The following is a 112,500-nucleotide window of genomic DNA, read 5'->3' on the forward strand; positions in this document are numbered from 1 at the left end:
CATTCCTCTCCTCCCCCATTCCCCTCCTCCCCCATTCCTCTCCTCCCCAATTCCCCTCATTCCCCCTCCCCATTCCCCTCTCCTCCCTCATTCCCCCCTCTCCCTCATTCCTCTCCTCCTCCTCCCTCATTCCCCCTCCTCCCTCATTCTCCCCCTCCTCCTCCCTCATTCCTCTCTTCCTCATTCCTCTCCCCCTCCTCCCTCATTCCTCTCCCTCATTCCCCACCCCTCATTCCCCTCCTCCCCATTCCCCATCCTCCTCATTCCTCTCCCCCTCCTCCCTCATCCCCCCCTCCTCATTCTCCTCCTCCCTCATTCACCTTCTCCACATCCCCCCCATTCCCCTCCTCCCTCATTCCCCTCCCCCCTCATTCACCTCCTCCCCATCCCCCCCTCCTCCCTCATTCCTCTCCCCCCCATCCTCTCCGCCCTCATATTCCCCTCCCTCCTTCCACTCCCCCCCTCCCTCCTTTCCCCCTCCCCCCTCCCTCCTTTCCCCCTCCCTCGCTGCTCCGCTTCTCCCCTCGCTCCTCCACCCTCTCCTCCCCCTACCCCCTCACCCCATGCTCCTCCCCTCCCTCACGACGGTGACTGACAGGTCCGCACTGCGATGCAGCAGAGGCGCCACAGGTAACATTTGGGGCACCCTGGCTTTTTCCATACCGGCGTTACCTCAGGAAAAGCACGGCTTGTGTGGAACAGCTCCACGGTAATCACGGTTTCATTCCCATCTATTGTGACGGCTTTACAAGGAGCTATACATTCATATCCTACGTGTGTTTTCTAAAATCAGTCCGTTCTGTAGTAGTAGATAAATTAAGTGTTATTTTGAATGAGTTTTAATACACGGAGCATCCTTTGATTTCTATAACAGGTTTTATCCCACCTCCCCAGCAGTGCAAGCTCTTTGTAACACTTTCCTGTTTGTGATAAGTTGTTGCCAACGTTCTCAGCAGAAGACCGTGTCGGAGCTGCAAACTGTAACAATAGGCAATGTCACCATAGTAATTTAAGGATACATTGTAGCTGCTGAGTGAACTCAGGGAACCAGAATCTTTGCTGATGGATCACGGGATAGCAAAATCCATCGGCATCTTAGGTAATTAGTTTTCATTGAAAAAAAAAAGGTAATCAAAGGCTGTTTATATTAAAACAAAATAATTATTTGTTTAAAGTGCCGCGCGTAATGCTGCTTTAAGTCCTTGTGCAATGTGCTGTAAAGGCACTTCCCTGTGCTGGAGAATATTTTAGTCCCCTTCACTTGAATGAAGCCAATCTCTTCTCCAACACTGGGAATGGGCAGTGCCAGCCTCTACAGCTGGTTCTGACTTTGATATTCGAATCCTCCACAGTAGCTGTCTTTTAGACCCTTGCTCAGTACAGAATGGGATTATGGGTAAAAAAAAAGGCCTCTAGCACCATAATATAGGTATTTCAGTATTGCTGATTAACCTTAGAAACTGCTGTATGGACAGTTCGCTTATCTAATTATAAAACGGTCTCATTTTGCTAGTTGCATTTCTGTTGTGCGTTCCCATTAGACGCCAGGCAGGGCATATGCCCTTGGAAAGAGAATAAACATTTGCTCCTGTTAAGTTGTTTAATTTTTATTTAGCTCCGCTTGCAAAACACGTACCAATTTGTGTAGCGAATAACAGTTTAGGTGCCGGAACGCCAAGTATACGTGTACAAAGAAAGTGTAACAACTTTTGAGTACACAAAACCTCCTTCCCCTCTGAATCCTCAGCACCTATAACAAAACCATGCACGATTACCACATTTAATGCTTTTTTTTCCATTTTTATTTTAAAATAAGTTTGTACAGGCCAGTTACATATCCATATTGTTACACGTCTCTATAAAATAGATTCATACGGGTCATGTGTAAACCAGGAAAACTAGAGAAGAGAAAGAAAAAGAACGGGGGGGGGGGGGAAGTATGGTACAAGGAGGGGAAGTGATGCATATTCAGCTCCAAAGTGCAGAGTTCTGGACTGTCCGGGAGTTTCCAAGAGGATAACTCCACATGGATCAGGTTAATATGGGTTCATTCAACATTACAGGCCGAGACTCGTGTGCGAAGGGAGAAAACACATCCCCCGTAATCAATCAGGGTTACAAAGCGTTAGTCATTCATGCTAACACGTGTGGAAAATACTTCCAGGCACTTGGGTAGGCACAGCAGTATTGCTTTATGGTAACATGTGACTCCATTGCCCAATGAGGTGACACCGACTCATAACGCACACATCACTAGGGATGTAGATAGCAGATAAACGCAGGAGGGTAGTACCCAGTTTAGATGTTAAACATAAATAGTAGTGTGAGCTTAATTTAAAAAAATACTGACAATGTAAATCAAAAGCAGGCGGGTCTGGAATCCGTGTAGCTGCCGATTAATTCATTAACATCAAACAGTTGGCGGGAAATGAAGAGACGCAAAACAAAAAAAAAAATCACATGTGTGAGTCGAGTAATTCGTAGGCCCGATGGCTCCGTGTGCCCACTACACGCGACGCTCGTCATGAGCGAGGACAAAAACATCCATGGAAAGCACTTTGATAAATCAATGTTGAGAACCACTTTCTAAAAGGTCTCTTAACTTCAATGTAAGGCCTTATTAAAACAATACGGGCGTCGACTTCGATTGGGTATTTTTTTGGCCAAAACAACCGCTTCGGGCGTATACAGAATTACCCCCTTAGTGTCAGAACAGACCGTCCAGGGAAATCAATAAATAGCCCTAATTCGTTACTGAATTTGACATTTGATGCTAAAAAAAAAAGTTTTTCTTCACTTTAATGGCAATTAACCCAAGATCAAGCTCAAATACCCCTTATCGAACCTTAGTGAATCCCCTCTTAGATTGACTTTTTTTGTGGCCAATGTGAGAGTCCTTCATAAAGGAGTTTGCTAGTGTGGACTTTCCAAACCCTACCGGTCTGTTCTTCATGTGAACGGTCACATCACACTGCCATCTCATCTCCGAAGAACGTCAACTAAAAAGGTATCACAAAGGGTAATAAACCTATACTTCTCCGGAATCCACCATTTGAATAGAGCTTTGACCTAGATGTAAAACAAATATCCGATACCAGATCTCTGTACATCATATTGTATTTATACCTTTAGGTGTATCCATCACGGTGTACAGCTGTAGCAAGACTTACTGGCCTCGGTGCGGCTGCCAAGACCGGTCAGGCGACCCGCAGCACCGAAAGATGAACTCTACGGGGAGTTCCATTCACAAGCATGTAACCCCCTCTAGCTCCATCGCAGTAGACACCGTTCCGGGCGCCAAAGACTTTTGAAGGTGTGTTCGGGGTGCCGAGGACAGTAAGACTTACTACATCTGTAGTTCGGAGAGATACGGCAGAAAATAGGTTATTTCTCAAAATATATAGGTACTTTGGATGGTACGGTATTTATAAGAAACTTGTCCGGCAGAATCACAGTCGGCTCATTCATATTCAAATGTGAAATCCCTCATATTTATTATTGTAATCATTCCATTCCATTTTTTGCCTTCCTACAGGTTTGGCAGTGACACTGGTATCTCAAAACGGGAATAGATGTCGGAGATTGAGACTTCTTGGGTTTTGCTTTGAATCTTTGAACTCTTGCGGGACTGGGGGAAAAAAATGGTAAGATAGATGTATAAAAAGGACAAAAAAAAAAACATATTGTGAATTTTACTATGTGAAGAAAAAAACAAATAACAAAAAAAAGAGTTTGCCAGATCCTTAATTCACCAATAAAAAAAAAATAAAGCAGTCCTGAAAAAGGCAGATATCCGGACATCGGGGAGTGCGTTCCAAGCACTCGGAAAAAAACTAGACCCATACATATGAATGAATGGCAGATAAGGGATACATGGTCCACTTAGTCTGCTGAATCGCAGAGGCAGACAGGAAGCTGTGTGTCACGTTCGGAGCTGTAAATATCCGGGCCTGTTTCCAAGCCGTGTACGACGTGTGAACAGGAGATAGTAGAAAACAATTTCCTTTCCTACCAGTGACTTTTGGTTATAAATAAAAAGTTCAGTGAGAGCAAAGGAAGGCTTCTTTTAGGTCATGCTCAGCTGTGTCATACCCCACTATGGTCCCAACATGCTCTGTAACCTTCTTCGTCTTGCGCCGTAAAATTGAAAGACGTCTTCACGGCATAACCAATGTGTGTCTCCTAAGGACACTTGTATTTTGTTTCTAACAGTGCTGGAGAGAGTACCAATTCACCGATAAAGATGCAGTCCCCTCCAGGATCAAGTGAAACCAATAGCAGACATGTAAGGTGTGAAATCTCGGTGACGGGAGACGGCTCCAGTGACATTCTATAACGTTGTCAGGCGTCCGCATTTCCGTTAGCTCCTCCCTTTTGAGTGACAATTGTGCGTTGAGCAGGACACGCCCACCTTTCCCACTGGCAACGCACCCTTCGCTCACCTTCCGACAGGGAGGTGCATGTATAATTTTGATGCCGTCATCAAGAAACTGAACTGAATGGGCGAAAGGAGAGGGCTACCGGTCCCAGGCCAGGGATGACTTGGCATGTAGGTTATTGATGGGTAGAAACCTTCGTCAATAGTCTCGAAGCGGGAAGCCACAGGAGGAATTGTATATCCTTAGAGAAACACATTCAACCAGCAAAAGGGAGCTGGTTGAAAGCCAGCAGGATGATGCTTTGGCAAACTCATGTTCAATACAGAGACGCCAGCATCTCTCGCTCTCAAGAAAGTCATGGCAGACATAAGCTAGGTCACCTGGTAAGATATCCCCCCCTCATACAATTGTCCACTTGCTCGGAAACTTCTCAATTTCCCAAGACATTCCACCAGTCTTTTTTTATTTTTATTTTATTTTAATTTTTTACTTAAAAAAAACTTCCCTTTTTAGATAAGTCTGTGGATTTAATTATTTGCCCAGAGTTCTGTCCACACTGGGAGGTGATGGATGTTGTTACACGACAGAGCTGGCCTCAGTTGTGCTGTTGAGGTTCTTCACCACGTCGGCCCTTTCCATGTTGACCAGGGCGGCACACAGGACCTCCAGAGTAGCGCTGTCCTTGGAGGACCAGTCAGAGAAGAGGGTGTGCACCGGGTCCTCCCCTCTCCCAAATGTGTCAATGGTGTCCTCCTCATAACCCAATAGGCTGGCCAGGCGCTGCCAATCCTTCCCACGGCTGGAATCCGCCAAGAGACGCTCCACTTCGTCCTGCTTGTGAGGTGGAAGGTTGATGTAAAGTTTTGGTTCTGTCTTCAGTGCTGTGGGGTGAGGGAAAAGGGGAAGAGGTCAGATTTACCCAGATGTCATGGATTGAAGCAGCTTTGACAGTGCAGCTTCTCCTGCTCGTGTTATCACTACAGCGTGCTGACTGGTTTTTCAAAACCGTGTGTTTTAATCCTATAAATGAGCCCGAAACAATTCAAATGGCTACTAAACTCCTTCTCACTGGGCTTCTAAGAGCTTTGGTCAGGAGAAGACAATTGCTCTGATAATACAACTTGTAGGCTACATGGAAAACAGTTCTGTTCTTATTGGTGATCTACAGCAAGTGTGAAGGCCACATCAGAGGTTGCCATGTAAACACTCTACTGCAGGTCTCAGGGCCTTGGCAAATACAAATGAAAAAAAAACAATACAAAAAGGAACATCTTTTTATAATCTGCTTTAAAAGGCATCACATGGATCTCACTCCAGATTATTTGTGTTGGGAAGCGCACCTCAAAGCCTCTTAAACCACACACTACAAACTGGAGCGTGCTGTCGAGATGGAAGATGAGAGGTTTCCTCCAGTGCAATAAGGGCGTGGAACGGATTTATGATCCAGATAACAGGACAGACACCGAGATATCCTAAATATGGGGAGGGAAGTCGGGGACCAAGAATAGTTCTGTTGCTTTACAGGAATACGGGTAAACTGGTCCTTACTTACGGTCTGCGTCCCAGAAACAGCAACGATGCTCCACGGCCCAGTCACTAAGATTACCTACCTACCGAGGTGTTTGCTAGTTTATTGTTCTAGTCTTCCGACCCCATTGTACTGCGCAGCGGAATATGTTGGCGCATTATTAATAAACGATGATAATAATGGACCCACAAATTACATATTGATGGGAAGTGACTCATTGACGTTCTATCAAACAGCTGATGCTAAAAATCAGCGAGCCTCGACTCACAGCCAATCGGCGAGAGTTGGCATGTCAGCGATGGTATACAGCAGGGGTGGGCAACTCCAGTCGTCAAGGGCCACCAACAGGTCAGCTTTTAAGAATATCCCTGCTTCAGCACAGGTGGCTCATTCTTTGACTGAGCCACTGATTGACCCCTGGAGTTGGCCACTCCTGGCATAGAGTGATGGAGTACTCACCTTTGCTCAGTTGGTGCTGCTCCTGTAGGCTGTGCGTGTCCAGGAAAACCCCGCTGTCACTGTGCAGCTTCTCTCCCTCTGCAGAGGTGGCCAGCTCACCAGCTCTGGCTTTGGCCAAAGCCTTCTTCTGCTTGCAGGTGCTCCAACTAAAGAGACACAAAGGGAAGCTCGTTAAAAAAAAAAAGGTGCAATCCCACATAGCCAGACAAAAAGCAGTTTAAATGGATTCCTTCAACTAATGTAACCAAGGCCTCTGATTGGGAAAGTGTTTGCCAACTAAATGTTTTATTTACCCTCACCCCACCCTGTTCTTATCAGGGAACCGATAAGGGAAGGCGGAGAGAGGTGGTGCTCTGCCTGTGCAAACTCTTGTTGAACACACAGATCCATCAGGGAAAAAGACAGCAGGCAGAGGAAATTCAAAACCCTTTCCGAGTCTCAGCTCCCCATATTTACAGAAGGTCCATGCTGAAATGTGACACCCTGTGAGGGCATGTCATTACCCAGAATCCCTTGCTGCAGTGGAAGCATTGTATGCTGGGAGATAATGGGGTGAGGGCAGGGTTGCAGACCTGTCAGAGACACGTGAATCTGCTCACACGTGAGGATTTTTTATTTGCTGCGCACATTTACTTCCGGACTTTACAAAAAATGATACGTATTAGATTTTGATGTGACCCCCCTTAACCCTTAGACTGCTGGGTGGGCCGCAGGGCAAGTGTGCAGGTCACGTGATCGCTCGGTCACCGACGATGGAATTTGCTTTATTCATAAAGTGTGTTACCAGGAAGTAATACAGCGAGAGTGCCACGAAACGTCATCTGCTTTTGAGCGCAGGCGTAAAAATTGTTCATTTTTTCATTTTCTTTCACCAATAAAAAAAAAGAGAAACGGGCTGGGGGGTTCTCACAATGCGATTGTAATGAAAAAAAGGGAAAGTCAGGGAAATTTCAAAGTAAAAAACAAATAAACGAACGAAAGGGGTGCTTTGGCCTGAATAAGTTGACCTGCGATTGTAAAAATACTTAAACATTTTAAAGTGATCAATGTTTGCTGGTAAACCCCAAAAGAAGTCGTTCACTGGGACTGCGCCTTTAATCCCTCCAGTGCAGGAGCGGCCAACTCCAGTCCACAAGGGCCACCAACAGGATATCCCTGCTTCAGCACAGGTGGCTCAATCAACGACTGCCCCACCTGCGCTGAAGCAGGCACAACCTGACCTGTTGGTGGCCCTTAAGGACTGGAGTTGGCCGCCCCCTGTCCCAGCGCTTCTGGCAGCGAAGGGTTAAGAGAAACGTTGTTCCCGCCATAGAACAGCAAATCTAATTGTCTCCGGAGGAGCTATTGAGAGTCTAATCCTATTGAGGGTCTGGAATCAGCTGTAACAGTTACTCAGCGGGACCCATCTCCAGGCCCAGCGCTGGAATGTCCGCCCAGCTGTGAGGGATGGGAGCAATAAGCAGCGACAACGTGAGAGTCTGCCCTCCGCAGACAGCTTCTCACACATCTCTTTTAGGGAACTCACAAGTGCCCCCGAAATGCTGGGAGCGAAGGTGGTTCCATGCACAATATGCCGGCGGGTTTGGCGGCATCAGGGGGTGTTGCTCTGGTGGAGATTTCTGGTCAATTTCATATGCACATTTCCCAGCAAATTTGCACGTCTCCCCCTGTTGAGGGATTTCGAGATATTGGGACTGGGGTGCTAACCTGGCTTGTGGCCCCCCAGGAACCTTCGGCCTTGATAATTGGGAATGGTTATATACTCTGGGCTGGTTGAGGTTGCCTTTTTAACCCCTTCTCTACCGGGAGTTGCCTGTCACACCCTGCCTTATGGCATTTGCCTGTGGTCTTCAAATTGAGCGAGACTGTCCCAACGCCAGCTGGCTGGCACATCAAAATGTCCTAAATATCTGCTGTTGAAAGCGCTTTGTAATGAGCCGCGGTGGAGCGAGAGTGCAGAGTATGGCTTGGTGTAGGGATGCAATACAACGCATTACTGCCAGCAAAAGCGGCTCCACTTGTACATACAACATATTTGCCCTGCCCGACTCTTCTGTAAGGTGATACTCGGCTATACACCCTGTACCAAGTTATACCCCAACAATGTCCCCTGGTCATCTCCCTATGAAGAGGTTACAGACCGGTGGTGTCTGTAGGTCATAGGTCACCTCCAGCCAGATGATGCCTTGCATCTGGTCACCACAAGTGTCCCTCCCGTATTTCCTTGTTTGAAACGTGGGGACGGCAATGGCACCAATATATAGTCACAGAGAGTACAGGAGGAGTATACCCGCCATATAGAACAGTATATAAGCATGTCAAAGTGTGGGTGTATCTTTGTACGCGTGGGTATGCATGTGTATTTCAGGTCATGTAGGTCGTGATTCCTTTTAGTGGACCAACATTAAAGATACTAAATAAAATGAGTGTACAGAGCTTTCAAAGCCTTACAGGTCTCTTCTTCAATTGTACTCAAATGTGCAAATCGGTGTGTTATGGTATACATCAGTCTATCAGTGACTTGGGTTGTGTATCGGTGTGTTAATGTGTGTGTAGATCAATGGGTGTTAGGGAATTTGTGTAGCGGTGCTTGTGTTGGGGTTCAGCAGCTATAAATGGCAGAGGGCCCCAATAAACCCTAAGTAGCCAGAGTGACTGAGCCACCTGTGCTGAAGCAGGGATATACCCAATACCTGGCCTCTTGGTGGCCCTTGAGTACTGGAGGTGGCCACCCCTGCTCTAGTGTCAGTCCCTGTGCCGTTCGCACCGCGAAGGCTTAACCCCTTCCCAACGCAGGAAACGTACCACTTGAAAGCCACGTATGCAATGAGCCCGACCACCACGGCGGCCAGGATGGAGCAGTACACGGGGATGATGTTCTTGCTGTTGTCCTCCTGGGGGATGAAGTGGGGAGAGCCGGGGGCCGTGCTGTTCTCGTCCTTGCGAGTATCTCCGTCTATACGCTTCAGGATTGGAACGTCTTTATCTGCGGGGGGAGGGAGGGGGGGGGGAGGCGGTGGTTGGGGGGGGGGGGGGGAGGGAGGAGAGAAGGCAGAAGAAAATGATGGGACCATTCATGGAACAAACCTCTACTCCAGGGGCAGCCAACTCCAGTCCTCAAGGGCCACCAGGTTCTAAGGATATCCCTGCGTCAGCACAGGTGGCTCAACCTGTGCTGAAGCAGGGATATTACCAATACCTGACCTGTTGGTGGCCCTTGAGGACCAGAGTTGGCCGCCCCATGTTCTACAAAGAACAAGGCGACCGTGGCTCGTGCGGCCCCATTCCCTTTGCCTTGAACCCTTTCAAGACTTGTATACGCAGCCAGGCACACCCCTTTTCTTAACCCTTTCTCTCCCACAGGGGGATTGGTAAAAAAAAAATATTTAAAATTTGCACCTCTGGCAGTGAAGGGGTTAATAGGTTATCGCTTCCTGTCTCATTCCGAGGGGGGGGGGGGGGAAGGGCTTCAGGAGGGCGACCTCTGCCGCCTTCTTACTGCAGGTCGCCCCCTCCAGTAAATACTTTAATCTTTCTCGCTCCAATACACAGTGACCAAGTTCCACTGACCACGCGCGTCCCAGGACAAGGACGCTGCTCCTGCTGGCTCGCTCGGACGGGCGGGGGGGGGGGGCATATCATACCAGTTGCATGATACACGCTATCTTACTGTATCTGCTTATCTCCCTCGTGCGCAGCTTAGACTGTCAGCTCATGGGGGCAGACTCCCCTCCCGCACTCTCCCCACCCCTGTTTCCATTCACATCTACAGCAAATAAGACACTTCCACTTGTGAGCGCGACCCTGCCCTGCCCCATTATCTCTTAGCACACAATGCTCCCCTTGCAGCCAAGGATTCTGGGAAATGACATGCAAATGAGCAGTGTCACCTTTTGCTTCTTGTCCATTTTAACATGGGCCCCCCTATATGCTTACACCTCCCGTATTACACAGCGTTTCAGCGCAGCCGGGGTTAAAGAAGTGCAGAGCCAGCAAACCTATTCACATACAGCTTTTAACATCGACTAACTCCTGTATTGCATTCAGTCAACGTGTACCTTATTTTGCACAGCACCGAGTACATGTCCAGCGCTATTTTATATAGAAATAGAAAGAACTCCCCCCCAAAAAAATAAAAGGAGACCACCATCCCTGGGACTCATCTCGAAATTCAGCAGGAGGGGACGACACAGTTAAAAGAAGGACCCCTCTCTTCCCGCCTGCCCGGTCACCTCTCCAGCTGTTCCCCCTCCCCCCCCCCCCTGGAAACCTGTCAGCGCTATGCAGTCTGCAGGCCAGATGCTGCAGGAATCCTCCACTCCTGTCTTTGAAGTGTCTCCATGCAGGGGGTCAGGGGAAGGGGGGTCAGGGGAAGGGGTCAGATCAAAAAAAACCTAAAATACGTTATAATCTTCCACATCTCTCCTCTTCAAGCTGAAAAATCATTTTACAGCCCGATTCAGACGCCCCCGAGGCTCCCGCTTCCTACCTAACAAGGAACTCTGAGCCGGGGACTAAGAACCCCCCAACCAAAAGAATTTAAAGGTGCAGTGTCTAAACGATTGGCAGTGGCATATGTAGCCCTGTCAGGTCAACTTAATGGGTTAAAAGGAGATGGTTTGACGCTTAAAAAAAACAAAAACAAAGTATACACATCATTTGGGGGAATTTCTGGTGTTTCTGCGGAACGAAGCGCTTTGGAAGGTTTTTCAAATCGTTATCTAATCTCTTTTGTGTTTGTGAGCCTTAAGGGGTTATTCGTTAATAATAATAATAATAATAGCATGTTTTTGTATAGCGCTGCTAGTTATACGATCAATCAGCCGATAGTGCCGATCAGGGCGCTACGGCCCGAGCGCGCCTACTTATAGGAGATAAAAGGGAGACTCCGTGCAATAGCGCTCCGACCCGCACTAGTGTGACATTTTCTTTATTTATAAAATGTGTTACCAGGAAGTAACACAATGAGAGTTACCTCTCGTTTTCACGTATATGTCCTGGGCACAGAGTTAGGCCTCGGACATGGTCAAAAAGACCGTGCTGAGGCGCGCTGAGGGGAAACATTATCCCTATCAGCGCGGCTTTAGACGGCGCTTCCGCACGCGTTGCGGAAATGCAGGAGACAGGCAAGTTTAAATTTTGCCGCTCATGCAAGCGCAGGGCCGGTCACGTGACTGCCAGAAGCCAATGGCAGTCCGTGACGTCGGCGCGCTAGCCCCGCCTCCCGAAAGCCTCCCACCCGGCACACAAGCGCGCTCGCTGACGCTCATGCAGAGACAAGAAAAATCTCCTGCTTGAGCAGGAGGGCATGAGCCTCAGTGCTGCCCAGCGCCGCTCCCTGCACCATGTCCCAGGCCTTAGTATGTCAGCGCTGCCCAGCGCCGCTCCCTGCACCGTGTCCCAGGCCTTAGTATGTCAGCGCTGCCCAGCGCCGCTCCCTGCACCATGTCCCAGGCCTTAGCATGTCAGCGCTGCCCAGCACCGCTCCCTGCACCGTGTCCCAGGCCTTAGTATGTCAGCGCTGCCCAGCGCCGCTCCCTGCACCATGTCCCAGGCCTTAGCATGTCAGCGCTGCCCAGCACCGCTCCCTGCACCGTGTCCCAGGCCTTAGCATGTCAGTGCTGCCCAGCGCCGCTCCCTGCACCATGTCCCAGGCCTTAGCATGTCAGTGCTGCCCAGCGCCGCTCCCTGCACCATGTCCCAGGCCTTAGTATGTCAGCGCTGCCCAGCGCCGCTCCCTGCACCATGTCCCAGGCCTTAGCATGTCAGCGCTGCCCAGCGCCGCTCCCTGCACCATGTCCCAGGCCTTAGCATGTCAGCGCTGCCCAGCGCCGATCCCTGCACCGTGTCCCAGGCCTTAGTATGTCAGCGCTGCCCAGCGCCGCTCCCTGCACCGTGTCCCAGGCCTTAGTATGTCAGCGCTGCCCAGCACCGCTCCCTGCACCATGTCCCAGGCCTTAGCATGTCAGCGCTGCCCAGCGCCGCTCCCTGCACCATGTCCCAGGCCTTAGTATGTCAGCGCTGCCCAGCACCGCTCCCTGCACCATGTCCCAGGCCTTAGCATGTCAGCGCTGCCCAGCGCCGCTCCCTGCACCGTGTCCCAGGCCTTAGTATGTCAGCGCTGCCCAGCGCCGCTCCCTGCACCGTGTCCCAGGCCTTAGTATGTCAGCGCTGCCCAGCGCCGCTCCCTGCACCATGTCCCAGGCCTTAGTATGTCAGCGCTGCCCAGCACCGCTCCCTGCACCATGTCCCAGGCCTTAGCATGTCAGCGCTGCCCAGCGCCGCTCCCTGCACCGTGTCCCAGGCCTTAGTATGTCAGCGCTGCCCAGCGCCGCTCCCTGCACCGTGTCCCAGGCCTTAGTATGTCAGCGCTGCCCAGCGCCGCTCCCTGCACCATGTCCCAGGCCTTAGTATGTCAGCGCTGCCCAGCGCCGCTCCCTGCACCATGTCCCAGGCCTTAGTATGTCAGCGCTGCCCAGCGCCGCTCCCTGCACCGTGTCCCAGGCCTTAGTATGTCAGCGCTGCCCAGCGCCGCTCCCTGCACCATGTCCCAGGCCTTATGATGACAGATACATGGTTACAAATACATAGTAGTTACATTAAGTGAGCAGGGTATACATTATATACAAGAGATTGCACGGACAGTTAGGGATAATATATGTGTATGGCCTGTATTATGTTATGCATAATATATGGCTTTCACAGTTGCAGACCAGATTAAAATGCGACACAGACGTCACGACACGGACACTGTGGCCCGTCAGGCACTCAAGGGTTAAAAGCGATTTAAAAATTGACCTGCATTTTCGGGATTATTTAATGGAGCCGCCAATATACCAATGTCATTGGATTTCTTAAGCGATCTCCTGGGGGGGCGGGTGCGGGGAGGTAACGGTGATAGACAGGACACACTGCATTAGAAACGGCAGATATCAATATGTGAGGCGCAGTCACGCTATTAAACGCGTCGGCCCTTATTTTGTAAGGTGTGATAAGACGCAGACGCCGTGCGATTGCATGAAAAGCCTCACTAAAGTCAATGCGATAGCCCGTTATCTGCGCCGGTCACACCTCGCGGAATAAGGACCACCGAGGGGGTCACGTTGTGGCTTCCTCCCTTCCAGATGGACTTCCCGAAACATTCAGCTTGCCACATGGTCATCTTGAAAGTCAGAGGACCTGCTTTGCCGTGCCGCCCACTCCCACGTTATGTCATTCAAGCACTCAGCTCCCCATGACTTGGGGGGCAACGTCACATTGGGGGGTACTCTGGTGGCCTGAAGACGTTGCGCCCGTGTCACGGCCTTCAGCTTCCATCCATAGAACATGGGGGGGAGGGGGTTGGGGCCTGGATGGTTACACTAGAGGTCACAGAGCCGGGACGATCGTGGTGCTGTGGGAACATTCCAGAACACAAAAAGGTTCCTAAGAAATCCGAATGCGATGGTGTAATGCTACTGGGACTAGGTGCTGTCAAACAGATGCCTCGTGTTACATGGTGTGCCGGGTCCTTATCAATCAGGGCTGTGTATTAGCCATGGTGTGTATGGGGCTTTGTACTGAGCACATATGTGAACCATCCCCACCACCCTCGCAAGGACCCCCTGGCTAGCCCCGCGACATAAATCTCAGCGTTCCCGGAGCTACATCTTGTGACCCCCGGGGGTCACGTTTCTTAAGCCACTTTTGCTGCCGAAATCTCAAGTGGACGCATTCTCTATTATTTCTAATTGGGTTTAACCCCCGGCGGTTCAAGAAAGAACCTGCAACGCCACCGATGCACTGCGGAGATATTTTTATTTTTTTTTTGCAACGGTGGCGGTTTTTAACCCGGCCGAGGAGGCTCGCAACGTATCTGGCAGCAAAAGGGTTAAAAAAAAACAAACAAAAAAAAAACCTTTTTGCTTTAAAAAAATTAAATCAACAAAACAGAGTATGTGTGTGTGTGTGTGTATATATACATACACATATATATATATATATATATACACACACATATACATACACACACACAGTTTTCGTGATTGATATTTTTTTTTTTAAAGCAATAAGGTGTGTTATTATATATATTAATCATTGATGAGGCTTCATCCAGCGGTGGATAGACAAGGGCTGAAGTTGATGATGAAATAATTATATATTTATTTTTATCCTAAACACACACACACACACACACACACACACACACACACACACACACACACACACACACACACGCGCGCAAGAAAGACAGGCAACTCCCTTATGCAAAGAAACGGAACATTCTTCCCACGTTACTGTCCCCCACAGGACCGAATATAATACCAACCCCAGGAGTTACTAACCTGCGATACGGGTCATCGCTGGGCTATCCCACATAAACTGCCATGGACCTGAATGGCCGCAAAAGTGGGATCGCCAGGCGATAACTCGTATCGGGGGCTAGTGAATCTCTCCCCAAGGCTTGCTGACCATCGGCTAAAATGGGGCTGTACCTTTAAATGAAATGTATGAAATCAACACAATAAAAACCAGTGAAAACCATAAAAGAGAGAGAGGGGGGATTAAGAAATCAGCCAGACAGAGAGAGAGGCTCAGCCAAGCCAGCCCCCGGAGAGAAGATATTCCAAGGGCAGCGTCTGCAAAAGCGGCTTTACCAAACCATTCAGCCCACAGAACTCCGATGCTGCCAAATTACTGCAGTTCAAAGCAGGTCCAGAATATCCGAGCTAGTCCAGAACCCTGGGAGATCCTCCCCCTGCTGATCTATTGAGGAGCTCACTGCTCTCTCGACGATGGCTCCCACACCCCTCCCAACTGGAAGATTAGTCAACAGACAACAGCCGGACTCCCCATTCTCTCTGGCTTGGGACGGCACCGCGTCTTTGCTGGCTATGCATCCCCTTCCAAGCTGAGATCACAGGAGTGGGCAGAAGAAGACAATGTAGTCTTCAAGGGTTTTCTGGCTCCCACCCGTCCTCTCTGGTAATACACTCGTCTTCGCGAGGTTTTATTAAGAGAGAGGGGAACACAACAAACACACACATACACACTCGCCAACACGCAGAGACGCGGATTATCGGCGCTGGGGTGTCGGGACAATGGGGGGATTAAGGGCGACATGAGGAGCTTCTGTCCAGGCAGACAAAAAGGCAACTGTTTCTCTAGACCCCACGTCATAACGGGGACGGAGAGGGGAAGAGGGAGATATGAAGAGTAAGCGAGAGGAGAGAAGAGAGAGAGATGAAGGTGTCGGAGAAGCAGATTAAGTTTGTAGCTAAAATCGAAGTAAAGAAGAATCTTTGTGAGTTTCCGCAGCTTTTTCTGTTCCAAACAACTTGACATTTGCTGGAAAATGACTTCCTACGCATGCGTGCAGCCACCTCTGGCCTGGAACACCCCCCCCCCCCCCATAGCACATTAATGGTGTTTACCATTGGCGTAGCGGTCTTCCAAATGTAAAATAAAACCCTGGACAAATCCAAATATTATAAAATAATAAGGATATACCCACAATTACAGGCGGGTAAATCCGAGAAAAACCCAGGGATATAGACCCATATCTACTTAGCGGGGCTATGCCAGACGGCCCCTTCCCATAACGTGGTCTTATGGCATAGCAAAACTTAGTAAATATGTCCCAAAGGAAGAGGAGCAGGGCCCCGTGTAGTTAAGACGACTGTGATAATTTCTGCAAAGATTTGGCATAGAAGCGGCAGAATATTTGCGGGATTAGTGTGGGGGAGGCCTTACTGTAGTTGGGAAATGGAGAAGGACGATTGTTTTTTTTTTTTCGTGGAGGTGTTTACACTGTACCCTAATGTTTAACACCCTTATCTGTTCTCCTATCGTGTTCCCTTCCCTAACTGCATACGGAGGATAACCTTATCACGGAGGCGGAGCAAACAGGACAGAACAACTAGCGACTCCACTGGAAATGCCTGGCCTGGCTCATTATACAAGGCCCAAAGCCTGCAGTAGATTGGGGGGGGGGGGGGGGGTTGTGTGGTACGTAGGAGTGGGGGGTATTGGGGTCAGGTTATCAAGGGGGTGTAGGCAGTATAGTATTGGGAGGTATTGTGTGGTCTTTTAACCCCTCATAGCGTGGGAACCCCTCCTTTGTTCTGAAGCCCATCAGGTATCAACGGGTCTTTGCACGCGGACTGTGTGCGCTATTTAGGAAAAGTTGCCCCAGTGACTATTGTGAATCTGCTGCATTACCGCCAAAAAGCCGCGTGCACGCGATTTCATGAACGCATTTATCGTGCATATAAATTTATAGCGAATACGGCATTACAAATCGGGAAAAACTATCCTGCGTTAGTTTATGTTTTTTTCTCCTAACGCAGCAGATTATAATTGCAGATTTAGTTTAGTGAATCCGGGCCTCAGTAACATTAGTAGACCTCAAATAATCTTTTCTGATAAGAGGAAGATATCATATTTGTTTTTTTTTTTTCTGATTAGACCCTTTGTAGTCTGCATGAGCCACAGCTCAGTGCTGCCAGGTGGAGTGGGAAAAGTGTGAATAAAACACCATGTGAACACTCTACTGCAGGTTTGGGGCCTTTTTAAATAAGTGTCAAATAAAATAAAAACCGTCTGGGAAAAAAATATATAAGTTTGATTAATCTTTCTCAAGAAGGAAAGGGATTTCTGCACGTTTTTTAACAATGTTAAAATATACCACTTTTGATTACTATATACAGAGTTTAGTTTTTTAGTGAGTTTTTACGACTGTTTTCTACTTTTCAGTTGGGCCTCAATTTTTGGGAGGCACCGTCATGAGATTTTGCGCCTCTTATTTTTCTAGTGATTATTATATTTGAGAGCACCAACAACCCTCTTTTAAGAAGTAACATTCTGAGTACTCATTTGCATAGCATTACCCAGAAACCCTGGCTGCAGTGGAAGCACTGTATGCTTTGCATGTAATTGCCCAGAATCCCTAGCTGCAGGGGAAGCACTGTATGATTTGCATGTAAATACCCAGAATCCCTAGCTGCAGTGGAAGCACTGTATGCTTTGCATGCCAATACCCAGAATCCTTAGCTGCAGTGGAAGCAGTGTATGCTTTGTATGCCAATACCCAGAATCCTTAGCTGCAGTGGAAGCACTGTATGCTTTGCATGCCAATACCCAGAATCCCTAGCTGCAGTGGAAGCACTGTATGCTTTGCATGCCAATACCCAGAATCCCTAGCTGCAGTGGAAGCACTGTATGCTAAGTGATAAATGGGGAAAGACACGGCTGCAGACCTGTCTCAGACATGTGGTATTTTTATTTGCTAGTACAGTAAATCTTTAACAAAATAAAATGAAATAAACAAAGATGCAGGAGAAGGGCCCCTGTAACATGCAGGAGAAGGGCCCCTGTAACATGCAGGAGAAGGGCCCCTGTAACATGAAGGAGAAGGGCCCCTGTAACATGCAGGAGAAGGCCCCCTGTAACATGCAGGAGAAGGGCCCCTGTAACATGCAGGAGAAGGGCCCCTGTAACATGCAGGAGAAGGCCCCCTGTAACATGCAGGAGAAGGGCCCCTGTAACATGCAGGAGAAGGGCCCCTGTAACATGCAGGAGAAGGGCCCCTGTAACATGCAGGAGAAGGGCCCCTGTAACATGCAGGAGAAGGCCCCCTGTAACATGCAGGAGACGGGCCCCTGTAACATGCAGGAGACGGGCCCCTGTAACATGCAGGAGACGGGCCCCTGTAACATGCAGGAGAAGGGCCCCTGTAACATGCAGGAGACGGGCCCCTGTAACATGCAGGAGAAGGGCCCCTGTAACATGCAGGAGAAGGGCCCCTGTAACATGCAGGAGAAGGGCCCCTGTAACATGCAGGAGACGGGCCCCTGTAACATGCAGGAGAAGGGCCCCTGTAACATGCAGGAGAAGGGCCCCTGTAACATGCAGGAGAAGGGCCCCTGTAACATGAAGGAGAAGGGCCCCTGTAACATGCAGGAGAAGGCCCCCTGTAACATGCAGGAGAAGGGCCCCTGTAACATGCAGGAGAAGGGCCCCTGTAACATGCAGGAGAAGGCCCCCTGTAACATGCAGGAGAAGGGCCCCTGTAACATGCAGGAGAAGGGCCCCTGTAACATGCAGGAGAAGGGCCCCTGTAACATGCAGGAGAAGGGCCCCTGTAACATGCAGGAGAAGGGCCCCTGTAACATGCAGGAGAAGGGCCCCTGTAACATGCAGGAGAAGGGCCCCTGTAACATGCAGGAGAAGGGCCCCTGTAACATGCAGGAGACGGGCCCCTGTAACATGCAGGAGACGGGCCCCTGTAACATGCAGGAGAAGGGCCCCTGTAACATGCAGGAGAAGGGCCCCTGTAACATGCAGGAGACGGGCCCCTGTAACATGCAGGAGAAGGGCCCCTGTAACATGCAGGAGAAGGGCCCCTGTAACATGCAGGAGACGGGCCCCTGTAACATGCAGGAGAAGGGCCCCTGTAACATGCAGCCACTCCCGGTGTGATAATGTGAGTGGCACTTACCCATGCAGAGGATGTCGTGCTGTGGCACGCACTCTCTGATCTGCACCTCGCTCTCCTGGCACTCCGTCCTGCAGGGCAAGCAGGCCGCCTCGCTGCTCTTCACCTCCGAGAAGAAGCCATCCGGGCACAGCTGGCACTCCGTGTTGTCTGTCCGGCCGCAGCGCGTCTTCACCCCGCTCCCTTTGGAGCACACCTGGCACGGGAGGCAGGCGCTGCTGCCGTTCTCCAGGCGCAGGAAGTACCCCCGAGGGCACCAGCAGACCGCGTCCTGCTTGGTGCCGCACGACGATTGCATGGTCTGCAGGGGGCCCTGGCAGCCGGAGCAGGGCTGGCAGCTTTCGCTGGCGCTGCTGACTGCCGAGAATGTCGAGTCTGCAGGAACGGGTTAAGAAGAGCAATGGATACAATATCATAACGGAAACAAGGAACAGTGCAGATATAGAGACACGCCGAACACGGGGTGGGGGCGGGGGGCGGGGGGGTGGATCTCAACTCCAGTCCTCAAGAACCCCCAACAAGTCAGGTTCCAAGGATATTCTTGCCTCAGCACAGGTGGCTCAATCAGAGGCTCAGTCAATGACTGAAATAGAGCTGCCAGGTATCCAGTATTGAACTGGACTGTCCTGTATTGGGACACTGTCCAGTAAAAAATTTGAGTTAATACTGGACATGTGTGTATTCCGGTATTACCTCTCTGGGCGTGTGTGTGTATACCGGTATTACCTCTCTGGGCGTGTATGTGTATACCGGTATTACCTCTCTGGGCGTGTATGTGTATACCAGTATTACCTCTCTGGGTGTGTATGTGTATACCGGTATTACCTCTCTGGGTGTGTATGTGTATACCGGTATTACCTCTCTGGGCGTGTATGTGTATACCGGTATTACCTCTCTGGGCGTATATGTGTATATCGGTATTACCTCTCTGGGCGTGTGTACAGTATGTGTATACCGGTATTACCTCTCTGGGCGTATATGTGTATATCGGTATTACCTCTCTGGGCGTGTGTATGTGTATACCGGTATTACCTCTCTGGGCGTGTGTGTGTATACTGGTATTACCCCTCTGGGCGTGTATGTGTATACCAGTATTACCTCTCTGGGTGTGTATGTGTATACCGGTATTACCTCTCTGGGCGTGTGTGTGTATACTGGTATTACCCCTCTGGGCGTGTATGTGTATACTGGAATTATCTCTCTGGGCGTGTGTGTGTATAGCGGTATTACCTCTCTGGGCGTGTATGTGTATACCGGTATTACCTCTCTGGGCGTGTATGTGTATACCGGTATTACCTCTCTGGGCGTGTATGTGTATACCAGTATTACCTCTCTGGGCGTGTATGTGTATACCGGTATTACCTCTCTGGGCGTGTATGTGTATACCGGTATTATCTCTCTGGGCGTGTATGTGTATACCTGTATTACCGCTCTGGGCGTGTATGTGTATACCGGTATTACCTCTCTGGACGTGTGTGTGTATACCGGTATTACCTCTCTGGGCGTGTGTGTGTGTATACCGGTATTATCTCTCTGGACGTGTATGTGTATACCGGTATTACCTCTCTGGGAGTGTATGTGTATACCGGTATTACCTCTCTGGGCGTGTATGTGAATATCGGTATTACCTCTCTGGGCGTGTATGTGTATACCGGTATTACCTCTCTGGACGTTTGTGTGTATACCGGTATTACCTCTCAGGGCGTGTGTGTGTATACCGGTATTACCTCTCTGGGCGTGTATGTGTATACCGGTATTACCTCTCAGGGCGTGTGTGTGTATATCGGTATTACCTCTCTGGGCGTGTGTGTGTATACCGGAATTACTTCTCTGGGTGTGTGTGTGTGTGTGTATACGGGTATTACCTCTCTGGGCGTGTGTGTATACCGGTATTACCTCTCTGGGCGTGTATGTGTATAACGGTATTACCTCTCTGGGTGTGTATGTGTACAGTATGCCGGTATTACCTCTCTGGGCGTATATGTGTATATCGGTATTACCTCTCTGGGCGTGTGTATGTGTATACCGGTATTACCTCTCTGGGCGTGTATGTGTATACCGGTATTACCTCTCTGGGCGTGTATGTGTATACCGGTATTACCTCTCTGGGCGTGTATGTGTATACCGGTATTACCTCTCTGGGCGTGTATGTGTATACCAGTATTACCTCTCTGGGCGTGTATGTGTATACCGGTATTACCTCTCTGGGTGTGTATGTGTATACCGGTATTACCTCTCTGGGCGTGTATGTGTATACCGGTATTACCTCTCTGGGCGTGTATGTGTATACCGGTATTACCTCTCTGGGCGTGTATGTGTATACCGGTATTACCTCTCTGGGCGTGTATGTGTATACCAGTATTACCTCTCTGGGCGTGTATGTGTATACCGGTATTACCTCTCTGGGCGTGTGTATGTGTATACCGGTATTACCTCTCTGGGCGTGTGTGTGTATACCGGTATTATCTCTCTGGGCGTGTATGTGTATACCGGTATTACCTCTCTGGGCGTGTATGTGTATAGCAGTATTACCTCTCTGGGCGTGTATGTGTATACCGGTATTACCTCTCTGGGCGTGTATGTGTATAGCAGTATTACCTCTCTGGGCGTGTATGTGTATACCGGTATTACCTCTCTGGGCGTGTATGTGTATAGCAGTATTACCTCTCTGGGCGTGTATGTGTATACCGGTATTACCTCTCTGGACATAGTGACCTGACCGGCTTGGGGGGCCGCTGGATTTCCCTGAGCAGGGAGAGAGCAGGCCTGCTGCTAGGGGGCTGGGCAGCTTCCTCCATCCATGAGTGGCTGTGTGAGTCAAGCGCATCATACCTTTCACCATTGTGTCCAGTATTTTTGGAGAAACCACTTGGCAACCTTAGTGCTGAAGCCCAGACTGATTGAACCACCTGTGCTGAAGCGGAGATATCATTAAAACCTGGCCTTTTTGGGGGTCTTGAGGACTGGAGTTGAGAACCCCTGGCCTAACCCCCTCCATGCCAGGGTATAATGACTTTGTCCTCAGGCATATCAGAGAGGTACTGACTGGGTTTGAAGCCGATTCGGAACGGTCCCGCTCACATGTCTGGTGGAAATGATACATCTCACGGTGAAACCCTGCAGGGTACGTCTCAATAATTAGGATAACAGGCAGGAGTGGGCGGCCTAGCGGGAGCAACTGTCTCTGAAGTTCAAATCTCAGCGTCTGCGTCACGCGCGGCCTGGAACATGTCCCAACTCAAACGCAAGTATTAGAAAAAATTAGATTGGGACGGGGGGGGGGGGGGGGAACTTCTGTGAGATCGGACGGGGGGACCACTTCTGTGGCGGGACGGAGGGGGGACCACTTCTGTGGCGGGACGGAGGGGGGACCACTTCTGTGGCGGGACGGAGGGGGGACCACTTCTGTGGCGGGACGGAGGGGGGACCACTTCTGTGGCGGGACGGAGGGGGGACCACTTCTGTGGCGGGATGGAGGGGGGACCACTTCTGTGGCGGGACGGAGGGAGGACCACTTCTGTGGCGGGACGGAGGGGGGACCACTTCTGTGGCGGGACGGAGGGGGGACCACTTCTGTGGCGGGACGGAGGGGGGACCACTTCTGTGGCGGGACGGAGGGAGGACCACTTCTGTGGCGGGACGGAGGGGGGACCACTTCTGTGGCGGGACGGAGGGGGGACCACTTCTGTGGCGGGACGGAGGGGGGACCACTTCTGTGGCGGGATGGAGGGGGGACCACTTCTGTGGCGGGACGGAGGGAGGACCACTTCGGTGGCGGGACGGAGGGAGGACCACTTCTGAGGCGGGACGGAGGGGGGACCACTTCTGTGGCGGGACGGAGGGGGGACCACTTCTGTGGCGGGATGGAGGGGGGACCACTTCTGTGGCGGGACGGAGGGAGGACCACTTCTGTGGCGGGACGGAGGGGGGACCACTTCTGTGGCGGGACGGAGGGGGGACCACTTCTGTGGCGGGACGGAGGGGGGACCACTTCTGTGGCGGGACGGAGGGGGGACCACTTCTGTGGCGGGACGGAGGGGGGACCACTTCTGTGGCGGGACGGAGGGGGGACCACTTCTGTGGTGGGACGGAGAGGGGACAACCACTGTGGTGGGACGGAGGAGGGACAACCACTGTGGTGGGACTTATTTGGGGCGGGGACTTATTTGGGGCGGGGACTTATTTGGGGCGGGGAATCTGTCCCTTTCCAACTTTCATTAATAGCCAGTTAACAGCCAATAATCAATACTGCTGCATTCCTTGTCTGGCTTAGGCCCTTATTCTGTGTTTAGTGAAGTTTCTCCGGCTTCCCCGAGCTGGAGAAGATTTTAGTCCCATTCATTACAATGGAGCTGTTCTCTTCTCTATCAGATAGGTAGCAGTTTCACAGCATATTGATTATTGGCTTAGAGGAGAGAATGGCTACGGCTCTGGCCGCGCTTATAGTGCGCGCGACGGAGACAGGTGACGTCACCCGCAAAAGTTATAATTTAACTTTCGACGACGTCGCTGGCGACCTGGCCATTGATTGGTTCAGATTGGTCACATGTCATTTTACCGGCTTCCAAATTTTTGGTCGCTGCCGTCACGCCGCGCTTACTATAAGCGCTTACGACGGCGGCAATGCTTTTGTTTTCAGGCGACGTCGCGTCGCCGCCGCACTCTAAGCGCAGCCTTACCCGGCCAAAGAACTCACAATCCCATATTCCTGACGCGCATTGGAATTGTCACTTGCGCAAGGTCACGCGAAAAGTCACGCGAAAAAGCCGCCACGGAGATTTAAACCGGGGCTCTCCCACTCCAAAGGCAGGTATTCGCGTCAGACTGCTCCTTCGCCTTAATGCTCCATTCCCCGCACACCCGCTCCGCTCCTGCCGGTCACTTACTCTCTGTGCAGGGCTCGCACGTGGTGTCCGAGACGTCGCAGGGAACAGCCACCCCGAAGCCTGGGGGGCACGGGGAGCAGCAGTCGCCGGCGCTAGTGAAGAGGCCGCTCGCACAGCGGTCATCTGCCGACACCTACACAACGAGAAGATCAATGTGTGAGCCTGTGTAGAGGGGACACGCACTATGCCAGTCGCGGCCAACTCCAGTCCGCAAGGGCCACCAACAGGTCAGGTTTTCAGGATACCCCTGCTTCAGCACAGGTGGCTCAGTCACAGACTGCACCCCCTGTGCTGAAGCAGGGATATCCTGGAAACCTGCAGTGATTCTAATGTCCTAGACTGAGCCCCCTGTGCTGATATCCTGAAAACCGGACCTGTTGGTGGCCCTTGAGGGGTGGAGTTGACCCCCACCCCCTGTCTTAATCCATAGGAAGCAAAAAGTCACAAAGAGAAAAAAAACCCAGTGGGCTTGAGAAAATGTGCCGCAAATTGCTGCATAGCATCACCGACCCACTCCCGAGCTGAAGCGGCTGAACGCGTTCCTTTTAATCACACTGCCAATACATGTTGCTAAGTGAACCTTTGATATATAAACCAAGGAGCTGGGAACTGCAGACATGGCACTGAAATTGCATCCTACTCCAGCTCTATTAGCTCTCGCTAACGTCTCTGTTCTCCTTTGATGCCGACAAAAGATTCAGACAGACACACACACACACACACACACACACACCTCAGATAAACCCCGCGCTGCCTCTGCGAATACATTAAAACCGTCTGTGAAGTCGTTACCCTGCTTCCATATCACAGGGCCGCCCATTGGCATGACAATGGCGGGTGAGAATTGCAAAGCGGAGCTGCAGTTTGATCTCTCCATTGAAGCCCAGGGGGGGGTTTTCGGGGAGGGGGGAGAGTTGATTGCCCTGTGAGGGTGACGCTTATCTCCGCAGCCTTGTATACATATGCACATGTTCACACTACTCAATGGACACACAACTGACATATCAAGGGGGTCTTTTCTGATATCCCTCCCAGGGGGGGGGGACAGGGAGGAAACGTCTGAGCCAGACACAGCCAGGCCTTCACAGATAAAGTGAAAAAGCAGATACCATTTCCTGTCGCCATTTTTAAAGGCCTCAGACTATTTGCCCTGGTAACTTGCTTTTTTATCTCTTCTAAAAATGGCCAGGTCTTTAGAATTGCCAATTCTTCACCAAGATGTTGCGTTTGCCATAAAGTAAAACAGAAAATGATGGGGGGGGGGGTGAAGACATTTGCATGTCTCCTCAGACAGGCCTGCAACCCGGCTTTTCTCCATTATCTCCCAGCATGCAGTGCTTCCACTGCAGCAAGGAATTCTGGGAAATGGCATGCAAATAGAAACACAAAGTAAAAGCACTCGGCATGTAACAGCTTCCCTGCCTTTTCAATCAGTTGGTTCAGAATGTAACCCGTTAGCTGCCGGAGGGGGGGCAAAGGATCCAGATGTGTTTAATGGGTTTTTATTTTAGACCCCCAAACTTCTCTCTAGAACAAAACGGTGACAAATTGAAGAGTATTCAGTGGGTGCTGTAGTACACTACGCTAGTTAAGGCAGCCGTGCGCAAACTCTCCGCGCCTGTGCCCCCCCCTTAACTGCTCCCTCCTCGGTCGCGCCCCCACCTCGCATCTAACGATGCATCAAATGATGCTGCGGGGTCATGTAACGTCACGTGACCCGTGGCGTCATGTCTCCATGGCAACGGGCTTCATTTGACGCCCCCGTTGTCACAGAGACACATGACCAGAGCCTGGTAATTAAGTTTACAGAGGCCCCCTGAAAAGTCTCGCGTCCCCCAGTTTGCGCACCGCTGAGTTAATTGATCATACCGAAATAAGGCCGTATTGCCGTGGTTGGCAATATTAGGACTTTGCTAGAACATGCTCACGTCAGCCATATTTAAAGGGGCCGTGCAAAAAATATATATATAAATTTTGGACACCCATGTTTTTCTAAAATATAAAACTGCTAATTTATAAGATTACTGCTTCCCAATGAAATCTGTGGGCAAAAGAAAAAAGTTAAGGAATACAAATTGAAGGAAAAAAGAGATGGGTTTTAAAAATGGCGCCCGGTCGTGCACGCACACTATACACGGCTAATCTGGTGCACGTGATGAGTACGCAGCAGCGTGCAGTCATTAAGGAACAGAGAGCTCTGCAGCCAGGGTTCCTGTGCGGCTTCAGGTGGCTGGGAGCCAGTCTATCATGTGTGGGTTACATGCCATGTATTTAATTGGGGCCAGCGCAGGCTCGTACACAAACACACGCGCAGCCCGGGGCTCGGGTCACACAGGGCTCTCTTGTTCCAGGGACTCTGGCTGCAGATGCTAGAAGGCATTCCCACTCCCTCCGACTTCACGCACACCGGCAGCGGAGTCAGCGCACACCGGCAGCGGAGACAGCGCACACCGGCAGCGGAGACAGCGCACACCGGCAGCGGAGACAGCGCACACCGCCAGCGGAGACAGCGCACAGCGGCGGCAGCGCACAGCGGCGGCAGCGCACAGCGGCAGCGGAGGCAGCACACACCGGCAGCGGAGACAGCGCACACCGGCAGCGGAGACAGCGCACACCGGCAGCGGAGACAGCGCACACCGGCAGCGGAGACAGCGCACACCGGCAGCGGAGACAGCGCACACCGGCAGCGGAGACAGCGCACACCGGCAGCGGAGACAGCGCACACCGGCAGCGGAGACAGCGCACACCGGCAGCGGAGACAGCGCACAGCGGCGGCAGCGCACAGCGGCGGCAGCGCACAGCGGCAGCGGAGGCAGCGCACACCGGCAGCGGAGACAGCGCACACCGGCAGCGGAGACAGCGCACACCGGCAGCGGAGACAGCGCACACCGGCAGCGGAGACAGCGCACACCGGCAGCGGAGACAGCGCACACCGGCAGCGGAGACAGCGCACACCGGTAGCGGAGACAGCGCACACCGGCAGCGGAGACAGCGCACACCGGCAGCGGAGACAGCGCACAGCGGCAGCGGAGACAGCGCACAGCTGCAGTGGAGACAGCGCACAGCGGCAGCGGAGACAGCGCACAGCGGCAGCGGAGACAGCGCACAGCGGCAGCGGAGGCAGCGCACAGCGGCTGCGGAGGCAGCGCACAGCGGCTGCGGAGGCAGCGCACACCAGCAGCGGAGACAGCGCACACCGGCAGCGGAGACAGCGCACACCGGCAGCGGAGACAGCGCACACCGGCAGCGGAGACAGCGCACACCGGCAGCGGAGACAGCGCACACCGGCAGCGGAGACAGCGCACACCGGCTGCGGAGGCAGCGCACACCGTCAGCGGAGACAGCGCACACCGGCAGCGGAGACAGCGCACACCGGCAGCAGAAGCAGAGCACACCGGCAGCAGAAGCAGAGCACACCGGTAGCGGAGACAGCGCACACTGGCAGCGGAGGCAGCGCACACCGTCAGCAGAGACAGCGCACACCGTCAGCAGAGACAGCGCACACCGGCAGAAGCAGCGCACACCGGCAGCGGAGACAGCGCACAACGGCAGCGGAGACAGCGCACACCGGCAGCGGAGACAGCACACACCGGCAGCGGAGACAGCGCACACCGGCAGCGGAGACAGCGCACAGCGGCAGCGGAGACAGCGCACACCGGCAGCAGAGACCGCGCACACCGGCAGAAGCAGCGCACACCGGCAGCGGAGACAGCGCACACCGGCAGCGGAGACAGCGCACACCGGCAGAAGCAGCGCACACCGGCAGCGGAGACAGCGCACACCGGCAGCGGAGACAGCGCACACCGGCAGCGGAGACAGCGCACACCGGCAGCGGAGACAGCGCACACCGGCAGCGGAGACATCGCACACCGGCAGAAGCAGCGCACACCGGCAGCGGAGACAGCGCACACCGGCAGCAGAAGCAGCGCACACCGGCAGCGGAGACAGCGCACACCGGCAGCGGAGACAGCGCACACCGGCAGCGGAGACAGCGCACACCGGCAGCAGAAGCAGCGCACACCGGCAGCGGAGACAGCGCACACCGGCAGCGGAGACAGCGCACACCGGCAGCAGAAGCAGCGCACACCGGCAGCGGAGACAGCGCACACCGGCAGCGGAGACAGCGCACACCGGCAGCGGAGACAGCGCACACCGGCAGCGGAGACAGCGCACACCGGCAGCGGAGACAGCGCACACCGGCAGCGGAGACAGCGCACAGCGGCAGCGGAGACAGCGCACACCGGCAGCGGATAGGTTTAGGGTCACATCCTGTACTGAGTTACATTATGGTGCTCTCCTACTTTATAAATAAACACACACCTGAACACAGTATATCTATACACAGATGTGTGAATGTAATATATACACACTAACACACGTATATCATACGTGTGTGCATCTTTGAATACACACACACACACACACATTATTATTGAAACAAGAATGCGCAAATTAATTTATTTGTAGTGTATAGGGAATGTGCATTACTGGCCCTTTGGCATTGGAAGGGTTAAAAGTTTACCCTCACCCCAAAAATTATTTGTTGGAATCTCCCTGTTATATTTGATATATACCTATTGTTTGCAGCTTGTGTATAATATTTACATGCGAGATATATGCATACAGTACACACATAATACAAGAGATTGGATTCCTATATCACAAGTGGCACACACTGAATTATTGACTTATGGAAATTACATGCAAATGAAAGGACGACGCCGCAACATAAAAATGCACATTTTTGTACTAGAGAATGTGGCGAGGATGTCGACGCGTTCCGCGGTCGTTCTGCTCTTTCATTGGTAACAGAAGAACACAGGAAATGCGCAGGCAGGGCTCCAGGATTTCTTCCCGTGACACAGCTGCGAGGTGGCAAAGGCCGCGTCCATAGTTAAAGCGACGGCGCCCCGCAACGTTGCGCGAGCCGAAATTAAAATGCACAAAGCCAATGAGCACGGCCATACAGCGCGCGTGCCTGCACAGACCGATACTTCGCCAGACAAATTTGCTTGAATTTGCCGCGTGACGGCCCCGGGTCACACGCGCGGTTCAGCCAATGAGGGCAAACCGCTCACGTGAAGTCACAGGCACGCCCCCCCCCCCTCCGCCCCCCAGTCCTACAGGCCACGGATCGCTTCTAGTACAGGCGCGCGTGACGTCGTGCGCTCCGTCGCGGCGCCTGTACTGCATAACCGCCTGAAGGAGGCCCGGGCCAAAAGTTACGTTCCCATTCCTCAACAAACACCATGCAGCCAAGATAAACACAGCGACGCGCAGGAGGTTATAATGCATCCAGGAGAGAGAGACAGAGGAGAGGCTCTGGGAGCTGGATGTGAGGCGCGGGGCTGTGTGTGCACAATACCGGCGCTGAGCACAGACTAGAATGCCTATCTGTTAGGGACCGCAATACACAAGACCCTATTGTATATTAACAGCGGCTTTCAAACCTGCTGTTTTCCCCCCCGGGGGCGCTCAAAGGCGCAGTCCCACTTGGCGACACATTTCCCGCGCTGCGATCATTTGCAGGCACCATTTCTTTAACCCTGGCACTGCCGGCGCACAACGGGGAGGGGGAAGGAGGGAGGGAAAGGGGCATTGCTCGGGAAACGCCGGGTCTTAACCAAACGCCGGGTCTGCCAAAGAGGTACCAACAAGGCAGTGCACGGCACTGGCAGCCAAGGGGTTAACAATGATATGCAGACGGTGCTTATAACAGAAAGGTATCACCGGCTGCAAATACATTATTTCTGCGCACGCACACGCGAGACAATTTTTTTTTTAATGATTTAACAATTTACAAACACGTGTGTAATAGCTTTGCACACGCAGATACCGACGCCCGGATTCACCCAGCTCCAACACGAGCCATCGGATGCTCGATCCGCCGTTAACTGCCCGTGACGCATAGTGACACTTGGATTGTAAGCTCTTCGGGGCAGGGCCTCCCTTTCCCTAATGTTACTTGTATGGATGTCTGTATTTATACGGCACCCCACAGTGTACTCGGTGCTTCCCAAAGACAATACAGAACAGGGCATTTATAATACAGCAAGCGCAGCAAAGTCAGACAGTGGGAAAGGAGATCCCGAGGCTCCGCCGCCTCAGTCAGCGCACCCGCACTGCATGCAGGCGGAGCATGGAGAGGCAACTGACCTGCGGTCCATAGGGAGCTGGGGGGTGGGGGGTGGTTTGAGCTGAGGGCTGCAGCGGGGGTCTCCCGGGCTGCAAGAGGGTGCAGCGAGCCCCCACACATACCCTCTGCTGCTCGCTCACCGTGCTGCTCCCTCCCACCCCCCGGTCCGTCCGTCCCCCCACAATACACACACACACAGCCTGCGAAACGGGCACCGGAGGGGGGTGGGGGGAATGCTTCCATGCTGTACAGATGATAGGCAGATCAGACCTCCCTCCCGTAGCTCCAGGCAGCTCCCCTCCTCATTGGCTGACTGCCGCACCACGTGACGCGTCAGCGCGGCAAACCACCAGGAGCTTGCAGCTCCGGCGGGCCGACGCGTCACAGCACGCAGTCAGCCCTGTCTCGGAGGAGGCGGCGGGGACAAGCACACTTGGAGTAAGGGGCTGGTGGCCCGCGCTCACGCAGCCGCGCGCGCCGCCGACCGCCGCGGGGCCTCAGCCTAACACGCTATGTGATTAAGCGCTTATTCCTATTAGGTCACGTGTGTTACCGCTGTATAGCGCTGTGTACATCGACGGCTTATTATGATTATATGGCGCCATATAAATATATACATACATAAGTAAACTGGATCAAGCCCTTAGACCCTAATATCGGACGCAAGTAAATACCCCCCGAAAAGACAACCTTTGAAAAGCCCAGTGCTTACATGTTACAGGGTACCATTTCCACACTGGCTCTCTATATGGGTCAGCCAGTGGCTCACACCCAATATAGGATCCCCCCGGATCCCCCTACGGAAAAATGACAAACGATGCAATTCAACGCACTGCCGCGAGTCTGGTTTCCACACGCACCGACCGCCCCCAGCCGTGAATGGGTTAAAGCTACGAAACTTTACTAAAAATGCATCTCCACCCCACTGCCGGATCTTGTTTTAATTAAGCAGCAGTCCCCCCCCCCCCCCCGCCCCCACCCCACCTCTCCCCATTCTTCTTTTTATAGTATGATCAAATTACAGAGAAGCAGGTCCATATTTGGAGAGGACACAGCTGTCTGCCTCTCCTAGCCGGGCCCTGTCTCTTTAAAAAAAAAAAAAACAACCACCCTTTGCTGAGCTGGAACAAAAGAACAGCAGTGGCCCCGGTCAGACATCAGGACACCCCAAAGCAGGGCGTGGGCAACTCCAGTCCACCAACAGGTCAGGTTCTCAGGATATCCCTGCTTCAGCACAGGTGGCTCAATCCGTGGCTCAGTTGCAGGCAGAGCCACCTGTGCTGAAATGGAGACTGATTGAGCCACCTGTGCTGAAGCAGGGATATCCTGAAAACCTGACCTGTTGGTGGCCCTTGAGGAATGAAGTTGCTCACCCTTGCCCTAATGGCACGGGGGAACCGGGAAGAGAAAAAGGGCCGGGGGGGGGGGGGGGGTGGGGGAAGGGGGGAGAATTGGTGTGGAGCAAATATATATATATATACACACACACACACACACACACACACACACACACACACACACGAGAAGCCGGACCAACCACCTTGGCCCCTTGAGTGATGGGGTCAGAGGTTATAGGGTTGGGAGCTCCTGGTCGTGCTTAGAATAGGATTATTTCAAAGCTCCTTAAATACACTTGTTCAAGGGGACCTAATCCGGACGTATTTCTCGTACTGTTCCCCCCCCCCCCCCAAACCGCACACTCCAGCCGGTGGCGGCCGAACCCCTCGCTGAGAAACCCGCGCACACTATTCCTCGGGCATTCACTGCCCACTTCCTAGATTGCAAGCTCCTCGGGGCAGTGATCTCCTGCCTACTCTCCCAGTTTGTCTTAAAGGAGCAATTCATCATTTTATTTTTTTTAAATTATTACTACAGTACTATATTTTAACATAGGATTGAAGCGAGGGGTGGGGGGGGGCTCCGGGGCTGAACCCCATTCTTATCAGCCTCGGGAACCCCCTGCGTCCCGAGATACTGACCTCTGAAGTGGGCGCCGGTATCTCATCAAGGGTTACAGCACCCGCGTCACGCGGGCCAACAGGAAGTCGCACAAAACGTCGCCATTACGTGAACCCCAGCTAGCTAAGCGGCTACCGGCAACACCCTATGGGAGGTGTATCTCTGGAAGCAGGGGGTCCCCAGAGCCAAAATTAATGGGGTTCAGCTCCGGACACCCCCTGCTTCACACGTATGTTATAAAAAAAAAAAAGGATCGCCAGCTTGGATTTCCTCTTTAACATATATGTGCTATTTTGTCATACAATGTTATTGACCCCCTTACACATTGTACTGCGCTATGGCATATGTTAGCCCCGTACAAATAACAATAGATTCCGCCCGAGACTTGCAGAACTATTCTGAAACCAAGATGCACTGGGGTTTGGTGCAAAAGCTCCGGTTATTCTATATCCAACAGAGAAGATTTGAAGCCCCATTTAACTGAACGGAGCGGGACTTTTCCCCCCCAGCGCTGGGAAGCGGTTCCACGGCCATTTTGTTTCCCCAGCATATTAATGGAGGAACTTCGACTGCCCAGTTTGGGTTTCTGCTACATATAATATATACAACACACACACACACAATAAAGTCACAATGTTCAGGGTTGTTGTTATTATAAAGAAACCAACTGCGTGTGGAAATACTTTGTAACCCGGCCCTCCGGCAGAGACGGGCGCTACGTTATAAAACGGCAGACAAGACAATTACATGGTGATGCTACTTCTATACACGTTGCTACGTGGGCTAATCCCTTTTCTCACACCAATAAGGATTTATTTTTAGGTTTCGCTCATGTATGATTCAACGCGTTTCACTGACGCAGCCCTGAATATGTGGTTTTCCAATTAAATAAAAAAACTCTGGCCCCTATTTAATTTGTGCTAAAACCGCGTTCCCCTCGTCAAGTAGGTTTAAAGCCCTATTCAAACAAATGGGCCCTAAACCCGAGTGCCCCAAGTGGTAGTCACTATGTCATGTAGCACTGGCACCCCCGCGGACTACGTCATGCCCAAAGAAAGTTTTTTTTTTAGGTTAGATCGCGCCCGGCGGTCCCATGGAGCAGAACAGGGGGACTCCCCGGTTACCGAGATAATTGCCACGTCAGTTGCCAATGTCCCTCATGGTGAATCCAATATGGCCGCCGCCATCTGAACAGTAGGAAGAACCAACCGACGACGTGGCAACTTCCCTTAGGCCCATGCATCCTGCACACTAGCTTCAGTCATCACAAATGAGATTATAAGATCTCGGCGCCTATAGCGCCTGCTTTACACCACATTGTATAATGTTCACTACTACGGTTCACTAGTAGGACTGTAAGGGGAGGGGGAGGGGGGGAATTATTAGGAGTTGGAAGAGAACGGCAGAAATGTTCTTACAGGGAGTAGGCGGTGGTGGTTATTACATTGTTATGTAAAATCCCTTTTTAACCCCTATGAATTTTGGGCGCTAGATACAGTTGCGTAGTTTTGCGTGAAGTCCACGAAAAACCGGCAAAATCATTCATTTTATTTATATTTTTTGCCCCAAATTGCCAAAATACAAAAATAACACATAGGCAAAAAAAAAAAAAAGAAAAGAAAAAGATTAAACTACATTTTAAAATAAGTTAAAGAAATGTTAGTGAGCCGGAACGCACCGGAACGCCGAGACATTTATAGCGACTCTTTATATGCGGCGACACTAAAGGGCAGTGGGTTAGCCTGTTTTGTGACGGGCTGCTAGACTAAACTATGCTGAATTAGAAATTCTCCCATTACCCCCTCTCCCTACACAACCCCCCCCCCCCCATCCCCCGCCCCCGGCAGAAGCGGGGCCAAGTTGCACTTAATTACGTCTCCATATAGCACGTTGCAATTAATGTAATGGCAAAAAGCCCAGGGTAGGGTCTCAACACGTACAGAGAACCACACATCACTCTCTCAGGCGCTCAGGGGTTAAATTACGCTGGGGCGATTAGCAGCGAGGTTGTCAGCTCTTCAGGGTATTGTGTGTGTGTGTATGTACGTTGTGTGTATGTGTGTATATGTGTCTGTACACGTATATGCATATGTACGTGTGTATAGGCATACGTATGTGTGTATGTATATGTTTATGCGTATGCATCTGTAGGTATGTGTGTATTTATGCGTATGCATCTGTAGGTATGTGTGTATATGTATATGTGTAGGAGTGTATGTATATTTGCAGACGGTAGCGAGAGTGTTCCCCTTCCCCTATTCCCTTTCCCTCTTATATCCTCCTATATACATACACACACACACGCACACACGCACACATATACAGGCATACCCCGCATTAACGTACGCAATGGGACCGGAGCATGTATGTAAAGCGAAAATGTACTTAAAGTGAAGCACTACCTTTTCCCCACTTATCGATGCATGTACTGTACTGCAATCGTCATATACGTGCAGAACTGATGTAAATAACGCATCTGTAACAGGCTCTATAGTCTCCCCGCTTGCGCACAGCTTCGGTACAGGTAGGGAGCCGGTATTGCTGTTCAGGACGTGCTGACAGGCGCATGCGTGAACTGCCGTTTTCCTATTGGGCGATATGTACTTACTCGCGAGTGTACTTAAAGTGAGTGTACTTAAACCGGGGTATGCCTGTATATGTAGATATATGTTTACGCGTATGTATATGTGTAGGTATATGTTTACGTGCCTGTATGTGTTATATATATGTGTGTGTGTGTGTGTGTGTATATACGGTATATATTTATGCGTATGCCTGTGTGTGTGTTCCTGTATCAGGTTAGAAATAATCCCCTGGATAATATGCTTGCCTGCATATTAAGGCTGCGTCCCCGCTAGCGCTGAGCGGGTGGCGCTTGCCACGGTTACTTACATATATAGATATATGTAAGTCCCCGCTCACGCGGTGTGCGCGCGCGTGGGCACACACGCTCACCGGCGCTCATGTAAACAAAAACAATCTAACTTTCCAGCGCTCAATGCCCCCCCGCGCGCGTGCGTGTAAATGACAGGACACCCGGCGCTCATGCTTGGAGTGCTCAGCGCCAGCGGGGACTCAGCCTAACGCACGGTGGCCATTATATAAACAAGCATAATGATAACAGGCAGCGCGCCGGGCGCCCGGGAGGGGGTGGGACACGGAGCAGCGCGCCGGGCGCCCGGGAGGGGGTGGGATACGGAGCAGCGCGGCGGGCGCCGAGCGCCGGGAGGGGGTGGGACACGGAGCAGCGCGGCGGGCGCCGAGCGCCGGGAGGGGGTGGGACACCGAGCAGCGCACCGGGCGCCCGGGAGGGGGTGGGACACGGAGCGCCGCGCCGGGCGCCCGGGAGGGGGTGGGATACGGAGCAGCGCGCCGGGAGGGGGTGGGACACGGAGCAGCGCGCCGAGCGCCGGGAGGGGGTGGGACACGGAGCAGCGCACCGGGCGCCCGGGAGGGGGGTGGGATACGGAGCAGCGCGGCGGGCGCCCGGGAGGGGGTGGGATACGGAGCAGCGCACCGGGCGCCCGGGAGGGGGTGGGACACGGAGCAGCGCGCCGGGCGCCCGGGAGGGGGTGGGACACGGAGCAGCGCACCGGGCGCCCGGGAGGGGGGTGGGATACGGAGCAGCGCGGCGGGCGCCCGGGAGGGGGTGGGATACGGAGCAGCGCACTGGGCGCCCGGGAGGGGGTGGGACACGGAGCAGCGCGCCGGGCGCCCGGGAGCGGGTGGGATACGGAGCAGCGCGGCAGGCGCCCGGGAGGGGGTGGGACACGGAGCAGCGCGCCGGGAGGGGGTGGGACACGGAGCAGCGCGCCGGGCGCCCGGGAGGGGATGGGATACGGAGCAGCGCGGCGGGCGCCCGGGAGGGGGTGGGATACGGAGCAGCGCGCCGGGCGCCCGGGAGGGGGTGGGACACGGAGCAGCGCACCGGGCGCCCGGGAGGGGGTGGGACACGGAGCAGCGCGCCGGGCGCCCGGGAGGGGGTGGGACACGGAGCAGCGCGCCGGGAGGGGGTGGGACACGGAGCAGCGCGCCGGGCGCCCGGGAGGGGGTGGGACACGGAGCAGCGCACCGGGAGGGGGTGGAGACGGAGCAGCGCGCCGGGAGGGGGTGGGATACGGAGCAGCGCGCCGGGAGGGGGTGGGATACGGAGCAGCGCGCCGGGAGGGGGTGGGATACGGAGCAGCGCGCCGGGAGGGGGTGGGATACGGAGCAGCGCGCCGGGAGGGGGTGGGAGACGGAGCAGCGCGCCGGGAGGGGGTGGGATACGGAGCAGCGCGCCGGGAGGGGGTGGGACACGGAGCAGCGCGCCGGGCGCCCGGGAGGGGGTGGGACACGGAGCGCCGCGCCGGGCGCCCGGGAGGGGGTGGGACACGGAGCAGCGCGCCGGGCGCCCGGGAGGGGGTGGGACACGGAGCAGCGCGCCGGGCGCCCGGGAGGGGGTGGGACACGGAGCAGCGCGCCGGGCGCCCGGGAGGGGGTGGGACACTGTGCGGCAGAGATTGGAAGTCTGGTTGGGTTTCATTGTTTGCATTGGCTCATTAATATGAAACCTGAGCAATGCATTAGCAACTCATAAGATAACACCCCCCCCCCCCCCCCTACACAGCAGATGTGAAGTGTCTGCACTCCAGATTCCTACTAAGTGCAGTCAGGGAGATCGGAGGGGGGGTCAGGGAGATCGGAGGGGGGGGGTCAGGGAGATCGGAGAGGGGGGGGGTCAGGGAGATCGGAGGGGGGGGGTCAGGGAGATCGGAGGGGGGGGGGGGTCAGGGAGATCGGAGGGGGGGGTCAGGGAGATCGGAGGGGGGGGTCAGGGAGATCGGAGGGGGGGGTCAGGGAGATCGGAGGGGGGGGGGGGGTCAGGGAGATCGGAGGGGGGGGGTCAGGGAGATCAGAGGGGGGGGGTCAGGGAGATCAGAGGGGGGGGGTCAGGGAGATCAGAGGGGGGAGGGGGGGGGTCAGGGAGATCAGAGAGGGGGGAGAGGGGGGGGTCAGGGAGATCAGAGGGGGGGGGGTCAGGGAGATCAGAGGGGGGGGGGTCAGGGAGATCAGAGGGGGGGGGTCAGGGAGATCAGAGGGGGGGGTCAGGGAGATCAGAGGGGGGGGGTCAGGGAGATCAGAGGGGGGAGGGGGGGGGGTCAGGGAGATCAGAGAGGGGGGAGAGGGGGGGGTCAGGGAGATCAGAGGGGGGGGGTCAGGGAGATCAGAGGGGGGGGGTCAGGGAGATCAGAGGGGGGGGGTCAGGGAGATCAGAGGGGGGGGGGTTAGGGAGATCAGAGGGGGGGGGTCAGGGAGATCAGAGGGGGGGGGGTCAGGGAGATCAGAGGGGGGGGGGTCAGGGAGATCAGAGGGGGGGGGTCAGGGAGATCAGAGGGGGGGGGGTCAGTGAGATCAGAGGGGGGGGGTGAAGAGGTTCACTCTTACAGATGTGCCAAGGATAATTTCTAGTGAAATATCATCCCAGAAATACTCAGCCTTCTTTCTGTGTTCTGCAGATATCTCAATCTGACCTATTCTGAAACTGGGCTCCATGCGACCCCTGTAATGCAGATTACCAACTTGTTTCCCCCTGGTAGGTGGGGTAGGGGGTTTACACAGCCAAGTCCTGCTGTTTATTCTCACTTCCTCACCTCCACCAGGCAGCACAGAGCTGTTTTCGCATGCAGGCAACCAGGCATTTATCTCACTTAAAAACACTTATCCCTGCTTTGTGCATAGACCCCACTGACTCTGATAACAGGGACACGGCGTGGGAAGCAGGGGAGCCTGGTTCAATTCCCGGTGTCAGCTCCTTGTGAGCTTGGGAGAGTCACTTTATCTCCCTGTGCCTCAGGCACCAAAACATAAATTGTAAGCTCCACGGGGCAGGGACGGTGTCTGTAACGTTCCTATGTGCTGCGTACCGCGCGCTATACTGTCATTGTGACGCGCTTTGAGTCCCATTGGGAGAAAAAGGCTATATGAAATAGTTATTATAGGAATGATTATATTATTGATTAGACCGGGATGGAATGCGTTTAATCTTATGTAAAAAGATGGCCGCTCCCATCTATATCGGCACCTACTCTGCCTACCTTATGTCGGCCACGAGTGTCCCTCTGTAGGATCAGTGTGGGCTCCTGGTTCTGCTCACTGTCCCATCTGTCTGTCATTCTACCAACATACCACTTAGAGTGTGAGCTCTGCAGTGCAGGGGTTTCCCATACCGGGTCATTTCACAGTGTATCTAGGACACAGGGGCACCCCCACCCCATCGCCCGTGTGCATTTTGTTCTGTGTAAAATACTTTCAGTGCCACATTTATTTGTACGCATGGTGCAGGTTTTGACACCAACATATTATCTCTACACAGACACACAATCTATAGGAAAGCACACAGACTATAGGAAAGGATACACGCACACGCACACAGACTATAAGAAAGGACACACAGACTATAGGAAAGCACACAGACTATAGGAAAGGACACACAGACTATAGGAAAGCACACACACACACACACACACACACACACACACACACTATAGGAAAGCACACACAGCCCCACGCACACAGAGACCCACAGACTATAGGAAAAGACACACAGACACACAAGCTATAGGAAAGGACACACAGACACAAGCACACAGACTATAGGAAAGCACACACACACACACACACACACACACACACACACACACACAGACAGACTATAGGAAAGCACACACAGCCCCACGCACACAGAGACCCACAGACTATAGGAAAGGACACACAGACACACAGGCTATAGGAAAGGACACACAGACACTAAATCTATAGGAAAAGACACAAACAGCCTATAGGAAAGGACACACAACATCTATAGGAAAGCACACACAGGCACACAGGTCTGGAATAACTGTACACAGCATGGAAGCTGGGAACTATAAATATATTTAAGTTTTTTGGGGAGGGGAGGATGGAATTGCTGCTTTTAAAGAAAAACACTTTGCAATAACCCTTCTTCCGGGACAATATGGCTACTACACTACACAGGCCGGCTGTGAAAAGCTCAACTGATGAACCAAGCGGCCCATTGACTGAACCTTTATAGGAACGGGGCGTGACATTGGGTTTGTGGATAGCCTGGTGAGAATCACACTTTAAATACCCAGTGAGAGACACACCGCTTTCTGTGATCTCCTGATAGCAATAGCAGAACAAAGCAGAACAAAGCCTGTTGTGTGTACAGAGAGCCTTCAATCACTCAATATATACAGTATACACACCCTCTTCCCTCAGCTCTGCTGCTAGATAAACCAAAGGACATGTGTGTGGCCCTCCCAACATGTTAACCCCTTAGCTGCTGGGTCTGCCAGGCATTGCCCAAACTACCATTATCTTGTCTGTATTTGCATAGGTCATTGCTCAGTTATCCTGTATGTTCCCGGCTTGTACAAATACGTAAACATGGCCAGACGGGATTTTGTCATGGCCGCTTCGCCACCTTGATCACTGCGACGCTGGAATCCCTAACGTAATCGTTACGGGGGGGGTGAGGGGGGAGGGGGAGCAGGGCCGCGCCTTTAGCAGCCAGCGGGTAATAGTGCAAAATAAAAACAACATGGCACGTACAAGCGTCCAAATTTTTTTTTTACATTTTTTTTTTAAAAAATTGGCGTTTGCGTAAGGGAAAAAAAAAAAGGAAAATATGAGTAAAATGAAGATAAAGCCTGCAGACCCCATGCAAAGTACTAATGAAGTTCGCGGGGAATAGGAGGAGTGTAGGTTTTATATGGGCTGACCGCTTAATTACAGAGCCTGGCTGCAAAAAGAAGAATGAAAGTTAATAGACTCAGAATATGGGTTTCACCGGATGAATGAAATGAGTTTTCCTCTGTGTGAAAGACCCCCACCTTCTCCTGTCTGTCTATGCATCTCTGATGGATACGCAGGCACAAGTACAGAACTGATCCTGTTACAGGGGGCGGGCAACTCCATTTCTCAAGGGCCACCAACAGGTCAGGTTTTCGAGATATCCCTGCTTCAGCACAGGTGATTCAGTCGAAGACTGCCCATCTTTACTGAAGTGGGCCCTTTACCTAGACGAAATAAATATAATATATATATATAATATATATATATGCAAATACAACTGTATGCTCATCTGCATGTCTTAGGCAGGTCTGCAACCCCACCTTTCACCATTATCACCCAGCATACAGCACTTCCACTGCAGCAAGGGATTCTGGGAAATGACATGCAAATGAGCACTCAGTGCCATATATATATATATATATATATATATATATATATATATATATATATATATATATATATATATATATATATATATATATATATATACATATATATATATATATATACATATATATATATACATATATATATATATATATATATATATATATATATATATATACACACACACACACACACACACACACACACACACACACACACACACACACACACACACACACACACACACACACACCAACGTAATTGGTGTCCCTAGAAAATGGCAAGCACTTATTTGTTTAACTTTTTTTTTTAAAAATGAATAATAATATATATATATATATTTTTTTTTAAAGTTAAACAAATAAGTGATTGCCATTTTCTAGGGACACCAATTACGTTGATATGTGGAACCGCACCTTCAAAATCACGGAGCTCCTCACTTACTCCTGTGTGTGGGTATTCGATGCCACAATATCAGGGTGCTGTCGCAATGCTTGTGTCAGTCACCCCGTGGCAGTCATTAGGCGCGTGCCATGCCGATTAAGGCGCCGCTGCACCAGAGAAGTAGGGTGACCAGATTTTCCAAAAGTAGAAACCGGCACACATTTAAAAATTATTTATAAACATAAATATTATAACGGTGTTTGTCTGAGTGTCCCCATTTATGCTGTATTCTTGATTTATTTCAGGTTTCCTAATATAAACACAAACTCGAGTAAATATGAGTAAAAAAAATGTTTATATTCGTAAAATCATTTAAATGAGAGTTTACCAATATATTTAAAATGTTTACTCTTTGATATGACCGATCGCATAAAAACACGCAGGGTGAATTTCGACAGTTTTAAAGAGTTTTAAACGAGTCCAAACAGGAAAAGCTAAAAAAAAAAAAACCCGGGACGTTTGAACAATTTGGAGAAAATAAAAATCGGGACGCCGGGACGTTTCCTGGTAATCCGGCACGGTCCCGGCTAAACCCAGAGACGTATGCCACCTTACGTAGAAGGCAGATCTGCCAATGCACACGGCACCCAGGCACCCATCCTTGCCTCTCCCTGCCCCAGGGATAGGCAGAGATGGCCGGGTCCCCGTTCTGGTCGTCCCTTCCATGTGGTAAGAAGGAGCGGCTCAGAGAGTAACGACACTGACTGGCACTGAGAGTGAGAAGCAGGGGAGCCTGGTTCAATTCCCGGTGTCGGCTCCTTGTGTCCTTGGGCGAGTCACTTTATCTCCCTGTGCCTCAGGCACCAAAAACATAGATTGTAAGCTCCACGGGGCAGGGACTTGTGCCTGCAAAATGTCTCTGTAAAGCGCTGCGTAAAACTAGCAGCGCTATACAAGAACATGCTATTATTATTAACAAAAAGACGAAGTAGGTAGTGACACCTTTTAGTGTTATTTTACCACATGTCCCAGTGATAAGCAGCACCCTCCTTTTCTACATCGGTTTGCCCCCCTTTCCTTCCCTACCCCCCTTTCCCCCCCCATCTCCGATGTTCAGTGACAAGCAGAAGAACCTATTATATAGTTTAAAATATAATTTTACTTAGAAGCACCGAGTGCCCATTTGCAGGTCACTACCCAGAATCCCCGGCGGCAGTGGAAACCCGGCTTTAGTATATGCGGGTCAATACGTGTACGCAGCCACAGTTTACCTCGCTTTGCGTGCCCTGAAAGAGTTAAAGCCCCCCATATCACTACTCTCTTTATTTGTACAAATTGGCCATCGATTTTCTCCCCCCCCCCCCCGCCCCAGGCCGCAAACTTTGCTGTCAAATGCTATGTTCGCTTTTTTGGAGAAATATGAATGTATTGTGAATTTTTCGGGGGGCCCCTCAAAATGTCTTCCTTGGTTCTCCCGTTAGCCGTAAGAAACGGATTTGCCCGGGATTTGCAGCAAGTACGGCGTGCCCGGTGATACCTGCCCTTCTGCAACTTGTAACACGGGAGGGAGGAGGGCGTCTGTGACACCCTTTTAAATCGGACCAACAAGTAGCTTTCCAACCTCTCAGCGTCCTTCATCAGGTTAACTGACCCCTGGGAGGTTAGAAAGCTTGTAACAGATCCTTGTTGGTCTGATTAAAAAAGGTGTCAGACCCCCAACTTCCTCTCCCTCCTTTGTTACTACATGGAAGAAAGGACCAACCCGGCTCCCCCACCCTTCTTCGGCTTCTACCGGTAGCCTCGATATCTCTCTCACGGTGAAACAAGCGTTAGAAATGTTAGTGAACGAGGCTGGGGTTTGATGGAGAAGAAGCGACTCAGTAAAGACGCAGATTGACAACAATGACTGAGTTAGAATCAGGGGGAACCTGGTTCAATTCCCGGTGTCGGCTCCTTGGGACCTCGGGCAAGTCACTTTACCTCCCTGTGCCGCAGGCACCACAAACACATAGATTGTAAGCTCGGCGGGGCAGGGGCTGTAACAATCCTATGTGCGACGTGCCGCGCGCTGGGCTGTCATTGTGACGCGCTTCGTGTCCCGTTAGGAGAATAGCGATATATGAAATAAAGTTAATAAGTTTAACCACTTCCCTGCCAGGAAGGCTAGCAATACTCTGCAGGGTACAGGCAGTCCTCGGTTATCCGACACAATGCGTTACTCAAAATGGCGTTGTAAAGCGAAACGCGTTTTCCCACAGGAACACTGTTTAAATGAGAGGTTCCGTTCCTGAAGGCATTTTTAACACTAAAATCACCAACTATTTTATGCAGGCAATAAGATACGCAGCACACACATAAATTATATAGTGTATATACTGTATTATATATATATAATATAACATAATATATTACTACTGTGAAGCGCTATGTACATTAATGGCGATATATAAATAAAGACATACAATACAATACAGTATAATATTATATATACACGCTCTTACGACGCTTTGCAATGTTGTTTATGTGAATGAGTATATATATATATATATATATATATATATATATATATATATATATATATATATATATATATATATATATATATATATATATATATATATATATACACACATACACAACGTTGCAAAGCGTCGTAAGAGCGTTGGATAAGCCCTTTTGGCGTTGTAAAAATGAATATAGGTATGCATTGCATAGCGTTGGATAAGCCATTCGTTGTAAAGCGAGGACTGCCTGTACTCTGCAATATACACTCGTGGGCCCTTCAGGGAAGGAAGATTGAGCTCAAAATTCATGTTCAAAAGTCAAATTCCTCAGAACTATAACAACAGATTCCACAGAATGATACAAACGGCTTTGGTTTATGGGATCCCACCCTGGGTGGGAATGTGGTCACGTGCCCAGTGATTTGGGACGATTTGGGGGCATCCGATACCAAATTCACAGGGGTGGCCACATTCTCAAAAGCCCCCCGTAAAGATTCTGTCTTAGCATCAACGGTTTCCCTGCGCCTGAAACCGGCTAAGAGGATCCGAGTCACAGACGCCATCGGGATGAAAATACAAGAACTAAAACCTGGGGGGATTGTAAGAGTTGCCAGGCGTCCCTGTGCGGTGAACCAGCAGCCTTCAAATTCAGCCGGGAAAATGGAATAAAAGCACCTTTGCTGCGCACCATCATCCTATACCCCTCATACATAAACCCTGGCCCCATGCAGACGCACTTACAGAACGCCCTCCTACTGTCTCCGTACGTCCTTCCTACCTACCAATTAGATTGTAAGCTCTTCAGTGCAGGGACTCTTTTTCCAAAATGTTACTTTTATGTCTGAAGCCCTTATTCCCTTTATGTGTTATTTGTATTATTTGTTATTTATAGGATTGTCCCGTGTATTGCTGCTGTGAAGCGCTATATACATTAATGGCGCTATATAAATAAAGACACATACATACACACATACACCATATTCACTGGGAGATGGCAAGCGTTTGCATGGTGCAGCACTCTTTAGTGAACATGGGCCAAAGTGTGATGATACAAAAAGGTGTAGCGCGTAGAAATGTACAAACTTTCACTACAAACATGAAATTACACCGCGGCAGAGCGTGAAGTCGGCGTGCATCGCAATTTCGTTAAATATGCCAATTTACACAATTCTCTCAAAATCGCTAGATTGGCTTACTGCGGACAGTCTACGCCGGGAACGCACGTTGCGTTCGCTGTCTGGGAGGGGGGGGGGGTGTATCCCACCGACATCTCGCCAAACCTAATAGTCATTGCCGAATATTATCAGCCCAATGAATTTTAACAAAACGCTTTCCCAGGGAAACTTAAGTGAGGGGGCAGGGGGCTGGACGCGAGCGATTTTGCCACTTTTGGATACTTTCACACATCTCCAGCACGGTGTACCGGCATGTTTTATATACCCGCATATACCGGCATGTTTTATATACCCGCATATACCGGCATGTTTTATATACCCGCATATACCGGCATGTTTTATATACCCGCATATACCGGCATGTTTTATATACCCGCATATACCGGCATGTTTTATATACCCGCATATACCGGCATGTTTTATATACCCGCATATACCGGCATGTTTTATATACCCGCATATACCGGCATGTTTTATATACCCGCATATACCGGCATGTTTTATATACCCGCATATACCGGCATGTTTTATATACCTGCATATACCGGCATGTTTTATATACCCGCATATACCGGCATGTTTTATATACCTGCATATACCGGCATGTTTTATATACCCGCATATACCGGCATGTTTTATATACCGGCATGTTTAATATACCTGCATATACCGGCATGTTTTATATACCCGCATATACCAGCATGTTTTATATACCTGCATATACCGGCATGTTTTATATACCCGCATATACCGGCATGTTTTATATACCTGCATATACCGGCATGTTTTATATACCTGCATATACCGGCATGTTTAATATACCTGCATATACCGGCATGTTTTATATACCCGCATATACCAGCATGTTTTATATACCTGCATATACCGGCATGTTTAATATACCTGCATATACCGGCATGTTTTATATACCTGCATATACCGGCATGTTTTATATACCGGCATGTTTAATATACCTGCATATACCGGCATGTTTTATATACCCGCATATACCAGCATGTTTTATATACCTGCATATACCGGCATGTTTTATATACCCGCATATACCGGCATGTTTTATATACCTGCATATACCGGCATGTTTTATATACCTGCATATACCGGCATGTTTAATATACCTGCATATACTGGCATGTTTTATATACCCGCATATACCAGCATGTTTTATATACCCGCATATACCGGCATGTTTTATATACCCGCATATACCGGCATGTTTTATATACCTGCATATACCGGCATGTTTTATATACCCGCATATACCGCCATGTTTAATATACCTGCAATATCGCCACATTTACGCAAATACAGTTTTGCTGCCTTTTCACAAATACAGAAATTGATTGCACACCGGCTTTTTTCTCTTTCATGCAGAAATACGGCAGAAAATCAAATGAAGTCAGGACCACGACCCCCGACGGATAACAGAATTTGCGGCACGCGGCATCACGACAGCCGACGTCCCGCTGCGGCGCGGTACAATGTCGTGACTTGTTCATCGCTGAAGATCTGTTGCGATATTTTTTTTGCCACTCTCTACCCGAAAGCCCCAACTACAAAACAGCCCCGGTGATAAATGTGGCAAAAAAAAAAAAAACTCGCCCTTCATCTCCCGGAATAAATCGCGTCACGCACAAATTCACGCCGGTTTAAGGTCTTCCCGTCTAACACGGGGGAGGAGGGGGGATGCCGGTTGGCCGCGATCGGTTGCCGGGCCGTATTTGCCCATGTCACCGACAACCGCCGCACATCTGGATTCTCTGAGTTAACCCCTTCGCTCCCGGCGGAGGCCCCCGCCACGTGCTCCCCTCTGGCAGGGAAGGGGTTAAGGAGGCATGCGTAGAAGAAATGTGTTTTTTAGAAGCGAGGTTGCCCGGTAATTGTGCCCTTTCCGCTGACGAAGCAAAGGAACGCCGGGCGGACTCTCCTGACGCGCTCCAGCCTGTTTTTTTTCTTCTTTTATATATATATATATATATATATATATATATATATATATATATATATACACACACTATCAGACGTCGACCGTTTAAATAAAACCGCCTGCAAGCGCACACACGCCATCACGTTAGCTGCTGGGTTTCGGAAGCGCTGCCTTTTGTCTGCCGAGCTGCCCTGGAAGTTACAGGTTCCCTTGTAAAAAAAAATTTTTAAAAAGGGGTGGCCTGTGACGGAAGCCATTTTGTCTCCCCCGTGGGCAGAGGGGAGACTCGCTGTGCCTGTGGTAACAATCTAGGCACACGTCTTACACGGGACGAACATACCTGAGCATTAGAAGTTAAACCACCGGCTATCTTCCCATGTCAAATATTTCCAATCTATGTCAGCTCAGAGCAGCCTTGGGCCAGTCATTTAGATTGCAAGCTCTGCGGCCAAAGATTTATTCTGCCTGCAAATCCACATGGCGTAAGTTACGGTCAATCGTAACGGGTCTCGTTTCCCAGCTCCTTGTGCAGCGCCGCGGCGTACCATGGCGCACACATCTCTTGTCCGCAGAGCATGCACTCTATCTGGCTTTTAAACGCAGCGAGAGAGAAAAAAAATGGTGACACAGGAGCCTGACACTGAAATTTCCAACCAGGTCCACCGACATCAAAGGCTTTTTCACCACTGCTCCCTATACAGCTCCCAGGAAAGCCGGGGTTAACCCCTTCACTGCCGGGGTTAACCCCTTCAGTTACAGTGTACGCGAAAAGGGGTTACAATACACTCCAAGAATGTGTGCACTCATGTGTACAACAGAATCATTGTAATGATTGGGACAATGAATAATTATAATAATAATAATAAATATATTGTACGTTTAGTTTCAAATACATATGGATTATGTCATAATATATTATTTGTAAATATATTATACAATGATAATAATAATAATGTACATTTAGTTTAAAATATATGGATGATAATGTCATACTGATATATTATTTGTAAATATATTATACAATGATAATAATAATAATAATGTACATTTAGTTTAAAATATATGGATGATAATGTCATACTGATACATTATTTGTAAATATATTATACAAATAATGATAATAATAATAATAATAATAATAATAATAATAATAATATTAAGAAAGTAAATACATAATAGGCCAGAATAAATAGCAAGCCCCTAGAAATGAATCCCACCTTGGATAGTAGCAGCAGGGACAGCGTTAGCAGGGTCTCCCTCAGGTCCATAGCTGCAGAAGGGACTTCTCTCCTGGTCAGAGCTGGCCCAGGGCAGATGCAGGGAGCTGGGGGGCGCAGGTCTGGGCCCCTAACTCCTGATGATCAAATAAATGCAACTAAAAAAAAAAAAAAAAAAAACTACCTCCAGAAGTGAACTTTTTTGGGGGGGGGGATTGTTCTGCAACCAAAACTGCAGGGAATAAAAGCAGCAGGAAAAGTCCCCCCAACATGAGCCACCCAGATGCCAAAGAGAAGGTGACTTGCAGCAGAGAACAGATCCAAACGGGGTTGATGTGTGAAGCCCCGTCCCAGGTTATTTGGGGACACTGAGGGGTCCCAGGCTTGCAGGGCAGACTCCTTGTTTCAGCTCCTCAGTTGTGATGTGTGCTGCAGCCACAGAGAGAGGCTTCCTCCTCCTCCTCCTCCTCCTCCTCCCTGCAACCTCAGGATAACTTGCCTGGTATTATACACCCCTCCTCCTGAGCCTTTACACTCCTCACATCCACACATGAAAGAGGCTGGAGGAGAGAGAGGGGGGAGGGGAGACTGGGAGAGGGAGGGGAGACTGGGAGAGGGAGGGGAGGGAGGGGAGAGGGAGGGGAGGGAGGGGAGGGGAGGGAGGGGAGGGGAGGGAGGGGAGGGAGGGGGGGGAGGGAGGGGAGGGGGGGGAGGGGAGGGGGGGGAGGGGAGGGAGGGGAGGGGGGGGAGGGGAGGGAGGGAGGGGAGGAGAGGGAGGGGAGGGAGGAGAGGGAGGGGAGACTGGGAGACTGGGAGAGGGAGGGAGGGGAGACTGGGAGAGGGGGGAGAGGGGGGAGAGGGAGGGGGGAGAGGGGGAGAGGGAGGGGGGAGAGGGAGGGGAGACTGGGGGAGGGAGGGGAGACTGGGAGAGGGAGGGGAGACTGGGAGAGGGAGGGGAGGGAGGGGAGACTGGGAGAGGGAGGGGAGACTGGGAGAGGGAGGGGAGGGGAGACTGGGAGAGGGAGGGGAGACTGGGGGAGGGAGGGGAGACTGGGAGAGGGAGGGGAGACTGGGAGAGGGAGGGGAGACTGAGGGGAAACTGGGAAAGGGAGGGGAGACTGGGAGAGGGAGGGGAGGGAGGGGAGACTGGGAGAGAGGGGAGGGAGGGGAGACTGGGAGAGGGAGGGGAGGGAGGGGAGACTGGGAGAGGGAGGGGAGGGAGGGGAGACTGGGAGAGGGAGGGGAGACTGGGGGAGGGAGGGGAGACTGGGAGAGGGAGGGGAGACTGGGAGAGGGAGGGGAGGGAGGGGAGACTGAGGGGAGACTGGGAGAGGGAGGGGAGGGGAGGGAGGGGAGACTGAGGGGAAACTGGGAGAGGGAGGGGAGGGAGGGGAGACTGGGAGAGAGGGGAGGGAGGGGAGACTGGGAGAGGGAGGGGAGGGAGGGGAGACTGGGACAGGGAGGAGAGGGAGGGGAGACTGGGAGAGGGAGGGGAGACTGGGAGAGGGAGGGGAGGGAGGGGAGACTGGGAGAGGGAGGGGAGGGGAGACTGGGAGAGGGAGGGGAGGGAGGGGAGACTGGGAGAGGGAGGGGAGACTGGGAGAGAGAGGGGGGAGAGGGAGGGGAGACTGGGAGAGGGGGAGAGGGAGGGGAGACTGGGAGAGGGAGGGGAGACTGGGTGAGGGGGGAGACGGAGAGAGGGGGGAGGGGAGACTGGGAGAGGGGGAGAGCGAGGGGAGACTTGGAGGGGGGGAGAGAGGGGAGAAGGAGGAGAGACTGAGAGAGGGAGGAGGGACTGAGAGAGGGGGAGAGGGAGGGGGAGGGGAGACAGTGGGAGGGGACTGAGAGAGAGGGAGAGGGAGGGGAGCCTGAGAGAGTGGGAGAGGGAGGGAAGAATGAGAGGTAGGAGAGAGAGGGGGAGAGGGAGACTGAGAGAGGGGAGGGGAGACTGGGAAAGGGAGAGGGAGGGGAGACAGAGAGGGAGGGGAGACTGGGAGAGGGGGAGAGCGAGGGGAGACTTGGAGGCGGGGAGAGAGGGGAGAAGGAGGAGAGACTGAGAGAGGGAGGAGGGACTGAGAGAGGGGGAGAGGGAGGGGGAGGGGAGACAGTGGGAGGGGACTGAGAGAGAGGGAGAGGGAGGGGAGCCTGAGAGAGTGGGAGAGGGAGGGAAGAATGAGAGGTAGGAGAGAGAGGGGGAGAGGGAGACTGAGAGAGGGGAGGGGAGACTGGGAAAGGGAGAGGGAGGGGAGACAGAGAGGGAGGGGAGACAGAGAGAGGGAGAGGTAGGTGAGACAGAGAGGGGGAGAGGGAGGGCAGACAGAGAGGGGGAGAGGGAGGGCAGACAGAGAGGGGGAGAGGGAGGGGAAGGGGTGACAGAGAGGGAGGGGAGACTGAGAAGGAGGGGCGACTGAGGGGAGACAGAGAGGGGGATGGAGGGGAGACTGAGGGGGGAGAGGGAGGGGAGAGGGAGGGCTGACAGAGAGGGGGAGAGGGAGGGCAGACTGAGAGAGGGAGGAGAGACTGAGAGAGGGGGAGAGGGAGGGGGAGGGGACTGAGAGAGAGGGAGGAGAGCCTGAGAGAGGGGGAGAGGGAGGGAAGAATGAGAGGTAGGAGAGAGAGAGGGGGAGAGGGAGACTGGGGAGGTGAGAGAGAGGGGAGACTGAGAGGGGGAGAGGGAGGGGAGACAGAGAGGGAGGGGAGACAGAGAGGGAGGGGAGACAGAGAGGGAGGGGAGACAGGGAGGGGAGACAGAGAGGGGGAGAGACAGAGAGGGGGAGAGGGAGGGCAGACAGAGAGGGGGAGAGGGAGGGCAGACAGAGAGGGGGAGAGGGAGGGCAGACAGAGAGGGGGAGAGGGAGGGGAAGGGGTGACAGAGAGGGAGGGGAGACTGGGGAGGGGAGACTGAGAAGGAGGGGCGACTGAGAGAGGGGGATGGAGGGGAGACTGAGGGGGGAGAGGGAGGGGAGACTGAGAGGAGGAAGACAGAGAAGGGGAGAGGGAGGAGAGACAGAGAGGGGGAGAGGGAGGGCAGACAGAGAGGGGGAGAGGGAGGGGAAGGGGTGACAGAGAGGGGGGAGAGGGAGGGGAGACAGAGAGGAGGGAGGGGAGACTTAGAGAGGGGGAGAGGAGACAGAGAGGGGAGGGGAGACTGGGAAAGGGAGGGGAAACTGGGAAAGGGAGGGTAGACTGGGAAAGGGAGGGGAGACTGAGGGAGACTGAGAGCGGAGACTGAGAGAGAGGGAGGGGAGAGTGATGGAGGGGGAGAGAGAGGAGAGACTGAGAGAGGGGGAGAGAGAGGGGGAGATGGAGGGGAGACAGAGGGGGGAGAAGTAGGGGAGACGAGACAAGGACAGGTAGGGGAGACTGAGAGGGAGGGGAGACTGAGAGTGGGGAGGCAGAGAGGGGGATGGAGGGGAGACAGATGGGGAGAGAGGGGAGACTGAGGGGGTGAGGGAGGGGAGACAGAGAGGGGAGAAGGAGGAGAGACTGAGAGAGGGAGGAGAGAGGGGGAGAGGGAGGGAAGAATGAGAGAGGGGGAGAGGGAGGGGGATGGGAGACAGAGGGAGGGGACTGAGAGAGAGGGAGAGGGAGGAGAGCCTGAGAGAGGGGGAGAGGGAGGGATGAATGAGAGGTAGGAGAGAGAGGGGGAGAGGGAGACTGAGAAAGGGGAGGGGAGACTGGGGAGGGGAGAGGGAGGGGAGACTGAGAGGGGGAGAGGGACGGGAGACTGAGAGAGGGGGAGAGACTGAGAGGGGGAGAGGGAGGGGAGACAGAGAGGGAGGGGAGACAGAGAGGGGGAGAGGGAGGAGAGACAGAGAGGGGGAGAGGGAGGAGAGACAGAGAGGGGGAGAGGGAGGGCAGACAGAGAGGGGGAGAGGGAGGGGAAGGGGTGACAGAGAGGGGGGAGAGGGAGCGGAGACTGGGGAGGGGAGACTGAGAAGGAGGGGCGACTGAGGGGAGACTGAGAGAGGGGGATGGAGGGGAGACTGAGGGGGGAGAGGGAGGGGAGACTGAGAGGAGGAAGAAGAGAAGGGGAGAGGGAGGAGAGACAGAGAGGGGGAGAGGGAGGGCAGACATAGAGGGGGAGAGGGAGGGCAGACAGAGGGGGAGAGGGAGGGGAATGGGTGACAGAGAGGGGGGAGAGGGAGGGGAGACAGAGAGGAGGGAGGGGAGACTTAGAGAGGGGGAGAGGAGACATAGAGGGGGAGGGGAGACAGAGAGGAGAGGGGAGACTGGGAAAGGGAGGGGAGACTGAGGGAGACTGAGAGCGGAGACTGAGAGAGAGGGAGGGGAGAGTGATGGAGGGGGAGAGAGAGGGAGATAGAGGAGAGACTGAGAGAGGGGGAGAGGGAGGGGAGACAGAGGGGGGAGAAGGAGGGGCGACTGAGAGAGGGGAGACGAGACAAGGACAGGTAGGGGAGACTGAGAGAGGGGAGGCAGAGAGGGGGATGGAGGGGAGACAGAGATGGGGAGAGAGAGGGGAGACTGAGGGGGTGAGGGAGGGAAGACAGAGAGGGGAGAAGGAGGAGAGACTGAGAGAGGGAGGAGAGGCTGAGAGAGGGTAGAGAGGGAGGGGAGACTGAGAGAGGGGGAGAGGGAGGGGGAGGGGAGACAGAGGGAGGGGACTGAGAGAGAGGGAGAGCCTGAGAGAGGGGGAGAGGGAGGGAAGAATGAGAGGTAGGAGAGAGAGGGGGAGAGGGAGACAGAGAGGGGAGGGGAGACTGGGGAGGGGAGAGGGAGGGGAGACTGAGAGGGGGAGAGGGACGGGAGACTGAGAGAGGGGTGAGAGAGGGGGAGAGACTGAGAGGGGGAGAGGGAGGGGAGACAGAGAGGGAGGGGGGACAGAGAGAGGGAGGGGGGACAGAGAGGGGGAGAGGGAGGAGAGGGGGAGAGGGAGGAGAGACAGAGAGGGGGAGAGGGAGGCCAGACAAAGAGGGTGAGAGGGAGGGGAAGGGGGTGACAGAGAGGGGGGAGAGGGAGCGGAGACTGGGGAGGGGAGATTGAGAAGGAGGGACGACTGAGGGGAGACTGAGAGAGGGGGATGGAGGGGAGACTGAGGGGGGAGAGGGAGGGGAGACTGAGAGGAGGAAGACAGAGAAGGGGAGAGGGAGGAGAGACAGAGAGGGGGAGAGGGAGGGCAGACATAGAGGGGGAGAGGGAGGGCAGACAGAGGGGGAGAGGGAGGGGAATGGGTTACAGAGAGGGGGGAGAGGGAGGGGAGACAGAGAGGAGGGAGGGGAGACTTAGTGAGGGGGAGAGGAGACAGAGAGGGGGAGGGGAGACAGAGAGGAGAGGGGAGACTGGGAAAGGGAGGGGAGACTGAGGGAGACTGAGAGCGGAGACTGAGAGAGGGAGGGGAGAGTGATGGAGGGGGAGAGAGAGGGAGATAGAGGAGAGACTGAGAGAGGGGGAGAGAGAGGGGAGACAGAGGGGGGAGAAGGAGGGGCGACTGAGAGAGGGGAGACGAGACAAGGACAGGTAGGGGAGACTGAGAGAGGGGAGGCAGAGAGGGGGGTGGAGGGGAGACAGAGATGGGGAGAGAGAGGGGAGACTGAGGGGGTGAGGGAGGGGAGACAGAGAGGGGAGAAGGAGGAGAGACTGAGAGAGGGAGGAGAAGCTGAGAGAGGGTAGAGAGGGAGGGGAGACTGAGAGAGGGGTGAGAGAGAGGGGGAGAGGGAGGGGAGACAGAGAGGGGGAGAGGGAAGGGGGGCTGAGAGAGGGGGAGAGGGAGGGTGGAGAGAAGATAGAGGGGGGAAGGAGGGGAAACTGAGAGGGTTGGGAGACTGGGTAGAGAGGGGGAGAGGGAGGGGAGACAGATAGGGGGAAGACAGAGGGAGGGGAGACTGAGAGGTGGGAGAGGAAGGGGAGACTTAGAGGGGGGACTGAGAGGGAGGGGGAGAGACTGAGAGAGGGGGGAGAGGGAGGGAAGAATGAGAGGTAGGAGAGAGGGGATAGGGAGGAGAGACAGAGATGGGGGAGACAGAGAGGGAGGGGAGACAGAGAGGGGGAGGGGTGATAGAGAGGGGGAGATGAGACTGAGAGAGGGGGAGCGGAGACTGAGAGGGGAGACTGGGAAAGGGAGGGGAGACTTAGAGAGGTGAGAGGGAGGGGTGAGAGAGGGGGAGAGACTGAGAGGGGGAGAGGGAGGGGAGACTAAGAGGGGGAGATGGAGGGGAGATAGAGAGGGGGAGAGGGAGGGGAAAGAGCGAGGGATACTGAGAGAGCGAGGAGAGGGGGGGAGAGGGAAGGGGGACTGAGAGAGTGAGGCGAGGGAGGGGTGACAGAGGGTGGAGAGAAGACAGAGAGGTGGAAGGAGGGGAAACTGAGAGGGAAAGGAGACTGAGAGAGGGGGGATACTGAGACAGGGGGAGGGGAAGAGGGAAGGGAGACTGAGAGAGTGGGAGAGGGAGGGGAGACTGACAGAGGGGGAGAGGGAGACAGAGAGAGGGAGGTGAGACTAAGAGAAGGGAGACAGAGAGGAGGAGTGGAGAGGGGGGAGGAGGGGAGACTGAGAGAGGGAGGGGGGAGACGGAGAGGGAGGAGAGACTAAGAGGGGAAGGAGAGGGGAGACAAAGAGAGGGGAGAAGGAGAAGAGACAGAGAGGGTAGACTGAGAGAGGGGGAGTGGAGAGGGACGGGAGACTGAATGAGGGGGAGAGAGAGGGGAGATTGAGAGATGAGAGGAAGGGGAGACCCCTCGTGTGCAGGAAGCCCCCCTCTCCCCCCCCCCAGGACACTCGTAGCTGTGTGCAGCGAGCCCGTGTAACCCCTTGTGTGCTCGGTGACACCTTAGAAAAACAAAAAGTAGACAATAAACTCAAAGGGCTTCACCAAAGGTCCATTCCTGCACTACTCTAAAGCAAGACTCCTCCACCGTTGATGCGGCCCTCGGACTCCTCCACCGTTGGCGAGACCCTCGGACTCCTCCACCGTTGGCATTACCCTTGGACTCCTCCACCATTAGCGTGACCCTCGGACTCCTCACCGTTGGCGTGACACTCGGATTCCTCCTCCATTGGCGTGAGCCTTGGACTCCTCCACCGTTGATGTGGCCCTTGGACTCCTCCACCGTTTATGTGGCCCTCAGACTCCACCACCATTGCGTTACCCTTGGACTCCTCCACCATTGCGTTACCCTTGGACTCCTCACCGTTGGCGTGACGTTTGAACTCTTCCACCGTTGGCGTGACACTCGGACTCCTCCACCGTTGGTGTGGCCCTCGGATTCCTCCACGTTGGCGTGACACTCGGACTCCTCCACCGTTGGTGTGGCCCTCGGACTCCTCCACCATTGCGTTACCCTTGGACTCCTCCACCATTGCGTTACCCTTGGACTCCTCACCGTTGGCGTGACGCTTGGACTCTTCCACCGTTGGTGTGGCTCTCAGATTCCTCCATCGTTGGCGTGACACTCGGACTCCTCACTGTTGGCGTGACGCTTGGACTCCTCCACCGTTGGTGTGGCCCTTGGATTCCTCCACCGTTGGCGTGACACTCGGACTCCTCCACCGTTGGTGTGGCCCTCCGACTGCCTGCGTATGCTATTTTCATTGCAGTGTCTCAGACAGCTTAGTACCATTGTTCACACTAAAATTTAAGCTAAAGCAGTACACATGTATACAGGTGATATGCTTGCAAATTCTTAAAATATTAGCATTTTTAAGTCTTTAACTCTTTCCAAAATCCCTCCTGTGACCCTTCCACTCCTAATTGTTGTTGGACCTGGGCCCTTAGGTCAAAAGTATACAACACATGTCTCAACTCTCCCTCACTGAGCCACGATACGTATTATGACCATACGCCCTGGTTTTGCCGTGACTGTCTCGGATTCTCATGAATCCTCCCGGCGTCCTGATCATTTTCTCAAAATCGTTCAAATGTCGCGTTTTTTAGTTTTATCCTTTTTGACTCGAAACGCTTAAACCCGTAAAAAAAAATACACCCTGCGTGCTTTATGTGATCTATCATCTCAAAGACTAAACATTTAACATATATTGGAAACTCTCGTCACTGGTAGCTATATGTAATACAGCAATACAGGGGTTAACAACTCCAGTCCTCAAGCCCTCCCCCTCCCCCCAACAGGTCAGATTTTCAGGATATCCCTGCTTCAGCACAGGTGGCTCAATCAGTCCCTGCTTCAGTACAGGTGGCTCAATCAGAGGCTCAGCATTTGACTGAGGATCTGATTGAGCCACCTGTGCTGAAGCTGGGATATCCTGAAAACCTGTCCTTTTGGGGGGGAGGGTGCTTGAGGACTGGAGTTGAGCACCCCTGTCCTAAGCTGTCAGTGCCCCAGAGCTGTGGCGTGCCGGGCTTAAGAACACATTGAGTGCCCAGGCCACAGGGACATGTACTGTCGCTGGTACAGGGTGTTTCTATAAATCAGTCTCGCTGGGTTTTTGTCTCTCGGAATCCATTGAAATCTCACGGATAGGAGTCATCACTTTGTCACTGAAATCCCATTCTGTTTGCCCGTCAACCCCAAGTGTCACTGATTTCAGCACATGGAGGGGGACATCCCTGCGGGTAGGGTGCTCTCAGGGGGGTGGGCTGGAAGGATGAGGTGCGAGGGTTAAGGTGCTGCAACTGCCTGATCCTGGATTTCAACATGGAAATGCCGGGCTTTCTTCTGCTCTCTTCCAGCAAAGTGGCCCGTTTGACTTGTGAGCGTGCAACGTGTGAGTTGACGGACACTGAGCCGGACGCCCGACGCAGCCCTTCTTTCCCTGTGATAGCGCCAGGTATGAGTGTGTTCTCAAAGCGCAGATCTCTCCCTCTCCCCACACACAGGGGTCCCGGAGCTGGCGTCGGCTGTGCAAGTTTGTGGGTCTCCGTTTCCCACTGGGGATACTTGCTCTCCAAGTAATCTATGGAAGGGGGGCTTAACTGCAGTCCTCAAGACCCCCCAACCGGTCAGGTTTTACGGATATCGCTGCTTCAGCACAAGTGGCCCAGTCTTTGACTGAGCCACTGATTGAGCTCCCAAAAGAGGGGGGTCAGTGGTCCAGTAAAGTCCCCTATGTAACAGCACTCAATAACACTGGTCTATAGTATATTGTATAGTAACTTAGTATGTCGTATAGTGACTGGGAAAAACGGACGGCGCTCAGGTCGCCCATTGGGGAAAAAATGACGATGAATTGATACGATGTATATATTAAAAACAACTTTTATTGAATATATAATATTATTAAAAACTCCCCGCAGCACAATGAGATTCAGAAATATGAACCTCTACTCAATCTTTAGAGCAACTGACCCTGGTAAAAATTATTTGAGGGCAGGGCAGGGAGGCCCAACAAAAATGGAAGCTGCGCCTATGAGGAGCGAGGAAGCTGCTTTTATTCTATTATATACGCATTCAAAGTTTTTTTTAATATATACATCATATCAATTCATCGTCATTTTTTCACCAATGGTCGATCTGAGCTCGGTCCGTTTTCCCAGTCACTATACGACGTACTAAGTTACTATACAATATACTATAGACCAGTGTTATTGAGTGCTGTTACATAGGGGACTTTACTGGACCACTGACCCCCGTTTTAGTGCTTGCCAGTGTTTTCTTGTTCGCTTTACTTTTACCCTTATTGCACCTAATTATTTAGATTAATTAGGGAGTGCTGGTGCCACAGTTGTTACAAAAAGCTGGTACAAAAAAAATCCAATAAACAGTATATTGTGACAAACGTCCTCCTAGGATTTGTATAGAAATGCGTGTGTGTGTGTGTGTGTGTGTGTGTGTGTGTGTGTGTGTGTGTGTGTGTGTGTGTGTGTGTGTGTGTGTGTGTGTGTGTGTGTGTGTGTGTGTGTGTGTGTGTGTGTGTGTGTGTGTGTGTGTGTGTGTGTGTGTGTGTGTGTGTGTGTGTGTAATTGTAATAATAAAAACCTTTTTTTTTTCTTGAATACAGCGCGTTTTATATGCATAACACTTTGTTATAATTGGTCTGAAAAAAAATGCCGTTTATTTCATTTCTTGAAATGACCATCGCTTATTTAAGGCTCCTTATACTTCCTCATCTTAATGAAAATAATGATTAATAACAAACATATAAAGCCAATGCCTGGTAGCCTCCCTTGGAAGGGACAGGGTTAAAGCGGACAGACGTAATCGAGCTATGACACGCCTCGTAATTAAATCTCCTACTGGTTTCTGTGTCTGCCTTCGATTTGCATGTTTTATACATTTTTATGGGTGGCTTGCTTGACCCTCCAGCACTTGCGGGGTTAAAGGGTGCAGTAAAACCATTCTCTTCCCTGTGGAGACGCAAAGTGCCCTGTGCCATGACCAACTTCCTATTGCGGGGCGCATTTGTAAGGGGCGGCAGAGGATGTGGGCCTATTCTTATGGACTTTTTTTTAGTACCTGCAGCTCCCCGGGTGGAGGAGGAGGAAGCATATTCAGGATGCATCGTTTAGAAGACTCTGTGAGAGAGGTGATCTTTGCTTTGAGGGTCCTCAGACACTTTCATGTCGGGGCTGGCTCATGCCCTGTTATTATACACACACAACGACCTGCAGTCCCACTTGGGAGCAGGTATTAAAAGAACTTGGCCATGTAACACCCTCTCGATCGTTAAAAAAACCAGCAGATCCGTCACTTAAGAAGCAGATAATAGCTTTGCAAGTTTAGGCTCAACTGTGAAAAGCATAATATGGCAGAATATACCAGGCATACAGTGAAAACGTAGAAAATACAGTCGCTACTATAGTGATCCTCTATTGTTAATGTAAATACTTAGTTACCCAAGTTAACACCTCTGTGATAAAATATATTGTATAACAACAACCTCTGATTGTTGAATTGGCGTCTGCAGCTGTTAAGTGCGTAGAGACTCGGCACCCCTACATAGCAGTGAAACAGAAAAAAAGCAGCGCAAACGCTATAGTGAAGTACTGTCAAAAAATATATATTATAAAAAAGAAATAATATCTGCGTACATCAAGTTAGAATAAAACAGGCATGTCGTGCACTCGGGCATATGTTACCAGGCACCGCTTCAGGGATTGAAGAAGCCACTGAAGAAGTGGCTGCGGCTACGAAACGCGTAGGATTAACGCTACACGAGTGACTCCTGAACTATCTCCGGGTACCTTCAGTCACTGCTACTACCTCTCTACGGAAGCCCAGTGCTATCGCGAGCGACGTCACTACTAGCGGACGGCTGTTCTCACTTGGCGGCGGGACGTGAAGCCGCGCGGAGGAATTGAACTGCAGGCCGGACTGCGACTCATGCAAGTTCTCCCCCCGACCTCACGGACCGGCTGGACGGAGGTTTTCCACACGCTGGAGGGAGGTCCTCCGATGCAAGCACAGGGCTAGCTATCCGAATCCAGACCCCCACCCTGAATGCCCAGCTGTAATAGTACATCCGAGGGGCCGTATGCAGGAGTGTTCCATTTCTCTACGGCGCGCGGTGCCTGGTAACATATGCCCGAGTGCACGACCTGCCTGTTTTATTCTAACTTGATGTACGCAGATATTATTACTTTTTTATAATATACATTTTTTTGAAAGCACTTCACTATTGCGTTTACGCTGTTTTTTTTTCTGTTTCACTACCTGGCATACAGTGTTTATTTGTGACAGGAGAGAATTCCCACGTCCAATGTTGCAGCCAATTCTTTCGTTTATAAAGTGATGTTTTTATATCCAGAAGGAGTCAATCAGTCACACAGTGAGCTCGGCACAGTGAGAGTCCAGTTCGCATCCCCGTGTCAGCTGCTTGTGACCTTGGACAAGTCAGATGACCTCCCCGTTCCTCCGGGGGAAACATTTTTGACTGTAAGCTCTCCAGGCCAGTGACTCCTTGTGCCTGAAAAATGTTTTATGCAGTGCTACGAATATTGCCAGTGTTATGTATGTTGGGGGGGGGGGTGTACTGTATGTTAATAATGAACCAAAACAGAAAAAAAAAGGTCCCAGACTGATTGCACTCAAGCTCCAAAGTATGAATTGGTGAATAAGTTTAAAATACATGTTATTAGTTAAGGAATAAATAAAATAATGGCTCCTAATTTGCGACCATACGGGTTAATAAACCAACAACAGTGCAATAAAAACCTGCTGCAATGTAAGTGTATTATTTCATATTTCCCTTCCGTCCTATAATTATAGGTTAGTGTAGATAGATAGGTGGCTGGTATATACGATAGTGTGACCACCTATACGATAAGTCGTGTATCCGCACTAATTATCATTGCATCCAAACAGCAACAGTGAGTTGCCTTGAGAGAGCGCGAGTTTTCGCGTGAAACGTGCGTCGGCATGTTAGTACCTCAGTAACTCGAATTTAGCGAGCGGCACCACACCTAGAGCAGTCTGGGACCTTTGTCTTCTGTTTTGGATCTAATTCTCTTTGCCCCGGCCATGCACTGCTCCCCACATAATCGTGCACCTGTACAACAGCTGAGCGAGGGTACTCCCCGTCCCCTCTCCCTGGCCTACATATGTTAATAATGAATTCAAACAGAAATCAGCACAATAAGAGCATTTGATGAAAATAAAAAAAAATTAGGGCGTTTTGTCCCAAAAAGGAAGTTATCGGGGCCAACTTCATTAGATGGATGTTTTTTTAACCCCTGCACTGCCGGAATGTCACAGGCACGGATCGCATGGCCGTCACACCTCCCCCCCCCCAAAATCTGGAACACAAACAAGTCCTCCTGTTCCCTTCCGATCGCATTCACAGCTCCCCGAAACTTGCGGACAGGATCTCACGCAGAAATGAGCAAAACAATCATCCTGTTGATCCACGAGTGCGCCAGCCTTATCATGCCCAGTGAGTGCCCTTGGAACACCGTGGGTGCCATCCACCCTGGTCTGGGCCTACTTGCCGATCCGTGCCTTGAATCTGAATATCTGCCGTGCAGACACAGTGGGGTGATGCGCCAACGTACACACAGTTCAAAAAAGAAGTGCGCTTGGGACATTTTATGCTTGTGTTTGCATCCATGTTAAAAATGGACAAGAAGCAAAAAGTGACGCCCGGCGAGTGCTCATATGCATTGTCATTACCCAGAATCCCTGGCTGCAGTGGAAGCATGGCATGAGAAAAGATAATGGCGTGTGTGTGTGTGTGTGTATCTTCACAGTTGCAATCACTGCACCACACTGAAACCCGGCTCCGCACACCCCTCTGCGGAAGATTTTTTTAGTGCTGCAGTGCTTCATTTAACAGACAAATCCACATTTATTCTTCGCTGGCAGAAAATCGCGTTTCATTGTATTTTTAGAAAAAATGTACAGAATATTTCTGCTAGAATAACAGTTTTATTAAAGTCAATCTTCTTGCCAGAAAAGGTCTGAAGGAGCAGCTCAGCGTCAGCACTGTGTGGCCTTGGGATAAGCCACTTCACCTCCCTGTGCCTCAGGCATCACACATAGATTGTAAGCTCTATGGGGCAGGGACTGTGTCTGTCACTATCCTAGAGCTTTGAGTCCCATTGGGAGAAAAGCACTATCTGAAATAAAGCTATTATTATTTATTTATTATGGAACTGTGTTTAACCATAAAAACACGATACTGTAATGTTGCTCTGTAAATAAAGTAGTATTTTATACCCGCTAGTACCATTGCACTGCCAAGTACCACTGCCTATCTATTAGTACTTCAAATCAATGAAAGGTACTACTTTGTGCAGTATTATATTAGGCAGGGGTGGCCAACACCAGTCCTCATGGGCCACAAACAGGCCAGGCATTAGGGAAATCCCAGTCAATGATTGAGCCACCTGTGCTGAAGCAGGGATATCCTTAAAACCTGAGCTGTTGGTGGCCCTTGAGGACTAGAGTTGGCCCGCCCTGATAGAAGGCTTCCTTATCAGTCTGGCAGTCCCGGCAGATCACACAGTGACCCAGCCACACAGACGGGACCTTGACTAGCTGTGTATTGTTCTAAGTGTGTATTGCAGTGTGTATGGAAATGAAGCCCAAGCACTGAGCACCTGCACTGCTGATACTCTCCCATTGTCATTCATGCAGCCAGTATTCACTCTGCATCCTTCTCCTGCTCTTTTGCTTCAAATTTTGCTCTGTTCTTCATTTAGATTATTTTAACCCTTTCTGAGGACTCCAGGAAATTCCTCCAGGAGCCTACTTTTAACCTGTTCTCTGCCAGAGGGGCATGCAATACGTGGATTAAGTTTTTTTTTTTTTTTTTTTTTTTTTTTTTACTATTTCGCCTACAACAAACACCATATTTACATGCCCACAGTTCCCCATGAGTTTATCAATGGTACACTCATTAAAATTCCTCCGAAAGGGAAATTAAATATCTACATACTGGTAAAATGTGACAAGTGCATTCAGAATTAGTATTGCATTAAAGCAGATAAAAAATACCCCGTGTGAGCACATTCACGTCTCAGACAGGTCTGCAACCCCCGCCTTTCCCCATTGTCTCCTAGCATGCACAGTGCTTCCACTGCAGCCAGGGATTCTGGGTAATGACATGCAAATGAGCACACAGTTAACTTTAAAGTAATCCCATCCAAAATCAAGTTTTTTTTTTTTGGTGTACCTTTATATTAACTGGGGGTTCCCCCATAGCAGAATGCGGCACTCAAAGCTTCGAGAACCCCCAACTTGCCAAGATATGATTTTTTAAAAACTTTTGCCAGTACTTGCGAGAAAAAACAAAGATGGCTGCCGGGCCAGCCGGCGGGTCAGAATCTGCAGTGTCATCTCACATTGCGGTCGCAGCTTTCTACCGAGAGAGGGGGTGGATCCCAGTTACCGTATTGTTTCTCCGGGACAAGACTGAATGTAAGGGAGATCTGAAACAAAACCGTGTTGCCCTCTGGTTTGGAGTCCCCGCCGGTCGGCTCTGGGGAACCTCTTGCTTTATATAAAGTCAAATATATTTCTTTATAAAATATCTTGCCGGGAAACCATACATGGAGAATTACCTCTCGTTTTCATGTATGTCCCGGATGCAAAATAATAAGTATATATCATCTTCAGCCCTCGTCTCCCCCACTGCTGGACGAAGCCTACCCAAGGATGTCCCAGGTCCTGCGGTTGCAGCCTCTCTTCTCCACGTTGTTCCAAGACATTTTTTGATTTTATCCTCCCATCTGACTTTTGGTTGTTGGCTTGGAATCCAATTGAGTACCATCTTTGTCCAACGGTGGTCATTGTTTCTTGTGATATGTCTGGTCCACCGCCATTTTTATTTCTTCACATAATATATATATATCATCATACAAGTGGAATCCATATTATATATATATATATATATATATATATATATATATATATATATATATCTGTTTAAAAGCTGTGTTTAAAACAGCATGCAGTGGCTTGAGGATTGGCTTGTGTAATACGAGCTTGAGACAAAAGGTGGCACTGAGTGCTCATTTGCATGTCATTTCCCAGAATCCCTTGCTGCAGTGGAAGCGCTGTATGCTGGGTGACAATGGGGAAAGACAGGGTTGCAGACCTGTCTAAGACATGCAAATGAGCATACAGTAATATTTACAGTTGCTATATATATATATATATATATATATATATATATATATATATATATATATATATATATATAATGGATTCCACTTGTATGATGATCTGGAGACAGGTCGCAATACTGCAGCAACAGGGAGCCAGTGTGAGCATGTGCTCCAGTGTGTACAGAGGCGGGCGCTGTTTGGGATGCCAAGATGTCATTTCACCTGCACAATGCCAGGAGTCCAGTGACCGTCTGCTTTATTTTATTTATTTATTTATAACGTGTTTTACCAGGAAGTTACCATTGAGAGTTACCAACAGTTATGACAGATACATGGTTACAAATACATAGTTACATTAAGTGAACAGGTTATACATTATATATAAAGACATTGCATGCACAGTTAGAGATAATATATATTATAGGCGTATGTAACAGTTACAGACCAGATTAAAATGTGAGACAGCTTTAGTTTTCAAAGAACTTAGACTGGTGGCGGCTATGAGAGTCTCCGGTAGATTGTTCCAGTTGTGAGATGCGCGGTGAGAGGAGGAGCTTAAATGCAACGCCAAATACTTCAACACCAATGCAATAAAAGCAGTATATGTTCTCCCGTTAGCGACCGTACTCACCTTCACAAAAATACTGCTATAGATATAAAAGTCAGGTCGGGATCGCGGAGCGCTGAGTGGAGAATAGCAGTCAGTGTACGAGTACAGGCAGTCCTCGGTTATCCAGCGGGAATCGTTCTGGGAGTAGCGGTGGGTATAGAAACCGTTGTAAAGTGAGTCCCATGTTAATCAGTGGTGGTGAGCGTTGGATAACACATTCAGGCGTCGGATAACGCATTTCGGCGTTGAAAAATGGCCCGTAGGGTTGCATTGTAAAGCGTTGGATATGACATTCGTGGTAAAGTGAAACGTTGGATAACGAGGACTACCTGTACTCCTATTGGACCTGTAAAAGTGTAGATTTGTTGTAGGTTGTAATACATTTTAAAGAGCCAACATGAGATTTTGACATGGATAAAATGATAGTATGGAGCTTTCCAAACGTCACAGTCGTTCTTCTCACAGAGTGTCACTGGGTTGGAGCTGGTGTCCCTGATGTTTGGGAGCAGGCGTCTCATAGACTTCAGTGGAGTCTAACTGATAAAAAATAAAGTACGTTTCCATTATAATGCCATATTTTGGTCGGGAGGTTGACATCTCTAGATCAAGTGTATTGTCTCTTTGCACATACACGTCTAAACACGTCAGGAGGGGAGAACCAGGACAAGGGTGCAATGTATCTTAAAAATAAATATATATATATATTCACACACACACACACACACACACACACACACACACACACACACACACACACACACACACACACACACACACACACACACACACAAACACACACAAACACACACACACACTCACACACACACTCTCACACACACACTCTCACACACACACTCTCACACACACTCTCACACACACACACACTCTCACACACACACACACACACTCTCACACACACACACACTCTCACACACACACACACTCTCACACACACACACTCTCACACACACACACACTCACTCTCACACACACTCTCACACACACTCTCACACACACTCATTCACTCTCACCCACTCACTCACTCTCACTCACTCTCACTCACTCACACTCTCACTCACTCTCTCTCTCACTCACTCTCACTCACTCTCACTCAGTCTCACACTCTCACTCACTCTCTCTCACTCACTCTCACTCACTCACTCTCACTCACTCTCACTCACTCACTCTCACTCTCAATCACTCTCTCCTGCGGTAGAGTCAGGATAAGTGTCCCGGGCCCAGCCGATGCTAGAAGTTCAGCCCTCCCACATGTTGACCCGACCTCCCGTGTCGGGCTGCTGGGGCCACAATCTGGACCCCAGCTCTCCTCAACTACGGGACCCTCTCTAGCCATCACTTCCTCCAGGTGCTTCCCGCCGGCTGATGTCGGACGTCAGGCCCAACTTCCCCACCCGGCCGTGGAGCCCCTGCTCCCTCCACGGCGCCCTTCCTGCCTGAAGGTCTCCCTCCGGGAGAGAGGGATGAGTGAGAGGGCGTGGGAGAAATACAGGGGGGTGGGAGAGGGAGTGGGTGAAGAAATATAGGGGGGGGAGAGAGGGAGTGAGGAGAAATACAGGGGGTGAGAGGGAGTGGGTGAAGAAATATAGGGGAGAGGGAGTGAGGAGAAATACAGGGGGTGAGAGGGAGTGGGTGAAGAAATATAGGGGGGGGGAGAGAGGGAGTGAGGAGAAATACAGGGGGGTGGGAGAGGGAGTGGAGAAATACAGGGGGGTGAGAGGGAGTGGAGAAATACAGGGGGGGTGGGAGAGGGTGTGAGGGGAGAAATATAGAGGGGGTGAGGGAGTGGAGAAATACAGGGGGGAGAGAGAGAAAGGGAGTGGGGTGAGAAACACGGGGGGAGAGTGAGTGGGGAGAGATACAGGGTGAGACTTAGTGGGACAAATACAGGGTAGGAGTGGGGAGAAAAATACAGGGGAGTGGGGGGAGAAATACAGGGGAGTGGGGGGAGAAAAACGGGGGAGTGGAGGGGGAAATACAGGGGAGTGGGGGGAGAAATACAGGGGGGAGTGGAGGGATAAATACAGGGGAGAGAAATACAGGGAGGAGTGGGGGGAGAAATACAGGGGAGTGGGGGGAGAAATACAGGGGGGAGAAATAAAGGGGGGAGTGGGGAGAGAAATACAGGGGCGTGGAGGGAGAAATACAGGGGGGAGAAATACAGGGGGGAGTGGGGGGACAAATACAGGGGGGAGTGGGGGTTCAAATACAGGGGGGAGTGGGGGGACAAATACAGGGGGGAGTGGGGGGACAAATACAGGGGACAGAGAGACGAAGTGGGGGAGAAGTACAGGGGGGAGTGGGTTGGAGAAGTACAGGGGGGGGTGAGTGAAAGAGAGTGGTGGGTGGAGAAATAAATGGAGGGGGGGAGAGAAAGAGATGGGGTAAAGTGAGAGAGAAAGAGATGGGGGAGAGTAACAAAGAAATTGAGCCTAGTGAGAAAGAGGAGAGTGAGAAAAAGAAAGGGGTGAGTGTGACAGAGGGGGCAGAGTGAGAGAGGGTCTGACATAGGGGAGTGAGAAAGAGAGGGGGGAGTGAGAGGAGGGGGGAGAGAGGAGGGGGGGAGAGAGGGGGAGCGGGGGGAGTGAGTGAGGGGGGGACTCACAGGGCCGCTAACAGGGGGGCCAGATGGAGTTTCTACTCCTGGGCCCCTGTAAATCTGTCGGTGGCCCTGTATATATAGATATAGGTCCCTCAAAAAAGTTAGTCACAATGAACCCGAGTAAAGCCTAAAAATGCTTACAATGCTTATTTGTTTGATTGAGCGGCTGACAGTTGTGCAGAATGTCCCTCCCCAGGCTCTCCTTCTCTGTCCCTGTATATCTTATCTCCTATTCCCTTATGGCACATAGACAAAGCACATGGCAGGAGGAACGGTCTGGTAGTAATGTAGGCTTGAAGTGGGAGGAGAGCCTGCTCCGATTATCACTCATCATTTTATCCCCATGTGTTTTAGGACTATAAGCCCTGGGAGGCCACACGCGTGTACCTGCAAAATGCACACTATTTCTGTGTACAAGCTGCAGTGCTACAACAGCGAAAAGCCCTCCCAAGGAAACATCCAGATTTCAAATAGCCAGCAAGCGAAAGTGGCACAGCCAGTGTGCTCATTGGCACGTCATCATTACCCAGAACCCTTTTCTGCTGCGTAACCATCGCATGACATGAAAATGGGAGTCAATGAAGCAGGTCCGGGGGACCTGTGAAAAAAAAAATTGCAGATGTATTCACGGGTTTGTAAACGTTTAGAACAGGTTGTCCCTGTCCGCTCCCTGAAAACCCTGCCCCCTTGTTATCACAGCCCCTTGTATTTGTGCTTGGCAATGTATCAATGTAAGATGTACCAATGTACATGTATAAACACAGAGCCGATCCGAGCTTCAAAAACACACAGATCCATTTCACCCGTGGATGAGAAATGATGGTTAATAAAGACCACCCAGGAACCCTACTTTTCTGGGCAAACCCGTAAGATTGCTATATTTGTTTAAAGCAGCAAAAACCATGTGAAATCTTATATGTTTGTTTTTTTCCTGTTCTGTAGTATTAGATAATAGTGGCTGTTTTTTTAATTTATTTTTGAATTCAACTTTTAATGCCATTTTTAATGAGTTTTAAAGCATTCTTTGATTTCTACAGCAGGCTTTAGCCCACCTCCCCGGGCGTGTAGGATCTTTGCAACACTTTCCCGTTTGCGATCATTTGTTGCCAATGTTCCCAGCAATGGGAACATTGGCTGCAAACTGTAACAATAGATAATGTTACCTTAGTGATATAAGGATACATTGTAGCTGCTGAGTTACACTGACTGAAGCAGCCATTATGTTAGGCACACAATCAGGATTTTAACAGATTTATAACAGGAGCACCATAACGACTGCCAGCTTAGGTAACAATGTAGAATTGTACATTGCCACATGCTTTACACATAAAGAGGAAAAAAATACAATTGCAGCTTTAAAGCTGCAGTTCAAGCAATATCCTACATGTCTGTATTTTAAATTAAATCAGTTCTGTACTATGAGAAAATACTAAATGTAAAACATTTTTTAATGTATTCTAATGTAAGAAGCATTTTTTGTTTCTATAGCAACCATTTACAAAGTCACATCCCTTTCCTCATCTGAAACAGGCTCTGGCACACCCCTTTTTGAGCCCATGCCATCTCTCTAGCAGTGCACCAGTTGTATCTAGTGACTGCCTGGTCACATGATCTTCCCCACCGACCTTTGCATCTTTGGTCCTCTTCTGCTGCACTGAGGTGCAGATTGTATTGATGCACAAACTAAAGGAGGAAACAATGTAAATGGCATCTTTAAGGTCTGTCATGTTAAAATGAGTTATGCCCTTGGGATCTGCAGATCCAATTCCCTTGGTTACCTGTGTTCCCCACCTCCCTTCTCATCTTCTATATCCCCATTGAAAATATTGAAAACAATAAAAATGATAAGTTAAAAAAACAAAACAGAATTATATAAATAAAAGGTCCAGTTCCACTTGTTCTGAAATATCTCCCCCGCGATGTAGCTCCATGAGTTTGAAGAGAAAATGTCCCCAGAAGAGAAAGTAGAGCAGGGGTGGGCAACTCCAGTCATCAAGACCTTCCAACAGGACAGGTTTTAAGGATATCCCAGCTTCAGCATAGGTGGCTCAATCAGTGTCTTTGACGGAGCCACTGATTGAGCCACCTGTGCTGAAGCAGGGATATCCTGAAAACCTGCCCTGTTTGTAGCTCTTGAGGACTGGAGTTGAGCGATTCAGTTCTGGAAGACCTGACAATTTAGATAAAGTATGCATATATATATAAAAAAAAATTACATTAAAAAACCAAGCTACTTTGAAATAAATGGCCTCTTTTTTCGGTCGTCCCTGCTCTCAGCGAGCGCCGCTGGGAAGCCGACGCGTTTCTATGCTCTAGATTGGAAGGGAGACTCGCCGAGCGTCTCTCTTCACTGCGACGAGTTGACGTTCGCCAACTAATGCCGTCCGTTCCCATGAAACTGATCCGGGAAACGGGCGTCCTGGGCTGTTTTTATGTACACTAGAGAAGGTTCAGCTGCCCAAACACAGCCGGGACACACCCTGTGTGTGAAATGCACAACAGACGTAACTCTGTGCTCAGGAGGACCCCGTCCGTGTCACACAAGCGAAGGTCAGGGAACCCACAGCGGGATTTAGCCTTTGGAGAGTTTTCCCAAAGGCTTTTCACTGGTTCAGCAGCGCTCAGACATCCATGAGATAAACTCCTGTTATTCAAGCAGCAATACACTTGTGCCCTTTGAACCCTGTGTACAGATTAAAGAGGACAGCAGCCGTATTGGTGCTACACTTCAATTGAACAAAATAAAAAAAAAAGAAGTAAACAAAAAGGACGTTTGATACAGTTTGTGACTCAGCAAATAGGTTGGACACACACAAACAGGCACACACACAAACAGGCACAGGCACACACACAAACAGGCACACACACAAACAGGCACACACACAAACAGGCACACACACAAACAGGCACACACACAAACAGGCACACACACAAACAGGCACACACACAAACAGGCACACACACAAACACAAACAGGCACACACACAAACAGGCACACACACAAACAGGCACACACACAAACAGGCACACACACAAACAGGCACACACACAAACAGGCACACACAAAACAGGCACACACAAAACAGGCACACACACAAAGAGGCACACATACAAACAGGCACACACACAAACACAAACAGGCACACACACAAACAGGCACACACACAAACAGGCACACACACAAACAGGCACACACACAAACAGGCACACACACAAACAGGCACACACACAAAGAGGCACACATACAAAGAGGCACACACACAAACAGTTCAACGAATATGTCAACGCTGCAAACATTGAAATAGATGGAATAGAACTGGGCATTGAAGGCCGTGTCTACCTTGGGCGGCAAAGAACAATGGAATGGAACCTTTTTTAATTAAATGAATGGACGGGTTCATGGAGACGGGATAAGGCGCATGTGGAAGAAACAAGATTATATTTGAAGGTACCCTTCCACTTCGCCTGAAGAGGAAGGTTTTTGACCCGTGTATTCTGCCTGTGTTTACGTACGGATGAGAAACTTGGACCCTATATGCGAAGATAATTCAGAAGCTTCAGACAGTGCAAAGAAGTATGGAGTGATGCATGCTGGGTATTACCCGAAGAGACAGGAAAAATTAATGGGTTCGAAACCAAATAAAAGTCTGTGACATCATCCCACGGATGAAGAAATTAAAATGGTGGTGGTCCGTACATATCGCAAGAAGAAATGACCATCGCTGGACAAAGATGGTGGTAAGGAAAATAACTTTATTTCAAACTGTATAGCGCTTTTCTCCCAATGGGACTCACAGCGCGTCACAATTACAGTATAGTGCGCAGTTACGCAGCACACAGGAATGTTACAGACACTGTCCCTGCCCAGATGAGATTACAATCTATGTTTTTGGTGCCTGAGGCACAGGGAGAAAAAGTGACTTGCTCAAGGTCATAAGGAGCTGACCCAAATGTCATTGTTTACAAGAGTCAGCGTCTGTACTCACTGAGCCGCTCATTCTCCCTCAACTGAAACCCAAGGGAAATTAATAGACCAAGACGACCCAAAGTAAGAAAAAAAGAGACTGTAACTGCAGTACCTGGGAGATCCTTGGTGAGGCTTCATCCAGCAGTGGGGAGACACGGGCTTTAGGTTATGGTGGGTGAAAAGGTGACAGAAAACCCTCCACCTGCCATAGCATATAGCAAATAAAAATATTACTTGAGCACATTCACGTGTCTTAGACAGGTCTGTAACCCTGCCTTTCACCATTATCACCCAGCATACAGTGCTCCCACTGCAGCAAGGGATTGTGTGTCTGTGTCTGTGTGTGTGTGTCACCTCTATCCCCCACTGAGGGAGATCTGATGGTAAATAGAGTGTTAGGCCTCGGACAGCGCTGACCCGCGCTGCTGCTCGGCACGGAGCCCCTGCAGCCGCAATAAGAGCGGCTTTAACAGGGGCTCGCGCACGCGTCCGCACACTTGGGGAAGCGTGTGTCTCACCGAGTCTTCAGATTTGGCACTCGCCGGAGCGCAGGGCCGGTCACGTGAGCGGTTCGCCCAAAGAGGGCGAACCAGCTCCGTGACATCACTTGCCCGCCCCCAGACCCGCCCCCGACACGCCCTCGGACGGCACGCTGTGTAAGGCCAGGGAAAGCACCGCTTTCCCTGAGCTTCAGCGCGCCTCCGCACTCGGCAAACCACTATGTCCCAGGCCTTAGTGTACGGTGGTGCATACCTGTTGGATTTCAGGAGGTCTGAGTCTCCGCAGATGGTAGGGGGAGTCAGACAACAGGACAGGCTTTCAGCTCTGTAACTCGGGAAGCAGGGGGTCTCTGAGCCAGAAATCAATGCGGTTCAGCTCAGGGGACTCCCTGCTCCCGCACACTATTATTAAAATTTACATTAATGCAGCTTCATTACCATAGCGGCTATCCGCTACGGTAATGAATTATTGTTTATTGTTATGTGTGTTTTGACAGTAGTGTAGATGTGTAGGGGGTCTCCAGAGCTGAACCGCATTGGTTTCAGCCTCGGGGACCCCCTACGTCAGGAGATACAGGCCCCGTTATGGGGTGCCGGTATCCCCTGCAGAATTTAAATGTCCCGGTCACGTGACGCGGAAGCTTTAAAAGTGCAGGGGATACCGGCACCCCATAACGGGGCCTGTATCTCCTGAAGTAGGGGGTCTCCGAGGCTGAAACCAATGCGGTTCAGCTCCGGAGACCCCCTGCTCATCTACACTATTATTAAAATGCATATTCTTAATGCACGATCGCCTGTAACAGCCGTGCATGGAGATGCAGCATCTCCATGCAAATGTTACAGGAGGCTTTTTTTTTTCTATTAGTTATCGTACTTGAACTTTAAGTACGATAACAGAAGGGGGGGGGGGGAAGGGGAAAGCACGCACGATCTGGCAGATTTGAGCACGGATGATCCCGGATGCGCTCTACTCCTTAGTGAATCGCGCCTCCGGCTTCACTTTTTAGCGGACGTGAATTTTTTTTGCAGGCCAGCGCAAAAGCTCACTGCTTAGTGCATAGCCCCCATTGAGTTAAATGTACCACATTACTGGAAGACTCAGCCAGAGACAGGTTTACATGAGGGACTCAGTTTGGGTGATTTTACAAACTGTTATATAGTTGTTTTCAGTTCCAGGTCAACCCGTAGGTTTAGCAGTTTGCATGAAGAGTATAACAATGAGATCGGAGACGGTAACACTGGCAGTCTGCACACAGTTACTAATAACAGCAACTTTATTTCATATGGAGGTTTTCACCCACTGGGACACACAGCGCGTCACAATCACAGTATCGCGCGTGGTACGCAGCACATAGGATTGTTACACACACAGTCACTGCCCCGCGGAGCTTACAATCTATGTGGTGCCTGAGGCACATGGAGATAAAGTGACTCGCCCAAGGAGCTGACACCGGGAATTGACAGTCAGTTTTGACAGTCAATTTTGGTTTTTTTCTTCTGTATTTCTCCTCATCCCAATTTTACTTAATTTTTCCTATAACGGTTATTTAAAAAAAAAGTGGGGTAAAAACAGCGGGGTTGCTGCTTTAATGCTGTTTACATTGCAAGACAATACATACAGCGATGCCACCCTCTATCGCAAAGGGCTGTGTTTTTCAACAGGGATTCTTAGGAATCTTTGGGTTCCTCGGGCATCCCTAAAGGGAGGGTTTGGGGTTCCTTACAATGCATCTGATCTCAGACGCACTATTAGAGAGGGTTGGGGTTCCTTACACTGCATCTGATCTCAGACACGCTATTAGAGAGGGTTGGGGTTCCTTACAATGCATCCGATCTCAGACACGCTATTAGAGAGGGTTGGGGTTCCTTACAATGCATCTGATCTCAGACACGCTATTAGAGAGGGTTGGTGTTCCTTACAATGCGTCTGAGATCAGATGCGCTATTAGAGAGGGTTGGGGTTCCTTACAATGCATCTGATCTCAGACGCGCTATTAGAGAGGGTTGGGGTTCTTTACAATGCATCTGATCTCAGATGCGCTATTAGAGAGGGCTAGGGTTCCTTACAATGTATCTGATCTCAGACGCGCTATTAGAGAGGGTTGGGGTTCCTTACAATGCATCTGATCTCAGATGCGCTATTAGAGAGGGTTGGGGTTCCTTACAATTAATCTGATCTCAGACACGCTATTAGAGAGGGTTGGGGTTCCTTACAATGCATCTGATCTCAGACACGCTATTAGAGAGGGTTGGGGTTCCTTACAATGCATCTGATCTTAGACACGCTATTAGAGAGGGTTGGTGTTCCTTACAATGCGTCTGAGATCAGACGCGCTATTAGAGAGGGTTGGGGTTCCTTACAATGCATCTGATCTCAGATGCGCTATTAGAGAGGGTTGGGGTTCCTTACAATTAATCCGATCTCAGACGCGCTATTAGAGAGGCTTGGGGTTCCTTACAATTAATCCGATCTCAGACGCGCTATTAGAGAGGCTTGGAGTTCCTTGGAATTTCACAATATGATAGGGTTCCTTAATCAAAAACACTGGCATAGGATTTTTCGTCGTTGTTGTTATTATTTTGAGTTGCTTTTGTCCAGAAGCGCCAGGCGGTATAACAGTGATCTAATATATTATTTAACAAGCCGTTCTTGCTGGTCCCGCTAAATGGGGGGGTTACCTCACCACTGCAGTGCCTGGATTCTGTGTTATGTAATTATTTGGCATGTAGAGAATACCGGCCCTGCCACATTCCCACTTACTCTCACGCACCTCTCCCCCATGATGCTGTGGCTGCATTAGCCTGTCCCTTTACTTTCCAGCCATTAAAAGGCACAGCATGGGGCCAGGAGGCTGTGATTCCAATAAACAACTCCAAGCAAACATGCGGTTCTATCTGCTGCAAAGTACGTTCACACCAGAGGCTTAGAAAGACTGCTACTGCGTCTGATATTAAGGTATTGCGTGAGTGCGATTTCATACAATGATATTTATACTTTTTGTGGCTCATTCAACTCAATGAATTATGTGATCTGTTTTTTTTGTAACTTATTTTTTATTTAGATTTTGAGAAAAACATATGGAAAAGGAGAATGTGTATGAAAGTGCTAATGCTTTGAACGTATCAATAAAATTAATTGAAAGTGGTTACAAAAAGAAAATCCTAAATGAAAGGCTAGGCAGCCTGATGAATGTGATCGATACAGATCACTCCCAATAGTACAACACAACACACTATATCGGCGCCTACAGTAGATACAAAACTTAAATCACCTAAGTGATCACTGACCCAATGACAGTCCAGCCCTTACTCTCCAGACATATTCAAAAAGGTCTTGATAGATATCTCATGACATGTGGGGATAAAAGAAAAGAGAATATCATAGTGCAACACTAAATTAATAAAAAAAAAAAACATATACACAAAAACTAATAACATAGAACACAGAATAGCTACAAATATACTGGTGACATTTAATGAATATATTACACAAAAGCCTTAAAACATAATATAAGAAAAACACTGGCTGATGGTGATGTCTTCCAGAGGGTTAACATGGGAATCCTACTCACGAGAAAGTGGAAGGTAACCAGCATTCAGCAGCACCAGCTGCAGTTATCCTCTGATAGAGTATAGGAGAGGAACTTCACAAGTCTCTTCAGACCTCTGACGTCGCTTCCACGTGCCCTGCTGCTACGATCGCCAACCCCTGACTGGCACTGACTGGCACTGAGTGTGAAGCAGGGGAGCCTGGTTCAATTCCGGGTGTCGGCTCCTTGTGTCCTTGGGCGAGTCACTTTATCTCCCTGTGCCTCAGGCACCAAAAACATAGAGTGTAAGCTCCACGGGGCAGGGACCTGCGCCTGCAAAATGTCTCTGTAAAGCGCTACGTAAACCTAGCAGCGCTATACAAGAACATGCTGTTATTATTCCATTTATGCATCATGCGCGTGTCATGCGCATTCCATGTGTTTGTGTTAATACACTATATACTAAAACTATTTTTTTTTACTCTTAATGAGCACAAAAGGGGGGGAAAAAGGTTAGTACCTAAAAGCACCCAAGCAAAATATATTTTATGATTTTCTGTGCGTCCATTTTACACCAAATATTCAATTTGTGATGCGTGGCCCCTTTGATTTCAAATAAATGCCTTTCTCTTTCAAAGGAAAGTGGAGCTTTAAAGCAGTAATCAGCGCTTCTCTGTATTTTTTGGCAAGCTACCTACTTATCTGAACAAGCTCCTCACCCCGACCACATGCAGCACTTATCACCTGAGATCAGACTCCAAAAGACTGTTAATGGTCCCAAGGTTCAGCAAAGTATCCATCCGCTCCTCCTTTTCTCACCGTGCACCCCAAAACTGGAACAGGCTACCGGAGACTCTCACAGCCGCCACCAGTCTTTACGAGCCTAATCTATAAGGCTTCATTAAAAAAAAAAAAAATCGCAAGGCCGATTACGCCGCTACTTTTTTGAGCGTTGCTATCACGGTATTCCGAAAGCCACAATTACCTGTGATAGAAAAATTCCCAAAACGAGCGAGTAGACGGCGACGTGATGATAGCCTCTCTTAAAAGGGCTCACCCAGTGATTTGTTCCAGCTGCAGAGAGCCGCCTCTACCTGCTCAAATCTCGCCAGAGATCGCTGGGTATTATTAACACTTTTAATACTAGTGTACGTGAGCAGAGGGTCTCCGGAGCAGAACCGCGTTGATTTCAGGTCCGGGGAACCCCCTGCTTCCTGAGATACAGGCCCCGTTATGGGGTGCCGGTATCTCCTATGCATTTAAATGTCTCGCGTCACGTGACCGTGTGAATAAAATGCATAGGAGGATACCGGCACCCCATAACGGGGCCTGTATCTCGGGAAGCAGGGGGTCCCCGGACCTGAAATCAACGTGGTTCTGCTCCGGAGACTCCCTGCTAACGTACACTAGAATATTTTTTTTTATTAAAACAGCTTCATTACCTTAGCAGCTAGCCGCTAAGGCAATGAAGGGGTTTACCACCAGTGGCCAGTTTATTGTGGGTAGAGGGGTTGGGTGATGGTGGTATTTGGCCCTTGGTGGGTGTTTAGGCCTTCCAGGGGGTTGCGGGTGGAGCTAACTCCTTAATTACAATAGCGGTTAATACTGCTAAGGTAATGAAGGGGTTAACCCCTCCCGCTACCACCTGGTTGGCCTAAACATCCATCTTTGGGGCTACTACCCCCTTCACCCAATTCCTCTACCCACAATAAACAAAAATACACACAACAACCCTACTACCCACCTCCTCTACCCCCAACACCCCCCCTCCCGCACCCGAAATACATACAGTACAGTAATGGGCAAAATTACTATTATCCACATATTGATAATAGCTCATTTGCCCATTTAAAATAAAACATTAGACAGCCAGCATAAATAAAGTAAATAAAACTTTCTACTTACCCCTGACATCATGAAGGGCGTCCTCGTTGGCATACTCCAGGTCCATGTCCTCTGTTGCCAGCAAGAGTACAAGAAAAAAATTACAATCTAATGGCCCCACAACCTCTTAATCACCTTGGCGATTAATAACCGTTATAGTAATAACCCGCGTCCCCCACTACCCACCCTGACCCCACTATACCAACCCTCTACCCATTGATTGGTACAGTGGTACATCATACCCATATAATATGGGCATGATAAGCCACTATAGCACTCAATGGTCACTCTAATAAAAATAATTAAGGACAAAAAAACACAATAATACAAGAAATACACAAGCACCTAAACACCCCAACAATAAAAGGACTACAAATCCGAAAAAACACATCAATAACATTAATCTATCGCCAAAACATAAAAATAATGAATTAAATAAACACCTATCCAACAAATCAATTAAAGAAATAAAACTAGTAGCCAACAAATCAATAAAAGAAATTATAAAATTAACCAACAAAACAAATCAAGAAATAAAACCGCTAGCCAATCCACTAATGTACTAAATATAAGCCACCCGAATTCAAAACAATTTAATCAAAATAATAAACAGAAATAGAAATAATACCAATCAATACGTAAAACTAGCAGCGCTATAGAAGAACATGCTATTATTATTAAAATACAAAACAAGCATTTGCCAAAAAATGCATTGCCTATCACTGTATTTATCTGTACCCTAAACGGGCACAGATTAATACATTAGCAGTCAATGGGCAATCACAAATAAAAAAATAAATAAATACAATAAAAAAAACCTGAAAAAAATAAATTTACATGCATTCAATATTTATCTTACCTTTAGAAGTCTTCACCCTCCGATCCCGGCGTATCAGGAAGCTCTCGACCCGCGACGTCATCCACTGCAATCCAACTCCATCCTCCATGAAGAACAGCATCAGGTACAAAAATCGTCTTTCTTCCATCTTCATCTGCAAAAGGGGTTTATCGCCCGGCGATGTGTTTTGGACGGCTGCCAAAGTGGGCGATTCATGCCTTTATTGCCCACTTATCGAGGCTTACTGAATAGCAGTAGGCATTTTGGCCAAAAAGGCCTCGATAAGTGGGTTTTCTTTGTGGCTGCAGTTTGTGTGCGCTGTTGTGTTGTATATCTGTGTATATCTGTGTAGAGCTCCAGTGTGTGGGTATAGAGCTCCAGTGTGTGTGTGTGTCAGTGTCAGCAGCAGTGTTTATGGGTGTAGCAGCAGTTTGTGTGTTGTGTGTAGAGGTGCTGTGTTGTGTGTAGAGGTGCTGTGTATAGAGGTGCAGTGTTGTGTATGTATGATGTATGTGTAGAGGTGCTGTGTTGTGTAAAGAGGTGCAGTGTTGTGTGTATAGGTGCTGTGTTGTGTATAGAGGTGCAGTGGTGTGTGTATGTTGTGTGTGTAGAGGTGCTGTGTTGTGTATAGAGGTGCTGTGTTGTGTATAGAGGTGCAGTGTTGTGTGTGTGTGTATGTTGTGTAGCCTGGCCCCCATCAGCTCCTGGTGACCCCCTTCCCTTGGGGCAGTGCGGTTGCGGGTGCCGCCGGAACCAGCGCCGGGCCCGACGGCTGCTTCCAAGGGTGGGGGCCGGAGCAGGGAGCCGCGCGCTGCCTCCGAGATGTGGCCGGTTGCCGGGGACGCAATCGGGCCGTTGCTAAGGCCGCGGTCGCGTCGCTAGGGTCCCTGCGGCTCGGGGAGCAGGGCGCCGCCATAGTCATTGTTGTTGCGCATGCGCAGGAGCCCAATAGCGCGGGAGGCCCACAGATAGCTCGCGCATACGCAGTACAGGACTGTCAGCCCCCAGGGTGCCCAGGGGTAGAGTCACATGACACCAGGGAGCCAATAGGGCTAGAGGATGACTCTGCAAGAGCAGAGAGATACATTTCGCGGGCTTGGAGCACGCTAGGGAGTCAGACCCAAGAGCAGCCAAGGGAAGGAGGTAGGGTGCAGGAGTCAATGACTCCCTGCACTAGGCCAGCAGACCCCAAGGCCCAAGATAGCTCTGAGTCGCCCAGTAGAGTGAGTGTTGCCAGGGACAGCCCTCAGGTTAGGGACCCTGTCACTTACATCAGTTGGAGCTGGGAGCAGAAGGGGAAGGAACGGTGTAAGGAGCGAGTGAAGCTCCCGCATCGCGTAAGGTCCCCCACATCCCAGGTAGGCCCCAACTCCCCACCAGGCTAGTGGGTAAGCGCTAAGGGACGGCCCAAGATAGGGACGCTGCCCTTAGTGAGTGTGTGTGTGCTGTCTTGTCAGGGTCACGGCTGGCAGTGCTGTGAGGTCTGGCAAGAAGGCACAGGGTTTGTGCAGTACGGTTGCTGCACGCAGCCAGTAGGTTGCAGCGCGTGGCTGCGAGTGCTAGTTGTTAGTGAGAGTCAGGACTGGGAAGAGTTAGGGGAGCGGAGCAGGCTATTAACCCCTTAGGTCCCCGAGAGGTCCCCACTCCCCAGTTTGTGGTGCTACAGGGACAGGCCCTAGGTTAGGGATCCTGTCACAGTAGCGCTAGAGTTAGATAGGGACATAGCGGACGCTGCGTTTTCCCTTGAAGAGGTTCGGGCTCAAGTCGGGGCCCACAGAGACTATCTCCAGCTTGGGATCAGACGGAATCGCCGAGCGACAGATCCTTTGCGAAGCCGTTGCTGATCCGATCACTGGAGTGCTCGGGCAGGTACTTTAAAGCTACAAGTGCACCAACTGGCCATTAGCTTTAACCGTGACTGCGCTGTCACCCATATCCTATCTCTCTACAAGAGTGCGGGACATTGGGTGGGGATCATATGGACACGGGGTGGGATCACCCGGTGTTAAGGGAAGCGTCCTGTGAGGCGCATTCGTTAGTGTCTCCTCTAGAGAGGGACACTCGTCATTCTGTGCATGTTTGTGGAGTGTTATGTTTCCTTAAGTAAACGTTATTGGTTATCATACTTAAGGTGTGTGAGTATTTGTATGTGTCCTGCGAGGAACAATTCCTGCTCTGCTAGGAACCATCGCAGGTGGAGGCGCTGCACCGAGTACAGGGTTACTCCTAATGTAATTGCCCCAGGTTCCCCTTGGTGGAAGCTCAGCCCTCCTGTGAGGCAACAGGTAATGCACCACACCTGGTAACACCGTATGTTCTCCGCACCCACACAGTATCTGCGATTGGGTGGGGTGGAATACCCGTTACAGTTGTGTGTGGGGGGGAGGGGGGTGTAGAGGTGCTGTGTTGTGTGTAGAGGTGGGGGGGGGGGGGGAGAGTGCAAAGTTTAGTAAGTGGCTGCATTTTTTATTGTGGCTGCAGTGTGTGTGTGTTGTGCTGTTGTATGTGTAGCAGCAGTTTGTGTGTGTAGAGCTACTGTGTGTGTGTGTTTGTGTGTGTGTGTATAGAGCTCCAGTGTGTGTGTGTGTGTGTGTGTGTGTGTGTGTGGGTCAGTGTCAGCAGCAGTGCTTATGGGTGTAGCAGCAGCTGTGGTTTGTGTGTGTGTGTGTCAGTGTCAGCAGCAGTGTTTATGGGTGTGGCAGCAGAGTTTGTGTGTGTAGAGCTGCTGTGTTGTGTGTGTAGAGGAGGTGCTGTGTTGTGTGTGTAGAGGAGGTGCTGTGTTGTGTGTCTAGAGCTCCAGTGTGTGTGTGTGTGGTGTGCTTGTGCGTGTAGAGCTGCTGTGTGTGTAGAGGTACTGTGTTGTGTGTGTGCAGCAGCAGTTTGTGTGTGTGTGTGTGTGTGTACACAGAGGGGGAGGCAGTGTGTGGATATAGATATCTGCAGTGTAAGCGTATATAGAGGTGGTTTCATGTATTTACCATTTTATTTTAATAAAAAAATCTATTTAACTATACAAAAGTGTCTATTATTTATGAAATAAGAAATGTGATGGGTGCTCCAATAGTCCCGGAATCTATGTATATATTCCACAATCATGTAATCATATAGAAACAGTGCAGGCTCAAATGATGGAGTGGGTAAATGAATGGGTGAGTGACTATAGTTACTAAAGTCCTGAGTCTCCTGAGGGCGACAGAAAAATGATGTACTGTATGACACACTTTGCTGTACCTCATTGGAGATAGGTATGGTAAAGTTTAAGCACTCATCCTGATACGAAGTAATAAGGATCCATATAGCATCCTGCGAAATCTTACCCACTCCTAGAGCTCACTATATTCTTCCGGGCGTGTCCAGCCGCTGAATAATTCCAACCGATCCAAGACAGGGACACAGGTGTAATAAAGTAACAAATAGATTTATTGTCAGTCAGACATAGCAAACAAGGGGGTATAAACAAGGGGGTATATAGGGAGGGTTTATACCCCCTTGTTTGCTATGTCTGACTGACAATAAATCTATTTTTTACTTTATTACACCTGTGTCCCTGGGCAGTGCGCTGCTTTGTGCATTGTTTTGCATTTTCTTGGATATTTATGAAATAAGCCTACATTTAGCCTATAATAGTAATAATCCCCTCAGAACAGGGCATTACTGGCCAATAATGCCCTGGCTGGGTTAAAGTCCCTCGGCTTCGCCTCGGGCCTTCAACTCTTCCAGCCAGGGCATTATTGGCCAGTAATGCCCTGTTCTGAGGGGATTATTACTTAATTATCTCTAACTGTGCATGCAATGTCTTGTATATAATGTATAACCCTGTTCACTTAATGTAACCGTATTTGTAATCATGTATTTGTCATCATAACTCTGTGCCCAGGACATACTTGAAAACGAGAGGTAACGCTTAGTGTATTACTTCCTGGTAACACATTTTATGAATAAATAATTATTTTGGGGTGGGGGGGGAAGGTGAAGGGGGGTTTCTTTTGATCATACCATCTAAATCGGGTGTGGGGGGGTCCCTCCGGAGCTGATCTGTGCCTCTCCCCCGAGCTCTGGCGCCCCATCAGGTGCTGAGATATATGGCTGCAGGGTCAGAGTGTCAGAGCCGTCAGGAGACCACACCCATATATATGTCGTTTTTTTATGTCACGCTCGGGCACGAAGAAACTCAGGTATATTGGGAATCGGGAGGGGGCGGGGGCGGCCAACGCCAGTACTCAAGGGCCACCAACAGGTCAGGTTTTAAGGATATCCCTGCTTCAGCACAGGTGGCTCAGTCAGTGGCTCAGTCAAAGCTGGGACTGATTGAGTCGCCTATGCTGAAGCAGGGATATCCTGAAAACCTGACCTGTTGGTGGCCCTTGAGGTCTGGGGTTGCCCACCCCTGCACTAGAAGATTTCGCAGAGGTCATGATTAAAAATGCAATTTGTAAAAAAAAAAAAAAAAAAAAAAAAAAGGATGTGTAGCCAGGGTCCCTCTGTCTACAGGTTTCTTTCCCCCTTGCGTGTGTGCTGCTGCGGGGGCGAGAGCGTTCCCGGGGGCTCCCGGCGGCAGCTGCGGCAGGACGCCGCCATGTTTAATGTGTTCGTGCATGTGCGGAGGCTTGCGCGTAAGCAGAGCAATCGCGGCGGCCATGTTGAGGTTGGCGAGGGAGTTCGCGCATGTGCCGTGCAATGCACAGAGGCTGGCAAGCATAGAGGTGGCCATTACATGTGTGCAAGAGCTCTTGGAAGTTGCGCATGCTCAGTTAAGAGTAGCGGCGGCCATTACAGCTTCAGACATGCGCAGTAAAGATCGCGCACGCGGTCCCCATAGGAAAGAGCTGTACCAAGAACTACAATTCCCAGCAGCCTCTGGGGACTGCACTTTCACCCTGGTCACAGGCAGCATTGAAGCCAATAGAGCTGGCAGCAAAGAAGATACAATGTTGTGTGCAGACAGGGTTTTGTCGGTTGGATCCAGGAAGCAATTGGGGAAGGTAGTGTACACAGCTGCAGTACTCTGCTGTACTAGGCCCCAGACACCCCAGGCCAAGGTAGGCCCCACTCCCCACTAGGTTAGTGGGTAAGTTCATAGGGAAGGCCCCTTAGGTAGGGACCCTGCCCTCATCTGAGTCTTGTCAGTGACACAGCTGCAGTGCTGTGTGCTCTGACAAGAAGAGACAGTGTGGCTTGCAGTGCAGCCACATCAGTTAGTTTGGCAGTTTCAGGAAAGGCCCCTTTCAGTGTAAGGGGGGGTTGCTTTCTATAGTACCCAGTTCTATGTGATATCACCGGTGCCAGTTGCACTCAGTGATCGCGGCCTGCATCTGGGCTCAGACAGGCTCTACTACAAGAGACATTTTGTGGGTGCGACGCTCCACGAGGGAGACACCTCACGTGGAGGCGGATTCCTGTTCCTGCGTCAGACCCTTTTTGAAGAGCTTTACACCCGGGCACGGACGTGTGCCCGGGCAGGTATCTATAAGTGCACCAACTTTACAACAGTCACTCACTTGGGGTATTGTGGGACATTTGGGACTATTGATATAACGTGTGGGGTACAAAGCCCTGCGTGGTGACCGGGTAGTTGTGCCTATTAGTGTTATAGAGGGACACTGTCAATGTCATATTGTTGAAGTATGTTATGTTGTGTTATTTGCCATACTGTATAGTAAACCCTTTTAGCCATAACCTTTGGTGTGGGCTGGTTACTTTATGGATGTTCCTATGTGAGGGCCACTCTACACTCCTAGAATCTCACATAGGTGGAGGCGCTGACAAGAAACGTTCCAGAGATTCACCCCAGGCTCCCACTATCGGAGGCTCAGACCTCCTGTGGGCCTGACAGGTATAACGCACCACACCTGGTAACATATAGGTTCCCCCTCACATACACTCTATGTGCGATTGGGTGGGGGAATACCCGTTACAGATGCATTGTCCAGGTGTGTAAAATGCAAGTGCTTTTCTGCGCATTGCATCAAACAGTGACATCGCTTTCTACCCGGGATCACTGCAGCGTGGGATGCTGCACCTCTATATTCTGTAATCTATTGCACTTTGGGGTCTACACCATACTGCTTGTAGGTGGCACTGCAAATTCAGGACCCTCCTGAGCCCGCAGCCTGGCTGCAGGGTATCGCCACTATCAGGGGCTGTTATCTAAATAGGGGATTATTTAGATAGAGAGAAACCTCCTGGTCTCTCTGATCTCCTTACCTTGTAGATTCTGCACACAGTGAGGGAGGGGGCTTTGCCTTAGGGGTATTATTAAGTCTTCCAGACAGACAGTAGCAACAGTCCCTGTGCCTTTGATCTCCCCAGTTGGTGTGCTGTTGGGAAGAAGGGGGGAGGAGGGATCCCAGGGCTGTTAACAGGCAGTGTAACCCTTACAGTGCCAGGGGGAGCAGCACTGCTTTAATAGTAATAATAATAGCCTGTTTTTGGTGTATCACGCTGACAGTGTACACAGTGCTGTGCATGTAATGACTGCAGGTACGGGTCGCTGCCCAGGTGAGCTTACAATCTATGTTTTGATTCTCTCCAGACGTAAGGGGAGCGATGGTGAATACCATGTAAAAGAAAAATGTACATATAGTGCAATAATGCTGTGTACAAAAACGTGTAAAGGAACTTCCAAAATTCCTACTCACAATGGAGCCAATAATCAAGGCAGTGTCCCAATCAGTGGCAATGATGTCCCTGTCTTGGGTGTGATCCCACGCCGCGGGGTCTCCGACAATAGCCCCTAACACCTCACGTCCGCCACGCGGTGGTACCTGCTGCGGGGGAAACTCCTTTCCCAGCTCGGGCCCTTCTCCTCTGGAGTATCTTACTACAGGGGAATCCCTATGCTGATGGCGAGCCCTACAAACTCCACTGTGGTGAAGGGGCTGCTTGGGGCCTAGGGGGAATAGTTCTGGCCGTGTCCAGGAAGCTTGACTAGCTCCCTGCACACTACCTCTCTCTCAAGGCTCCGTCAGGACTGAACACGCCGTCTCCAGTCCGCGGAGGAAATCCTAAACAGCCAGGACATCCTCTTCCGGCGGCGCCAACCACAAGATGGCCGCCGCGCTACACATAGTCCCGAGCGACGGGACCAACACCCCTGAGGAGGTAAGGGGGGGGGGGGAGTACCCTGCTATACTTACGAAAAACCTTTACGATTCAAGGCTTACACAGTATCGGTGCACAATAAGCATAAGAGTAAAGGCGGTGGCTTAGTGTGCCGGGTGAGCCGCGATCTCACCGCTTCCTCGTTCGCCGGGATGTGACGGATGCGGGTGTGCAGGGTTGGGACACTGCCTTGATTGTGAGTAGGAATTTTGGAAGTTCTTTTGCACATTTTTGGACACACTATGTACCTTTGTCTTCTTTTACACGGTATTCACCACCGCTCCCCTTACGTTTGGAGAGAACTGTTTGGCAAGACTTTTGGAACAGTCGTTATGAGGGTTGAGTGGAGGTTTATACCCCTTACACCTAATTTGAACACCTTTTTCACTATTATAGTGACATAGGTATGTCACATTGCACCTGTTTGTTGTAGACCTTTTAACTTGGTATACTAAATAAGCACATTTTTTCCCACTATTATTCTTTCACCGTGAGATAATGAGGGAGTGTTCGAGTGCCATCCACTGTTTTGTGTTGTAATCTATGTTTTGGTGCCTGAGGCACAGGGAGATAAAGTGACATGCCCAAGTTCACACGGCGCTGAAAATGAAAAAATGAAAATCATAAAATATATTTTGCTTGGGTGCGTTTAGGTACTAACCTTTCCCCCCCCCTTTTGTGCTCATTTAGAGTACAAAAAATAGTTTTAGTATAAAGTGTATTAACACAAACACATGGAATGCGCATGACACGCGCATGACGCATAAATGGAATAATAGCAGCATGTTCTTGTATAGCGCTGCTAGGTTTACGTAGCGCTTTACAGAGACATTTTGCAGGCACAGGTCCCTGCCCCGTTGAGCTTACAATCTATGTTTTTTGTGCCTGAGGCACAGGGAGATAAAGTGACTTGCCCAAGTTCACACGGCGCTGAATTGAACCAGGCTCCCCTGCTTCACACTCAGTGTCAATGTTTGTGGCAAGTCCGTGGCTTTACTCACTGAGCCGCTCAGGCCGCATTGGAAAGCATTGCTGGTCAATCTGGCACTGAAGGAGTTATAGCCCCAATCCCACTTGGTACAAAACAAATATAATGCACAGAGTGGTCCAGGCTTCACAGTTACTGAGGCTTGTGGACGGGAAATACAGACCAGAGTTCACAGTTGTACTAATTCTCCTCGCCTGCTCTCCTAATTGAGTCCAGTTTGCTGCCTCAGTCTCTCTCCTAGAGCCTGGGGCACCGCTGCCCCCTGCATCCACTCAGGGGAGGACTACCCCCCCCCCCCTTCAAGGTAATAAAAAACCCTTCTTATGAATTCTGCGTCCGATTTAAATGTTCTGTATTTCCTATAGTAGGAAATCGTGTATGCCATGCCGCCCAACCCTAGGGAGGGAAATCTCTGTTTAAGTAAGCGCTCCGATTGAGAAGGGTTTATTTTTTTGTGTATTTCTATGCACGTGTTGCAGTCCCCTGCTGGCAGACACTGGAGTAACTCAAATGTATTTCAAAGTGTTGCAGTCCCAGATGATAAAGAGAAAGAATGTGTGCTCAGTATTGCTGATGTATCAGAATCTACCAAAGTCAAGTAGAAGAAAAGGCAGGCTGGTAGGTTGCTTCCACAGGAAGCTGGAGAAAATGTGTAAGATGCCCGGGCGATATCAGAAGGGAGCCCCGCTGAAAATGCTCTGCAATCTACCAGACATGAATGGGATCTCCTCCATGAACGGTTGAATAAAGAGCAAGAAGCTGCGGTCGAATTAAAGAGGTCTCTGTTCACAGCCCACCTTGAGAGTGCAACTTGGGAGATGAGAGAGCGTCGCTTGCGCAGTGAGTTTGAAGGCGCCATGACGGATCTTGACAGGGTAGACACTGCTATTGTCGCCGTAGAGAAGAAGGCCCGTAGTCTCAGCACTGAGCTTGAAGTCTCCAAGAAAGAAGTACACACCCTCAGCACAGAGCTGGAACTCTCACGCCATGAGGTCCACGCTCTCACCTCAATGGTGCGTAAACTGAAGGATGCTGATGAAAAGATAGTGATTCATTTAGAGACTTTAAAAAGAGAGAATACAAGTCTGAAAGAGGAAAATTCAGATTTTACTGACCAGGTCTGTGAAACGAATGGAAAGCTTTGTGAACTAGAAAAAATTAAGAAACTATTTGAACAAGAAAATCCGCAGGCTGCTAACGAAGTACTGTAGGAACGTCTCAGCACCCAGTGTGTCCCAGCAGAGCAGTATGAGAGGGAGCAGGAAAATGTCCAGAAACTGAAGAAAGAGCTAGAGGAGCAGAGACGCTGCTCCATCCCCAAAAGTCAGTATGCCCAGGAGAAAGAAATCTGGGAAAAGCAAGCTGCTGGGATCCCAGCGAAGAAAATCGGAAGAGCTCCGAAATATTATAAAGGGTGCATTGATGCACAATCAGAGCCAGCATAGGAAAGAGATGAAAGCTCTCAGAGGAGAACTGCGAGATGTACTCAAGAAACAGAATTATCTCGCGATGAACTAAACTTGATGAAAAGGGAGAAAAGCATTAAAAAAAATCAGAAATACTGCAAAGCTTATATCCAAGGAAGAAGGGAGAAAGTTATATGCGTAAACGCGCCACAACTGTCAGCCTACAGGCGGCCTACAGAGGGATGAAAACGTGTCAGTTTAATCGGAATAAAGCAGCCAGAGTATGGTGCTTCATCTTCTAAGTACCATATAATTGCCCCAATGGGGAAATAAAAAATGACTGATAAGAGTGGTCTTGAGAAAAGACATAAGCAGTAAGAAGAACCAAGAAGGTTCAAAGATTGGAAAGCAAATGCGACAAAGTTCCATTCGGGCCTTGAATAGTTCCAGATCTCGCCACTCTGGGCCACAATATAAAGACTCAGGGAGATTCAGGCCCAGGAGTTTCGGCTGAAGCGAAAGAAACAGTCCGACAATGTGAAAGATACAGGAAGCGTTAAAATTAAGTTTGAGGATTTAACGGACTGGAAGTCAAAGAAAAAAAAACACGTGTTGGGACTAACCGATCAGGCTACACGTGCGGACTATGTCACGAACATCTTAGCCTTGCAACGTAATCCACTAGTACAGTTATATATGGAATATTATGCCTCTAAGTGAGCAGTGCGTGAATATTGCAAGGTTGTATTTTCTCTCTTATCTGAAAATGTAGCTAAGGCTACAAATGAATATACAGGGTTGACAGCCCGTAACACGGTTACACGTCTGTATCTTCTAAAAATATGGGTAGCTTAAAAAATAGGAAAAAAGTTGACTTTTGTTCGTAAATGTTTAATATTGATCATATCCTGGAGTAGAAAAAAAAAGGGCGTGTTGTAGCTACGAAATATGTAATAAAAGTCTTCTGACGGGCTGTGACCCTCAAGTCTTCGAGTGGAGTTTTATTTCTTCCACACCACTGTAATCTGATTGTCCACGTGTAATATAAGAACGTAGTGTTTTTAATATATCAAGAAAGGTGTGTGTGTGCGGGCCCAGAGGCTGTGGGGGACCTGGCCGGCACCGGAAGCTTGGCCCGACTTCCGGACGAGCCCAGCTTCCAGTGGGAGAGAGTGGCAGGCCCAGCAAGAGTTTCGGTGCAGGAGAGAGAGGACCGCAGAAGATGTGGCAAAGCCGGGGCACCAGAGGCCTGAGACCATCTTCAAGGTAAGTGTGTGTTTGTTTTTGGGGGGATGATGTATGTATTTGGGGGTGCTGTTTCTATCTAGGGGCGAGGGTGTTTTATGTATTTGTGGGGCGGTGTTGTATATATTTTATGTGTTGTATGTATTTAGGGGGTGTAGAGTTGTATGTATTTCGGGGGATTATTGTGTGGGGGGTATTGTGTTGGTAGTGGGAGGGATTGAGGGATAGGGGGGTAATTGAGTGATAGCAGAGGGGGGAGAGTGAGAGGAGAGAAGGGATGTAAGAGAGGGAGTGGGGAGGAGAGTGAGTGAGGAAGAGAAACACATGGGGAGAAGGTGGGGAATAGAGGAGGCGACATGTGCGGAGGTGTGAAGGGGGGGGGGTTGCAAAACCATTGAAATGGGGAGAGGGAGGTGGTCAAAACTCTAGTCCTGGGCCCACGGAAATCGGCAGACCAGGAAGTATCTACTGCTGGATCATTTAGTTACATTGTATCTTCCGGTCTATGGAGAGCACAAAGTTCTGTTAGAATGACATTAATGCCCATAATCCCTGTACCATAAATGGAGACTATTTTTAAAATGTTCATCATTTCAATGTTTTTTTTCTTAATGTTTTTGTAAAAAAAAAATTCTTAGTACAGCTCAACCCCCTTATAACGCTGTGCTTGGGGTCCAAAGAATCACATCGCGCTATAAGCGGATCGTGTTAGAAATAATGTACAAGTGTATGCGTTGTACAATAAAGGATTTAAGATACCAATAATCGTGTTGTCAAGTATTCATAAATTTGAAAATTGGGAGCCACGCCTGCACCGCGTTATAAGCGGATTCGCGTTGTAACGGATCGTGTTATAACAGGGTTGAGCTGTACTTATGTAGACAGGTCCCCTCTGGCTCCCCGGTTCCCCGTTTCCCCCTCCCTTACCTTCCCTACAGTAAGGGCAGTTGTGGGTTGCGACGGGCTGGCCGGCAGCTCCCTCTGCAGGGCGCCGCCATGTTGGTTAGGCTCGCGCATGCGCAGAACAGCCACGGCGGCCATGTTGCGATTGGCGCAAAGTTGCGCATGCGCAGAAAGTGCAGGAGGACCTGCGGCGGCCATTACAAGTTTGCGCATGCGCATTATAGTCAGCGCACGCGGCACCAATAGAGTAGAGGCTCTAACGGTACTACATTACCCAGAAGCCTCTGGGGATTGCCCTTTCACCCCTATCACCTACTGCATTGCGTCTGTGGCCCCTGCACTAGGCCAGAGACCCCCCTAGGCCCCTGCTTGGCTTACCCTACTCCTATAACAAGCTTGTGGCTGCTACAGGGAGAGGCCCCTTTGGCAGGGACACTGCCCCTTTAGCTGCGTGAGTTCAGGGACACAGTTACCAAGCTGCGCAACCCTGAAGATAGTGGTCTGGGACCAAATCACTCCTCAAGGCATAGAGACTGTCTGTATGTGGGACCCTCCAGCTGGATACCAACCACGCTGAGGCAGACGCATTGTCATGGAACCAGAACTACCTTTCTGACTCACCCCCCTCTCTCCTTTGCAGCTTCTGCCTGTCAGATCTTATTCCCAGCTGCATGGAGTTTGCACACACATACTGTGCCTGTGTAACTTGCAACAATGTTACATTTCTTGCCTCTGGGCATGGAATCAGTGAGCTGCTACTGCAGTTTCTGAGATCCTCACCAGAATGGGCTAGTCTGCCCCCCCTCCTGTTTGTCCAGGCATAGTCTGCCCCTAGACTATTCCTTTACCCACACTGCCCCTCACTTCCTTTTCCACCCTGGAGACAGTGAGTACAAGACCCTTCTCTGTTCACCCCCCATGGTGAGGCCATCTCTTTTTACCTGTTTCTAACAAATAATCACCACTACATACCATCCACAAGTATCTGTGTTCTGCTGCTTTTCCCAATAAAGTGGAGGAAATATTACAGGGCTTGGAGTGATTTAAAAGGGAACTGTGTTAATGCTATCGGGAGCCATTCACACATCAAACGTGACCCTGGCTTCAGAAAACTCATCACGGCTGACATTGCTGGATCCTATCGTTCCTCCAGTCAGCGGGCCCGGTTGATGGCACACCCGGCAGGTACCTTTCATCAAGTGCACCAACACACTGTACAGTGACGGCGCTGATCACGCCTAAGCGGTGGGGGCTATAATTTGGGGACACTTATTTGGTAAAGTGCCCGAGGGCCCCATCACCAGGTACTGTGGACACGGTGTGGGGTACACGATGGTGGGATAAGGCCCTTGCTGGCAAAGATTTAGCTGTAACCAGTAGCGTTACTATTTCCATTATCTGTTGCTTATCTATGTGTCATGGTAAAGGTTATCATTATAATCTGCGTACTATTATTATATGGTCCTGCAGAGGGTTATCCCACCTAGTTAGGATCCCGTGCAGGTGGAGGCGCTGTCACCTATCGAATCAGGTACACCCCAGGCTCCCAGCGGCGGAGGTTCAGGTACAGGTAACGCACCACACACACCGTAGACGCCTTATCTCCCAGGGGGTGGGGGAAAGTGCGCTACACTTACATTTTAGAGGGGCGCTACCTGGCTTTAACCCCTTGAGATAGCCCCTCCGGCCAAGTGCAGACACGTGACCCTTAACCCGGAAACGGAAGATGAGTCCTCTGCCATTTCCCTTCACTGCAGATCGAGTGCAACGCTCCACGGGTACACAGGACGTGATCTAAGATGGAAAAAAAAAAAACTTTCCTTGGTCATAACATAACCCCCGGAGTGCCAAACTCCATGTCATATTTCTTGGGTCACTCAAAGGGTTAAGGTTTAAAATGTCAAGTTTAAAATACATTGGAAAGAATGCTGTTATTGATAACTTCTGTCAGGGTTTTATGCCTAACTAACCTTGTTAGTAAATACATAGGCCTGTTGCACAAAATGAAGGGTGTATGCGGCCATTATAAGAACCTGGATTCAGAATCGGGTATATTTCAGAATTTGTCATTAATGGAATAAATTTAGCTTGGGCTAATAATACGGGCGGAGGTTTTGGTGCTGGGGAGAGGTAGGGATAGAAGCCTGTGTCGGGCGGTGAGATCAAAGCAGAAGGACTTCTGACAAGAAGGGAGTGTACATAAATCTGACCACCATGTTAGTGGGTTGGCAGCATGACCATTCATGATTGGCCAACGTGATTTTTCAACCACTGTAGTGGGCATCACACTTGAGGCAATAGGCAGTTGGGGAGGGGAGGGGGGGACATTTATTTAAAATCTCTGCGATGCAAAACAAAGGACAAAGTCCAATAGGTTGACATCAATGAATCTGGTGGTGTTGTTTTTATGCTTCAGTTTTGCAGCCTGGAAACTTGTTGTTAAATAACATCCTTGAGGTGAGCAATAATTGGGCAGCCGGACAGGTCCTTAGATTTTTGATTGGCTGTTGCCTGGCAGATTTGGACAGGTGTCAGTGTTTGATTGGTTAGTTGGAATTTGAATGAATGGTGTTTTGGCCGTTAGGAAGGAGTTAGGGTTACACTGACAGACGCCCTTCTCACCACATTCCTCATTTTAAATGAAAGCAGTAAGAAAAAGAATCAAAAGTACTTTAAAAATAATTACCCTTACCTAATGTCTCAAAGATTATTATTAATTTTTTTAAATAACCACAAATGGACCACATTGAACATGTCACTTCTGCAGGGTCACTTTGGTCCTAATCGGAACTGCCCCGTAACAAACAACCAGTCCCCGTCATGAATTAATACTTGTATTACTGTGTGGAACTGTTACTCTCCCCGTTATCACTGGGATACTCACTGGGCACAGGGAAGGACAGTACATTTATGTATTTGGTAGGACGGGATATTTAACCCCGGCAGTGCCAGAAGTTGCCTGAAAAACCATGTACTGCAAACATTGTGTGATGGTACTAGGGGCACAGAGCTATATATATGTAGCCCTGAGGTTCCAGTGACCCTTTCTCACCTCTGCGCGCGCCGGGGAGGGCTGTGTGGGCGGCCGTGTCGCCGGGGGCACCTGGTGACTGCAGATGCAGGGCGCCACCATGTTGGTTCGGTTTGCACATGAGCAGGGGCCCAAGATCTACGGCGGTCCTTGCAAAGAACTGGGGCATGCGCAGTGGAAAGCACGCAAAGTGGGACCAATGAGGAGGAGGCTCTCAGCTGGGACTATGATTCCCATGAGCCTCTGGGTAGTCACCTGTCCCTGGAGAGCCAATAGGGTGGAGAGATTGTGGCTGACAGGATATGGAAGTGTGCAGCTGGGACCACGCTAGTCAGAGGAGGCTGGGAGAGCAAGGAGGTGCATGAGCGCAGGGGTCAGTGATCCGCTGCATAGGCCAGTATTCCCCCTTAGGCCCCAGTGCAGGCGCTAAGACATCCCTAGCTTGTGGTTGCTGCAGGGAACAGCCATTAGACAGGGACTTTGCCTGATTAGTGTGTAGAGCTAGCCAGGGACTCAGTGCTGCTCTGAGGAGCCTGTCATCATTAGCCTGGAAGTCACAGCTCGTGGAAGCATCTCCTGCGGTGGGGAACTTCCTCGTGAGAGACGACGCTGGATCTACGGATTCTTTGTGAAGAATCAGCGACCGGGTGTTGGAGCGCCCGGCAGGTATTTCACACGTGCACCAACAAACCGGAACCTTACAGGCGCTGATCCCGCCTTGGGGGGGGGTGGTGGGTTCCTTGGGGACACTTGGGAGGTTAAGTGACCAAGGAACGGGTCGGTTACACTGGACACGGTGTGGGATATACACGGTGGTGGCGTGACACTACTCAAGGTGACGTGTGGCAGGGGCCACTGGTATATCAAGGATATATATATATATATTTTGTGATGCCGACACCACATTGCAGTCTCTTTTGTCCCAAATGAGGCAGGAAACGCTGTATTTCTCTATACTTGGGCTTTATTTACAGGGATAAATAATATGAATAGGCCCACCGTCCCTTTAAGAAAAAACAAATAATAAAATCAAATCCTATTTCCATTAGGAAAAGCTAACTACACATTCAGCTCCAATCCTTACTAACCCGGGTGGATAGCTAAGCTCATTCCACCCCAAACAGATATTATTATTGCCGAGCATATAAAGTCTCTGTACTGTATACAGCAAATAAAGGTTTGGCTTAGCTGTAAGTCCAGATGGCGATGTTCCTGCTTCAGCACAGTCTATCGTCCTTCCTTCTTCTCTTTGGGATTCAACCCCACGGGAGCTCAGGGAAACTCCTGTGTTCCTCTGTAACCAGCCGTCACTGCTTCAGCACAGCTCTCTCAGCAGTGTCTCTCACGCTTCTTTAGCCAGCCTCCGTTAGCTGGGGAGCTCCTCTGTCTCCCCCCTTCTCTGGGGAAAACTGTCTCTCAGTGCCTTGCGGCTTCCATACTCTTAAGGCACTTCCTGATTAATTAGCCAGCAGGTGAACAGCCATGCCAGAGAGGATTAACTTAACTCTCTGTGGTGAAAAAGTCCAATAGCTGCACCATTCAGCCCCTAGAGGACAGCGATGGCACCACATATCCCTCCCCCCAGCGAAACATTATCCTGTGAGCAGCCTGTGCACTATTCCTGTGCACCCACCTCTTTGTCAGATACCGGCCCTTCCCTTCCCCTTTTTTTTCTTGCCTTCCAATTTAGGCATTTTCTTTTTGGGGTAATTACCAGGCCATCTGGGCCTGAAGACTGGTACCTCACTATCTCTTTGTCTTGTGCCAGTTTCAGTTTAAGGTTGATGCTCCGCTTTTGTTATGTCTCGTCTTGCAAAGGTTCCTGAGCATCCTGCTGTCTATTAGCTCTCTTCTGCCAGGACTCTACGCCATGCTGTGACCTTGATCTGCAAATCCTGAAGACGCATCGTTGCCCTCGTCCTCTTGTGCTCAGAGTCTCCCTTACTCTGTGGGGAGAGTTGCTGGACCATCTGTGCGGTCTTTCTCCTCTTACGATCACGGGCACACTTCCGTCTCATTCGCGGCTGTCTCTTCACAGTGACTGCCCTCATGGCAAGGAATTCACTTTGGGTCCCCTGGGCACTGCAGTATGACTGGACTCCCACTGTGCTTCCCCATAGCACCTTGGTCTTCCCATTCCGTGCCTTGTGGAAAGTAGGCTGTAGCACTGCAACGGTATTGCAGTCATTCTTCCTGGAGCGCCTCACTTGCCTAGGCAGTTCAAGCTTTGTAATCTTATTTTCCAACTGAGCGTTGTCCCCAGTTCTCATGGTACCGTTGTCTTCACGGGCATTCGTTTCTGTGGAATACAGATGCTTGGGCTGGGCCAATACCCTTTTCTCCAACTTCACCTGAGAAACCTCCTGCTGGGCAGCAGTAGAGTCCAACATAGCATCATGCTCAGTCTTTAGGGCCTCGAGTATCTCGTCCAGGTCACGCTTTTGTTTCTCCGCCATCTTGCGGCCAGCACCCTCAGACTCCAGGTCCGTCCTCAGTTCAGGAAGCTGTCCTTCTGCATTTCCTTCTGCATTTCTTTTTTCACTCAGTGCAACTGCCAGTTCAGCTTCTTTGGCGTTGAGTCTCGACTCCACATCTCCTAGCTGTTCAGCGCAAGGCTTAAATCTGTTTCTTTTCCTCTATTTCTGACATGCAACTGCCGGTGCTCCTCCCAGACCTTGCCCAGCTCCAGCTGCAGTCGGGCCCTCTCATGGGCCATGTGGTCCAGCAGCTTGCGGGTATCGGCCATCTCGGTTTCGTAGCGCAATGTCAGGCAAGCCACCTGACGGACGGTCAACTCCTCCCTCTTGGCGAGCTGTATTTTGCGCTCAGCAATCTGCATCTGCAGGACTTCAGTTTGATCCTGCAAGTCCCCTCTCAGGGCCTTCACCTCTTCATGGTGCTTGCTCTGGGCTTGCGTCAGCGCCTCCTTCATCTTTTGGAGCTCTGCAGTTTTTGTCGCCAGTATCGCCGCTGCTTCTGTTTTCCAGGCTTCTTTCTCCTTGGCATACTGACTCATGGAGATGGAGTTGCATCTCTGCTTCTCCAGCTCTTGCTCCAGTCTCTGGGCCTTTTCGCGCTCCCTCTCATACAGAATCTTCTGGCTTACAAGCTCTGCCCCCAGCGATGCTCTTGTGGCGTACAGCGTGGCCCTCAGCTCCTCATGCTGTTCTGTGGGGACATACTGGGTACTCAGCCGTTCCTGTAGCACTCGCTGCTTCTCCTTGGCCGCTTGCAGACTTGCACGTAGCTCTTGCAGCTGGCTCTGCCATAGGTGCGCTGCTTGTGTGTGCTGCTCCAGGGAGACACGTTGCATCCTCTCTGCATTCTGCAGTGCTTCCTGTACCTCTAACTTTTCCTGGATCAATTGCTTTTCCACTTTCCCTGCTTGGTGAAGCTTCTTAGCACCTTTACTGATCTGGTCAGTCAAGTCTGAATTTTTCTGTCCCAGGCTTGTATTTGCTCTTTTACCATTTCTAAACGAGTCAGGATCTCTTCCTCAGCATCCTTCAATTCACAGACCTCCTGGCGTGAGAGTTCCAGCTCTGTTTTGAGCGCGCGAGCCTCTTGCTGAGAAACTTCTAACTCTGTGATGAAATTTTGCACATCTCTCTGGGACATCTCATAGTACAGTCTCCAGTCAGGATTTGTTCTCTCTGATTCGCTCGGCTCTCTGCACATGGCGGTAGCGGCAGCCTCTGTCATCTCTAGGCGTGTCGTCATTCCCGTGACTATTGCGCCAAACGCTCTGGGCTGCAGCTCATCTCGGGTCTGGTGTAGGGACATCGTCATCTGTTGCAAACTCTGCTTTAACATATCAATATTCCCATCATGGCTCCGCTGTAAGTTCTGCTTTACGGTAGCAATACTGGGCACACATTCTCTCTCATTATCACCGTCATCATCAGCGTCACCATCCTCAGCGTCACCATCCTGCCTGAAGGGACAGTCTTTGGTATGGTTCAGCTTTTCCCACCATAAACATCTCTGGTGCGGTTCCTTTTGTGGGACCACGCCAGGATACCCATTCCTGAAAGGACATTGTTTTGTGTGGCCAGGCATATTACACATAAAACACATTGTATCCTCCATTTTCTACCTTCAGGTGTATTCTTCACCTTGACCTATTGAGGCGCTATTTCATTTACACACAGCACTTGCTAGCTGCAAATTCACTCGCTTCAGCAAAAAGGCGGGGTGGGAGGGGGGAGGAAGGCAGGGGCGGGAGGAAGGCAGGGGCGGAGGGGGAGGAAGGCAGGGGCGGGGGGGAGGAAGGCAGGGGCGGGGGGGAGGAAGGCAGGGGCGGGGGGAAGGAGGGGGTGTCAGTGTGTCTGTCATTGTGTGTGCGTCCCTGTGTCAGTTGGGGGGGGGCAGAAACGGAGATGGGGGGTGTGGGGCCAAAACCGGAGCTGAGGGATGTGGGGCCAAAACGGAGCTGAAGGGTGTGGGGCCAAAACCGGAGCTGAATGATGTGGGGCCAAAACCGGAGCTGAAGGATGTGGGGCCAAAACCGGAGCTGAAGGATGTGGGGCCAAAACCGGAGCTGGGGGTGTGGGGCCAAAAACGGAGCTGGGGGGTGTGGGTCCAAAAACAGAGCTGGGGGGTGAGGGTCCAAAAATGGAGCTGGGGGGTGTGGGGCCTAAAACGAAGCTGAGGGGTTGGGGGGCAAATACTCACATGTCCGTCCCCCCAACCCTTTCACAACCCCACCCCAGCAACAGCCACAGGGAGCATTTCCTCACCTCAGGCGGCAGCAGCAGTAGTGTGCCTGGGGGTTGGGGACCCATGGGTTAGAGCTCACCGGCCAATGAGAGCCGTGTGGGGGCGGGACACACAGGAGGGGGGGGCCAGACACCGGCCATTGAGAGCCGTGGGAGGGCGGGTGAGCCGGAGGACCAATCTGATTGCCCATAAGCACAGTCAACATACAACTTTAAAAAAAATATATATATATATATATATATATATATATATATATATATATATATATATATATATATATATATATAGATGTGTGTGCATGTATTCTATATAGTAAAGTATTACGTTATATATATATATATATATATAGATGTGTGTGCATGTATTCTATATAGTAAAGTATTACGTTTTATATATATATATATATATATATATATATATATATATATATTGTGACAAACGCCCCTCTTTTGTAGCGCTGACGTCTGTCTGGGTTCTTCCCGACACAGTCTTCTAGGGTTAATTATACAACAAACAGGATCATGCAAAGTATTATGCTGCTTAACTCAGGCTTCTGCCTGCTTTATTTTCATCCAAGTAAGGTACTGCAGCTTTAACATGTGAAGGTTAGAGGTACTCAGATACTTTCATTCAGCAGTTCACATATTTCAGTGTTACAATATTTCCCACACTGTTATTTCAAGAAATAAAACCAAAATCATATAAGCAAAATCCTATCCCTTTCAGGGATCTAACTACACATCAGAATCAGTCTCTCTAACAGCTGCTGGCCAACTAAACTGGTTCCCCAGCTTAAAACAATGCTCTCTCATTTAGGGTCACAAGATATAGCACAGTCTTTTAGCAACAGCAGTAACCATTTGTTTTGTCTTATCTGTTCGTGGTGTCCAGGCAAATCCTCTGGTACTGTGATACGTGGAGGGGCCGTCAACCCCGATACTGGATGCAGGGGAGCAGCGACACCCCCAGCCCCCAGGCTCTAAGGAGAGAGAGTGAAATGCAAAACCTCTCTGCTCTAAATACCTGTGCATGTGATTAGAAGAGCAGGTGAGGGAGAACTAGAGCCATTGTAATCTGTGGTCTGGATTTTCCATCCAGCTGCCTGAGTTAATGGGAAGCTGTGGAATGGATTATTTTTAACTATTCCTGCACTTTCTGCTCTAAAATGGGGCAGAAAGCTGCCTAACATCTTTGGACTATGTCACATATCCCCCTCCCCAGCTCACACCTACTGGGGTGAGCGGCCATGGACCTCACTGGGGTGAGCGTCCTACCTGAAATACTTGAGCTAACTCCTCAGTACAACATTAAGTATTCACATGATACGAATATGAACTTTTTCCATGGCAATTATGGACAATAGGTTTCGTCATAAGAGACTATACTTGGCAAACATATTTTGTTGCTCTCTATTAGGGAACTATTTTGAAAAATAAGTGTCTAGCACACATTCTTACAACCCAGGATATGCTAAATATATTCCCAAAACCAAACAATTTCTATTATCTCCCTGGGTTTTTCTACTGTAGAATATGAACCTCATTATATATTTACCAACCGAAAGGGCCATCAACCCTGTATATTAATTTGTAGTTTAGCTACATTTTCAACACAGAGAACCAATATAACACTGTAACATTGACAAAATGCTTTTTCTAGAGGCCTAATATACCTTAACTACAATAGCTTATTTGCATAGTTAAGTGTCCGTGACATAGTCCACACGTGTAATAACAGAAAAAAAAAATATCGGTCAATTCCCCAAACACATTTTTTTTTCTTTGACTTCCAGTCCATTACATTTCCTGACTTTATTTCATAGGCCGCTGCAAACTGCAAATGACTGGATTGTTTCTTTAGCTTCTGACGGAACTCTGGGGCCGGATAGTCTTTGTCTTTATATTGTGGCCCAGAGTGGCGAGATCCGGAAAAATTCAAGGCCAGCGTTGACCTTCGTCGCTTTTGATTTGCGACCTTTGAACCTTTATGGTACTTAGAAGATGAAGCACTGATTACCTGGAGCACCTTCACCTTGATGGGGCTCTCACTAACTCCGGCTGTACCCTGTGGTATTTTATCTTTGCAGCCGGCAGGCATGTAGTCTTGGACCTCTCTTTCCTGAGGTCTACATTTATTCAGGCGGAAGTACCGCTGGATAACCAGTGATACATTTCTCAGGGTTTGATAGCGAATCCTGTTCTGTGTCATCCTAGTCAGAGACTGGATTTTTATAGTTGCTCCTTTCATAATGAGGAACCTGTTTCGTACCATGCGGGCACGGTAGAATGATTGAAGAACACAGGCTGCTTTATTCCGGTGTTTGAACCGACGAATTTTCATCCCTCTGTAGGCAGCCTGTAGGATGATAGTTGCGGCGCGTTTACGCCGATAATTTTCTCTTTCCCTTCTTCCTTGGACAAGAGCTTTGCAGTGCTTCTGAATTATTCTAATGCTTTTCTCCTTTTTCAAAATGTTAAGTTCCTCCACGAGAGAATTCTGTTTTGTGCATACATGTCGCAATTCTGTTCTCAGAGCGTCCATTTCTTCCTGGTGCTGGCTCTGAGTGTGCATCAGTGCTTCCTGCACTTCTAATTTTTCCTGAGTCAACTGTTTCTTTACTTTTTCTGCTTGGTCAGTCAAATCTGAATTTTCCAATTTCAGAGTCTCATTTTCTTGCTTTACAGTCTCTAACTCACTTAGGGCATTCTCATGGGTTTGCTTCAACATTCCCAGCTCTGTGTTCAGACCGTAGCCCTCCAGGCGTAAGTGTTGCACCTCTGTGCTGAGCGCATGAACCTCTTGTAGAGCCTTCCCGTATTTCTGTTTTAGGATAGCAATCAATTTGTCAGACTTAATCTGTTTTTCATCCATGGTGGCAATTACGGTGTTGGCCTTTTCCAGATTAGTCGTCACCTCTTCCAGCTCACTCCGTAAGAGAGACTCTGTTTTCTTCAAAGCCTCGTGCTCTTGTAAAGCTGGAAGTATACACCTCTGTAACTCGGCGTTCGCTTCTCGCTCCTTGTTCCAACATTCTCGCCCCTTATTGTTAGATTCTTGCTCCTTCTTCCAACATTCTCGCTCCTTCATCAATCCCTGCCGCAGGACTTCATAATCATGGCGGGCAGCTTGGAGTGCAGAAACCAAAGCCTCTTTATCCTGGTTCAAGGATTCAGCTTCCCTTTGCTCCTCCTTTTCCTTTGCCACTGTTCCCGTGACAATTCTGCCGGTCACTCCGGTCTGCAGCACATCTTGGCGCCTTTCTGACGCATGTCCTGACAGCGCAGGTTCAAGTGGCTCGGTCACTTCCCCTGTGACTTGAGGAACAGTTTTCTTTTTCTTCTTTCTTTTTGCTTTATTAGCTCCAGAGATATCAGTGGTACTGGGCACAAGCTCACTGGTATCAGCTTCCACATCTTGCTTGCACTCATAGGGCGTTGCTTGTTTTTTCAGCTGTTTGTCTTTGAAAATTTTGGGGCACACATCTTCCATGTGACCTACTTTATGACAGGCCCAGCATACTAAATTCATCTGTGGGTACGGCTCTCCTCCAGGGGCCACATACGAGTCGCCATCATCATCATCATCATCATCGTATGGCCTGAAGGGACACTGTTTTTCATGATTATGTACATTACAAAACAAACATTTCACGTCGGCCATTTTAGAAACCCGGCAGGGACAATCTGCTAGCTGCAATTTCACTCACTTCAGCAACTTGTATACAGCACTTGCTAGCTGCAAATTCACTCACTTCAGCAAAAGGCATTAGCTTTACAAACAGCACTGGCTAGATGCAATTTTTTTTTTTTTTTCTTCAGCAAAACATTTTGGTTTTCTGTTTGGGTTCAAGGTGCTATTGCATCCACACTTCGCACATTCTCTGTGTATGCTAGAAGCACAACTGATATACACAGTGGGACAGACTTCACTCATAGCCTCTGTACTTTAGTTCAGCTGGGCGGCCATTTTAAACCCCCGCATTTATTTGCAAACCCACAGACTTTTTAGTGTCGACCCGCATTCTCCACCATATGTGACAAACGCCCCTCTTTTGTAGCGCTGACGTCTGTCTGGGTTCTTCCCGACACAGTCTTCTAGGGTTAATTATACAACAAACAGGATCATGCAAAGTATTATGCTGCTTAACTCAGGCTTCTGCCTGCTTTATTTTCATCCAAGTAAGGTACTGCAGCTTTAACATGTGAAGGTTAGAGGTACTCAGATACTTTCATTCAGCAGTTCACATATTTCAGTGTTACAATATTTCCCACACTGTTATTTCAAGAAATAAAACCAAAATCGTATAAGCAAAATCCTATCCCTTTCAGGGATCTAACTACACATCAGAATCAGTCTCTCTAACAGCTGCTGGCCAACTAAACTGGTTCCCCAGCTTAAAACAATGCTCTCTCATTTAGGGTCACAAGATACAGCACAGTCTTTTAGCAACAGCAGTAACCATTTGTTTTGTCTTATCTGTTCGTGGTGTCCAGGCAAATCCTCTGGTACTGTGATACGTGGAGGGGCCGTCAACCCCGATACTGGATGCAGGGGAGCAGCGACACCCCCAGCCCCCAGGCTCTAAGGAGAGAGAGTGAAATGCAAAACCTCTCTGCTCTAAATACCTGTGCATGTGATTAGAAGAGCAGGTGAGGGAGAACTAGAGCCATTGTAATCTGTGGTCTGGATTTTCCATCCAGCTGCCTGAGTTAATGGGAAGCTGTGGAATGGATTATTTTTAACTATTCCTGCACTTTCTGCTCTAAAATGGGGCAGAAAGCTGCCTAACATCTTTGGACTATGTCACAATATATATATATAAATAGATGTGTGTGCATGTATTCTATATAGTAAAGTATTACGATATATATATATATATATATATATATATATATATAGATGTGTGTGCATGTATTCTATATAGTAAAGTATTACGTTATATATATATATATATATATATATATATATATATATATATATTTATATATATATATATATATTTATATGCAAATAAAGCTGTATGGTCATCTGCATGTCTTAGGCAGGTCTGCAACCCCACCTTTCCCCATTATCACCCAGCATACAGCACTTCCACTGCAGCAAGGGATTCTGGGAAATGACATGCAAATGAGCACACAGTGTCACTTTTTGCCTCAATAACCATTTTTAACATGGTTCCCTATAGGCTTAAGCTTGCTGCATGGTCACAGCTTTGAGCACAGCCAGGGTTAAGGTGCATACCCAGAAAACCACCCACAGACAGCTGTTTCGACCTTGATGGGTCTCATCAGTGTGGGGTTGATTTTACTGGGAATGCAAGAGAGGCTTATGGGATAGGCTAAACCATAATACTGAGTTAAGTTATGGTGAGTAAAAAAAGTGACAAAAACCCTCCACAGGAAAGCAAATATGCAAATATAGCTGTATGGTCCTCTGCATGTCTTAGGCAGGTCTGCAACCCCACCTTTCCCCATTATCACCCAGCATACAGCACTTCCACTGCAGCAAGGGATTCTGGGAAATGACATGCAAATGAGCACACAGTGTCACTTTTTGCCTCAATAACCATTTTTAACATGGTTCCCTATAGGCTTAAGCTTGCTGCATGGTCACAGCTTTGAGCACAGCCAGGGTTAAGGTGCATACCCAGAAAACCACCCACAGACAGCTGTTTCGACCTTGATGGGTCTCATCAGTGTGGGGTTGATTTTACTGGGAATGCAAGAGAGGCTTATGGGATAGGCTAAACCATAATACTGAGTTAAGTTATGGTGAGTAAAAAAAGTGACAAAAACCCTCCACAGGAAAGCAAATATGCAAATATAGCTGTATGGTCATCTGCATGTCTTAGGCAGGTCTGCAACCCCACCTTTCCCCATTATCACCCAGCATACAGCACTTCCACTGCAGCAAGGGATTCTGGGAAATGACATGCAAATGAGCACACAGTGTCACTTTTTGCCTCAATAACCATTTTTAACATGGTTCCCTATAGGCTTAAGCTTGCTGCATGGTCACAGCTTTGAGCACAGCCAGGGTTAAGGTGCATACCCAGAAAACCACCCACAGACAGCTGTTTCGACCTTGATGGGTCTCATATATATATATATATACAGTGGTCGACAAATCACCAAAAAATCTACTCGCCGAACAAAAAAATCTACTCGCCACCTAGTACCAAACGTGTGCTGCTTGGGCAAATAGGCGCTCGCCATGATGTTAAATCCACTCGCCCGGGGCGTGTAAATGTATAGGATTGTCGAACACTGTATACATATATAGATGTGTGTGCATGTATTCTATATAGTAAAGTATTACGTTATATATATATATAATAGAGGTACAGAGCTATCTTATATATAATAGGGGTACAGAGCTATCTTATATATAATAGGGGTACAGAGCTATCTTATATATAATAGGGGTACAGAGCTATCTTATATATAATAGGGGTACAGATCTATCTTATATATAATAGGGGTACAGATCTATCTTATATGTAATTGGGGTACAGATCTATTTTATATATAATAGGGGTACAGATCTATCTTATATATAATAGGGGTACAGATCTATCTTATATATAATAGGGGTACAGAGCTATCTTATATATAATAGGGGTACAGAGCTATCTTATATATAATAGGGGTACAGAGCTATCTTATATATAATAGGGGTACAGCGCTATCTTATATATAATAGGGGTACAGCGCTATCTTATATATAATAGGGGTACAGCGCTATCTTATATATAATAGGGGTACAGCGCTATCTTATATATAATAGGGGTACAGAGCTATCTTATATATAATAGGGGTACAGCGCTATCTTATATATAATAGGGGTACAGCGCTATCTTATATATAATAGGGGTACAGAGCTATCTTATATATAATAGGGGTACAGAGCTATCATATATAATAGGGGCACAGAGCTATCTTATATATAATAGGGGTACAGCGCTATCTTATATATAATAGGGGTACAGCGCTATCTTATATATAATAGGGGTACAGAGCTATCTTATATATAATAGGGGCACAGCGCTATCTTATATATAATAGGGGTACAGAGCTATCTTATATATAATAGGGTTACAGATCTATCTTATATATAATAGGGGTACAGAGCTATCTTATATATAATAGGGGTACAGAGCTATCTTATATATAATAGGGGTACAGAGCTATCTTATATATAATAGGGGTACAGCGCTATCATATATAATAGGGGTACAGAGCTATCTTATATATAATAGGGTTACAGAGCTATCTTATATATAATAGGGGTACAGATCTATCTTATATATAATAGGGGTACAGAGCTATCTTATATATAATAGGGGTACAGAGCTATCTTATATATAATAGGGGTACAGAGCTATCTTATATATAATAGGGGCACAGAGCTATCTTATATATAATAGGGGTACAGAGCTATCTTATATATAATAGGGGTACAGAGCTATCTTATATATAATAGGGGTACAGAGCTGCTTATTTTGCGCTGCAGTGCCGCTTTTATCTATTTACAAACCTACTATTCCACTTGGGATTGATTTATAGAAAGCTTCTCTCCCTTCCAGTTTTTACCGCAATTAAATATTGATGACATCTTCCTAAATTACAGTATGGTCCAACAAGCTTTGTCCCAGTTTTATGAATGCAAACCTTTTTAAAATCGCACACAGTGCTACTGTTTTTTAAGCTGCTTCGTCCACTTTTATTTGCAGGTTCACTAACATACCCTCTGGCTGTAGTACTTGCCGGCTACGGTACCTATTTATATATCCTGTACCGTTTAAAGAGACAATCCAAGCATTCAGATCCTATATGTATATATATATATATATATATATATATATATATATATATATATATATATATATATATATATATATAAATATATATGGTGGTACAATATTGTGAGCTGAGAACATACAGCAGGAACTTGCATTAAAGAGGCAGTCCAAGCAGCATTTAAAAAACGAAAAATAAATATATATATATTCAGCCTTTGATTACCTTTATTGAAAACTAATTACATAAGCAGCCGATTGATTCGTTCTCCCATTATCGATCAGCAAAGATCTTGCTTCCATGGGTTCACTAAATGGCCGCCTTTCCGTTTCAATCAATCCATCAGTCAGTGTAACTCAGCAGCTACAAAGTATCCTGATAATTACTAAGGTAACATTATCTATTGTTACAGTTTGCAGCTCAAACTGCTGGGAATATTGGCAACAAATGATCACAAACAGGAAAGTGTTGCCAAGATCTTGCACTGCTGGGGAACTCGGCTATAGAAATCAAAGGATGCTCGGTATATTATCTCACTAAAAATGGGAATAACAGTTGAATAACAATAATTTTTAAAAAAATGCAGTAAATATTATCTAATACAAAAGACAAAAACCCGACAAGCACAACCAATGATAAGTATAAAAGTGATTTAAAACAAAGTTAAGATACTGCTCCCTTACATGTGACAGAACGTAGATGAGTCCTGAAGCACATCACAGGGAAAGTCCTCAGCTGGCTGCAGGGGTCAAAGTTGCAGCCAGATCTCCCGATATTAGGACTTTTTGAATGGTCCTGCAGCGGGGGGACGCCTCGCGAGCCTCCGCCAGCATTACTGCATTTACGTGCGTGCTGCTCGCGTTCTCTTTCCGCAGCACACTTCCGTATTCAGTGCCCGCCGACGATAGGCATGACGTCACCATGCTCTGCCGGGTACTGCCACCAATAGCCCTACGCGTTTCGCTCATAAAAACTTTGTCTGGGGATGGTGGCTCTGGCTCTCTAATACTACAGAACTGATTTAAAAAAAACAACACACCTGTTGCTGGGATCGCTCCTTTAAAACCAACTGTCCCTACTTCCTGCGAGAGCCCTGAGAAACGACACTGCCGTTCTCCCATTGGTTGAAGCTCAGAACCTGCACCTTAAAGTTGGGCGGTGGATTTAATAAAAAATAACTATCTCATATAGCACTTTTCTCCCAATGGGGCTCAACTCGCATCACAATTACAGTATAACACACAGTACACAAGATTTCCTGTCCCTTCCCCGATGCACTTATTATTGATTTTAGTGCGGTACGCAGCACATATGATTGTTACAGACACAGTCACTGCCCCGTAGAGCTTACAATCCAAATTTCTGGTGCCTGAGGCACAGGGAGATAAAGTGACTTGCCCCAGGTCACAAGGAGCTGACACCGGGAATTGAACCAGTTTCCCCTGATTCTCACTCAGTGTCATTGTTATCAGTGGCAGTGTCTTTACTCACTGAGCCGCTCCTTCTCCCTTTGATCAACAACTAATGTGTTGGCGGGAAGATATCACTACTATTTTTGATCAGTATATACAAATACATTCAGAAATACCAGTGTATAATACAAGGCTATGTGATGTGGAGCCCTCATAGGAAGCTTTGGTATCCCCCAATGTTAGTAGGGTGTGCGTATCAGTGATAGGGTGGCTAGTAAATACCGGGACACATGGAAAAAAAATTATTTATAAGCAAATTACATCAATTCAAAATAAATATTATAATGGTGTTTGTCTAATAGCGTCCCCGTGTATGCTGTATTCTTCATTTATTTCAGTTTCCTACAAACTTTCGAGTGGAGCAAAATGACGGCTTGGATTCTATTAATAAATCATTTAATTAAATGATCTAATTTGACCTCTATTGTTTCAACCACCTACCCCCCCAAACCCCCACTCCCCCCACAAAATAGGGTTCTCACAATCTCATGAGCCTGCGCACAGTGTAGGGCATTACTCTAGTACATATAGATTACATATAGCTACCGGTAATTAGAGTTTACCAATATATCTACATTGTTTACTCTTTTGATATGATTAATCACATAAAAATATGTAGGGTCTATTTTTACGGTTTAAGAGTTTTAAGTGAGTCCAAACAAGGAAAAGCTCAAAATCGAGACATCTGAACAATTATGTGAAAGTTATCGGGACACTGGGACGTGTCATGAAAATCCGGGACTGTCCCAGATAAAACGGGACATATGATCACCCTACCCAATGACAGAGGAACTCAATTGTACCTATTTTCATATGTTGGAGGGTCAGAATTGAGGAACATTGCTCAGAAATATGTGTTCCCATGAATAACAGAGATCAACTGACAAGTTTTATTGGGTGCTAATGGAACAAAGATTGTATTAACAGCACTCAGAACATCAGAGAGAAGCCAAAGGCCCTAAAAGATCTGAGAACGTTCCAAGATGTCAGGCAGACAGGGCCTTGAAGTTTCAAGCAGTTGCTGTCCTATCATTGATCCAAAGTCTTAACCCAATCCTATGAACACCGTGTTTAATATTAACCGTTTTATTCTTACATTGGGGCCAACGATGCATGTGTAGAATTAGTACACCGGCAGACGAAAGGGTTCAATTACATTCCAGCCGTAAAAATTGCAGGGAAACGCCAGCTTGGGAAAAGCAGAAAGGAATCTGAACTGCAGGAAAGGGACAAAGATCAAACTGGGTCCTCGTTGATGGTAAGAAAGGGACATTGGAAAGTGTACGGCAGCAACGTTTTTATTTGAATGATAGATGGGTCACATAGTAATTTATTTTGCTGATGACATGCAGATGAGCACGTGGGCGGATCCATGTAAAAATAGGTAGGAAGACCAATGTAATAATTCTGCCTACCCAGAATCCTTATCTGCCGCTTAAACACTGTCTGGCGTGGCCGGAGGGGAATGAAGCAGGTTTGGGGACTTGTGGAAGACAAAAAAATATTCCCTGGTTCTCCCTTCCCATAACTAAAAAGGTTGATTTCTATGTCTGCTGCTATATTACCCATATAGCACACTGTACAAGATTTGGCATGTCAATAGCCATGATCTCTTAGCATACGCTTCCACTGCAGCCATGGATTCTGGGTAATGACATGCAGACGAGCACTCACAGTGTCACATTTTGCTTCTTGTCCATTTTAGCATGGATTCCTATAAGTATACAGCAGGCATAGGCTTATAGGGGTCAATGTTAAAATGGACACAAAGCAAACGGTGACGGTGCGCTCATTTGCATGTCATTACCCAGAATCCCTGCAGGCTCAGAGATAATGGGGAAATGGCAGACCCGTTTGAGACGCGAATGTGCACACACGTGGGATTTTATTTGCTATACGGTGGAGGGTTTTTGTCCCTTTTTAACCACCATGTAAATGTGTGGTTGATATCTATATTAGGAATTGCAGTAATTTGGGCTGAGTTATAAGGCATATCCCAGCAAATTCAAAATGGCAGCCATATTTAGGGGAAACTGCCCCAAAATTAGCTCAGTAAATTGCTGTTTACAGTAAGTAAAAATTGCTGAGGTATTAGGCAGTTTTTAGGAAATTACTATAAAAATGCAGTTTTACCGTCTTTTTATCCTGCTCCCATGCTTCATTGCGAATGTTCTGTTTTGGAGAAATAGTGATGTAAAAAGATTTTTACTGGGGCATAACAAAGATGGCCACCATTGTAATTTCCTAAAAAAAAAACTGCCTAATACCTCAGCCCTAGTCAATAAATGCAAGATGCAATCTCCTACCCAGCATGTATTGTAAATGATGGGATATTTTCCCGAGACGTTAGTCCCTAGCATCATAAATTACTGAGATTTGGGGCGGATGGCCCAAGCAATATACCATTGAAATTCTGATGACAATCAGGGAGATGGATAGCAAATTAATGAGGGTTGACCTGTTTTCAAGGGCGATTAATAAATGTGTTTATCAGAATAGCCAGCATGTCTGTACGTGTGTAATATACATGAGCTTTTCACACCTACAGTTCCAGGCATAAATTAATAATGATGCAGATGATAATCCCTAGCACACGAACAATAAGTTCTGCAATAAAAGGGTAGCCCCCTTTCCCTATAATTTAGGGAACTACGCGGGCAACTACGTGTGCTGCTGTACCGGTCTGCTCACAGGAGGCCTGAACCTCCACCTCTGGGAGCCAGGGGGTGAGCTCTATCTCTTTGTGTGCAGCGCCTCCACCTCTGAGGGATCCCAGCGTTGGCGGGATTACCCCTCACAGTCACCAATACAACAGTAGTAAGCAATACACCACACAAAGTATATAACTAATCTTTACTGTACACAATACTAAACACAATACATAGGTACCAACAGTATAGTGCAGTAACCCCAACACAGAGTGGTTCCCCCAAAGTACTGAGGGCGCCGTGGCACCAATAACCCACAGTATCCGTCCCAGCAATCCCACCCAAATGTGAGGTAGCGCTACCTCCTGTGAATGTTGGTGCGCGTTGGGTACCGGCCTCGGTACTCCAGTACCCAGGTGCCGTTTGCGGAGGTGTGTTGGAGCGGGTCCCACGCAACGGGACCTCCGACAACAATTCCCTTCTCTCCTAAGGGTTCAGCTCCTCGTCGTGGTGTGAGCTCCAGCTGGCGGGTCTCACACAATGTCCCAGAAGACTGCGGCCTGGTTCCAGGTCGCAGAGAGCCGTGTCTGCGGCTGTCCACCGGCGCAGCAGTACTACTATAGTACTAAAGGGGAAGAGTCCCTATCTGGGGCCTTCCCTGCAACACTCCGCTGGGGTGGCTCGGGGCCTAGGGGGCACGATCTAGGCCTAATCCTTGGAAGCACTGCTCCCTAGATGCTACCTTCCAGGTTGCCGCCTCCTTCTCGACTGAGCACGCTGGCTTCTTGTCTCAGAGGATATCCTGCTCCTTTGGAATGCATCCATGCCATTGGTTGGATCTGCCCACGTGATTTTCAACCCCCCCCTTTCCCCCGAGGATTCTGGGACTCATAGTCCCGCTTCAAGCTGTGCGGAACCAGTCCAAAAGGGCCACTGTGCTATTCCCGCAAAGCATTCTGGGGATTGTAGTCTCTATGGGCTTTTGAAGCCATTTGAAGATGGCCGCCGCTCCGGTCGCAACTGCGCGTGCGCGGCAGTCTGAAACGGCCGCCGCCACCTCCGACGGGAAACCAAGCAGTTTCCCCTCACCGGAGGTAAGGAGGGGGACTCTGCTACAAAAGCGTTTACATTCTCATGTATTAAGCTGAGAGAGCAATAGAACTGTGTGGGCCTGATGAAGGGACAATGTGACACCCGAAAAGTTGGTGCTATTGCTCTCTCAGCTTAATAACGACAACATGAGAATGTAAAGGTTTTTATAGAAGAAATTATTGGTCGTGTGCTAGGAATTAGCATTTGTATCGTTGCAATGGGGGTGCACCTGGGATCCTGGCTCATATCCAGTCTGCACAGAGTGCAATGAGTCAGCTGGCTGAAGCCAACTCGCCGTGGGCTGTCTAGCCGCAGCCTCCAACGACTTTGGGCGTTTTAGGGTAAGGGGCTAAGCTTTAGAATTGAAAGAATTCAGCCTGGTGGCGGCTGTGAGAGTCTCCGGGAGACTGTTCCAGGTGTGGGTTGGACGGTAAGAGAAGGAGGAGCGGCCGGATACTTTGCTGAACGGTGGGACCGAATGTGTCGTATTGCTGAGGGCTTTCCATTGATTGCCTGCTCTGTATGTTGCTACTGAACCTTTTATAATACCAACTAACTGACAGTACAGCAGGGGACCTGCAGTGAGCGGTCAATGGGATTAATGGTCAGTCCGGTGTCTTCATTAATGAGCCCAGTCAGCGGGTAACAAGGCTGGATCATGTTGACTCAGCTGTTAGGATGCTATAGTTTTTCCAGCCCCCTTCTGTGCTACTCCGATAGATCTCTGCAACCTGCCCCTCCACTGAGGCTGGGAGTCCCCCCTCTGTCACCTCTCGGGCTTCTGCGGAATTAAAGGTCACTGCACAGTTGCCATTAGATGGGCCACATGGTTCCAACTCATGAGGACAGTTTGATCCTGCCCTGCCCCAATATTATTAACCTTTTCAGTGTTCTTCGGCCTACGTGGTATGGCAAGACCCAGCATGCCAGAGGGATATGTAGGTATATCTTTATTTATATAGCGCCATCCAGGTACATAGCGCGTTACAATGCACGTGACATAATAATATAACACATAATGGGAATAAGCGCTTCAGGCATAAAAGTAACACTAGGAAAAGGAGCCCCTGCCCCGAGGAGCTTACAATCTAAGTGGTAAGTAGGGAGAACTTACAGAGACAGTAGGAGGGCGTTCTGGTACGTGCGTCTGCAGGAGGCCACGGTCAGAGCACCCGAGGTGTATGGTATCCAGGCACATTTGGCACGAATGCGCGTTTCCCGTGAGCTCTGCGGGGCAGGGGCTTCTTTCCCTGATGTTTGCTTGTATGTCTCAAGCGCTTGTTCCCATGAGTTCTTACTGCTAGAAAGCGCCATGGTGCTGTACAAATGAATATATACGTATATTATACTGTCCTGTCCCAATAACTTAGTGCAGGGGTTCTCATCAAGGCCCCCCAACAGGTCAGGTTTTAAGGCTATTCCTGTTTCAGCACAGGTGGGTGCAGTTTTTGACTGAGCCACTAATTGAGACACCTGTGCTGAAGCTGGGATATCCATAACACCTGGGCTGTTTGGGGGCGGAGGGGGGGAGGTGTTCTTTAGGACTGGAGTTGAGAACCCCTGCTGTAAGGGCTAACTAAAAAGAGTGCAAGCTTTCAGGGCTACTAAGGTCCCTTCCCTAAATCAGACAGAGCTGGCACTCTTTTTAACCAGCAGTTAATCATTAACCTTACTTTTATTCTCTATCCTAACACCGTACTATCCGCTATCAAATATAATAGTAATCATTATTGCTATAATATATATCATTATTATTACTTAGAATCTTATTTATTTCAATAACAAAAACATGGCTACGAATCCCAGAATCCCTAGAGGAACTGGAGAAAAACAGCACTGGCCCTATGACGGGTGAGTTATAAATGACAAATACATCAATCGACCGCTCCCCCTGAATTGGCTTGCAATGTATTAGTGACATTTCAACATTTTGAACCTAAGTCTCAAAACAAAGGAGCCATTTAGTTGCATCATTTGATCAAAACATGATTCAAGCCTGCAGTGTCTGTTGCTCCACTGCTAAAACTCTATCGCAGACCCTCATTCTCTCCCGTCTTGATTACTGTAACCTCCTGCTGTCCGGCCTTCCTGCTTCTCACCTGTCTCCCCTACAATCTATCCTAAATGCTGCTGCTACAGAATCACTCTACTCTTTCCTAAATCTGTCTCAGCCTCTCCCCTGCTGAAATCCCTCTCCTGACTTCAAATCACACATCTCACACTCCATTCTTCTCCTCACTTTTAAAGCTTTACTCTTCTGCCCCTCCTTACATCTCATCCCTAATTTCTCGCTATGCACCACCCCGACTCTTGCATTCTGCTCAAGGAGGTCTTCTCTCTACCCCCTTTGTATCTAAAGCACTCTACCGCCTTAAACCTTTCCCACTGACTGCCCCACACCCAGGGCCGTCAACAGGGGGGGGAGAGCCGGGACAAAGTGTCTCCCGGGCCCGGTGGCTGCGGGGGGGGGGGGGGGGAGGGGGGGGAGGGGGCTGGAAGTTGCTGCCTCCTCTTCCCACGTTGTCCTCTCTGCCACTGGAAGTGGCGCCTGACTTCTGGGTGCACCCATCTTCCGGTGCGCAGAGAGCAGACGGTGTGGCTGAGGAGAGTCGGGATCCGGGGGCCCGGCCACACCCAAAGGTAAGTGGTAATTATTGTATTTGTGGGGGTTGGTAATTGTATTTTGGGGTAATTGTATTGGGGGGGGGTGGTAATTGTATTTTGGGGTAATTGTATTTGGGGGGGTGGTAATTGTATTAGGGGATAGTGGTGGAAATTGTATGGGGGTGCTGTAGTATGGTAATTGCATCTGGGGGGTGTATCTCGGGGGGTGTTTGCATCTGAGGGTGTGTGTATTGTGTCTGTATCTGGGGGGTGTAGTGGTGTCTGTATTGGGGGGGGTTGTGTGGGCAGTGTGGGAGGGGGTATTATGTGGCATGGGGAGGAGGGAGAAATTAGTGTGATGAAAGAGGGGAATGAGTGAGAGGGCGTAACAGAATGATAGCGGAGGGGAGGAGGGAAGAGTAAGAGACAGGGGGGAGAGAAATACAGGTGTGAAAGGGAAGGGCTCGCAAGGGCGCCAACACGGGGGGGGGGTGGCACCGACATGAGAGGGGGAGGCTCTCGGCACCGAAACGAGGGGGAGGAACGCAGCGCCAACACGGGGCGCCGCTGACATGCAGGGGGTGCCTGGGTGAACCTCTAGTTCTGAGCCCCCAGGAAATCTGTCGGCGGCCCTGCCACACCTCCTCCCCTCAGTATCCGACCTGCACCCTCTCTCTCCATCTTTAGGACCTTTCTTAAAACACACCTCCTTAAAGCCGCGTCCGGTATGATTGCGCGTGCGCTCGAGCGCCGTGCCGTCACACGCTGATGTAGCCGGGGAGATTCTTGGCCTGTACAAATGTGCTGTTGCG

The 112,500-nt window shown here is 49.5% G+C and overlaps 1 protein-coding gene across 1 annotated transcript; it reads right to left on the reverse strand.

Annotated features, from left to right (window-relative positions):
- Nucleotides 1-1,655: 1,655 nt before the first annotated feature.
- On the reverse strand, nucleotides 1,656-47,752 carry LOC142487943 (tumor necrosis factor receptor superfamily member 16-like). Its single transcript, XM_075588101.1, has 6 exons — nucleotides 47,274-47,752; nucleotides 23,728-23,860; nucleotides 18,845-19,216; nucleotides 9,172-9,352; nucleotides 6,367-6,512; nucleotides 1,656-5,260 (listed from the first exon to the last, which is right to left on the reverse strand). The coding sequence occupies exons 1-6, from the start codon at nucleotides 47,322-47,324 to the stop codon at nucleotides 4,956-4,958; spliced, it is 1,188 nt and encodes a 395-aa protein (XP_075444216.1). The 5' UTR covers nucleotides 47,325-47,752; the 3' UTR covers nucleotides 1,656-4,955.
- Nucleotides 47,753-112,500: the final 64,748 nt, after the last annotated feature.

This window comes from Ascaphus truei, chromosome 2, assembly GCF_040206685.1.
Source record: "Ascaphus truei isolate aAscTru1 chromosome 2, aAscTru1.hap1, whole genome shotgun sequence".
In the NCBI taxonomy this organism is placed as follows: Eukaryota; Metazoa; Chordata; class Amphibia; order Anura; family Ascaphidae; genus Ascaphus; species Ascaphus truei.

Excerpts from the sequence above, each read along its gene's own strand:
- LOC142487943 (XM_075588101.1), bottom strand. The coding sequence starts at position 47,324 with ATGGACCTGAGGGAGACCCTGCTAACGCTGTCCCTGCTGCTACTATCC. Across the intron at positions 9,353-18,844 it reads GCACGACATCCTCTGCATGG|ATAAAGACGTTCCAATCCTG; the intron begins GTAAGTGCCACT and ends CTCCCCCCGCAG. Across the intron at positions 5,261-6,366 it reads GCAGCACCAACTGAGCAAAG|CACTGAAGACAGAACCAAAA; the intron begins GTGAGTACTCCA and ends CTCACCCCACAG.